The sequence below is a fragment of the Podarcis gaigeae genome (genome assembly GCF_964106915.1).
Source record: "Podarcis gaigeae genome assembly, chromosome: 9".
Classification (NCBI taxonomy): domain Eukaryota; kingdom Metazoa; phylum Chordata; class Lepidosauria; order Squamata; family Lacertidae; genus Podarcis; species Podarcis gaigeae.
The window spans coordinates 22443002-22587180 of record NC_139685.1 but is presented as its reverse complement, the minus strand read 5'-3'; the positions used below and the strand labels follow the sequence as shown (position 1 = coordinate 22587180).

Below are 144179 nucleotides of genomic sequence, written 5' to 3'. Positions count from 1 at the left end.
ATGCCAGGCACCTCTGTCCTCCACTGCCTCCCACAGTTTGGTCAAACTCATGCTGGTAGCTTCGAGAACACTGTCCAACCATCTAGTCCTCTGTCGTCCCCTTCTTCTTGTGCCCTCCATCTTTCCCAACATCAGGGTCTTCTCCAGGGAGTCTTCTCTTCTCATGAGGAGGCCAAAGTACTGGAGCCTCAGCTTCAGGATCTGTCCTTCCAGTGAGCACTCAGGGCTGATTTCCTTCAGAATGGAGAGGTTTGATCTTCTTGCAGTCCATGGGACTCTCAAGAGTCTCCTCCAGCACCATAATTCAAAGGCATCAATTCTTCGGCAATCAGCCTTCTTGATGGTCCAGCTCTCACTTCCATACATCACTACTGGGAGAACCATAGCTTTAACTATACGGGCCTTTGTTGGCAAGGTGATGTCTCTGCTCTGGCTTTTGTGAGTACTTATGTTTTTAAAAGAAACATGAAATGAAACATTGGGCAGACTTTTCTAATCCATCAAATGATTTTAAATTGATTAATTAACCAATGAATCAGCTAATAGTCACAGCACCTTTTGCATGCAAAACAGATGCTCTACCATCAAGCTACAGACTTCCCCCACTAATTATTTGGACTGCTGGACTTCTAAAAAATGCAAACGTCCCATTTTTTTTGCCTCTGTCCCTTCAACTGGCATGTGTGCAAAGTACTATAATGTCCACTAGCTAAGCCACCCAGCTCTCTCCACAAAAGTGTGGCTGTGGTGGCAGCTCAGAAGGAACTACATGCAACGCTTTCCTTTCTGACACATGATGGATCACTCTGAATCTCACCGTTTTGAGCTTATTTATGACAACATCTTTTAATGCTAGCTTCAGCATTTTAGGGGGGGAGGGTTAGACTCACAGAAATTTGTACAGCAAAATTAAAGAAATGCAGTCTGGAAGTAGACAGCATGGATAAGGAAACAAACGCTCCAAATAGAATATGGTTACATCCTGTTATCGTTCATGCAGGTCAGTATTATATATGATAATAGATTCAGGCTTTGTGCTGTAATATATGCAGAAACGAACAATTTGCATGATGTATGGAGTTTAAATCATTTGATTCACATTATTTCATCCACAGTATATTACATATCTTTGCACTGTATGCTCCCAGTAACTAGCAATGATATGGTAGGCCTGAAAGTCGGGCACACTTAATCTTGGCATATATTTAAAGATGGTATTTTTTAAGAGGCGATAGGGAAGCTGTGCCCCTCCAGATGTTGTGGGGCTCTCACGCCTCCCCTGCCTCAGCAGGCCTGGCCAGTGGTCTGTGACAATAGGTGCTGGAGTCTAGAAACATCTGGAGGGCCACAGGTTATTCTACCCTTGTTTTAAAATAGAATAGACTGGAATATCAGAGTGATTTTTTTCTTGGAGCTGCTAAACACACTCTAAACTACCAAACAGGAGAATTTCAAAAATTGTAAGCAGATATATACTGAGACGCAGTATATAGAGATATAGGGGGACGCAGGTGGCGCTGTGGGTTAAAGCCTCAGTGCCTAGGACTTGCCAATCGAAAGGTCGGCGGTTCGAATCCCTGCGGCGGGGTGCGCTCCCGCTGCTCGGTCCCAGCGCCTGCCAACCTAGCAGTTCGAAAGCACCTCCGGGTGCAAGTAGATAAATAGGGACCGCTTACCAGCGGGAAGGTAAACGGCGTTTCCGTGTGCGGCTCTGGCTCGCCAGAGCAGCGATGTCACACTGGCCACGTGACCCGGAAGTGTCTCCGGACAGCGCTGGCCCCTGGCCTCTTGAGTGAGATGGGCGCACATCCCTAGAGTCGGACACGACTGGCCCATACGGGCAGGGGTACCTTTACCTTTACCTTTATATACTGAGACCTGAGGGTATAGCACAATATATAAATTAATAATAATTGTAAGTGTTTTTCTTCTAGAAAAAAAAGGTGCCAGCACTGCGTACCCTTGAGTACCCCCAGAAAAAGCACTTATCATCATCATCACCTTGCATAGATGGTAGCTGGCATGGGAGCAAAAGTGGGTTTGGGGCATTTTTATAAATTCCAGAGCCCTAATCATCATGTAAGGGACGTGGGTGGCGCTGTGGGTTAAACCACAGCGCCTAGGACTTGCCGATCAGAAGGTCGGCGGTTTGAATCCCCGTGACGGGGTGAGCTCCCGTTGCTCGGTCCCTGCTCCTGCCAACCTAGCAGCTCGAAAGCACGTTAAAGTGCAAGTAGATAAATAGGTACCGCTCCGGCGGGAAGGTAAATGGCGTTTCCGTGCGCTGCTCTGGTTCACCAGAAGCGGCTTAGTCATGCTGGCCACATGACCTGGAAGCTGTACGCTGGCTCCCTCGGCCAATAAAGCGAGATGAGCACCACAACCCCAGAGTCGGCCATGACTGGACCTAATGGTTAGCGGTTCCTTCACCTTTAATCATCATGTATATATTGAGGAGGAAGCTTCCCAAGGGGGTTCACTGGCTAGATTCCCCCCCTTCATCCAGCCAGTCCATGATATACATAAAAAACACATCTTCTAGACGACATCCTGGCCTGCATTCCAAGTTCTTGGATCCTTCAACCGATCACCAATTAAGCAAGCACTTCATCATCATAACCGTACTTCACTGTTAAAACCAAAGTTACAGTGGTACCTCAGGTTAAGTACTTAATTCATTCTGGAGGTCTGTTCTTAACCTGAAACTGTTCTTAACCTGAAGCACCACTTTAGCTAATGGGGCCTCCTGGTGCTGCCGCGCCGCCAGAGCCCGATTTCTGTTCTTATCCTGAAGCAAAGTTCTTAACCTGAAGCACTATTTCTGGGTTAGCAGAGTGTGTAACCTGAAGTGTATGTAACCCGAGGTACCACTGTATAATGAAAAGCATGAACCTTAGATTACGAAGATGTAACCATTCCCAGCATAAACAGCAATGGTACATCTTCAGCATTTGGACAGCAGCTGGAGGTCAAAGTTAAAAACCAAGAGCAAAGTGCTAAAACCAAACAGATGCAATAATGTCCCAGTGTCTCATGAAAATATTGTCCGAATAAACTCGTTCGGAAAATATTGTCCGAATAAACTCGTTCGGAATGAAGCAGCCATTTTGCCAGTGCTGGGGAGGGCCAGCTTAACTTTCCTCCACCCCTGTTGCCAGGATAAGTCACAACTTAACAGCTGCCCTGTGGTGATCTCCCTTAATCTCCAAGAGAAGCCGTGAGAGCCAAGACGTCGAATAAATATATAGATGATCTATGATTTGCTCTTCATTCAGTAAAGCCAGTCAAGTTAATTAGGAGTAGGGGAAGGATTGATTAATGGCCGTCACATAACATTGAGTTGGCCTTTCCTGCATAAATGCTGCATTGCATTTAAGCAGCGGGTCCACTTTTGATGTTTAAAATGGGGGAAGTGCAGTGGTATAGTAGCTGTGGTGGAGAACAGGCATTCTGCCGACCTTCTATGATCTGGTAGCTGCCATGTTTGCCCAGCAGTGTATAAAGACTGCAAGTGACCTCCAGCCTTAGCTGTGCTCAGAACAGACCCACTGTCCATTAATTTCAGCAGGTCTGCTCAGCATATTTCGCAGCCTTTAGTTAATGGACTTAAAAGTGCATTAATTTAGTGAGTATGACTTAGTTGGCAAACCTACCTTGCCAACAAAGGTCCGTATAGTTATAGCTATGGTTTTCCCCGTAGTGATATATAGAAGTGAGAGCTGGACCATAAAGAAGGCTGATTGCCGAAGAATTGATGCTTTTGAATTATGGTGCTGGAGGAGACTCTTGAGAGTCCCATGGACTACAAGAAGATCAAACCTATCCATTCTTAGGGAAATCAGCCTTGAGTGCTCACTGGAAGGACAGATCCTGAAGCTGAAGTTCCAGTACTTTGGCCACCTCATGAGAAGAGAAGACTCCCTGGAAAAGACCCTGATGTTGGGAAAGATGGAGGGCACAAGGAGAAGGTGACGACAGAGGACGAGATGGCTGGACAATGTTCTCAAAGCTACCAGCATGAGTTTGACCAAACTGCGGGAGGCAGTGGAAGACAAGAGTGCCTGGCGTGCTCTGGTCCATGGGGTCACGAAGAGTCGGACACGACTACATGACTAAACAACAACAAGATGACTTTGTTGGGAATCACCCCATATCACTTCTGAATCCCATTTTGGGGCACTCGGCCAGGTCTGAGGAATGGCAAGCACCTGCAGCAGACAGCCACAAAGTCTGGAGATGCAGAGGGAGAAACTGGTGGTGTCCTGCAGTGACAAGTGAGGGACTGAGGAAGTGCACCACGTCATGAGCTTGAATAGCAAGCCGTGGCAGATGATTGGCTCCTGGTTGTTGCCTGATTCTGAAATCCAGGAGGATTCTGGTGCATGGGATGCTTCCATCCTACTATTATTGTGATTTTGTAATGTATGAAGCCCAAATGTGGATCACCATGAGTGATGAGCACATTGGTTTGTACATCTGGTACAATGGCCAACTGCAACTTCTCTCCATAGTGTGAAACATACAATGTGCTGGTATTGAAATAAATGCAGGTTTTCTGTGCAGGAAAGACATTTCAGGTGTGAGGCACCCTAAGCTGGGAGGGCACTTGGCACCAAATGCAATTGCACTCTGCAGACTGTATCCTATTAAAAATATTGCATTTAGTGGGGTGCAGTAAATATTTATTTGTAACTTTCAGAGAACATTAAGCTGGGAGTAAACATTTTGTTGATGGCTACACTCTGCTTTTATTGGTAATTTTCACATAAATCAACTTATATATATGGAAAATGTATTCATAATCTGAGTTTTCTCTATAGTGATAAAATGTTTCTGCTTCTGGGGTAGAAAATAGCTTATTATGCAAACAACATTGCCTGTCTTACATTATGCATGGAATTCACCTGGCGAACATCAGAAAGCTTCAACCCAAATGTGTGTGTGTGTGTGTGTGTGTGTGTGTGTGTGAAGAAAAATAGTGAGTTGCATTTACTGAACCACTTGGCAGTTATAATTAGTAGAAAATGAGTTGATAGCTCTATTTTGAAATGTATTTCATATTTGCCTTAGTAAAGTCACAGGAGAAACAAAAATGAAAACAGATATCACAATGCATGCCTATGGATTTTGAAATGATAGCCTCCAGAATGTCATTCCCAAATAAAACAAAGTAAAATGCAGGTGACACAGTTTTAATTGCTTTTAGTAATTTTTACTTACAGAGTGGCTCATGGCTATGATTGTGTTCACTCATTATTGCATTATCTTCTCTGTGGCTCACTTGATTTAATTAAGGGATTTGTGCATGTATTCTGGATTATCAGTAAAAAGAAAAGCATTGTTAAGGAAGGTGGCCAGTTCTAAATAAACCAGACATATGGTACTGGTTCAGATATGAAACAGTGGTCCTCAAAGGGTGAGTGCCCACAACTGAGTAAACTTCAACACATCTCAGTGTGGATGTATTCAGGCCTGGCAAAAGACGGTGAATAACTCATGATGTGATGTTCAGCTGATGTGTCTCAGTGGCCATAAATGAGATATTTTATTCAGAGTTTCTTTGACAAGTTATCCAACACCCCTTTTCTGCCTTGGCTATGCAGAACGAAAACTGCAGTCCCTGGGAACACAAACAATGTCAACGCACAGCTGTCCTGCAAGCTCTGCCTCACACTTGCTCAAAGTCTCAAGATGCAAAATGCCACTGCATCCCCCAAAACAACATGCGCGCCATTGCGCAATGCACGGGCACTTTTTATATTTTTGCGAGGAACTTGCTGCTGAGACATCTCTCCTTCTCCTTTGATCTTCTTGCAGGGAATCTGGCGGAAGAAGGAGCTCCAATTGCACACCAGAGCCCTTTCCCCTCCACTGCATCCTGCAGTCTGCCTTGCACCTTAAGGAATCCTACAGAGGAAAAAGGGAATCAGAAAGGCTTGGAGATCCATAGACAGCCCTTCAGCAGGGCCATAGGAAGGGGTCGGAGGGGGGGCGGACTGCCCTGGGTGCCCTCACTGAGTGGGGTGACATTCAGCAGGCCGCCCACCTGCGACTCCCAAGCCTACCCCGAGCCGTTTGGGTAAGGGGCAGGAGCTGCGCTGCTTTGCCGGCGGCATTCCCTCCCTTCCACCTTCATTTGACAGCTTGGGGGAGGCTTGGGAGTCACGGGTGGGCAGTGCATCGAATGTCCATCATGGGCGGCTCGTGCCGCTCCTGGCTGCAGGGTGCACGCACCACTCCGGGCACCCAAGCGCCTATCCCGTACCTGGGAGGCCAGTGTGATGGCCTGGGATTCGGAATCGGATGCTGAACCTGAGGGATCCCAGCCTGCACAGGATTCCCTGCCTCCAGAACCAGCTGAGCCGGGGCTGGGGCTTGAGCCTGAAGGGTCCTCACCTGTGCTGGATCCTCAGGTGCAGGCACCAGCTGAGCCTGCTCTGGCCCCTGAGGTGATGGAGGACCCATTGCCTGCAGGTGCTCCACTCTCAGCCCCGTCAGGGGAAGAGGAGGTTGCCTCTGGGTCCAGTAACCCTCCAGCCTCTCCTGAGCTGCAGAGGCTCAGGGCAGAGAGGCAGAGGAAATTAAGTTCCTGCAGGAGGAGTGCTCGGCTCCAGGCCAGGAGAGGTGAGTCACCAGAGGATGGGGCCGCCCTATGCCTCGGGGCAGATAAAAGCCAGCCAGCCCCAGTCCCAAGTTACAGGAGCAACATTGTTGGTTGCTAGTTCCTGCCTGAACCCTGTCCTGCTTTCCTGCCGGAGCTCCTGACCTGCCCTGGCTCCCTGCTTGCAAGCCTGTTCCTGACTTCACCTGACTCCCTGCCCTGCACCCAGCTTCAGCTACTACGGACTGCCTCCATGTTGCACCTTTGACCACAAACCGGACTTGGACCTCGTCTCTCGGGTAACCCACGGGACCAGCACAGGCACCCTCTGTGCCATGCATCCCTTGGGAGCACGGCTGCCCTGGGAAGTGCGGGCATATGTTCCGCTGCTGCCCTTCAGTGGCAGATTGCTTGCTTCACTTCAGCCCAAATACCAAGCCCCTGTGACTATGAGCTCATGCCTATGTGCTGATCTGCACTTCCAGAGTTCATGATCAGCATAAGGAGAGCATTCATGCTTAGCCTCAATCCCCATGGGTTTGGGGAGGGGGTTATGCATGTTAGGATATTCCGTTCCACCTTAGGTACAGGCACGACTGTTGTGTGTCACATGCCTGCTTACACCCCAGCACAGCTTGCTGGGAACTTCTGTTTGTGTATAAAAAGGTAAAGGGACCCCTGACCATTAGGTTCAGTCATGACTGACTCTGGGGTTGCGGCGCACATCTTGTTTTATTGGCCGAGGTAGCCGGCGTACAGCTTCCGGGTCATGTGGCCAGCATGACTATGCCGCTTCTGGCAAACTAGAGCAGTGCACGGAAACACCGTTTACCTTCCCACTGGAGCGGTACCTATTTATCTACTTGCACTTTGACATGCTTTTGAACTGCTAGGTTGGCAGGAGCAGGGACCGAGCAACGGGAGCTCACCCTGCCGCGGGGATTCGAACCGCCGACCTTCTGATCGGCAAGTCTGTGGTTTAACCCACAGCACCACCCGCGTCCCACCCGTTTGTGTATAGCTTTCGCTTTTAGCTGCTTGCTTGGACCCGAAGGAGAGAAGACATGTTTACCTCTTGTCCCAATGTATGCTGAATAAACTGCTTGTAAATATGCTCATCACAGCCTCTCCCTGCCACTTCTGTTGCGTAGTGTTTACTCTGCTGAGTAGCGTGCTCTAGCTTCTGACGCTCGAGTCACTGATGCTGCACCAAGGACTGAAGATCGCCCGGCACACCGGCCGGCGGGCTGGAGCCAGCTGGGGGTCTGCCATTTGCCCCCAATTCCTTGGCTGCATCCCAACAGTGCATGCATGCATGTTGTTAAATGACCATCCTGCACAACTGACAATGCTGTAGACATCTCCTGTTCATCCCTGCCGCCATTTACCTAACAGAGATAGCAACAACAGTAGCCTACCTTACAGGACTGCTGTCAGGATTACTCAGATATAATGTGAGCAAAGCACTTGCAGCATTTGAAATGTGCTATACAAACACTAAGTACTCTTCTTATTGTGACTTTGCCAAGAATTTAAACCAGACGGCTCAGTTTGAAAATATCTGAAAATGCTATGCAAACCAGTGTATGGAGATTGATTGCTGCTGTCTGGCTTGATCATCAGCAATTCTATTTCTTTGGCATTTCTGATGCGATACCAAGGTGGGGGAAAATTGATAGTCGGGAAACGTCCTTGAAAATGGATCTACTGGGTCATTCATTGCCTCTGAACTGTTGGGTTTTTTAAAATGCCGGCTAGGGTGAAGTTTGGCATGGTATGCGTTAGAAGAAAGGCTAACACAGGGTAGTCCTGCTCAGAAAACACCCACTGAATGAAGATGACTGACTTAGCTCCATTCATTTCAATTTTGTCTATTCTGAGTGAATATTTGTTGGCACACCACCCGTTGTTCTCATGGAGCCACATTTTAGCTCCGAGCTGCATTTGTCTGTTGCCCACGTTTCCTTTCCTGTGGATCCAGTGCAGGGGTTGCCAACCTTTTTGGGCCACTGGGCATGTGTGCCAAGTGGAGAAATTGTTTTGGGTGCTACACGGACACACAAATGGTGGCTGCTGCTGGTAGGTCAGAAGCCAGGCAGGACAACAGTAGATTAAACCAGAAACAATGACAGGCAGAACCAGCCCCTGACTGCTTGCAAGTAAGAAAGGGGGTTAATCGGAGAGCAAACTAAAGTTGGTGGGGCATTTGACGGAGCCAGCCTATACTGTCTGTAACCAAGCGCACACCACAACTGATTATATTAGGTTGCTTCTTTCTGGTATGGACCCAATCAGTGACAGGGAATGTTTCTATGGGCTGATGCGCAAACATGGGCACCATGTTTGTGACAGCATTGGACTAAGCATGGCTTAGCAGCTATTCTCTCTCCACAAGACACCCTGGAACTATAGCATGGGTGGGAGACATGGCTCCCTCAACAGACTTCAATTCCTAGACTTCCTTGGGTGTATCAAAATTATCTAAAAGGCAGGAAGAAGAAGAGAAGAGTTTGGATTTGATATCCCGCTTTCTCACTCCCCTTCAGGAGTCTCAAAGCGGCTAACATTCTCCTTTCCCTTCCTCCCCCACAACAAACACTCTGTGAGGTGAGTGGGGCTGAGAGACTTCAGAGAAGTGTGACTGGCCCAAGGTCACCCAGCAGCTGCATGTGGAGGAGCGGGGAAGCCAACCCGGTTCCCCAGATTACGAGTCCACCGCTCTTAACCACTACACCACACTGGCTCCCTGCTCTTCCACATATAAGTATAATTATAAGGATATAAGTATAATTAAATAACATACCATAAATAGTCCCTTTGGATGCAACTTGCAGCCACTAAAATTGATGAGAGTCTGCCAGCGACGTCCGTGAGGTTCATCCTCTGATATTCATGATCAGATTAGTGTACTGATCTCTCGCCTCCACTGAGGTGAATAAAGCAATGGACACACAGCTTTGTGTCCTCTGTAGTAGGTTCCCAAAGAAGCCAAAGGAAAATAACAAACACAGACGGCTGTTAGAGGAGGCAGGAGAAGTCATCCATCCCATGGAGACTGGCCAGCTCTCTGGCTGGAGCAAATTGAAGCACAACCATCCCCTGGGAACAAGAACTTAGTTTAGCTGTTTTTCAAAACCAATGGTGAACTGTTCCTTTTCAAAAAATAAAAAAAAATTGTCCAGTAGCACCTTAGAGATCAACTAAGTTCTTCAGAAGAAGTGTGCATGCACAGGAAAGCTTATACCAAGAACAAACTTAGTTGGTCTCTAAGGTGCTACTGGACATTTATTTTATTTTATTGATATATTTTGACTGCGTCAGATCAGACCAACATGGCTACCTACCTGAATCTTCCTTTTCAAGTTTAACTCATACTGATGAGGATACCTAGTGTAAGCTTCCTCTCTCATGCTTGCAAAAGCCCTGTACCTTGCACAATTGCCTGTAGAATGCAGCCCAGGGAATCAAGGAATTAAGGGACACGTTCTGAGTGCCAGGAAGAATAAAGGTAAAGGTAAAGGGACCCCTGACCATTAGGTCCAGTCGTGGCTGACTCTGGGGTTGTGGCACTCATCTCTCTTTATTGGCCGAAGGAGCCGGTGTACAGCTTCCGGGTCATGTGGCCAGCATGACTAAGCTGCTTCTGGCGAACCAGAGCAGCGCACGGAAACGCTGTTTACCTTCCCGCTGGAGCGGTACCTATTTATCTACTTGCACTTCATGCTTTCAAACTGCTAGGTTGGCAGGAGCAGGGACCAAGCAACAGGAGCTCACCCCGTCGCGGGGATTCCAACCGCTGACCTTCTGATTGCCAAATCCTAGGCTCTGTGGTTTAACCCACAGCACCACCTGCGTCCCTCTGCCAGGAAGAATACAGGGCGTTAAATGAGGCTGCAATCCTAGGCAGACTAGCTTGGTTGTTAAAGCCACTGGGTTTTATTTCTGAGCAGATGTGCTTCAGACTGTACTGTTCATAGTGTTGTGAGTTTTTTGGGGGAGGTAGGCTGTATGCCTGAGCTCTACTTCTAATTCCTGGTTCCAGCACAGATTAATTTTCTGGAATAGCCTGGTAATGGCCTGCTAAATATGGGTTGTTAAGGGAACAAAAGGAGTGGCTGTGTGCCAGAGGGCCAATGGGTAAGCCTTCCCTCCTCAATGGTCTGTGACTTAGAAAGACAAAAGACCAGAATTGAGTTATGTGGGCTAGAAGCTGGATGCAAAAGTAGCAAGCTGGGAAGCAAGAGAGTCAGAGCCATGCCTGATATTTGCTGAGATCCAGGACTGCGGTTATGGGAGAAGTAAGACCCTCTTGGGGGTGTTTAATGCTGTGAACCCCTCCATTGTAGGCTCAGGCTGTCTGTATGTGTAAATAAACCATATATCATAAAGACGCCACACTCCCTGCTGTGCCTCATTTCCAAAAGGAATCACGAACTCTGGGTAAGCATGTCTGGAATCTTGTACCTCCTGGAGATTGGGCTGGTGTGCAAGAGTAAGTTTGCATGAACATAAACTACATAATTTTAGCTCTGAGGTGGTCTTAATTTCTACTGTACTCTCAGTGCAGCTGGTAAGCTTCCAGCTGAATATAACCCTATCCCAGTTAAGAGTTCTGCCATTTCTCCTCCTCCACTGATGTAAAAGCCCTTCATCATACAAATCACTTTGTTAAAGTGCAGCAGAAAAATAATTCTAAGCTGCAGACCACATAAGTGATAGCCATAAAAAGCCAATAAGAGTTTCAAGATTCACTACTTACCACTGTAATATGGTCTTTATGCTTGATATTATACCTCGTGCCAGCCTCAACGTCACTTTGACTTTCTCTTGTATTATATTGAGGCCTGGTGTAGCATATTGGTTAAGGCTGCAATCCTATGCATGCTTACATGGGAGTAAGTCCCAAAGAACATAGTAGCATTTACCGTATAAAGGTAAAGGTACCCCTGCCCGTACGGGCCAGTCTTGCCAGACTCTGGGGTTGGTGCGCCCATCTCACTCAAGAGGCCGGGGGCCAGCGCTGTCCGGAGACACTTCCGGGTCACGTGGCCAGCGTGACATCGCTGCTCTGGCCAGAGCCAGAGCCAGAGCCGCACACGGAAACGCCGTTTACCTTCCCGCTAGAAAGCGGTCCCTATTTATCTACTTGCACCCAGGGGTGCTTTCGAACTGCTAGGTTGGCAGGCGCTGGGACCGAACGACGGGAGCGCACCCCGCCGCAGGGATTCGAACCGCCGACCTTTCGATCGGCAAGCCCTAGGCGCTGAGGCTTTTACCCACAGCGCCACCTGCGTCCCTTTACCGTATAGACTTGAGTATAAGCCGACTTTTTCAGCACCTTTTTTATTGCCGAAAAAGCCCCCCTTGGCTTATACTCGAGAGAGGGTCCTTTCGGGCTGCTCCTTCCTCCTTTGCCGCTGATGTCGTTGTTGTTGGAGGAACGAGCAGCCCAAAAGCAGCCCTTTTCGGACTGCTTGTTCTTCCTCCGCCGCTGCCGCCACCACCAGATTTGTGGTGTGGTGAACCGGCTTATACTTGAGGCAATAAGTTTTCCCAGTTTTTTGTGGTAAAATTAGGTGCCTTGGCTTATATTCGGGTCGGTTTATACTCAAGTATATACAGTGGTACCTCAGGTTAAGTACTTAATTTGTTCCGGAGGTCCATACTTAATCTGAAACTGTTCTTAACCTGAAGGATGCTTGATCATAAATAATTGGCCACCACTAAACTAGATTGAAATTAGATGATAAGTGAGATTAAGGAAAAGACAAATCCTTTGGGAGAACTATCAGATTATATCTAAACGAGTGGATATAAGATTGTAAACAAGATGATAATTTGCTTGAAAAAACTTTTTAACAATGTAAGTGGGAGCAGGAGACGTGAGGAAGTCCAAACAAGTTATGAAATTTTGTGTATGATATAAGCAATGTTGTTTGTTATGCTTTTCTCTTATAAAAATTCTTAATAAATATTAAAAAAATAAAATGAAACTGTTCTTAACCTGAAGCACCACTTTAGCTAATGGGGCCTCCTGCTGCTGCCGGAGCACAATTTCTGTTCTCATCCTGAAGCAAAGTTCTTAACCTGAAGCACTATTTCTGGGTTAGCGGAGTCTGTAACCTAAAGCATATGTAACCTGAAGCGTATGTAACCTGAGGTACCACTGTACGGTACTTCTGAGTAGATGGGCAAAGGATTGCCCTTTAAGACACTGAGAAAGTCCCTTTTCTTTGAAACTTGCCACTGTCACAGGTTAACCAACACCTCGGTCCTGTTCATTTTTACTTGGGAGCAAGTCTTACTGTGTTCATGACCATTAACAAGGTTTAAAATGTCAGCTGCCAGGGCAATCGTCTACATCAGTGGTGGCCAAACTCCTGACGTTTCGAGATTACAACTCCCATCACCCCTAGCTAACAGAACCAGTCATCAGGGATGATGGGAATTGTAGTCCCAAAATATCTGGAGGGCTGAGTTTGGCCACCACTGTTCTACATGCTAGCTCAGAGGGAAGCCCCATTGCCTTAAATATGACTTTCTCCCAAGTGAGTGTATACAGGAATGCAATCTAGCAGCCAATAGGGTAGCAGTGCACCCCTATGCAAGTCTATTCAAATGTAAGTCCTGCTGAAGGCAAGTGGATAAGTGGGTGTAGGTGCCCTTTGACAACCTCAGTTTTCTATCTGTAATATGGGTATAAAAATATTGGCCCACCTTATAGCAATGGGGCCTGTTTCAGCAAAAACCTTGTTACTCAAAGTAGTTTCCTCTGTTCCATTACGGGCATGTAACTTATTTTAACACCTGTTAACTGATCAAGATTCTCAGGAGCAGGCAGTTAGCAGGCAAAAGCACTCATGATCTGACTATCAATGGAAGAACGCATGTTTTTTGGGCGCTAGAAGAAGGAACATAGCGCTGGTGTTACACACACAAGGTCAGGCGGATAATAGCCCACAAAAGTCAAACTGCAGGCAAATACATTGTAATGCTGCTAGATAAGAGTGATTTGCAGTTGTTAAGAGAGCCAATAATTTATATCTTTGTTATGTGGAGGGCGTTTTACAATCAGAGTTAATCACGTTGCTTTATGGTTCCTCTGCTGGCTTAAAACTGGAAAAACAAGGGAGAGGTTGCTAGATCATTATAGTAATTGCAACAAGGCCATTTCCATACTGAATGCCACAAAACAACAAAACCAGTTACATGATGAAGGTACCCTCGAATGGGATGAAACACCTCCAAATTCTGCAGTCGGTACACAGAAACAAACAAGCAAATCACTCTCCCAGCCTGATAGTGAAACATGTCTTGTGGCCAAAGTATCTGTGTGACTCTAGCTATAATATAATACTGTTTTCAGCATGGATCACAAGTTCATTATTCATAAGGTTGGGCTTCTGGAAACATATTAAATCATTGGCTCCAGTTGTTTCTCAGACAGAACAGTAAAGGTAAAGGGACCCCTGACCATTAGGTCCAGTTGTGACCGACTCTGGGATTGTGGTGCTCATCTTGCTTTATTGGCTGAGGTAGCCAGCATACAGCTTCCAGGCCATGTGGCCAGCATGACTAAGCCACTTCTGGTGAACCAGAGCAGCGCACGGAAACGCCGTTTATCTTCCCGCCAGAATGGTACCTATTTATCTACTTGCACTTTGACGTACTTTCAAACTGCTAGGTTGGCAGGAGCAGGGACCGAGCAACGGGAGCTCACCCCCTCGCAGGGATTCGAACCACCAACCTTCTGATCGGCAAGTCCTAGGCTCTGTGGTTTAACCCACAGCGCCACCCCCCCGTCCCGACAGAACTGTAGATACTGTTAAATGCCACCTCATTCTCTGCATGGTGAGAGACTCTACGGCAGGCAGGGCCAAACTTGGCCCTCCAGATGTTTTTGGGACTACAACCCCCATCATCCCTAGCTAACAGGACCAGTGCTCAGGGATGATGGGAATTGTAGTCCCCAAAACATCTGGAGGTCCGAGTTTGGCCATGCCTGCTCTATGGGTTTCAAGTGCTTACCTCAGGTTTGGTTTCCTTGGAATGAAGGTCAGCAGAGACCGTAGTGTTTTTAGGATATATTGCTTTATTTACACATATATACAACCTGAGCATTGGATGGAGGAGCTCATGACACTGACCCTCTCATAGATCTTGCTTCCCCTTTAGGTTTCCAGGGGAGCCCAAAAAGTCCAGCACAGAGTTATTGCATCTCCAGCTTCCAACCTCCCTTTGGCTTGTTGTTCTTGTAGCTATTGCAGCCTAGCTCATCCGTTGAACTGCTGAGGGTGCTTAAGTGAGCAGCTAAGGCCGTTGACTTACAAAGAAACCTGTCATTCAGTATCCTCTTCTACTAGATCAGGCATGTCCAAAGTCCGTTTCAGGGGCCTAATCTGGCTTGCTGGTCACTGGTTGATTTAATCCGGCCCCGTGGCAGTATAAATCCTGGGGTAAAATCCTAAAAAAAGCTCAAGAACGTTGGTTGGCTCTCACACAGCGGTGTGTGCTTATGATGTCATGCGCGAGTTACTGACCTGGAAGTGACCTAAAAACATCAGAAAAAGTCACAAAAATGGGTGGAATGGGGCACAGGCGGGACGTTGGCAGGCTTTTTCAATGATGTTTCAAATATACGCAATTTCACTGATGTGCACGGCGCCTCGGAACATAACCCCTGTGTAAATGGGGAGCTGCCTGCATATGAACTAAATGCTGAGAACATCTAACCCCAGAAAACCAGACTATTGGGAAATTCTTTTTTTAAAAGATTTTTTATTGATACAACAAGAAAAAAGAAAAAAAACACAAATACCAAATTACACACAGAAATAACTATAGACACATAATTTTCTTAGCAAACAATATAACATATATTGGTCTTAACACTAAAGACCCAACCTCTTAGCTGTTTATGTTAGTTATCTGGTTTTTCTATGCAGCTATCAAGCTATCACTGGCTGGAATCTATGGGGCTATTACTTGGCTTTTGGTTGGGCATACAGCCAGAGATGCTAGCAGGGCAGGACTTTGGGGGGAAAGGGTAGGGTCCCACACAGGGAGATGAGCAGGGGAATTTTAACCAGCAGCCTGACATTACATTTTGAGCTATGCAAAGCAATGCTATCTAAAGAAGTGCCCCCCCCATAAGACCATTAAGTCTTATAGTACTGTTTCTCAATCTTGGGTCTCCAGCTGTTGTCGGACGACAAGTCCCATTATTCCTAGCTGGCAGAGACAGTGGTCAGGGATGTTGGGAGCTGTTGTCCAACAACAGCTAGAGACCCAAAGCTGAGAAATACTGTTATAGGAAGAGCCACAGCTCTGTGCTTTGCATTGAAAAGGTCTCAGAGTCATTTCCAGTTAGGGCTGGGAGAGGTTTCCTGTCTGAAATCCTGGAAAACTATGGCCTATCAGCACTGACAAATCTAGGCCTTGGTCCAGTATACCTGAAGGAGCGTCTCCAGCCCCGTCGTTCAGCCCGGACACTGAGGTCCAGCACCGAGGGCCTTCTGGCAGTTCCCTCATTGCAAGAAGCCAAGTTACAGGAAACCAGGCAGAGGGCCTTCTCGGTAGTGGCACCCGCCCTGTGGAACGCCATTCCACCAGATATCAAAGACAAAAACAACTACCAGACTTTTAGAAGACATCTGAAGGCAACCCTGCTTAGGGAAGCTTTTAATGTTTAATAGGTTATTGTATTTTAATATTCTGTTGGAAGCCGTCCAGAGTAGCTGGGGAAACCCAGCCAGATGGGCAGGGTATAAATAATAAATTATTATTATTATTATTATTATTATTATTATTAGGTGAACCCAGGGTTCTGACTTGGTATAAGGCACCTTACTATGTTCCTAAATCCAGGGTTTTACAAAATCTAACTGGACCACTGCACGCACAAGTGTCAGTTTAATGAACTGGGCCTCCCATTTAATGAGCTTCCAAGTTGGGAGCACCCATGTATCTGCCATGATGCTCCTTTTTCTAAGCCACCATATTTATGCCAATCTCCGTGGCCACTATGGGGGCATCGGTTCCTACCAGCTGTGACCCTGGTGACCTGGAATAATATTGGGGACAGTAGTGTGGAAGCTACTGGGTACACGAACCAGCCCCAATTCCAATGTCTAGCAGGCTCCAGGCTGAAATTAGTATGAATGTGTGAATACTTGTCATTTTCCTCCTTCAAAGTTTGACAGCTAGAGATGAGAGGAGGTTATTTTTGCATCACTCTTCCCAACAATGGATGCAGCTGCCTTTTCTCCTCCCGTAATGCAGTGTTTTCTTTGGTGAGAGAGTTGATTTCCAGTCACTCTCTTTCGGCCAAGGTGAATGCTCAGAGATAAGGGTCGCCTGATTCCCCTTTTATTTTGCACATAGGGAAAACTCTTGTGCAAGAGTGAGCTGCTGGGGGGAATTCATTCACATCGGGAGAGTAAATCCTGTGGCAATTGGCATGGTAAGTGGTTAAAATGAATATGGACCCATTGCCTGCTAATAGCACGTCAACCTTGGGACATATTGATTATAAATGTAGATGAAAGTGGCTTAGAAGTACTGTACTGATAAAACGGTCCTTGCACATTTCAAAATATTAGCTACATCCAGCTAAAAAGGGCAGGGAGGAGGGGGTGAGAAACGAAACCCACCCCACCTATCTATTGTGTATGCTAGACTAGATTTGTTCTGATAGATTGGGTTCCCTTTCCATAACTCTTTGCCTGGTTTAATATGCATGACAGAGAGAATGCGTCTCTGCACCAACATTGCAAAGATAACCTTGAAGAGTATAAATGAATGCACGTATTGATGGAGCAATTTGTGTTTTTATTGATTTCTTACTGCGTCTCACTGAATTCTTAGTACGAAGACTAGGCAATGGCGATTTTGCTATCAGGGATGTGCACAATAATATTTTCTTTCACAGGTTTTTAACAGCCTTAGAGAATGTACTTTTTCTATTAAAAAAACCCAAAAACCTGACAGACACTCTCTGATATAAAATGCATGATGCCAAATGTGGAAACAGTAAAAATTCATCAGTAGATAGGAACCCAGAGAGCATCAAGTGGCAGCTTAGGAACATACTAAGGGCCCTATTCCAATTAAAGATGTATTTCTTGTTGCAGGAATTTAGAGTTACTGTCACAAATTTTGGTATGTTTCCTGTGCTGATTCTGATCGCCCATATCGACAATAATAATAATAATAATTTATTATTTGTACCCCGCCCATCTGGCTGCGTTTCCCCAGCCACTCTGGGCGGCTTCCATAGAAACCAAAAATACACTAAAATATCACACATTAAAAACTTCCCTGAACAGGGCTGCCTTAAGATGTCTTCTGAATGTCAGGTAGTTATTTATCGCTTTGACATCTGCTGAAAGGGCGTTCCACAGGGCAGGCGCCACTACCGAGAAGGCCCTCTGCCTGGTTCCCTGTAGCTTTGCTTCTCGCAATGAGGGAACCACGAGAAGGCCCTCGGCGCTGGACCTCAGCGTCCGGGCAGAACGATGGGGGTGGAGACGCTCCTTCAGGTATACTGGGCCAAGGCCGTTTAGGGCTTTAAAGGTCAACACCAGCACTTTGAATTGTGCTTGGAAACGTACTGGGAGCCAATGTAGGTCTTTCAAGACCAGTGTTATGTGGTCTCGACGGCCGCCCCCAGTCACCAGTCTTATGAGGTGAAGTTTTATGAGGGGAAATCTGTCCCACACCAAGTATGAAGAATTTGACAGCCTTGCCGAATCATGGGGCTAAGGACATTTCAGGGGCTGATGTCCCAGGAACCACAGGCAAGCCACCACAAGGAGACTGTGGTTTCCCCTTCTTAACAATCTTCTGGCTTTTCTTGAACGTCTTAGGGGCAAACTGCATGTTGCATGATTGATGTTTATTAAAAAGCTGTCTTAAACTGGCTCCATTTATTCTTAAGAAAAAGCAACTGCAGGATCCCAATCCAGAAACATGCTCCTTGTCTAGATTGAGGTCCTGCACCAATTTCCTGTTGAGGAGCATCCCTCTGACTCTTGTCCCTGAGGGTGCTGTTTATGGTCAGCAAATTTGGGGCGAAATTGGAGCAGGGACGATTTTCAGAAGGAAATTGGTGCAGATCCTGTCTGGACTGGCAATACAGTGGTACCTCGGGTTAAGTACTTAATTCGTTCCGGAGGTCTTTTCTTAACCTGAAACTGTTCTTAACCTGAAGCACCACTTTAGCTAATGGGGCCTCCTGCTGCCGCCACACAATTTCTGTTCTCATCCTGAAGCAATGTTCTTAACCCAAGGTACTATTTCTGGGTTAGTGGAGTCTGTAACCTGAAGCATCTGTAACCTGAAGCGTCTGTAACCCGAGGTACCACTGTATGTACTTGAACAGAGCCTCTGAGCTGCTTTTTCTTTTTCTTTTAAAGGCCCATTGGGTACTGCTGAATGATGCCCAAAGGGCTATCACGTGGAAGATGGCTTCAAACTTCAAGAAAGGAGATTCTAACTAAACATCAGAAAGTAAGACCTTATCAACAGTGGAACAGTCTCCCTCAGGAGGTTGCGGACTCTCCTTCATGGAGGTTTTTAAGCAGAGGTTAGATGGCCATCTGTCATGGATGCTTTAGCTGAGATTCCTGCATTGCAGGGCATTAGACCAGTTGACCCTTGACTCTACAATTCTATGATCATAAAGACACTACAGTCTCCGCTGTGCCTCATTTTCTAAAAGGAAATACAAACCCAGGGCAAAGCATGCTAGGAACCCCTGTGGAGACTGGGGTGGTGTGTAACAATATCATATAGTTGGGTCCTTATGGGGGGGGCAGTAATTGGCACTCTGATGATCCACAAACCTGTTTTTGTGAAAACATCGCTAGATCATATATCAGCTACGAACCCATATCAGTTTTGTGTCTTTGCTTCCCCCGAATAATCTTGCAAACAGCGCTTGGAACTGTCTGTCGTCCCTCAAAGAAGAACTACAATAGGAAGATTTCATGGGGAGAGGACACGACTGTTAAAATGCTAAAAGGCTGTAGTGTAGCCATGCTGCTAACAGTCTCAGTTATTCAGGGCACACTGTCTGCATATCATACATGAATAAACCCTGAAGAGGCTAATATATGCCTGTGCATAGTGAGTCTCTGTGCAACATGTAAGAGAGGAAAAGTCAATATCGTTTGATTTCTCCCAAGACAGTGTGAGATCGCTAAAATTTAAAGACACCGCTTTTTTTTTGAGCAGCTCAGACTAGTCTCTTTCCTCTTATGCTATCTGCTTGAAATCAAGGCTTAATTTAAGCAATTCTATTACAAAACAAATTTCTATGCATAGGCGATGCTTGCGAGGAATGGGAAACGTTTGCAGAGTATTTTTATGTGGGCAAATGCTGTTGATTCTCACCTTCTTATTTGTTCTATTAAAAGTATATTCTATGACAACTCATCTGTATTTGCTTTAATCAAAACAGGATTTCTGAAAAGCAGCCTATACAAATACATGAAAGAAGATCACCTAATATCCCCCTTCTCCTTGCCATCGCGTTACACATCTGACTCTGGCTTTCTGCAAAAGGAGACATTTCTAACAGCACAAATGTTTGGCTAGGAAACATTTCCCCCCCTTTTGGTCTCTTAAAGATTGATTTTCAAAGGGACTCTGTACTCACTGTGCACCCAAGATTCTGGATTCATTAGAAAATCAGGTCTTTGCAGATTTTTTTCTTTTTAACCTTCAGACTACCTTGCCACACTCCTGCAAAGAATGACACTTGAATGTTGATACAGCACACTTTTTTTTTCTCTCCTAGAGACAAAATCATGCTATGTATAAATAGTGGATGCATTGCCTGAGCACCTATTCTTACATAGCCAAAATGGGACTGCCTATGAGGGACGTATCAACATAGCAGGATAGAGTTTCAAACAAAGATGTGTTCTCCCAAGTGCACAATCCTAGCATGTTTGCACTCCTGTCTCAGTGACGTCTATGCCCTGGCTCGGTCATGTCAGTAGAATGGAAGATGGCAGGATCCCCAAGGATATGCTGTTATGGGGAGCTGTCTTCAAGCACCAGGCCTGTTGGCAGACCAACTCTGCTACAAATATATATGCAAAGGGACATGAAGGCTGACAACATTGACCTCGCCCTGTGAGAATCCCTTGTAGATGACTGCAGTGCCAGGAGACAGTCGGGCTGTGCATCTATAGCAGTGACCGGAGGAGGAACAACTGCTGGGACACATGCACCAGTACAACCGGACACCTTCATTTGCCCCAGCTGCAGAAAAACATGTCTCTCCCATATCGGTCTCTACAGCCACAGCAGGCACTGCAACCTCCCAAAAGTTTGACTTCACCCCCCCCCCAAAGGCATAGTCTTCCATTGTCTCCTGAGACAGATGGACGCCAACAACAGTTATCTGTTGGGATTGTGGAAATGAGATACGGAGAGCCAGTTACATAGCAGCCAAAATCTTAGTAATAATAAGAATAATAATCACAATAATAATAATAATTTATTATTTATACCCCGCACATCTGGCTGAGTTTCCCCAGCCACTCTGGGCGGCTTCCGATCGAGTGTTAAAAACAATACAGCATTAAATATTAAAAACTTCCCTAAACAGGGCTGCCTTCAGATGTCTTTTAAAGATAAGATAGCTACTTATTTCCTTCACATCTGAAGCGTGGGTGCCACTACCGAGAAGGCCCTCTGTCTGGTTCCCTGTAACCTCACTTCTCTCAATGAGGGAACCGCCAGAAGGCCCTTGGTGCTGGATCTCAGTGTCCGGGCTGAACGATGGGGGTGACCTGGCCCCCCTAAATAAAATATTTGAGAGGGCTTCCAAAGTTTATGGGTATTGCCATTCAAATGGCTTACCTGCCCCCCCCCCCCCCCAGTATTGGCACCCCTGGTCAGCTACATTCTTTATCTAATTCTGGGGCATTTTGCCTCCAGCCCCACTGAAGATGGCAATGTGATGTTTTTATGCTTGCGTTAGGAGACAGCTGTCTCTTGCTATTATTGGTGTATGTGAATCACTGCACAACACTGGGGAAACAGCATCCAACTTTTTTTTACTTCAAAGCCCTATTGAAGTACTGGGAATGCTTACAATGTTTTCCTTTGGGAGTGTTTGGTTTGGGCATTTTCTCACCATGGTTGTGTTTGAAAGACCGTGACATTAATTGTTATTTATAAAGGTTAAATGTAATTTTGCACATTTGGCAGTAAAAGCAACAAGAACCAGCGGGCAACTCTACTTCATGCCTTAGTTTGTGAAGAACATTAAAAACATTGTCCTCACCAGCACAACTAGTTCAATATGCAGAGCAATCACTGGGGCAGGATAATTTTCAAAACTAAGGTGTTTTCAAAACAGCAGGTATGTCGCTGAAGACTAATCGTTCTGGCTCTTGAACAGGCGCTTCGGGGAACGAAGAAGAGGATTCCTCATTACAAAGCAAACGGCCAAAACAGGATTTATGTTCCTAATTCAGATTAGAAATTAAGTGATAGCCATTATTCTCATTGTCAATAAGAAATCAATACGAATTCTGTTCCTCTAGAGGGCACCATTAGATTCCACTTGAAACCTGTCAAAAAAGCAGGCGGCTGTGCTGGCCCATTTGCAGAATGGGTGAAATCTGCCATAATACATAAAAACAGTAAGGTAAAGGGACCCCTGACCATTAGGCTTCCGGGTCATGTGGCCAGCATGACTAAGCTGCTTCTGGCGAACCAGAGCAGCACATGGAAACGCCGTTTACCTTCCCGCCAGAGCGGTACCTATTTATCTATTTGCACTTTGACGTGCTTTCGAACTGCTAGGTTGGCAGGAGCAGGGACCGAGCAACGGGAGCTCACCCCGTCGTGGGGACTCGAACCACCGACCTTCTGATCGGCAAGCCCTAGGCTCTGTGGTTTAACCCACAGCACCACCCGTGTCCCACAGCGCCACCCGTGTCCCACAGTGAGATATAACAGTGAGATAAAAACAGTGAGATAGCTTTTAAGTTTCACTGTTCAAGCAGTTTTATTCTAAGGGAAGGTAGACATTTTCGTGGCATGACGCAAGTGGCAGAAAGTGAACTGTGCCGGTTTCCTACACAACATAGCTCAGTCAGTAGAGCACGGGACTCTTAATATCAGGGGTGGGGGAACTTATTGTGCGGCACAGAACACTTTCTCCAGCTGTATTTCTTTTTCCTACTGTGTGCTGTTTCTAGTATTGGACCTTAACCAGAAGAGAAAGCAGCAGCTTCAGGGAGAGAAGCATGAATGAGAGAGGGCTTAGTATTTGCCTCTCTTCCACCTGCTCTTCCTGGCAGTGGTGTAGGAGTAGGTTTTGAAGGACAGGAGCTCATCATTGAACACCACCTCTGGCCATGCCCCGAAGAAAGTCCACAGCCACACTCCCAGGGAGAGTGGGATACGCCCTCAAACACACGTACGCAACAGCACAGTGGCATATCAAGGGTTGCCACAGCCCGGGGCAAAGCAAGAATCCTTAGCACTGCCTGCCAAAAGGCTGGAACAAAGGGGTAGTAGTTTGGTGACCTACCCAAGTGGCAGCCAGGGTGCCCCATGAGCGTTGCATATGGCAGGATGGGGGATTGGTTGAGAGCGGGTATTTTTCTAAAGCGTGTGCAGAGTGCACCTTAGCCAATTTAGAACACTGCCAAACCAAGCCAGACCACACCATTACACCGGTGGACAGCAGCTTTCCGGGATTTCATGGTATGAACGTGTTCCATGCAAAACGTATGATCTAATGCTGACTGAGCTATTGCCCTCCCCACCCCATAAGAATCTGAAAGAATCCCTTATGCTTCCCTGAAACTTTTTAGACCTGGTGTGCATCCTTGCAGAACCCCATATGTATGTTTGAGCTGTGAGCAGGGGCTAATAACTCAATTACCCCAAAGAATCCTTTTTACCAGCTATGCTGCAAAGGTGAGATCAACGCATTTAAAAGATGTACTAATATCTCATTGAAGCTGCCAGAGCAGTTTCATTTTCTCAAAACACGTTGGAATTGTTTGCACACATCAACAGTGCAGACTGTATGCTCTAATGAGCTATAAGTGCAGGTCGTTTTAGTAAATTCTAAGATTTGCACATGCTGTTTCTCCTAAAAGGAAGCACATCTCCTCCACCTAATAAATTTTGCATGCAAATATGGGCTTGTTCATTTCATCAGAAGATTCTAATTCATTTCATTTTTTATTCATTTTGCAGCGTATGCGAACTTGCATGTGTAATTCATCAAGCGTGGAAGCAATCTTTTACATTCTCATCACTTGTGACATTTTTAATCAATGAGCCCCTGCCTAGCAGTGATTAAACTTCTCTTTGAATGGAAAAGGCTATAAGGCTTTGAATGGAAAGTCAGGAGGACGTGGGCAGTAAAAAAATACCCTCATGGATTGTAAGGTATCTACAGCACCCAGGTATTTCTACAGTGAAAGCTCTTTAAGAAATCCAGGTGGGGATTAAAATGAAGCAACTGGGCAATGGTGGGATGCAACTAAGGCGGAGTACACATGACCAGTGCTCTTTTTCTACACAAAGAGGTGCCGGAACTAACCATAGACGCCTCCTTCATTCTCTTAGAATGGCAATGGCACCCACCTGAGAGGTGCCGGAACTCAGTTCTAGTGAGCTCTGGCTGGGGAAAAAAGCCCTGTACAGTGGTACCTCGGATTTAGAACTTAATTAGTTCTGGAGGCCTGTTCTGAACCTGAAACTGTTCTTAACCTGAAGCACCACTTTAGCTAATGGGGCCTCCTGCTGCTGCCGCCACCGCCGCACGATTTCTGTTCTCATCCTGAAGCAAAGTCCTTAACCTGAGGTACTATTTCTGGGTTAACGGAGTCTGTAACCTGAAGCGTCTGTAACCTGAGGTACCACTGTACATGGCCGACTTAAAATGCAGTTACGGCTGTGTTATATTACCATTTCAAACTCTCCAAATGCCCCGATTTTCCAGGAACAGTCCTGGTTTTACAGAAGCTGTCCCGGTTTCTGATTCGATCCCAGAATGTCCCGCTTTTACTTCAGATGTCCCTATTTTCTCTGGAGAAAGGGGAACGGAGCTATGCAACTCTGAAGCCCAGGAGATAAGTAACTATATAACCTTTAGAAGACTTCTGAAGGCAGCCCTGTGTAGGGAAGCTTTTTTAATGTTCAGTGTTTAATTCTGTTTTTACATATGTTGGAAGCTACCCTGAGTGGCTGGGGCAAACCAGTCAGATGGGCAGGGTATAATAGTAATAGTAATAGTAATAGTAATAGTAATAGTAATAGTAATAGTAATAGTAATAGTAATAGTAATGGTGTGGGAATGTTCAGGGATGCAGGAGAGGATATATTGTTTGATTATAGCCTTTCCAACTTGTGTTAACAAGTTCGCAATTTAGCAGAGTAACATTCCCCTTTTTAAACTTGCAGCGGATGTGTTTGCTCAGGCTCACTAAAGCCTCTATAATAACTGTTCTGGTATTTCCCCCTTATTCCCTCATAAAAGATAAGACACAACACAGTCTTCTATAAAAGTATAAAAAGAGTTTACTCACATTCTGTTCACAATTGGATCCCAGAAGCAGACTTATCTTAGAAAAGTAACATACACCTGGAAACTATCTCATAAGGAGACAGTCCCTCTGTCCTCTCTTGGCTGTAAGAGAGCATCTTTGGCTAAGCAGATGTTGCTTCTTTGATGCATGTAGTCAAAAAGAGTGAGATGGCAGCCAGTCCTATGCTTTTGTCGTTACCTGCACAGGTGAGGCCACGCAGAGGAAGTCTATCCCAGCCCGGAAGGAAACAGGAAGTTTACCTGCTGGCTGGACAAACATTCCTCCCCATGTATAAACATGTTCACTCTAGGAATGTTGTACTTGACTGCTCTTGTGTTTCACAACCCACAAATGGAATAGGACGTCCCTATTTTCATCGGAGATATGTTGGAGGGCATGCAATTTACTCTGGCTCCTGGCTCCTGTGTAGTCCCACTACTGGTGTTTGAAGGCAAGTACACACGGCGTTAGCCACAACCGATACTGCTAATTGACTTGTTTCCCCTCCAACCAGTTTCCATCTGATTCGAAAGCAGTTAAGCCAAGGCATGTGCATCTGAGACAGCTGTTGCACATGTGCAGGTGACAGTTTCACTGAAAAGGACTTTGGTGCAGTGAAACAAGCAGGTAATGCCTTTCTGGAGTTTGTAGTGACGTCAAAGCAAGCAACTTGGAAACACAGAGGGAAGGAAATGGCCTCATGGCCTTTTAAGCCCTAATGTGTACCTAGTCTAGGTCATTCTTCTTCTCATTTCCCATCAAGGGAAATGCAGTAAAACACAGTGTTTCCTAAGAAGCGACCGGATTGATGCAGGATAAATAGGGGTTGTGGCTAACAGACAACGCTTGTATTGACAACGCTTCTCAAATGCAACTGTGGGAGGGCACTGGGTGCAGAGTAAACAGGAGTGCAACCCAGTTTCCTGGAAGTAAGCCCCATCTACCTCCCAAGCCAGGAGTGGAGGCAGTATAAATAGTGCCACCCAGTGGCGTAGCGTGGGTTGTCAGCACCCGGGGCAAGGCAAGTAATTTGCGCCCCCTAACCCGTGGATTTGCGCCCCCTAACCCGTGGATTTGCCCTAACCCCAGATGTTGCGCCCGGTGCGGCCGGCCCCCCCTGCACCCCCCACGCTACGCCACTGGTGCCACCCAGACCAAGGTCAGCATAGCTGCCCAGAACACACAATGTTAAGCATTGCTAAATGCCATTAATTCTGACGGGAGAGATACTCTCCATGTGCCAAGTCATCCCACTGAAATTAAGGCCATTTCAAACTGCTTAACTATGGTTTGATTATACACATAATTTATTTTACTGAAGGCTGTTATTAAGGAAGTGCTTCCTTATCACACGGTAATGACATCTACTGAGTATTTTAAGTGTTGATACTGGCTATTAATAATTACCCTAAGCATATTCTCTTTTTGGAGTCCAGTTCTCTCTCCTCCTCCCCCTGCATTTGATATATTTACCATCATGCATGCCAGTTTCCTGTTTTATTCAACTTCATAAATATTATTTGAGGTTATTTAAGGATTTTTTTTTTGGCAAAGATTAGGACCACAGACAGACTGGATTTAGATCACATTTCTTTCACATAAAACATTATGTCCCTTGGGCACACAAAAACTATGAGACTTATGCTAGGCTGAGGGTGCCAAATAAGGCCACATTGCTTATGTTACCAGAAGAAAATGGCAAACGCATTGAGACCATTGAACCAAGGGGAAGAAAACTAATGACTGTGGCGTTTGCCCTCCTAGGTGTGTGACATCATACTGGGTCATAAGGAAAGGGTTAACTAAGTGCAAAATGACTAACCAATAGGAACCCAGGGGGAGGAGTTAGAGTTAGAGTTGTTGAGAAGTCAGTCTGGAGTTAGAGAAGAGACAGAGAGAGGATAAGTCTGTGGGTTGGGCTAGTCTGATGTGAGAGAATCTGTTAAGAGGAACAGATCAGTCAAACAGTTGAGATAATCAGTCAGAAGGTATTAGGAAGGTATAGGCCGGTACAGAAACTAAAGTTAAGAAACTGACAAGAATATTATCTGAGAAACCATAAACTTGTTAATACTTATAAAATAAACTTGTTTATTTGGTTCAATTTTAACAACTGTCTGGACTCAGTGTGTACCCGAGAGTAACGGGTTGGTGGCAGCGGGGAAGCGGGCACAGTGGTGGCACAGGGATCAATAGGCCGTTAAACGTCCGGGGACCCTGTGTGATCACCACACCGACCCACAGTTTTGGCCTCCGTGATCCGTCATTTCCATATGTCAGGAGTGCTCTGATGGTGTTTCCTGCTTGGCAGGGGGTTGGACTCGATGGCCCTTGTGGTCTCTTCCAACTCTATGATTCTATGATTCTATGATTTCATATACCTTTGTCAGCATTTGAAAAGATCTCACTTTCACAACTTCAGAGCTGTTTCCCTTGCATTCAGTTGTGTGGCGAGTTCCCGCCTCCCACCAGTGGAAATAAAGACACAAGACACCATAATTAAGGTTAATGGGCTAAAATTGGCCACAACTTTATTGGGTACAGGTGATGAGCGGTATTGGCTTAGGCATTGGTCCTAATTGACTATCTGGCTTCAGCCTGATTGCTTGAAGTCCAGGAAGAGTTAACCCCAGCAGGAGGAGCCCTGCCGATGCACAACAACTAGGAACTCCCCCGGGGTTACCACTTGGGGGCGTGCCTTGGGCCCTGGCCTCCATAGGCTTCGGAGGGGCCACGCTCCCCGGAATCCTTCACTGGACTACCCTTCAGTAAACTGGGGGAGGTGATGGCACTCCCCCCCATTCATCTACATAACAATACCCCGACCAATGCCTAAGCGCCAAACCGAGGAAGTTGTGACGTTTTGCTACAAGGTAGGCACAAAAACCAAGTGGCCAATGCCAATTTGCCAAGTGGAAAAATTCCTACCAGGTCCCTTAACAGCGGCCAACCGAGGTCCATAGCAAGGTCAAAGAAGAAACCTTGAAGGGTAGGAGGGTGGGAAATTCCCCAGCTGAGTGGCGGCAAAGAGGACGGTCCTCTGCTGCGCTTGCTTTAAACGCGGCAAGCCACACTCCCTGAGCCAGCTGATTGGCTGGCCAGGGGGATGACGCGGCAGAGGATTCCCCTGATCACTGGGTCTGACTGGTTCAAGTGGCTTCTCTCTTCCACTAGATCAGGGGATGTCCAACAGGTCGATCGGGATCGAAGTCGATCCCTGGGAGGTTGCAGTCGATCGCTGTCGATCGCGGGCTCATTTTCCTTTGCTTTTGCCTAAGAGAACTCGGCCCCAGCCCCTCTCCCCTGCCTGGATTTTCTCCTGATATCTGTAACGGAAGATGGAGATTTTGCTGTGAGGCAAAATGCTTTCACAGTGCTGTTTTTGTGAGTGACTAATGCCCTTCCCCCTTAACCCCCCCCAAAACGGAACCCCAACAAACACCTCTAGAAAACAACTTTGCCCTGAACTCCTACAAAATGGGGGTAGATCACTGTCAGATTTAAATTCTGAAAGTAGATCACAATCATGGGTAGGCAAACTAAGGCCCGGGGGCCAGATCCGGCCCAATAGCCTTCTAAATCTGGCCCGTGGACAGTCCAGGAATCAGTGTGTTTTTACATGAGTAGAATGTCTCCTTTTATTTAAAATGCATCTCTGGGTTATTTGTGGAGCCTGCCTGGTGTTTTTAGATGAGCAGAATGTCTCCTTTTATTTAAAATGCATCTCTGGGTTATTTGTGGAGCCTGCCTGGTGTTTTTACATGAGTAGAATGTGCGCTTTTATTTAAAATGCATCTCTGGGTTATTTGTGGGGCATAGGAATTCGTTCATCCCCCCCTCCCCCCAAAAAATATAGTCCGGCCCCCCACAAGGTCTGAGGGACAGTGGACTGGCCCCCTGCTGAAAGTTTGCTGACCCCTGCACTAGATTCTAAACTTCCTTGATACAAGATCACAGGCCTGGAAGCGACTTGTGCGATACCGCTCTCGCGAATCGATAGATGGATAAAGCACAGCTATCTGTGGAAAGGTGCGCTTCTCTCGGTTTTATGGTTCAGTTTACCATAGGAAGCTGCATTATACCAAGGCAGACCATTGACCCAACTAGCTTGGTCCTGTCTGTACTGACTGCCAGTGGCACTGCAGGATTTCAGACAGGGCCTCACCTGGAGATACTGGGCATCACAGAGATCTCCCCACTTGATGAAGTTATGTGGTTTTAGTAGAAATGTTATAAAGGATTAAGAAAAAAACAGACCGTTAATTGTTGAAAGGAGGGAAAGTAAAGTTACATTATATTAAGATAAATTACAGGACAAAAATTGGGAAAGATGGAAAGGATTTGCTGAAATAGCTAACTGAACTAGAATACAAAAAAGGGAGGTGTGAGAAGGTCAAGGAAACAAGCAAATGAAATATAAGTTATGGGAAGATTCGCTGTGTTTTTAAATTGTTTTTATTTTACTGTTTTCTTCTTTTTCTTTTTCCTTATTGTGATGTGTTTTTGTTTAATATGGTGTTTTCTGTTTTTTCTTTTTGTAACCTTTAAAACTTTAATAAATATTATTTTTTTTAAAAAAGAGATCTCCCCACTTGCTCCCCCCCAAAAAAAACTGGAATCCAGTGGTGTTCAGTTTCTGGCACTGGAGCAGCCTTATCCTACCTGGGTTGCTGCACCTTGTCAAGCAAGGTTTGGTGTTAAGCCGAAACCAAATTGTTTTTGACAACGAAATAATTTGTAAGTGCTCCCTCATTAGTTGGTAATTGGCTTTTGAAGACGACGCAACCGAAGCTTTGATTACAAGCTAAAAGAAAACATATCTGCGAAAATGAAGGCTTACTCTTTGCTGAACTAAATGCTGATTAGCAGAAGAATGACTGAAGTGCTTCACAGGAAGCTGAGCAAAAGTGGCATTGCGTCAGCACTGGCAAGTTGAGAAGCTGCGTTTGGTGCTAAGAGGTAGCCTATTCTTCTGATGGATGAAAGCTTCACATTAAAAACAGATGTACTAACTAGATCAGGGACATCATCATCATTATTATTTCAGGGCTTTTTTTACCTGGGTCTCAATGGAACTTAGTTCTGGTACCTCTCAGGTGGACACCATTGCAATTCTAAGAGAATGAGGGAGTTCATTGTATGTTACAACACCTCTTTTTCTAGAAAAATACCACCAATTTTATTATTTATATGCTACCCACCTGCCTGGGTTGCCCCAGCCACTCAGGGCGGCTTCCAACAAAATATGAAAACACAAAAACCTCACTATTAAAACACCATTAAAAACCTCCCTGTACAGGGCTGCCTTCAGATGTCTTCTAAAAGTCAGGTAGTTGTTTATTTCCTTGACATCTGACGGGAGGGCGTTCCACAGGGTGGGTGCCACTGTTGAGAAGGCCCTCTGCCTGGTTCCCTGTAATCTCACTTCTCTCAGTGACAGAACTGCCAGAAGACCTTCAGAGTTGGACCTCAGTGTTGGATGATGGGGATGAAGATGCTCCTTCAGGTATACAGGGCCGAGATCATTTAAGACTTTAAAGGTCAGCACCAACACTTTGAATTGTGCTTGGAAATGTACTGGGAGCCAGTGTAGATCCTTTAGGACCAGTGTCCTGGCAGCCACTCCCAGTCATCAGTCAGGCAGCTGCATTCTGGATTAGTTGTAGTTTCCGAGTCACCTTCAAAGGTAGCTTCACATAGAACACATTGCAGTAGTTCAAACAAGAAATAACCACAGCATGTACCACTCTGGTGAGACAGGGTGCAGTCAGGCAGCGATTCAGCTGTTGTACCCTGGACACAGAATTCACCTGTGCCTCCATGGACAGCCATGAGTCCAAAATGACTCCCAGGCTGCGCACCTGGTCCTTAGGGGCACATTTACTTCCATCTGCTCAGCTCAGAGATCACCTATATTTTGTTCCTCCTCTCCCTAAACACTTTCCATTCCCACAAGCCATTATAAGATATCACTTTTTAATATGCTGCCTGTGTTTCATCCTTTTCCTCCTCCATCCTCACACCTCCTTCCTTTTCTGCCACACCTTTTAGGTTATAAGCCTATAGGTAAGGACTCTCTTGAGAGGGATGCGGGAGGCGCTGTGGGTTAAACCACAGAGCCTAGGACTTGCCAATCAGAAGGTTAGCGGTTCAAATCCCCGCGATGTTCAAAAGCACGTCAAAGTGCAAGTAGATAAATAGGTACCGCTCTGGCGGGAAGGTAAATGGCGTTTCCGTACACTGCTCTGGTTCGCCAGAAGCGGCTTAGTCATGCTGGCCACATGACCCGGAAGCTGTACGCCGGCTCCCTCGGCTAATAAAGCGAGATGAGCACCGTAACCCCAGAGTCGGTCATGACTGGACCTAATGGTCAGGAGTCCCTTTACCTTTACCTTTAAGGACTCTCTTGCTTTTATCAGCAGTCTTATGTAATACAATTAGCTGGAAAAACGCTTTAGGGAAATAAATGATGTGCTGCACAGAACCCAAATTTGGCATTGACTAGGTTCATCCACACTTCTGCTTGCCCTATACCCCCCCCCCCGAAAACCTGCTGTTTACTGCAGAATCAGAGCAAACATCAATAATATTTTCTCCACACTGATGTTTGCTCCAGTTTAGAGCTAAAGGGTGGGTTTTCCGGGGGAAAGCAGAAGGGCAAACTGCTCACATCTGTGCCTACAAAGCACCGGACAAACAGAAAACCACTTGGAATTGTGCTTTCTAGGCACTGGGAAAGCAGGAGTGCGGCTCAGCCCTCAGAGGACCATTGTGGTATGAAAATCACCTTACCAATCTTTTATTAAGCATTAGTTGCAATGACACAAACTGAGCACTAGGTGGCAATATCCAATTACTTTTACTAGCTTCCTTACTTCTAAACTAGAATCCTGTTGCATTTAAAGAGCTCCCTAATGGAAGAGAAACAAGAACTCGGGGACCATCGGTTGGCTGAAACTCTTAGTCATAACCAAGCCAACTTTCTAAAGCACAATCTGATTCTGGCTAGTTCGAACTACAGCCGTACCTTGGTTTTCGAACTGGTTAGTTCTCAAATATTTTGGCTCCCGAACATGGCAAATCTGGAAGTGACTGTTCTAATTTATGAACTATTTTTGGAAGCCGAATGTCCAATGGGGCTTCCGCGGCTTCCGAATGGCTGCAGGAGCTTCCTACAGCCAATCAGAAGCAATGCTTTGGTTTCTGAACGTTTTGGAAGTCGAATGGACTCCATTCGACTTGCAAGGTACGACTGTGCTAGATTTTAAACTATAACAAGAAGCGGTGATCGTGTGTGTAGCGGGTAGTGTGTAGCAGCTGCTCCCCCCAATCACCAATAAAAATACATTGCTAACTAATATTCTGCCCCCCTAAAACACCTGGCTACACCCATGGCAGCGACTGACTTTAAACTATTAGTAAAACTAAGTAAAGCAAGTTGTTTAATATAAAGGAAACATGGAGACGATGGGAAGTCATAGATTCATGTAGAAAGCACATAGTTGAAACTGTATGTGTCTCTTGTGATATTATTACTGGATTGATCAACATGAAGATGACTACGTGTTGTGTATATATATGGAAAATCAATAATAAAGCATTATTATTATTATTTTTTAAAAGAGGTCTATGCCTCCAGTTTCTTTTTTTTTATAAATATTTTTATTAAGTTTCTTTTCTTATAGTCAAAGATATACAGAATACAGAAAAAAGAAAGAAAACAGAAAGAAAAAAGAAAATATGAAAAATCCAACTTTCCTTAATGTTTTTAACAAACCAACTGGACTTCCCCACATCCTCCAAACCCTGCATTCTTTGTTATACAAACATCAGCAATTTATTACCTTATTTCATAACTTACTGTATCTTTCGATTTATCATGTTTCTAAATTCACAGTATTTGTATCCCAATTTCTATGTACTTAAATTTAACATAATAAAGTTATTTCCTAATTCCACCTCTTATTTCTTGTATCTTAGTTTTCATTTTACCTAATCAAGTTGCTGAAGCTAGAGTTCCCTTAATCGTGCATTTTCTTAACATTCATACAGCTTATGGTGTTTTTGCAAATAGTCCTTAAATTTTTTCCAATCCTCTTCCATTGTTTCTTCTCCCAAGTCTCGGATTCTGCCAGTCATCTCGGCCAGTTCCATGTAGTCCATCAACTGCGTCTGCCATTCCTCCAATGTAGGTAGATCTTGAGTCTTCCAATACTTAGCGATGAGAATTCTTGCTGCTGTAGTAGCATACATAAAGAAATTTCTATCCTTCTTTAACACTTTCTGGTCCACAATGCCCAGAAGAAAGGCCTCCGGTTTCTTAAGAAAGGTATACCTAAATACCTTTTTTAACTCGTTGTAAATCGCCTCCCAGAAGGCCTTCACTTTTGGACAAGTCCACCAGAGGTGAAAGAATGTCCCTTCCGCCTCCTTACATTTCCAGCATTTATTGTCAGACAGGTGATATATCTTAGCAAGCTTGACTGGGGTCATGTACCACCGGTATACCATTTTCATAATGTTTTCCTTCAAGGCATTACATGCCGTGAATTTCATTCCGGTGTTCCATAACTTTTCCCAGTCCTCAAACATGATGTTATGCCCAATATCCTGTGCTCATTTTATCATGGCAGATTTAACTATCTCATCCTGTGTATTCCATTTTAGCAGCAAGTTATACATTCTCGAAAGTACCTTAGTTTTTGGTTCTAACAGTTCCGTCTCTAGTTTCGATTTTTCCACCTGGAACCCAACCTTTTTATCCATTTTAAAAACCTCTTGAATTTGAGCATAATGTAGCCAATCTCGCACCTTATTTTTTAATTTTTCCAAGCTCTGCAGCCTCCAATTGTCTCCAGTTTTTTCAATTATTTCCCAATATTTCGGCCAGTAGGCCTCCATGTTAAGTCTTTTTCGGGCCTTAGCCTCCACCGGTGATAACCACCTCGGGGTCTTACCCTCTAATAAGTCTTTGTATTTTGTCCAGACCATAAATAATGCTCTTCTGACAATATGGTTTTTGAACAATCTATGAACCTTAACCTTGTCGTACCACAAATATGCATGCCAACCAAACGCATTATCAAACCCTTCCAGATCCAGGACATCAGTGTTCTCCAAAAGAAACCAATCTTTCAACCAGTAAAAGGCTGCAGACTCATAATATAACCTCAAGTCCGGCAGGGCAAACCCCCCTCTTTCTTTCGAATCGGTTAATATTTTAAACTTTATTCGGGGCTTTTTGCCCTGCCAGACAAACTTAGAAATATCCTTTTGCCACTTTCCAAAGCATTCCACTTTGTCCACGATCTGTAGGGCCTGGAACAGAAATAACATTTTCGGCAATACATTCATTTTTATAGCTGCGATTCGGCCCAACAAGGAAAGTTTCAGTCTTGACCAAATTTCCAAATCTCTTTTGATTTCCGACCAACATTTTTCATAATTATCTTTAAACAAATTCAAATTTTTTGAGGTCAGATGGACCCCTAGGTATTTCACCTTTTTAGCCACATTTAATTCTGTCTCTTTCTGAAACTCCTCTGTTTCTGCAGAAGTCAAATTTTTAACCAAAACCTTAGTTTTTTGCTTATTCAACTTAAATCCCGCCACCCGACCAAATTCGTGTATCAATTCTAAAACTTTTTTTGTACTGGGTACTGGCTCCTGTAATGTTAAGACCAAATCATCTGCAAATGCTTTCAGTTTGTATTGTTTCACTCCGACCTGAATTCCTTGTACCAACCGGTCCTCCCTGATCATGTTCAAAAGCACCTCCAGGACTGAGATAAATAAAAGAGGGGATAGGGGGCACCCCTGCCGTGTCCCTTTTTCAATTTTAAACTCCTCTGTCACCACATTGTTCACTATCAATTTAGCTTTTTGCTCTGTATAAATTGCTTCTATTCCATTTTCAAACCCTCGTCCTGCCTCCAGTTTCTTTCTCAGTCACATAGTAAAGGAAGAGGGAGTCAGGGAAGGTGTAAACTAAAAGCTTGCTCATGGCTGGTGCAGAGGAAGAGCTTGGTGGCCTCTTTTATGATAAACTATCCCCCCAAAAGAAGGAAGGAAGCAGATCTGGGTGTGTGCATAACGTCCATTAGAATCAGATCAGCCATCCAGTGTCACCTAGGAGAGGGGAGTGGGTGAGGTTAAGGCTTGCCATGGGTCATGCACATGGGTATGTTGTTGTTGTTTAGTCGTTTAGTCATGTCCGACTCTTCGTGACCCCGTGGACCAGAGCACGCCAGGCACTCCAGTCTTCCACTGCCTCCCGCAGTTTGGTCAGGCTCATGTTTGTACCTTCAAGAACACTGTCCAACCATCTTGTCCTCTGTCGTCCCCTTCTCCTCGTGCCCTCCATCTTTCCCAACATCAGGGTCTTTTACAGGGAGTCTTCTCTTCTCATGAGGTGGCCAAGGCACTGGAGCCTCAGCTTCACGATCTGTCCTTCTAGTGAGCACTCAGGGCTGATTTCCTTAAGAATGGAGAGGTTTGATCTTCTTGCAGTCCATGGGATTCTCAAGAGTCTCCTCCAGCACCATAATTCAAAAGCATCAATTCTTCGGCGATCAGCCTTCTTTATGGTCCAGCTCTCACTTCCATACATCACTACTGGGAAAACCATGGCTTTGTTGGCAAGGTGATGCCTCTGCTTTCTAAGATGCTGTCTAGGTTTGCCATCGCCTTTCTCCCAAGAAGGAGGCGTCTTTTAATTTCGTGGCTGCTGTCACCATCTGCCGTGATCATGGAACCCAAGAAAGTAAAATCTCTCACTGCCTCCATTTCTTCCCCTTCTATTTGCCAGGAGGTGATGAGGCCAGTGGCCATGATCTTCATGGCACATGGGTATAGCCAGGATTTTTGTTGGGGGTGTGTGCAGGACTTTTGTTAGAGGGGGCAGAACCGATGTGATTGGTCAGTTAGTTAAGTATTTCTATAGTTTTACTTTACGGGGGGGGGGGGCAGTTGCCCCTCCCCAGCTATACCCAGGGTCATGCACATAGCAGAAAAGGATGGCTTCCCACTGCATAGTCTCACAAGCACACATAGACACACACTCCATGCAAGTAAGTTTAACCAAAGGCACAATCAGCTCATTAAGTTAAGACACTTTTCAAACAAGCAGTTTTGTCCCTCTGTATATCGCAGGAACTAGACATGCGGGTGGTGCTGTGGGTTAAACCACAGAGCCTAGGACTTGCCGATCAGAAGGTTGGTGGTTCGAATCCCTGCGACAGGGTGAGCTCCCATTGCTCGGTCCCTGCTCCTGCCAACCTAGCAGTTCGAAAGCATGTCAAAGTGCAAGTAGATAAATAGGTACCGCTCCAGTGGGAAGGTAAAGGCGTTTCCATGCGCTGCTCTGGTTTGCCAGAAGCGGCTTTGTCATGCTGACCACATGACCTGGAAGCTGTACGCCGGCTCCCTCGGCCAATAAAGCAAGATGAGTGCCACAACCCCAGAGTTGGCCATGACAGGACCTAATGGTCAGGGCGCCATTTACCTTTATGTCTTGGGAACTAGTCACTTTGTTTCAGTAAGTCTTGTTATAGATTTGTGGGAGACACCCCCCAAACCCCTAGAAATTAATAACTGGTAGGATTTTGATCATTTGGGATGTGAAGGGAGAGATACAAGCTGTAGGATTCCCTGGGCTAGCTTATGCAAAATGACCTTGCCAAGCCAGGGCCGTTAAGAAACAATACAAGACCATTGAGAGCCGCTGGCAATGCAAGAGAACTGTCCTTTGCCCTCTGTCTTGAGGTGTGAACAGAGGCAGGGGGGTTTGGAAGATTGGGGGGTTGTGAGGTGACAGGAAAAGGGAGTCTGGTAGCAAGGGGCTTGGGGGAGAGGAGAAGTGCCCTACGTGGGGCTATCTTTGAAGGTGACGCGGAAACTACAACTAATCCAGAATGCGGCAGCTAGATTGGTGAAAGGGAGTGACTCCCGGGACCTTTTAACACATGGGTAGGCAAACTAAGGTCTGGGGACTGGATCCGGCCCTGTCACCTTCTAAATCTGGCCCACGGACGGTTCAGGAATCAGTGTGTTTTCACATGAGTAGAATGTGTCCTTTTATTTAAAATGCATCTCTGGGTTATTTGTGGGGCATAGGAATTCGTTCCCCCCCCCCATATAATGCGGCTCCCCACAAGGTCTAAGAGACAGAGAAACTTCTGAAAAAGTTTGCTGACCTCTGATTTAACATGTCCTAGACCTAATGGATATTCATTGGCTCCCAGTACGTTTCCGAGCACAATTCAAAGTGTTGGTGCTGATCTTTAAAGCCCTAAACGGTCTCGGACATTGAGGTCCTCCTCTGAGGGTTTCTGGCGGTTCCCTCACTGCAAGCAGTGAAGCTACAGGGAACCAGGCAGAGGGCCTTCTCGGTAGTGGCGCCCGCCATGTGGAATGCCCTTCCTTCAGATGTCAAGGAAATAAACAACTATCTGACTTTTAGAAGACATCTTTTTAGGGAAGTTTTTAGTGTTTGATGTTTTATCCTTGTTATGTACTGAAGTTCTCGCCCTGGGCCAGCAGGGGGATACTGTAGATAGTTTCCACTCAGGTCCACATATGCACATAAGGGATTGAAAGTGACATTCAGTGATTGGATAGTTACAGAAAGTTGTTACAGTTGTGTTGTAGTGGAGCTCTATATAAGCAGGCTGGCTGAACCCTTCAGTTCAGTTCTGTTCTGGCCTGTGAGTAAAGAAGAGCTGTTTGAAGAACCACTCTGTCATCTGATATGTTCACCCTCAACATAACAATCCTGTCTTTACTATTCTGCTGGGATCCACCTAGAGTGGCTGGGGAAACGCAGCCAGATGGGTGGGGTATAAATATAATCACCATTGCCATCATCTTGGGCAGGCTAGCCGAAGGCTGGCTGCACTGCTGTGGGGTTACAAGGCCCTCTTGAAAGGGCCATGCTGTAAGATCTGGACTCCTTCCATGCAAACTGAAGGTATAAATAGGGGAATAAACCATCTTTCTTAAAGCTACAACAGTCTCTGCTGTGTCCCAATTCTCCAAAGTAACACAAGCCTGGGGTGAGTGCCTGGAACCCCCAGGAATCTTGCAGAAAGTGGGGGGAGGCACCCAACTTTTGTAACAAGCAATTTATCATTGGAAAAGTGACTGGGATTTGAATTGGCTGCCCCATGCTTTCAGAGCTGCAGAGAAGAACAGGCTCATTGGTTAGCTCGCACCCGGCCGGCTTCTTTTGCTGGGAGTGCCTAAGCCTCTCCAGCTGTTTTTTTGGCCGTCAAATGAGCCTGTGTCCTGAGCTGGGAGCCTAAAGCCTATTCTCGCCCCATTCATGAGGGCAGTCATTAGAATCACTGTGGCTGCTTTGTGGCTTAAAGGCTTTGAGTCTAGCCCATGAAGACATTCCAATGGCTAGCCTAACATTGGATCCACAAATACCTGCCCACTTATCAGGCAACTTCTTGATTTCTGATGGTCTGTGTATGGGATGCCATTGTCACCAGTGAGGTCAGCCCCATTCCTCACCATGGATATATGGATGCACCACAATGCCTTAAACTCACCGAGAGTGTCATACCAAAACTGCAATTCTTAGCAGCTTTGCAGCAGACCTTTCTGTCATCGTTGATAATAATCAACAGATCAGTCCAAGCCACTTTAGCACTGTAGTAATGAAGGCGATTGGGGGGGGGGGGGCTGCACAAATTTTAATGCAGGAGTTTCAAAATTTCAAACAATATCCTAAAAAGCAGCAAATGCAGCCATGCAACATACGCAGCAGAATCCTATCTACGTTTGTTTCAGAATTAAATCCTGCTGTGTTCAATGGGGCTGACTCTTAGGTTCATCAGTTGGCAGAGCTTTTATTTTTGCTATTTAAGCCAAACACGGAATAATACTTACCATTTACATAGTTCTTAAATGCTATGTATAATATGTGGATATGATCAGGCCAAAACTATGTATTTTTAAGTTCCCTTGATTTCAATGTGATTCAGCATGTGCTTACTTTTTTTAGCTGAAATCAATGAAATTGAAATGTGCTTAACTTGATTTGTATCATTATTCCCTTACTCCTGCAGTCACCAATGTAGCACCCTCAGGCACCCTGCCTCTACCATATTATATCTTTAAAATGAATGAATAACATCTTTGCAGGGATTGTTTGGCAGCTGGGTTGCCTTTCTTTGGTCTGTTTTATTAGTTTTGGGGTGTGTGGGTGTTTTCCCTGTTTGTAGGGGGAGGAGTCTTGAGCATCAGCAGTTTTTCTTCTGTGAAATGGGTATTTTGCAGTGCCCACAAAAGTTTAACCTGACATGTAAAGTTGATGTATACTTTAATCTGTAATTTTAGCTTATCACGTATACTTTTGATTTTATTCTTTTGCTTTTTTATAAACCTATTTTTAGTGTGTTACCGGAAAAATCCGAGGGCTCCCTTGGACAAAACAAAGACACCAACCAGGATAACTTGGAGCAAAACAGCAGCCTGTAGGCTTGGCCTTTATCGAACTGTCCTGCTACAGTGTCGGTTTTTGACTATTTTAATGTATTTTTAAATTCTTCTGTTAACCACTTAGAGGCTTAGAGGTACACAAATTCTGTTAATTAAAAGAAATTTGCAAATACGTTTCCAGGCCCAAAAAGGTTGAGGAGCCCTCTCTTAGAACAACGTGATAAGGTAGGCCAGTGTCTAAGTATTGTAGCCGTGGGACTGATGCAGAAAGATGTTTGTGGCTGCAGTAAGATTTGAATGGAAGGCTTTTAGGCTCAGTAACAGCTCTCGTTCTTAGCCATTGTACTACCTGGATTCCCAAGAAGAGCTGGAGAAAGCAATGAAGAGGAAGAGCTCTGCATAACCCCAAAGTTTGCCTGCACTAACATGAAAGATCAGTTGGCCCAAGAAGCGGCAATGTCTTGCTTGGTCTATAATTCTTGACCCAGCTGCCCAAATCAGCAGACAATTACTCATCCATTTCTGCCAGGGATTGATGTGTCTTTGTTTTACTACAGCAGCACCTTAAATACCAATTTGCATTCATTTTTGACAATACCATTTTCCTTCCAGTTTCACTTGGAGTGAAATTTCAGGGCAACTTGATATTTCTCCACTGGCATTCGAAAAAGCATGGGCAGAATTTCAGATGCAAAAAAAGATTCATTCGCCCTAGCAAAATTTCTCACGGTGGGGCTTCTATACAACCACCTCAACTCATGCTAAAAGGGTCAGGAATGAATTAGACTTTCATTATCATAAGACTGCCTTTTTGTCCAGGCTATTTGTGGGTTAGAAACCCATCGTATGCTTATCTTTGTGAAGGAAAAGCGATGGCAAGAAGAATTAGAACAGCTCTTTATCAGCTGCAAACAAAACAAAACAAAAACCAACATTTGAGGAGAAAAGCAAACTTTTCCTTATTTCTATGATGACACAGGATGGAGAGAGAAAGTAGACCTCGCATTGCAAGGAGCTTGAGAAAGCAGCCGAACTTTTTTTTTTGACAAATATGCTGCTGGTCTAGAGAGTTTTATTGCTGGTACACAGCACACTTTGTTCTTTTTTGTTTCCCTTAACCTGCTGGTGGTTCAAATTAGCGACGCAGGCATCTGAAATGTTTGACAAGTGGTCAGATGAAGAGATCCACACCCATATTCCCACTGTGAAATGACGGGAGGAGATTTAAGAGGAAATGAAAATAAAATGCATTTGCCCCTGTTCCGCCAGATAGGGTTTTAAAAAACACGGCACACAGGGACTAAAACCATCCAGTGGAGTTCAGTGATAAATTACCAAAGGTGCTGAAATCTGCATCAGCCTTTGGCAAGTTCCATTCTCCTTGCTCTAATTAATATATACATGCATTTTACAATTAGAGAAAGGAATGGGACATTTTCGCTGTGATTCTTCTTAGTGCTTGGTTTTTCCTAATATTTTTTCTAGGAGAAAAAAGGATCAAAGGGGCCACTAGAACAGACTTGTCAGTCCTCCTTAGCTTCATTCTCTGTGCACCTCGGTTAGAAAGTAAAGATGACACATCTGCTGCAATCTTAAAGAGATTATGGGAAACGTTTCATATAGAACATATATTATCACCAGGAAATAAGGTATAAATACATGAGTCCTGGTAATAAGAACATTTGAGGGTATATTTCAAAGCATGATCTGAATATTTATATTATTTTTACTAAAACAATACATTGTTATTTGACATAATTCGTATGCCACTTAAAGAGTAAAACTTCTAAGCAGTTTACTGAAACTACTGTATTTTTTGCTCTATAAGACTCACTTTTTCCCTCCTAAAAAGTAAGGGGAAATGTGTGTGCGTCTTACGGAGCGAATGCAGGCTGCGTAGCTATCACAGAAGCCAGAACAGCAAGAGGGATTGCTGCTTTCACTGCGCAGCGATCCCTTTTGCTGTTCTGGCTTCTGAGATCTTGTTTTCCTCCTCCAAAAACTAGGTGCGTCTTGTGGTCTGGTGTGTCTTATAGAGAGAAAAATACGGAATTTTACTAACAGCAAAGATAATATTCTCAGGGATCAGCCTATTCTCCAGAAGGCGATTTGGAGGCTGGAAGAGTCTTCTAACTACATCTTTATGAAAACCTAGTCAGTCCACCAAGAAACAGATAAAAGTGTCTCCAGAGGGCCAAATCTGGCCAAGGGATGCCAGAAAAGGTAAAAGACTATTTTGCTGGGAAGTGACCTCCTTAAAGAGAAACTCACTTTCCCCAATAATGGCACTGCCTATATCAAGCTTACTGCTTAGAATAGCAGGCCAGGGCATCTCCCAGTGAGAAGGACCTTAATGCTTTGCTCTGTGTGGACCCCTGCCTCCTGGGGATTAGCTTGCCAAACAATTTGCTGCTCACAAAGATATTGCAACTACAAGGCTATTAACTCACAAGGGATTCCTGTGTTTCTAACTGGATGTGGGTGCTGAAGATGTGTGAAGAGCATCATAGGGATTTCTGCTGAGCAGAAATGTTTTGCATACATTACTGGGCTGGAGTACCGCATTGCTAAATTCAGAGCGTAGGTTTCTAAGGATGGCTGTATCTCATGTATTGTTTCAGAAAGTGTGAACCAGGTTAAGTTCACAGGTTTCCCAAACCAGCCTTCAGAACAGACTCTGAAACTTTTCCAGAAGGAATTATTCCACACTCCAAACAATGCTCATCCACCAGTGGCCCTTGAGAGAGACAGCTCTGCCCCACAGTTGCCATCCCGGAAGCAAGAGGGGTACATGAAGAAACCAGTAGCTGTGGTCTTGGAATCTGCCAATAGTCCATTGGGGGGAAAGGTAGCAGGAGCTCAGTTCACCCATGCCTTCTTCAAAGCAACCATAAGGCAGTAAAATTGTTCAGTATGGACATTTACAACACACTCCTTGGCCAGTGCTTCCCATTTCCTGCTAGTGTCCTTCCCCAGCCACAAAAGCCTTATTCTGGGGAAGGAGCATAGGACAGCAGGCAATGGAGGAATCCCTTGGAAACCAGTGGTGCCATTTGAGTAGAGCTTTCGGGCAGAAGTCCAGATCTCAGTTCAGCAGAATGAGGAGTTCCTAAACGCTGCAAGGGAGTCATACACACCATCTAAAGAGGGTGACCCCTTAAATACAAAGTCTAAAACTACTCAACAGGCAATAATAGCTGTCTTTGTTTTTCTTTTCTCTAGTGTCCTCTTATTGCTCCTTTTCTCAAGAATGTATAGTGGAGATGCAGGTGACCCAGGTTTCTTGGTATGTCCATTAGTTCTTTATTCATTCTAGAATGCTGTTGGGGCAGGGAATGGGGGGAAAGTAGCTTTCCCCAAGTCCTCACATCTCTGTATTCACCCCAACTCTAGCTGATGCTCAGAGTACTCCTATTCTGCTCCACATATACATGTTCAAGGCAGACAATTTCTTTCCAAGAAGTGTGGAAGCACTAGCAGCCTTTCTCAACCTGTGGGTCCCCAGATATTGTTGAACTACAACTCCCATTACTCCTAGCTATCAAAGCCAGAGCTCAGGGATGATGGGAGTTGTAGTCCAACATCTGGGGACCACAGGTTGAAAACTGCTGCGACTAGAGGATGGCAGTGCAATAGTGGTTCTGCTTGAAGGTAGCAACTTAGATGCAGCATCATCTAGGCTGCATAACAACGCCACCACTGGACACAGTGCTTGGTCATGCTGAGGGTGATATAGTTTACTAAACCAACCCTTCTTCTTAGAGGGTTTCCCAATCTTACTTTGCCTTTTGCAAAATGCTTAGTTCCTACTTGATTAACTTGCAAATCGAGGAGTGTTTTTGTTCGGAGCATTCTGTGTCAATAAATTGGTGTGCGTCAGGTTCAGACAAGGGCGTCCCGCTACAGACCTGCCGAAATCCAGGCTTAAGCACCGTTGGGAAGTCTTACAAGACCTACTTGTGCGGGCTGGTGAATTTTCAGTGAATGTGATGGAACTGCATTGTTTTCCTTTGTTCCCTATCTGAGTCTTTGGCGTGGGGTGGACATCCATATAAAACGACAAAACAATTCGCCGTTGACTCAACGTGCCTGAAAATGGACTGACAGAGTTGCTGGCAGAAGTGGGAAAGATGTCTTGTTTTAAAAATGCATGGAACGGGGAAATCGGCCAATTCAAATATGTCATACTTTGCTTTGTTAATATTGCAATACTCTTCTCAATGGTTTAACAGGATCACTAGGCCTGAGCCTTGGAAAGAGACAAATAGCCCTTAAGTCATTATTACAAAAGGCTTATCTATGGAGATGCAATGACAGAAGAAATACTGTGACAAGAGTGCATAGCAATGTAAGCACCAGAGCATTGCAAATAGGAAGTGACTGGGAACCTGCCCAGTTAACAACACTGCTCTTTGTATGACAGCTGTATGTGACAATTACTCGGGACAGCCAAACAGGAGACAGAAAACATATTAGAAACACAGAACAGCTCTAACTCTTGGTTTCTGAGCAATTTTCAGACTGGATTTGACTTTATGCATGTATTTTTATGTATGTATGTTGTAACCCATTATTTGTCAAAGCAAATCACCAAGCTCAAACTCCAAGAAAATTCTCTTTTTGGGGGATGGGAGAGATGAAATATGCTTATGAAATCTCCTGTGTTACTGGAAGATACAAAGCTAAAAAGAGAATCCAGGCAACTGGACTTTTATCACAAAAGCTGCATTTTGTTAATTATCTGTATTAGTATGTGTGGCACACTAACTACTGGTATTAGTATGAATATCATTAGTAATACCTGAATGACATTATAATGCCAATCTATTGAATTTATAAAAGTGAAAATATAGAAGAAGCCAAAGTAATCAACTGGGACATTCCCCGTCATAATTGCAAACCTACTATTGACCAAATCAGGGAAGAAAGACAAAACAAAACAGAAAATGGACAAGATGTTCTCTCTTAGACTTACAAAATATAATAGGTTAATTTGCATTAGTACATTCCTGCTTGCATCTCCTTTTTGCTTTTCCCCTTATCCCCCTGCCTCCCCCAATCATTTCTTTTAATCATTACCTCATTTACTTTTCCAGATTTGCAAAGAACCTTTATGCAAGAGTCTGTTTCCACAGACTTATCTCGACAGTGGGTTGTTGTATACCTATAAACACTAGCATTATCATTAAGTTTCAGTTACTCATCTTGCCCTTTCTAACTGTCCAGATTTGTTTTAGGCACTGGAGAACAAGTAGAGAAAGGGCAGAATGGAAGATTGTCCATTGCAATTAATTGTTGGCCCCACAATGTCTGCATTGCTCCAGTTCCTAATATATGCATATTTTCTTTTTTCTTATTCTATTCCCCTCTTCTCAACAGAAAGCTGAAGAAAGACCAGGCAGACATTCAGAATTAACTCCATCTTTTTACTGAGGTAAATAGAACATCAACTTTGTCAGGAGGAAGACAGCTTAGCTTGTTAGATACCACTGAGAGCTTTCATCCAAGGGTTCCCACTGTGTGATAAGCAGCCTAGGCACTTTTTGACTTGATTCACGATTTATCTGGAACATACAGAAATAGGCTTTCCTAAATATTTACCTTTACGGCCTGTCATGCATTCCATAACCTGCTTGGTTTGTTGTGCAATACCAGGCTCATGAAGTGTCCTGTTTAGCAGATTAATTTTATTAAAGCAAGTTTCTAGTCCTTCAGACTTTTTTTTTTTAATGTTGGCTCAGTCTGCATAGATTTCAGAAGCCAAATGCAACCACGGATTCGGTTCCAAGTGGGAAGGGTATGCATGAGTCTTCCGACACTGTTAAAAAAAAGTAAGAAAAAAAGATTGTAAGATATGTCATTGAACAAACAGCTTGACACCATAATGGCCACTTGTTTTTGATGGACTTCTGGCTAGGATTTCTCCCCCTGGGGCCTCGGGCCTCCTTCCTTGGAGGTTTTTAAGCAGAGGTTGGACTCTATCTGTCATGGAAGCTTTAGCTGAGATTCCTGCCTTGCAGGGGGTTGGACTAGATGACCCTTGGGGTCCCTTCCAACTCTACAATGTTATGATTCTATGAATTGTTTCACACATTGCAAACAAGCTAACACATGCTTGTACTGTGCATGCATACATACTGTGCACATGCCAATCCCTGCTCCTTGGCCTACGGACATGTTTTGCAAGGGGACCTTTCGCAGGCAAAAGTGGATCTTATAATTCTCCCCCCTCCTTTAATCATACCTATTTAAACATTTTCCTCCCATTTTGGCTGTACCAAACTTTTAAAGAGATGGCTACAAAAACAGTTTTGGATGAGGTGCCTCTAGGCAGGTCTGACACAGGTGTTTCAGCCTGAGGGAGGCATGGCAAGTGCCCTGAGCGAGGACAAAACCCCACCCCTTTATTGTTTTTGCAACAATTCTGTTTTTATTTATTATTATTATTCTGCACCCCCGGCACTGTTCTAAATGCATGTGTGGGACAGGGAAGCAAGTGGCTCTGTGGGCCTGGTTACAGCTCTCACACACTTGGGCCTGCTTAAAGCCTTGCTGGAAAGAATTGCGTTTACTTACATTTACACCCTCAGTTACAGTTTTCTATGTAGGTAGCAAGATGTTTTTCCCCCAGCTGGAACTCATGGGAACTCAGTTCCAGCACATCTCAAGTGGGCATCAGGTGGGCACCATTGTCATTATTACAGACCCTCCAAGTGTCCCTATTACCCAGAAACAGTACCAGATTTACAGAAGCCATCCCAGTTTCTTATTTGATACTAGAATGCCCCACTTTTCCATCAGACATCCCTATTTTCATTGGTGAACTGTTGGAGTGTGTGGAGTTATGCGACCTCCCAAGCCTAGGAGTTAAGTAACCTTCACAACCTTTAGAAGACATAGAAAGGCAGCCCTATACAGGGAAGTTCTTTAAATGTTCCATGTTTTATTATGCTTTTATATATGTTGTGAGCCACCCAGGGTGACAGGGTGACTGGGGCAACCAAGCCAGATAGGCGGGGATATAAATAATAAATGTATGATGATGATGATGATGATGATGATGGAATAGGATGCCCCTATTTTCACGTTGGAGTATACGTAAATCCGGGACTGCCCCTGGGCAATAGGGACAATTCCTCGTTTATTGTTGTTATTAATTATTATTATTTTGCGCCCCCTTGCACTGCCCTCAAGGCCTGTTTGGGAAAGGGAAGCAGGTGGCTCCATGGGCCTTCTTGCCGCTCTCACACGCTTGGGTCTGCTTACAAGGCTGGCTGGAAAGAATGACATTTACTTATTGCGATTACACCCTCAAGTTATCATTATCCATGTCGTTAGCGGTTCTCTTTTCTCTTAATAATTAGTAAGCCGCCTTGAGCCCATCAAGGAAAAAAGGCAGGGTATATAATATATGTAACCACTATCATAACAACAGTTAGCATAGAATGGGCTGGCTAGAGCCTTGGTTCCCAACGTGGGGCAATTTGATTTTTAAGGGGGCAATTTGATTTTTAAGGGGGGCAATTCCAGAATGAGTTATCAACAGTTACAGTAATGGCTTTTTTGGGTTCCTCCACTTGGACAGGAGTTCACTTTTTGAATAATAAGCACTATATGTCACGTAGGGGGGGTGTCAATCAAGATTTTAGAGATGCTTAGGTGTGGCATGGCCCTCCCCAAAAAAGGTTGGGAACCACCGGGCTAGAGGACCCTCGTGGGCAAGGCGAGAAGGGCGCGAAGCCCTCCCTGAGGCGCTCTCGGAAGGGGGAGCCTCGACGCCGGTGGCCCAGAGGCTTCGGCGGGGAGAGGAGGAGCGGGAGGGGCCGGCGGCCTGGAGCGCCGTGCCCGCCTTCTCCCTCCTCAGGGGGCGCCTCGGGGTGGGCAGCGGGAGTCGCCCGAGGGTCGGCCATGGGCCCGGGCGCGTGGCTGCGCTGCCTGGCGCTGGGCTGCTGCTGCCTGGCCGGGCGGTGGGGCGGCCCGGCGGTGGCGGCGGCGCTGGGCGGCGGCGAGTACTGCCACGGCTGGGTGGACGCGCGCGGCGCCTACTCGGCCGGCTTCGCCTGCCCCGAGCGCTTCGACGCGCCCGACGCCGCCATCTGCTGCGGCTCGTGCGCCCTGCGCTACTGCTGCGCCGACGCCGGCGCCAGACTCGAGCAGGGCGGCTGCACCAACGACCCGGCGCAAGCGGAGCAGCCGGCCGGGAGCGCCCGTGAGTGTCGGCCGGGAACCGCCGGGCGGGGAAGGAGGGAGGGAGGAGCGGGGTTGGGTTGCGGGAGGGAAGAAGCGGGTTCCCGGGTGGCGTGGAAACGCGGACTCGGAGTTGGAAGGGGCGCCCTGGGCGGCATCTAGTCCACCCCCGGGCAATTCAGGACTGAATGCAGAGTTGGAAAGGATCCTGAGAGTCATCATTTTAATGTTGTGTTTTAATCTTGTTTTTAAGTTGTATTTCAATTAATTGTTTTATTCCTGGTGTTAGCTGCCCTGAGCCCGGTCCTGGCTGGGGAGGGTGGGGTATAAATAAAATATTATAATCAGCATCCTCGTCGTCATCATCTAGTCCACCCCGTGCAATGCAGGAAGAAATGCAGGGTGGGAAGGGATCCTAAGAGTCATCATTTTAATGTTGTATTTTAATCTTGCTTTTTCAGTTGTATTTCAATTAATTATTTTGTACCTGGTGTTAGCCGTCTTGGCTGGGGAGGGCGGGGTATAAATAAAATTTAATAAGGATAATAAGAATAATCATCATCATCTATGCAATGCAGAACTCCATGCAATGCAGAAGTAAGGCAGGGTTGGAAGGGATTCTGAGAGTCATCTAGTCGAACCCTCTGTGATTTCAGGAATCAATGTGATGTGTTCGGATCGCAAAGTTGGAAGGGACCCCCGAGGGTTTTCTAGTCCAGCTCTCTGCAATGCAAGAATTTCAACCAGATCATCCATGACAGGTGGCCGTCCAACCTCGGCTTAAAAACCTTCAAGGAAGGAGAGCCCATCATCTCCCAAGATTTGAGGCCGTTCTCCTGTCAAACGAGCTCATACAGTCCAAAAGTTACTATTAATGTTTAGTCGGAATCTCCTTTCTTGTAAATTGAAGCCGTTGGTTAGTAGCATCCAAAGCAGGAGAAAACATGGGGCAGCCGTTTAGATATTGGAAGATGGCTGTCGTATCTCCTCACAGTCCAGTCCTCCTGCCCTGGCGCCTATGGATCCCACTGCAAACCGCCTGTTTCGATTTTGCCCTTCAGGCTGTGTGGAACCACAAGCACCTTCGGGGAGAGCAGGCAGCTTATGTGTGTATTTCCTTGGGCATAAATTTCTGCGGAACTTAGTGCAAAGAAAGTGGGCGCAGGTTGGCAGCCTTAAATATTCCTCCTGTATGGGTCCCCACCACATGCCTTGATGAAAGGAAAATTGCTGGGCTAAATTTATTTTTCACGCCAAGCCCTGAGAGTGGCTGCTCAGAAGTCCCAGGACTTTATTCCCAAGAGAGTTTGGGTAGCATTGAAATCCGCCTGTCTTTCCGGAACGCATTCTAGCAGTTGTTGCAGGGTTACCTTTAATCTTAAGAAAACCCTGATGCCTTTTTCTAGCAAAAAGCTCACTGTGGTGTTTTAGAAAGCCGCTACATTGCATAGTCCTTGGCACTTAGCTATTCTTTCTTTAACAAAATTTTAGGACTGTTTAATTAGCTGAATTCATTGTAAAAGTTTTTTTTTTAAAAGTGGGGGTGTCTTTAAGTCTGTCTAGAAGTGAAGGGCATTTGCTACCTATCCTAGGAGGTCAGGATCTGCCCCAAATCAGATGTGGGGTCATGTGTGGCACTGCTATTTTCACCAGTTATTAAGGGACAAAGGCTGCAATTCTGTGTGCGTTTACAGAGAAGTATACCCCATTGGACACAGTGGGACTTCTGAGTAAACTTGCACACGATTGCGCTCAAAATGTTATTCACCAGCCAAGCAGGTGGGCTTGGTAAATCCTCAAAAATATAAAATCTGACAAGTGTTTTTTCCCTTTCTATTTCATGCTTTTAATCCGCTGAGAGAGGATCAGAGTCGCAGATAAATAGCAGAGCTCATGGGCGATGCTTGGGAGAACTTTACTGACTCCCTAGACTTTTAAAAAAGGGGTAGAAAGCAGCCCTTTCATGGGACACAAACATATTACAGAGAGATCACTACCTTTCTTGTTCAGGTACGTAGTATGGACTTACTACTTTCAAAGCTGCTATCTTGAGCAGTCAGTACTTGGATTAGAAAACCTTCAACCCATCATAAACTTTGCTGCTGTCCAGTCCAGGAAAGCAACTTCAATAAAATAAAATAGAATCCCTTTAAAGCCCACCCCAAATATACTGCAGTAAAAGAAGATGCAATACAACATTATTGCAACTTTTATCTTTCCTTTTTGTATTCCTAGATCTTCAGAATTGGATCACTGGGTAAATAGGAAAATATTCAGGTCACATTGTGAATGTCAATTGCTGGAAACCACAGGAGGGGAGAGGGCTCTTGTGTTTGAATACTACTAGCTGGTTTCCCACAGACAACTGTGAGAACAGGATGCTGGATTAGGTGGCCCATTGGCCTGATCCTGCAGGCTCTTCTTATGTTCTTCCTATTGTCAATGTCCCCCAAAGCACGTTGTTGATGTTTTGTAGGGAAAAAAACCCCAAACCCACCTAATTTGAAAAGAAACTCCCAAGCACAAAACAATAATACAATATAGAACAGTCCCCACTGAAATCACAAAGATTGACATCAAATCTAAGCCCCCATAACAAATAACTGTGCACAAGGCTGTAACCTTAACATTCAAAAGAGCAGAATTGCTCTACTATTCCTTTCAGAGTCAGGATTCGTGTCGAATCAGTGCACCTGCTGCCCCGTTTTCTGCATCTTGTAAAAAAATTGAAGAAGTTTGCAATTACATCCAGCAAATTATTTGCAGCCAAATTTGGGGCATCTTTCCTCCGACTTCCTATGAATTCGTTGGGACTTATTCCCAAGTTAAAGTGTGCCTAGGTTTGCAGGTCCATTCACCAGTTCCACTGAGTTCAGCAGTTGTCAGGACTGCAGACTTAACTCTGCAACAAAATCTTTATTTCACTGTCTTCATAAAAAGGCATTCTAGAGCTCTGGAGCTGTAGCGTTTTGGTTTAAGACATTTCCAGTTTTGGAATTTACGTGTTCATTTCATATAAAGGAGGGGGGAATTGCTGGAAACCAAAAGCACTTCCTTCACTCTTGAAAATAAGAGAATTATGCCAGGTTCTCTAGTGCAGTACTTTTCTTAGGACCATCTAAAAATAATAACCACAAGCGGTGAGATAGCCTTTTGAATTTCGCAAAAGTTTTTCTCAGGCTCGGTGTTAAACAGAAAGGAGAGGAAATGGGGAACAAAGAAAAAGGAAGTATTCTGTAGACAAAGTAGGTTCAGACATGCCAAGTGGAAAAAAATATTGTTGGAAATAGTTACTCTTTTAACAACAAACAACTTTCAAGTAAGGAAAGTTTCCTGAATGGAAATACAGGGTTAGAATGGCGGCTTGAACTAACTGGGGAATTCGAGTAGAGGGTGGAATCATTGATCGCAAACTTTTTTTTTTTTAACTTGTCCAGTGAGATTTTTGTTCCATGTGTAGAAAGTGGAGGCTGACCAGAAAAAAATATGGATTGGTGCAGGAGTTGGTTGAGATCTGACTAAGAAGAATTTAGATGCTTGCAGTTAGAATTTTAGCTGGGGTTGGATCCAGACTCAGTTTGTTGAATGTAGGCATCATCAAAATCAATCAGACAAGCTCATCTTAGCTTAAATTATGTCCCATTGATTTGATTGGAAACGAAGTGGAACTAATTTAGTCTGGCTCCAACCCATTAGTGAGTGACCCAGAGAATTAGTGTCAGGTATGCTATTAAGGCTGATTATTGTGCCATCATCTTTGCGAAGCCCTTTGTTCGAAAACGGAAGAATATAAGCAATGATTTTCTAATGCACAAAGCCTGGCTATATTCTGTTCATAATTTACTTTTCTTGTCTCGCTCAGAACCAGTCTATGTGCCATTCCTGATCGTCGGATCAATATTCCTCGCCTTCCTTTTCGTGGGCTCCTTTGTCGCCGTTTATTGCTGCACGTGTTTAAGGCCAAAGCAAACGCTGCCACAGCCGATCCGGTTTTCTCTCCGAAGCTACCAGATGGAGACTTTGCCAATGATCTTGACCTCCACTAGCTTAAGGACTCCATCGAGACAATCTAGCTCTGCCGCCAGCTCAAGTTGCACAGCCGGCTCTCTCGGCAAGTTTTCATTTGCCAGGCCAGAGTCTAGCTGTACAGCGGCACCTTCACCTCCACCTTACACGCCAGGCTGCTTGCAAATGGGCCACTCCGTCAGCCTCTCTCAGCCCTCTGGGTTTTTGGTGTCGGGACCATATTTCTCCTATCCTCTGGACTCCGAGCCGTCTCTAACTGGGAAGAGCGTTCCGGAAACTTAGCCAGAGCTGAGCGAAGCGTTCGAAACAGCGCTTTCGCTAAGAAGCACAATGGACTCCTGTGTTACGTGGTTTTCATTGTGGTGTTCTCTGCTTACAGAACTGAAAATAATGTGAATGGGTGAGTTACCCTTTAGGAAAAGTGTCAATTATTGCAGGAATTTTTGTTTGGCACTAGGACTTGCCGATCAGAAGGTTGGGGGTTCGAATCCCCGTGACGGGGTGAGCTCCCGTTGTTCAGTCCCTGCTCCTGCCAACCCAGCAGTTCAAAAGCACATCAAAGTACAAGTAGATAAATAGGTACCACTCAGGTGGGAAGGTAAACGGCGTTTCCGTGCGCTGCTCTGGTTCGCCGGAGCAGCTTAGTCATGCTGGCCACATGACCCGGAAGCTGTACGCCGGCTCCCTCAGCCAGTAAAGCGAGATGAGCGCCTCAACCCCAGAGTCGGTCACGACTGGACATAATGGTCCCTTTACTTTACTTTTGGACTTGTTGGAATAAAATGCACATTCCCAACTGATGTCAATTTGGAGCATATCTGCATTCAGAAAGTGTCACCTGACCAATTTGTGTCATTGTGTGAGTAAAGCTGCACATTCCTGCCTTGCAAGAGGGTGGATTAGATGATCCTCAGGATCCCTTCCAACTCTACAATTCTATGATTTTTGTGATCCAATATGAGCAGAGTTCTGGCGGATACAAGGAAAACAAGACATTAAACAACCACATTGTTTGGATATTTTATTTAGGCAATAGGTAGCATTAGTGATGGTTTCAATGTGAACATATCAGCTCCAGATAGTGGGATATCTGACTGGATCGTGCCCTGCATTTTGTGTGTGTTTTAAATATAGGCTTACCTTTAAAAAATTCACCAGAATTAGTTTCACTTATTATAAAGGGAATAGCTTTATTCATAGATATTGGAAGATCATGTCACTAAAAGAACAATAATAAAATGAAAGAAAATTAATGATTATAAGCCCCATTTTTAAAAAAAAATTAAAAAAGGGTATCTTAACACTGAATTAAAGACACTAACCAATGCCAACATTTGTAGGGCCAGGAAAAAAGTGATGCACTGTTTTGAATGTGTGATAGCATAGACCGTTGTGCTAGGACAGTTTCACATGTGACAAGATTGCTGGGTATTTCACTAATAAGCAAGCTTTAACTAAGAGTTTGTACAAAATTTCTCACAGTCAGGAGAATAAGTTGTAATAACATCTAAAAGCTATACTGTACAGTAATTTCACAAATGTGCAGTGTATAAAACATTAAAATGCTGAAGTAGCCTTGCCTATTTATTGAGTTTTTGTCCTGTGACTTAGAAGACAAAGCTGGGTAAATAAAAGTTTTATTTTGTAAAATAATGTTTAAGAACTGTAACTTAAAATGTATTGACAAGCTTGACAATGTTTTGTAGTCACAGGTTTTCTCCCAATAAAACGCTCCACGGCTGAAACAATATTTTGGTTGTCCAATATGTTTATGTTTTGAATTAATGGAAACATGGGGTGGAATTCAGAGTCGCACTAGGGAGACTGTTCCATTAGGCCAGCAGAGATGCTTCCTCTGATAGAGCAATATCCCCTCTCCGCCCCTTGTGAGCTGTTTGGGGGGTTCTCCTGACCCCCACAGAGCTGTTTATGGAGCTTGTGGGGAGGAGGGAAACCCCCATGGCACTAGTGGGACTCATTATGCTGGCTCCCACAAGCATAACTAGTTTACTTTCCTACAATTGCCAATATTTCTGAATTGGCAAAATGGCCTGTAAGACTGCTGAATTTATTGGCCTGCTGAGAGTCCATGAAAACTTTTTGCACAACTTAAAATCAAAATTAACAGGTGTGTAAACTATTTACACTGGGGGTGGCTGACCTTTGCCCCCCCCCCAAAGTTCCTAGACTGCAGCTCCCATCATCCCTGACTACTGGCCATGCTGGTTGGGGCTTATGGGAGTTGGAGTTGAACAACAGCTGGAGAACTGCAGGTTTCCCATCTCTTGTGCTGCATCTTAATTTTAAGAAATCTTTTGTTGTTTTTAAATTTTCTATCCTGCCTTTTCCTCCCAAAGGAGTCCAGGTAAAGCAATGTGTTTTTAATTTAAGAATGTATGTAGAAGCAAGCTCCGTTATAACAAATGTGACAGAGTTTTGTCCAACCGCAAACACTGTTGTGTTCTGTTGTGTTTTTGAATACACCTCTGAATCTGTTGAGTAGCCAATCAAAGCAATGATTTCCTGTTTTTAATGCTAACAACAACAACAACAATTTATTATTTATACCCTGCCCATGTGACTGGGTTTCCCCAGCCATTCTGGGCGGTTCCCAACAGAATATAAAAAACACAATAAAACACCAAACATTAAAAACTTCCCTAAACAGGGTTGCCTTCAGATATCTTCTAAAAGTCAGATAGTTGTTTATTTCCTTGACATCTGGTGGGAGGGCGTTCCACAGGGCGGGTGCCACTACCGAGAAGGCCCTCCGCTTGGTTCCCTGTAACTCCACTTCTTGCAGTGAGGGAACCGCCAGAAGGCCCTCGGAGCTGGATCTCAGTGTCTGGGCTGAACGAAGGGCGTGGAAACACAGAAATATAGGGTGGTTTTACTCAAAGTAGACCCATTGAAATAAATGAACATGAATAAGTTAGGCCTGTTAATCTCCGTAGGTCTGCTGTGAGTAAAGCATAGTTGAATACCTCTCATAACAAGGAAACGGGTGAAACATACCCACATTTTTGCACTGATAACGATTTTTCGATTTTTTGATTCTAGCTACTTAAATTCAGTGTGCCTGAAGTAGTTTGGCATTTCCATTTCCCCGTGTGTAAATATAGGGCTGAGCATGACCTGGATGTGGGGTTATCCATGTTGTTTGTGCAGTTGTTTTTTTCTCCCCTGTGGGAAACCTGCTGTGATTCATACCCCTGCAGCTAGCAGGTTTGAACCCATTGCTCATCAGGTAGTGAGGAGAGGACTCAATCCTGCTGGGTGCTGCTTCGAAGGGAGTTGACCCACAGGTCGACTTTGATAGATGGGCAGGACCTCCCGCTTAACAGTCACCTCATGACACAAGATGATGGACAAGTATCAAGAGTTGGCCTCTGGGTTTTGGAGGGATTTAAAGGTGAGGCCTTCTGGGCCAAGAAACTTCCCCATCCCTGGCTTAACCAACCAACCAACAAACATGTCTCATTTCCTTTAGCCCTCAGTCTCATCAAGAATAAACACACCACTATGTAGATCTGGGGAAACCAGTGCCCCAAGAGGATTTCTACAGCCTTTCCTTCCTCTGGCAGTTCCTGATATCACCTGGAAAGTTGTCCCTGAGGGTCAGGTGACCTTTCCCACCCAAACCTTGTTTGTAAACTCGTTGGATGCCAGTCATTGGAACGTTCATTAGATAATTTCAGAAAAGCGTGCTGAATTTCAGCGAAGTCCTCCACATCTCGTTTGCTGTTCAGAGCATGCCACCACTAAAAGAAAAGGTTCCTTGTATCGTAAATTGAGCTGGTCTTTGAATATTGTTTATAAACCCAGATTTGGATTACACTGGAAATGTTGCACAGGCCTCCGAGTCCAAATTTGAGCCAGATATGGAGAGGAGATGGCTGCCAGGTTATGAAACTTCTCTCTTTGTCAGTCTGTTATCGCACATCTGTCACCCAATATTGGGAATGTCATGAACCGAGCAGCAGCAAAATGCTCTCAAATAACAACAGCTTGGTTTTTGATTTGCTTTTAAGGTAAAGGTAAAGGTACCCCTGCCCGTACGGGCCAGTCTTGCCAGACTCTGGGGTTGTGCGCCCATCTCACTCAAGAGGCCAGGGGCCAGCGCTGTCCGGAGACACTTCCAGGTCACGTGGCCAGCGTGACAAAGCTGCATCTGGCGAGCCAGAGCTGCACACGGAAACGCCGTTTACCTTCCCGCTGGTAAGCGGTCCCTATTTATCTACTTGCACCCGGAGGTGCTTTCGAACTGCTAGGTTGGCAGGCGCTGGGACCGAGCAGCGGGAGCGCACCCCGCCGCAGGGATTCGAACCGCCGACCTTTCGATCGGCAAGTCCTAGGCGCTGAGGCTTTAACCCACAGCGCCAAATCCTCTCAGGTATCTTCTATGGCTCTCAAGCATCTTCTATGGCCAAGTCCACAGGTGAACAACTCATTGAGAATTTCAGGATTTGTTTAATGATTGTCACCCAGCAACTGCAATCCTAAACTATTAAGACACAGCTTGTGAGGATTCAGTGGTATAGCATTAAGTTCACCCTGTTAAGATGCAGGTACACTAACAAAACAGCCTTGCCAATGTGTTGGAGAGGGTGTAACACAGTTGGCAGAACATTCCACATGTGGTCATGCGAACATGCACGGTCATTCTGGGACAGAGTGTCTGCAGAAGCAAGCAATATTCCCAATATTAGGTGACAGATGTCAGATGACAGACAGACAAAGAGAGAAGTTTCATAGCCTGGCAGCCATCTCCTCTCCCTATCTGGCTCAAATTTGGACTCGGAGGCCTGTGTGGACCCAGCTCTTTTGCTTCTTCCTTTCTGCCTGAAGGAAAGAGACGTTTTGGGCCCCTGTGCCATTGGGCCTGGCCTGAGGGACCACAGATGCCAACCTGAATAAAATATGGGGGCGGCAGGTAAGCCTTGCCCCACATAACTGATCACATGACACGGCACACACATACCATTTGAATGGCAATGCTCATTTGGGGAGGGGGGCTCAAATATTTTATTGGGGGGGCTGAAGGGACCTTGGCCCTTAGGAGTTGGCTCCTATGTGGGGGCAATGGTCCTACTTCGCTCATGTCCAGGGTCCTTGAGGTTTTTCCTGGCTCTGTGGGAATTTTTGTTGTTTAGTCGTTTAGTCGTGTCCGACTCTTCGTGACCCCATGGACCAGAGCACGCCAGGCACTCCTGTCTTCCACTGCCTCCCGCAGTTTGGTCAGACTCATGCTGGTAGCTTCGAGAACACTGTCCAACCATCTCGTCCTCTGTCGTCCCCTTCTTCTTGTGCCCTCCATCTTTCCCAACATCAGGGTCTTTTCCAGGGAGTCCACTCTTCTCATGAGGTGGCCAAAGTATTGGAGCCTCAGCTTCAGGATCTGTCCTTCCAGTGAGCACTCAGGGCTGATTTCCTTAAGAATGGAGAGGTTTGATCTTCTTGCAGTCCATGGGACTCTCAGGAGTCTCCTCCAGCACCATAATTCAAAAGCATCAATTCTTTGGCGATCAGCCTTCTTGATGGTCCAGCTCTCACTTCCATACATCACTACTGGGAAAACCGTAGCTTTAACTATCCAGTGTTTCCCAACCTTGTGCCTCCCAGCTGTTTTTGAACTACAACTCCCATCATCCCTGACTAGCAAGACCAGTGGCAAGGGATGATGGGAATTGTAGTCCAAAAACAGCTGGAGGCCCAAGGTTGGGAAACACTGAACTATACGGACCTTTGTTGGCAAGGTGATGTCTCTGCTTTTTAAGAAGCTGTCCATCATGTGGCCTCATCATGGCCTGCACTTCCTCCCAGGGCTCCTCAGAGGAGTGGCTGAGATGAGGGGTGACGAAGACGAAGACGAGGATGAGCTGAACCACCCCACCCACTTTATCCCTGATTGGAGTGGCAGGTTAGATCCCTAACTACCTCCTCATTCAGCTGCTTAAGGAACTTGGGGTAAGGCTGCCCATCTCCAGAGAAACTAGAGAGGGCATTTCAGAGCTGGGCATGATGTAGGTGCTCCCCTCAGTAGATCTCTCGAGACAAATCAAAGATGGCAGCCAGAGAGGCCTCCAGGGCGGGTTCCACTCATGAACTCCCTTCCGTGCCCTCAGTGAGGGATACAATGCAGATGCTGGGCCAGAAGACCTACTACCTTCCACGTGTCCCAAGGTGAAAGACTTCTGGGAAAGGATTTATAATGAATTGAAAAAAGTGTTGAAAAACACATTTATTAAAAAACCAGAAGCCTTTTTACTTGGTATAGTGGGGGGTAAAATCCCCAAAAAGGATGTTACTTTTTTTTCTGTATGCCACAACAGCTGCGAGAATATTGTTAGCGTAGAATTGGAAGAAACAAGCGTTACCAAGTATCAAAGAATGGCAGATGAAGATGGTGGAGTATATGGAACTTGCCAAACTGACCGGGAGACTCTGCGACCAGAGAGAAGAGGCGGTGGAAGAAGACTGGAAGAAGTTTAAGGAATATTTGAAAAAATATGTTAATATTTAAACCTTAGAATAGCTTTGGAAGTGGATATAGGCTGTAGGGTTAGAAGTAGAAGATAGGGTATTTTAAAATAGTATTATTTGTAAGTGATAAAATGTGAAGTTAGAAATTATGATACAGTGGTACCTCGGGTTACATATGCTTCAGGTTACATACGCTTCAGGTTACAGACTCCGCTAACCCATAGTGCTTCAGGTTAAGAACTTTGCTTCAGGATAAGAATAGAAATCATGCTCCTGCAGCGTGGCAGCAGCAGGAACCCCATTAGCTAAAGTGGTGCTTCAGGTTAAGGACAGTTTCAGGTTAAGAACGGACCTCCGGAACGAATTAAGTACTTAACCCAAGGTACTACTGTATATGTAAACTGCTAAAGATGAAGTAAAATGAAAATCAGATAGGTGGGACTTGGGGAAACCAACTTAACAATGTTTGGAAAAATAAGGATATGACAAGAATTTGTTTGTATTGTTTGTCTTTTCTGTCTGTGTTTTTTATTTGTGTTATAAAATGAATAAAAAAAATTTGGGAAGTAAAAAAGGAGACCTACCACCTTCCTTCTGACCAGGAAGTTGATGTTTGTTCCTTGTTGGACAGCCAAACAACTGCTGCGTTCTCTGCTCCTTTCAGCAGCCACGCTCTTAAAATAGCTGTGGTACCCAGAGCACAGCATGAAGTGGGCAAATGGAGAATTCCCTGTGAGCCCAGATAATAGAGCTCAGCTTCCAAGAGCAGTCCCCAGTAAGCAGAGCAATGCCTTGGGGTGGAGTCGGCTTGGGACACTGGCCAAACATTGCAATTCTTTAAGCACATGTGAATAATAATAATAAAACAAATCTCAACAGAACACCAGCTAAATCACTTGTAACTTCCAGGGTGCGTTAGACCTGTCAGGCAAAAGCAAGTTGCGGTTACCAATCAATTGTAGCAAGTGGTTTGCTGTTTTCAGTGGGGCTTGTACTGCATACTGGTAGAATTTGGAATTAGTACTAGATGATCAGCTTATTCAAGAATGCAGGAAAGCCAGAAATGGCTCCGACGGATAATTTTGTTCAAACTTGGTACCTGTTTATCTGTTGTGCAGCTCCAGTAATAACTTTCTTTCTGGAGGGGCACTTTCAATGCCAGGATAAGCTCCAGTGTTTACATTGTATTGCACAAATGTAGGACTGTGGAGACATTGTATTCATTTTTTTTTTTTGCTTACATTTTCTTCATTGCCTAAAGGAAATCCTTAAGGAATATGCATACTATTTTTATTTAGAAGATATATCCATTTGTATTTTACTTTTCTAGCAGCACTGACTTTTTAATGTTGTAGCTTGTTTTTTCTTACCTCTTCTAAATGTTGGTTTCTGACTGTCTTACTCTGGTATGTTCATATTGTATGCTTTTAAAAGTCTACATATTCTTAGGCAACAAGTGTTCTCGTGTCATCCTTTGGCTATCAAGCTGTGTTATTTTAAAATTTTGTCTTCATTATACCGACTTACGCTCTTCTATGAATGCCTTCACTGAATAATGTTTTTGATAAAGCATTCTTACTGCCCATGCTATCTCAGGTTTCTAATTATTTAGTAAAAATTGCACAATGTCACGTTAGTTAACTAAGGGACATCAAAACTAAGCTTTTATCGAGAGGATTTTAATTGCTCAAAATCGGACTAATGGAGTGTGCTTCTGGGAGAGGGTTGCATTTAAGATGCGGACAACGCTTCAGAGTTTATTTAATGGCAAGGTTTATTTTTGAACAATTAGAAGACAAAACATTTAAAATTTGCAGTTCAAAACATGCACATTCACAAAAGGCCAATGACATGTAACACTGCATAGAACTGAATATATTACTAAAATTTAATAACGTTATAAAACAGTGCATTTGACATCCATTTAAAACGAAACCTGAGAAAAACTACCATAAACACGGAGTCAAAATCTCTTCAGTCATGCAGCTTCACAAATTCCACAGCAGTTTCAGCAGTAATGGTTCAGTGGAGCTGGAAAGTCCTACTTTGCTTTGAATGCAGTCTTTTGATACAGTGCCTTTCAAGACAGCATGGAAATCAAGTTGCAGTAGAAAACTAATATTCATGTATTATGGCTTCAATTGTAGAACACGAAAAAACACGGAAACATGATTTTACTTTTACACATTCGGGCCACAGTTTCGTAGTTACAAAATATTTGAAGGGATGCAAAAGTCTGTGTTGGAACAACCTATAAAACGCAAGGAGACTCGATTGCCTCTTTTTACCGTTCTCTTACTGTTTGAGTAGTCCAGTTAGTTCAGTGGGTTGTGCACAAATTTGGGAATGCTACCCTTGGTCAACTTGTGTATGATTTTCCGAGTTCACATTCAGTACTAATAGAGTGAAGTTGTTAATTCAGTTGTTGATCCAACACTTGATTTGCTTACTAATACACACATGGTTTGATGCATGTTTGAACCGAAGGAAAAAGAAATCATGAGCTTTACAGCACAGACATGCACCAGCTCAGATTCACACTGTGACATTTTAACTCATGCAGACAGATTGATAAAACTTACTAGAACGACACCTGTTTTTTGCACAATACATAAATGGGCAGAAAAAGAGGGGAGCTAAATACACGGTCCAAGACTCTAAGCAAACAATTCAAAATTAATTAATTGATGAAAACAGATGTCTTTCCATGTGAGACAGTGCAACAGGAATCTTTCACCATTGCATTTGTTTAAATATTTCCTCTATTTTTATACAACTAGAAAGTTGCTTATAAATTTGTCAAAATTTCTCTGCAAAAATAAATCTAATACTAAGAAAAAACAAGTCCACTTATGGCTTCTCAAAGTGATTCCAATTAGCTGATGTTCTGGTTACTACATTCTCACCAAGTAATTAAAATAATACCTATATGTAGGCGTTGATCTCTGAATGGCACCTTTTCATTCAATTAATGATATTTTTTTTTAAAAAAAAACATAGCGTGAAATTGTTGCACAGTACACCTAATACTTACAAAACATACAACTTCCTTTCTGGATTTAATTAAGAGAAATGTAAAAGTTTAGAATTTCAAAACAAGTACATTATAGTAAAGTACTGTAACTTGAGTAGAGTAATTGTTTACTAAAACATTTTGCTTACCAACCAGTAGTCCCAAATATATATATATTATAATATATTCCTATATTATAATGTAATAAACCACTTATATAGCCTTTTGTTATGAAATGTGTTTGTTTGCAAATAACATATGTATTGTATGTCCTGACTTTTGTTTAAATTGAGTGTTATGTTCTTTAGGAATTCCAAGTTTTTATTTAGATTTTAATATCGGGGGGGGGGGGGAGCAAACTATTAAAGACAGAACAAACACACAATCTTTGGGTATTGTGATAATGACTGCCGTTAGAAAAATGACATCCGGTGTGTGAGAAATTGTATTTTTTTAAAGTTAAATGACATCAGAACAAAGATTAATTCAGAAGGGCAAAAATGAAAAATTAAGATGTGGAGCACTTATTCAGAATAGCCAAGATAAGCTGAATAAGCCTACATCTTCCTTAGAAAATAACATTTTTTAAAAAATAAAAGACGTAACATAATCACTGAGAGTTTAAAATCCCATGATCAAGAAAATGTGCTAAGAACAGTCTACTTTTAGGCAGCAATGACAGCCAAAATGAGTACCTATTGTGTCTATTTTTTTGCAAATAAGGATGGTCATAGAGTTTCCTGACCTATCGCTAATGTGATACCTGTGCCTTCACCTTGATCCAGCAAGGGAGATCTGTTTGAGGTAACTGGATTGCGTGTGTGTTGAAATAGGTATCTGCATGCAGATCATTCTCCTGCGTCATTTGCATGCAAACTGCCATTTCATGCTTCAGGGAGAGGAGGAAGGGGACACACCTGCATCCAGCACCCGCGATTTACATGGTGCATGTCAACTCTGACCGCTTAGCTGGGGTGCGGAAATGAATGGAGAAGACACTCTTTCCTGATTACTCCTTTCAGATGCCCTAAGAGGCTGCATAGGCCAGAAGCAAAGAACAGGTTATATGAATGAGCACATCGTTTCTGCTGAATCACGACGGATCGACTTCATTCATTGATTCTAAAAAGAAATATGCACTGCTTGGAATTGTCCTTAAGTATTCTAAAAAGATTATCATTTTGAATCGTTCACTTGGGAAAGGACAAGCCCAAAATTTTTGTGTGTGCTCCAGGTCAAGTGATTTGGCCCTCCTTGCCGATTCATTCATTATCTATGCCTGAAGTAGCTTTTCTGAAGGCAATTTTGGGCTGCGAGATGGGAAGCAAGGCTGTTTTCAGCAAGGGTTCGTTTTTCTCTTTTGGACTCCTTTTTTCTTCAGTTTTATTTTCTGTTTAAATGTCACTCGTGAAAAAGAACAGTGTCCTTGCCATTATGAATGAGTGCAACTGTGTATCACAAGTATATAAAATGTTCTACGTCATTTAATAAATACAATGTTCCTATTAAACTTTGCTTTTCAAAAGTTGGACCATCGCATACAAATATTTCATTTATAAGAATATTTATATTTGTCTTTCTACAGGTAGAACAGTTGTACAGTGCACTCAAATCAGAGGTGAAACCTACTATATAAAATATATATTTTAAATTAGACATACTGAAATGGCTTCATAGCAGAGCACATGTTAATTTGCAGTATTGTATCAGATTCTGTTTCTCATCCTGATTAGACAAACTTATTTAAAAATACTGAAATACAATATTTTTGGGGGTGAGAAGTTGAAATCTTACATTCTTGATTAGAGTATGAAACCTTTTTTGTTAGTTTACGTTCCTTGCTTTCATTAGCAGTTTTACATCTTATACCTTTCAAGATCTACACCTAAAAAAAGAAATATTGGTTAAAATCCTCAAACTTCAGCATAGCCTACTTTAAATCAAAATTGGGACTGTACACATATATTTGACAGCAAGACTAAATAACTGTCTTGTAGTGCAAACAGAAAGCAGTGCAATGCTGATGACTCGTTCTTGTGAAAAACCACCAAAATAAATCACTTTGTTTGCAGCAAGTTGCTCTGGCAACTTAAGTGTAAATTTAAACCAGCATTTTCAAGTACACTACCGCTCCAATCCAGTAAGAGCAAGCATTTGCATGTGTGCATGATACAACATTTGGGTTTGGGTCCTATAAATGCAAAAGCATATTGGGAAAGAAAACTCACATGGGATTCATGCATGGTGCTCTGGCACTAGGTGTGAACAATGAGCAACATGGCTGGTTCTTTCCTCTCTGTTTGTCAGAAAGGAAACTGGAATCAAGTCACCACCTTTTCCTTTCTGTCTGGCCTTACAGGTAACCAGTGCCATTAAAATGAAAAGTGTGCTATGTTGGGGATGGTGGCAGGGAAACGCAACACTTCTGCAAACAGCCCGTTTCTGTGTACAGGTTCCCCTGGATCAGGTCCTTAGGTGTATGGAAGGGATATAAGGCAGACCAGCATTTGTCTATAATTCAAAGACACATGCCCCTTACATAGAAAATGGCTGCTGTGTTAAATGTACACATTTCTGTTAAATGAACATGAATGAAAGGCTTGTATAAGGCCAAAGGTGAAAGTGACCGCAGATCTGAAAAATCAATGCAATACAAAGCAAACAGTATCAAGTTCACATTATTGTAAAACTTTTCAAGTACAGAGTTTCAAGCATGCAATTCTTATATCACACTTGACGTCGCCACCCTTTAAAATTTCTCCGCAAATGATTACTAAGATGAGAAATATGGAAATTCTTTGGCAAACTTTTTAGGCTAGTTTGACACGTGTACCTTTAAATGTCTTGCTTTGAAATCTTACTTCAACACAGAAATGAATATTTAAAAATTGTTATTTAGCACTTGTTGAAATCAAAGGCTAGGTACTTTAAATAATTCACCGCTCGCAAATCTTTGCAAAGGCGATGGTTGTCAATGTATGCTATGTCGAGTAATCTGGCTGTTCATTATGTCCCGGATATACATATAGGAACGTTACGTATTCAGCATCACTGTAAATAAGTAGTTGGCAAAGGCTGAAAGCTATTTTCAATCTCTGCTTACAAAATCCAAGTAACACTTGTTGAAAAATTTGGAGATGGTGTATTACAGTATAGTTGCACAGTGCTTATGTCTACGCAGTATGTGAACTCAAACTTCAGGGAATAAGAGTAACAACACACATCTTCCTCTAATCTGTTGCTGGACCTTGCTAGCAGACCCAGGAAATATATATTACTTTGCCATACTATGGCAAGTATCAGGGCTCAGTGTCATAGTTCTTCACCACTCATCAGGTCTTTGCTTTGTAGTATCGTAGGCTCTTATTACTTCAGATTGTGAAACAATCCCATTTTCGTCTTGAGAGAAGGCATAACCATCTGCAATTATAAAGCCAAACTGGAATGAGGAACAAGGACTACAGTTCTACTTTGGCTGAAATATTTTCAAAAAGAATCACTCAGTTTAAATACTAATATGCCCCACAGAGCCTCAAGGTCCATAAATAGCAACACCCTAGTGGTCCCGGGCCCTAAGAAAGTTAGACTGGCTTCAACCAGAGCCAGGGCCTTTTCAACACTGGCTCCGGCCTGGTGGAATGCTCTCCCTCATGAGACCAGGGCCCTGCAGGATCTGATTTCTTTCCGCAGGGCCTGTAAGACAGAGTTGTTGCACCTGGCCTTTGGCTTGGAGCCAGTTTGATTCTCTCCCCCTCTTTCTTTTTCCTTTCTCCTCCTGTGATGAGGCTGCATTTTATTATTTCAATATTTTAATGTTGTATTTTAATCTTGTTTTTAAGTTGTATTCATTCAACTTGTTTTTATTATTGCTTGTTAGTTGCCCTGAGCCCGGCCTTGGCTGGGGAGGGCGGGGTATTAATAATAATAATAATAATATGCTAATAAGCCAATGGCTAAGCACAGCCCTGACATATTACAGAGAAGCCCTGTTCTGGGTTTGTCAATTGTGAGAGAGCTTTTTAGCATGTTCAGTCATTCTTAGAAGCCCCCTTCAGACTCTTCAGGAAAGTTTGGGAAAGGAACGAGCTTAGATGCTGTGCACAGGGATGCAGCGGTTCCTGCTCTACTGACTGAGCTGACAAATTTAAGCCTTCTTGCATTTGGCTGAACACCAAGAAGGCTATAGTCATTGATGGATATGATTAATGGTATATCCAGTGCTCCCCCCCCCCAGAAATAGAGGTGAAGGAATTATTCTTTTAGGGGGGAGCCAAGGTTGTTGAGAGGGATGTGGGTGGCGCTGTGGGTTAAACCACAGAGCCTAGGACTTGCAGATCAGAAGGTCGGCGGTTCGAATCCCTGCGACAGGGTGAGCTCCCGTTGCTCAGTCCCTGCTCCCGCCAACCTAGCAGTTCGAAAGCATGTCAAAGTACAAGTAGATAAATAGGTACCACTCTAGCAGGAAGGTAAATGGCGTTTCTGTGCGCTGCTCTGGTTCACCAGAAGCGGCTTACTCATGGTGGCCACATGATCCGGAAGCTGTCTGCAGACAAACGCTGGCTCCCTCGGCCCATAGAGCGAGATGAGCACCGCAACCCCAGAGTCGGTCACGACTGGACCTAATGGTCAGGGGTCCCTTTACCTTTACGGTTGTTGAGGTTTTTTTGGGTGGAGACTGTCCCACAACCTCTGACACAAAGCCACAAGAAACATGCAGCCCACACACAGCTCTGAGCAGTTGGTATGCTACAAAAAGGTGCTGGAACGCACCGAAGAGGTGGCGGAACTCAGTTCTGGCTGAAAAACAGCCCTGTTTATATAGCATTGGTGTTGTTTTTATTTGGCTTTTAATTAATTTTACTTGTTTACATTTTGGCTTATTAAGTTGCTTCGAGACTTTTTTTACATAAAACAACTTAAAACACAATAAAGAAATAAAACGAAAACAAAATGAATAGAACTATCGGTGCAATACTATACATATCTATTAAATTTCATCTGAGTGCAACAGTGCTTATTTTTGGGAAAGTTGGTATATGATTGCAACCTAAAATAACTGATATATGTTCTCTATTCTAAAGCAATGTTGAAAGAATAAATTCAAATTCTATTACTCATTTAAAATTATGAGTTGGAGCCACATGGGACTCTCTGAATGGGGTGTGGGGCATGTAGTGGGAGGGGAGAAATGGGAAAATTCAGAGCAGCTACCTTGTGCTAGGAGACCTGCCTTTCCACTGTGAAAAGCATTCTTGGATTCAACCTTATGGTTCCAATTATGGTCCTTTCCTGCTTCCCTATTTACTCTCTTTCAAGTGATTAAATCTTGAGCAAGGGGAGCCAAGCACGCAGGATCTATTATTAATAGCCTTCTAAAACCCATCTTGGCATATTTTTTTGGAAACACTTGTATCCTTCTTTTTCATTTTGAAGTCTTCAAAGCATCTCACAATAAGTACCAATAAGATAACAATAATAAACCAACGTTAAAAATCATGGTGCGTGTAACTAAAGCTATGCAATAAGAAATGTAATTTAACGGGGCCAAACATAAATATGAAAGCAGAACCAAGTGTATTCATGCTCTGTGATTTTGCTATTTCTGTCTTTTGGATTTGTACTTATTTCTGTCAAATCTTGAATACTTACGAAGCAAGTTTTGTTGCAGAGACTCAGAGCGGTACAAGTTGACATGGTTTTTCTTGAAGACATTTTTCAGTAGCTGAGCTGTTTCAGTTAAGCTAAAAAATAAAATAAAATGTCAACACACTAATATCTGTGTGAAATAATGACCCAGCGCTGTGACACAATATTCACTGTTCAGCAGGGGCTTTCAAGCAAGTTAACTAAAAGCACAATCCTAAGAATTAAGTCCAACTGAGTTCACTGAATCCTACTCTCAGATTAGTGGATATAACCACTTTTGTCTAGTGGTCTACCTACTTTCCTGGGAGTAAGTCTCACAGAGCTCAGTGGGACTTTCTTCTGACTATGCATGAATATGCCTGCAGTGTAAAATAGATTTATTGGCAATTGCAATTCTTCATCATAGGCTCTTTAAATTCCTACTTATGGGAGAACCTAAGCCACAGCAATGAATGCAGAGAACCATCAGATATGCCAGTAACCTCTGCTTTTCGAATGGGATCTCCACAGTGACATTTATGACTTGAATGCTTCACAATTAAGAAAGAGTAGAGTATCTTAAAGGAAACAATGAAAGTCAAGATTTTGCTGGCAAGTGTGGATCAGCCCTAAGGTATTGCAATGCTTCAATACAACATTACAATGGGGTTCTACTTGTGCAATGATGTGGATTATTTACAGGTATTATAGTACCTTTTCCCATGAACAACTGCTCCTGGATCTTGAGATTTTGCTTCCAACTCCTGAACTTCATCTACCAGTGTTTTAAATGCTGCTCTTTTCACTCTGCAATGAAAAATGCTTTTGGGTAACTCATACCAAAGCTGAAATTTGAGAGAAACTAAAACAGAAATCTTCAGTATAAAATATACACCAATATAAAGTTAACCTTCAAAGTAATGCTACATAAGAATGCACATACATGTTACACTTCAGTAGCTTACACAGACGACAGACTGTGAATGAAATTTTAGAATTAATGGTTGGAGAAAGGTTATAAAAATAAGCATTCAATTCATAGGTGTATACTTCAGAAACCATGTCTGCTTTCAGATTATAATTTATATGAAAAACAATTATTTTAAAGAATTAACATCTGCACAAATTTGCATTAATGGGTCTATAAAGCTTCTATAAAGGTGAATCATAATTTAGTAGGAAAAGGCTGCAGTCCTATACCCATTTACATGGGAATGAAGACACTGATGTTAAAGGGTCTTACTTTGAGTAGACATTATAGGACTGAGCTGTTGGGCTACAACCTTATCCTCACTTACTTGACAGTAAGCCCCATGTACAGGATAGCATTCTAAATGCATCTTTGGGTTACTAACACATGAATGCATTAATTTCTTTAAAAATATATATAAAGAGTTTTATACTTACACTTTATATGCTACATCGAAGATCAAAGCTGTCAGCGGAATACTTAGTAAGCCCATCCAGAAAACACCAGAACTGAACATCATAACTGCCTACATGGATTTAAACAGCGGTGTTATTTTTAGAAAAGAAATACGAAACTTTTCAGATGAAGCTAGGTAATATGGTGGAAAAAAAATAGTAACCTATTGAAAAATTCAGCCACTGGGAATGTGTTCAGTAAGGGTTGTCAATGAGGGAATGTTGGTATTCCTTATAGACTTATGTAGAAAAAGCATTGCCAGCAGCTGTCTATCACTATTCATCCCCCAATGCACAAGAGAGCAGGTTTGAGATTTTTCCTTACAATCAAACCGCATATAAATTTTATGAAATAAGCAAATAATAAATAAAGGCACTACCGGTTTTGGGTTGACTGGCACTTATCAATTTAAATTTCACAAACCCTTCTTCGCCTTCAGCTACAGGAAATGGCCAATTAAAGAGCGATGTCCTCATTTCAAGGGAGATGTTTTACAAAAATCTCTTTCCCAGAAACTCCGAGAATTCAAGGGGTCTTGGGGCCAGTGATCAGAACTGCTAACCCTATTAATTGTGACTAGGGCGGAAAACAGGTACCTGTAGTCACTTACAATTTGGCTGCATTTGAAACAGATATATAAATAACTTAACCTACAGTTCCAAACACAGGAGAATGACAATCAAGAGATGTGCATAAGAAATTCATATTAAACACTTTTGCAGGCAATAGTAGAAGCATCTTCCATGCACTGAGCATTTGGCTCTAAAGCAATGTTTATTTATTAGACTTATCACTCAGAGCCTTGTTCCTAGCGCTCAGGGAAAATACCAATATGCTGATTATTCTACTCAAATGCCATCTGATATAAAGAGCAGCTTATGATTCTTTTAGGAGGGAGGCTATTTGGCAATTAACCCCCACCCTCCACCAAAAAAAGGCCAAGTTTGTATGTAATGCTTTAACAAGCACCTGTGTGCAAGGAAGATCGCAGCATTAAGACAACAATATATAAAAGTAAAGCAGGATTAATTTAATGTCACAAGTGCTAAAGTGAAAATTTAAATAGAGCAATTACGAAAACTGTTTCAATACTAAAAATCAATTTTATGGAAAAGTGGATTTACAAGCAAGATAAAGATCATAATTTAACTTATAAACAATGTTATAATGGAAAACGTGACTTTTGTCATAGCCAATTCTTAAAGCCACCACTCCCAAGCAAACACTGTGAGGTAAAAGTTTTATAGATTGCAATTAATAAACAGTAAGTCCTGAATAAGAAAAAGGGAGGCAAAAATGGATCTAGATGCGATTTAAACAACATACTTTTATTTTTAAATTAATGACTTTTCAAGATTAGGGTGACAGAGCAAAAAGCTATCGTTCTGTAAGCCACCCGCTATTAAACGTTCCTTGGTGAAACAGCAGAAGTGATAATGTAGGTCTTAGGATGTTAATTCTTACCATTGTAATGCTAACTATGAAAGAAGGAACAAACTGGCGCCTACCATTCAGTCAACCCAGCCTTTGGCTTTACAAACGAAGAACATGAATTGAAGGGGGAAAAAGTTTTTCTGCGTCATATTTGAAAGCCTGTCACATTTTTTTCTTTTGCAGAGTTAATCCAAAACTAAAAGATTTAAAGCCGACATTCGCATTAAAGACAGAAGGCCTCTTTGTATATTTGGATGAAGAGGGAGAAAAAATAAAATCCCACCGAGGTATTTCCTTCCTTTCTGTAGAAGAAAGCTCCCTCCTTGATCAGTAGCAGCATTTTTGTCTCAAACTTTTCACATCTCTCTGCACATAGGCAGGTCAGCTGGGAAATGGCAAACTGATCCATTTTAGACAATGGGCGCTAACAGGGGCAGCCTGTTCTGAGGACGGATTCTGTTTTCTTCAGTTGGTGGTTTACAAATTTATACTAATGTATGAGAGTCGTGGTTTATGCCAAGTCTCTTCTGCTTCTAACCCTTCCCTTTTGGTCTTATGAAACCAAATGGAATCTGATGCAAACTTGGCTGCCAGGGATATATAGCCAACAATTTTAAATGCAAATTACAATTAGCTGGTGTTATTGGTCACACACAAAAAACAAAAGACTTGTCAATGCTTTTAGAACTTGTGAAAACCTGATACCTCAAAGCCAAAATGTCCAAAGTCTGCTTGTTCTGAAGAGATAATAGGCTGCACGTCATTCATCTCAGACCAATCAATTCTCAAACAAAAATAAAAGTATGGTTTTACATAGAGATTCAGAAATTAGTTAAAAGGCGAACATTACCTCCCCAGACATATCAGGGGCCATAGGAATTAGAGGCCACAAGGAAGAGTAGATTCCGAAAAATACTACCCACAGTGCAATGCTGCCCCATATTGCTATGTGGCTGAACTGGAAAAAAAAGAATAAAAATCAAACAGTCAAACCTGCAAAATAGGTCAATAGGAGAAAAAAATGTTTCCTTTATGGTTAGAGCCAGACTAAGGTTGCATTCTATTTACCTGGGAATTAAGCCCCACTGAAATCAATAGGAATTACTTTTAGGTAGGCAGGATTATAGTTCTAACCCATTCCCTCTTTTCCTTGGTTTATTGCTATCAGAATTTGCAGATTAACATGCCTATTTTGTCTATTAATATTGCCAATTTCTATGCAGGTGTTCTTTGAATAAACCCAACCCAGTTAACCCCTCGTCAACCAATATAGGTCAGTACTCTAGTTACATAAATTACAGTAAATTTACACTTATAGCTTTATTACGTATTGTAACATGAGCTATTTTAAAAATAATTTCTTACCAAAGTCCAATATGAAGTCTCTAATCCAGCTTTTAAACACACAGTTATTACTACAAACTAAAGAGAGAGAGAGAGAAATTAGCTACTTTTCCTTAACCAATATAACAGTGCTTCAACTCCAAGTGAAGTATGACGTTTCAAAAGTTGCTTTTGGAATGGCATGCAAAATGTGAACAGGTTAAATCTGTCTTAAGAAGTATGGATGACTCTCCATTTGGAGACGAATGGGCTGGCCAAGATGTAGCACACTGAACCTGACAGGTTGCTGAAGGGAGGCTACCCAGACTTCTGATGATAAATTGTTTTACACCCTGCTCTGATTGCCCAGGGTGCACAAATTTAAGTTTTCTGATTTTATAGTTCATTTTAATTAATTTTATGTATTGTATCTGAATGGTTTTTTTTTGTTAACCTTATTATATACTGCTTAAAGACTGTGCTTATACCTTGTTAAATGGTATATAAATTGGTTAAATCAATCCATCATTCATTCAATCAATCAACCAACCCACCCACAGGCTAAAATAATAATATTAAGATTGTAATAAAGAATCACCCAGTATCAAATTTCTAGCATACTCTTCTGCATAGGACACAAGTTACATTCACATTAGCAATACTTACGGTATATACTGTGTTTCCCAAAAGCAAATAGTCTGAAGTTTTACCACTGGCAAATACAGTATCTGTAAGATAACAACATCAGAAATATTAAAACTGGGGATATTTATGGAAATGATTTTATAATATAAATTTCTGCTTAAATTGCCAAAGAACTGTTCCCTTGGGTTTCTTTCCATGGACAAAACTATTTTAATTTGAAGCAGAATATGGTCAGTTTGTTGTCCCCATCAAAGAAGACCTAAGTAACTACTGACCGGTCAGCTTGACGTCAATACTATGTAAGGTCCTAGATCAGATAATTAAATAGTTGGTCTATGAGCACTTAGAAAAGGATGCTGTGGGTTTCTCAAAAACAAGTCATGCCTGGTGAATCTCATTTCTGTTTTTGTTTTTACTACAAGCTGAGTAAATAAGGGGAACCCTGTGGACTTAGTGTATCTTGATTTCAGTAAGGCTTTTGTATGATATTCTTGCAGAGAAGCTAGTAAAATGTGGGCTGGATGAGGTAACTGTTAGGTGGTTTGACTGACTGAACCCAAAGAGTTCCCATCGTCCTGGAAAAAAAGCAGGATATGAACGCAGTAGCAAGAAGATGATCGGAATCCCCCTTCGGATCTTGAAATATGGGTCCCCTCAACAAAAATTTAAAATTCAGCTTTGTAATTTGGAATTTATGTGATGTGATTTGATTGGTCGGTTAATAAAAATTATTTTTTTAAAAAAGCGGTAGGTCAGATGCCACAAGGTTCTTTCTTGAGTCTGTTGTTGTCCAACATCTTTATAAATGACTTGGACAATGGAATTGAGGCTATGCTCATCCAATTTGCAGATGACACCAAACTCAGAGGGGTAGCCAATGCCACAGAAGACAGAATCTGGATTCAATACAACCTTAACGGATTGGAAGAACTGGGCTCAAACAACCAAAAGCATTTAAGTAGGGACAAGTATAAGGTTCTGCACTTAGGCAGGAAGAACCAACTGCACAAATGTAAGGGGGGGGGGGACCACACCTTGTTTGCCAGTAGCACATTTGAAAAGGTTCTAGGGGTCTTTGTAGAATACAAGCATAACCCAAGTAAGTAGTGTGATGTGGCAATAAAAAAACCTAATGCTATTCTAGGCTGCATCAATGGAAGTATAGTGTCCAGATAAAAGGAAGTAATAGTACTGCTCTTTTCTGCCTTGGTCAAACCACATTTGGAGTACTGTGTCCAGTTCTGGGTGCCACAATTTAAGAAGGATATTGACAAGTTGGAGGAGGGCAACCAAGATGATCAAGGGTCTGGAAACCAAGCCTTATGTGGAATGGTTTAAGGAGCTGGGAACGTTTAGCCTGGAAAAGAGGAGACTGAGAGGAAATATTATAGCCATCTTCAAATATCTAAGGGGCTATCATGTGGAAGAGGGACGCAGGTGGCGCTGTGGGTTAAACCACAGAGCTTAGGGCTTGCCGATCTGAAGGTTGGTGGTTCGAATCCCTGCGAGGGGTGAGCTCCCGTTGCTCGGTCCCTGCTCCTGCCAACCTAGCAGTTCGAAAGCACGTCAAAGTGCAAGTAGATAAATAGGTACCGCTCCGGCGGGAAGGTAAATGGTGTTTCTGTGCACTACTCTGGTTTGCCAGAAGTGGCTTAGTCATGCTGGCCACATGACCCGGAAGCTGTACGCCGGCTCCCTCGGCCAATAAAGCGAGATGAGCGCCGCAACCCCAGAGTTGGTCACGACTGGACCTAATGGTCAGGGGTTCCTTCACCTTTTTATCATGTGGAAGATAGAGCAAGCTTGTTTTCTTCTGCTCCGGAGGCTAGGACCCGAACCAATGGTTTCAAGTTACAAGAAAGGAGATTTGGACAAAATATCAGAAAAAGCTTTCTGATGGTGAGAGCAGTTCAACAGAGGAATGGGCTCCCTCAGAAGGTGCTGGACTCTTTTTCATTGGAGATTTATAAGCAGAGGTTGAATGGTTATCTGTCATGTATGATCTAGCTGAGTTTCTGGAATTGCAGGGTGTTGGATTATATTACCCTTGGGGCATCTTTCAACTCTAGAATCTGATGATTCTATGAAGTGCCTTGTACAAATGGTGAAGTTCATTGGGCAAAGATGTGTGGGTCACTGTACCTCTCCTGTTAGACTCTATGGCTGTGTTTGGTGGTAATAATAAAATATGGTTTATTGTTATTGGAATAAGTTTTAGGTCGCTGTGCAGATGATATTGAAAGCTTTCACTTCCATTTTTAAACTAACTGCATATTAGTGTTATGTCCAAACCAGAACAAACGGTGGTTAACCTTAACTATGTTTTACAGGAGAAAAAACCTTCAAACCATAGTGTATGGTTCGTTTCAATATGTTTATAGCTTGTTTCAACATACCACAGTTAAGATTAACCACAGTTTAGGATTCAACATTAAACTGTAGCAAAATCTTCCTATCTCCTCCTTGAAGCTGTGCTAGATAACAGAGGAGAGGGGAGCATGTGAGCCCAAGGCTCATTCCTGTAACAATAAACCAGTTTATTGTTATTTCCAAAGACATCTTATGGCTTAGATCCAAGAGTTCTTTTCCTCTGACAGGAGACCATTTCTGCTGGAAGAAGTTAATTCCATTCACTGAAGAAAACAATTGCATCAAACTCAATGGTTTTTATTCTGCCAGAATAATTTCTTTTAATTTACCAACCACTAGTTTGATATAAAGCTTAGGTTTTTGGTTTATAACTTATTGATCTACTTAGTTTATCTCCTTTGGCTTATAACTACCGTATTTTTCACTCTATAAGACGCACCAGACCACAAGACGCACCTAGTTTTTGGAGGAGGTAAACAAGAAAAAAATATTCTGAATCTCAGAAGCCAGAACAGCAAGAGGGATCGCTGCGCAGTGAAAGCAGCAATCCCTCTTGCTGTTCTGGCTTCTGGGATAGCTGCGCATCCTGCATTTGCTCCATAAGACGCACACACATTTCCTCTTACTTTTTAGGATGGAAAAAGTGAGTCTTATAGAGCAAAAAATACGGTAATTCAAACTTGGGAAGATACATACTTGTGTTTGGAAACACATTTCCAATTTAACCTCTACAAGTTGAATAAACTCCTAGTTCTCCAGCAACACAGTTTGGAAAAAGACCCTCTATGCAGCTTAAAAGAAGACAGATCCGAAAAGAACTTCTATTGATGTGTATTAAAATAAGACTAGTATAACATTGTTGCATTATTATATAACAATTATACCCCAAATCACATGACACTAGCAATTTAAAAAGATGTTTTAGCTCCCCAAACTGAAAAAGGGACAATAATGTATAATGACCAGCTGTTAGAAGACCACATTTAAGATCAGATTACAGAATTTGCTTTAGTGTAACCCTGGATATTGCCATTTTAAATACATACAGTATTTTCAAATTCTGTATTTCATTTACTTACCGTACTGGATGGCTTTTAGTGGAAACCAAAACAGAATTACTGAGTGGAAGAGGCCATTTAAACAATGAACCCAGAAAACCTAAGGAAAAACAAACATTCCTGAGAACCATTTGAGGTAAAACTAACTGTGTGAACTCTGACCTTCTTTTTATCTTTTAGTTAGATTCAGAAAATGTGTTTTTCAAAAGGCCACTGCTAAGAACTAATATAACTGATGCATTTTCTGCCTCACAGCCCTTCATGGGTCATTTATTTATGTTTATGTTTCTCGAAAGATGTTCACTATCTTTCACTTTTAATTTTTTAGTTTTTAAAGAAATGAATGCCTTCTATAGAAAAACCAAAGCCAAATTGTAATACCATCTTTGTTCTACTAACTGATTATGCACTAAATTAGCATTAAGCATCAAGTGTTTGTGGTTTCATTCTATATCTAATCAGTATAACATGAGGAAAGATGATAAAACAACAATTTCAAAATATAGAGTGAAAAGAAAAAAGAAACGAATTAGTTGTTGGTACACACAAACACACAGACGTTTTCTTCATTACACATTTTTTTCTATAATTGTTTCTTTTTACTATATGTGTGTTAGAAACACCTGCTAAAATGTGTCAAGTCTAGTCAAACGCAGAAACCCAGCATTTTGTACATTACATATAAAAAAAGTAAGAAGAGAGCTTTTGGTAAATTCTTTCATATAATAGATACCCATGTTTTATAATCAGATATACTTTCCTAAAACATAATCTTTATTGTGTTGAACAGAAGGGCATTAATAGTTTTAAGTTGCTCAAACAACAGAAATTGAGTTGCCTGCCTCAAAAAATGTTCCACCATGTCTCCAATTTCTTTGTTACTTTTCCCAAGTAGGTAAGGTTCTATGATCCAATTTACGCCACAATACTTTAGCACATTTGAACTTGTGTTGTTCATTAACCTTTCTCTCTCCTCCTTGCTATGCCATTGCCACAAGTTTTATTTGACAGCAGGCACAGGTGGATGCCAGAAAATTAGGCCTACTTTTCCATTTTCCTGACCGGTACTTATTGTTACATGCTAATCCTTTAACCTCCGTCGTGGCTCCACAAACTCTGACCCTTTTTAACATAACAAACCCATGCAACAAATGATTCCAGATCCTCTGCACATCAAGCCTGACTCAACCATTCTGTCTCCGCAGGTAGCTTGTAAGCATTTATTCAGAAAACTTACTCAAAATAAACCCAGCAAAATCAAAAGCTTTCTAAAACTAACAATGAAAACCATCACAACGGAGATACTTGCACAACTAAAAAGAATCTTCAAATATTCTGCAAAAACACTGTTTATCATATGAATATGAGAACCTAATCCGAATTTGCTAAAAGTTTGGAAAAGTTTATTTAGCTTTCACATTATTTGTTGCACTACTTGGGGCATGTTTAGTCTATATGGTTATTCTCCCATCAGAAGTACTAACCAGGCCTGACTATGAGCAACTGACTATTGACCAACAACAAAATAAATGCAAAGAACAAAAACATACTCTATGAATAAAAAAACGAATTTGTTTTCGTTTTCTGCTCTGTGCTGATTGTTTAAGTCACTTCGACATACTTTGTAAAAAGCCATTTTAAAAAGCTTTAAAATACGGAAGTTTAGGCCGCCCGGATACTGTTAGCCCAAAGGTAGAAAGAGGAAGCAGTCCTGACAAAAGAAGACTGGCAAACCAAGTTAATGGACTACACAGAAATGGCTAAATTAACTGGAAAGCTCAGAAATGAAGATGACAAGAAATTGAAAAAAGAATGGGAAATGTTTATTATTTACTTACAAAAGTATTCTAAACAGGCTAATACATTGATAGGATTTTAAGAACACTTGTAATTTTAAAAATAATTTTGGGTAGAAAAATAATTTGGAGTAGAAATGATATGCAGCTGAAAAAGAAAATTAAGGAATGGGGGCAGGGGGAGGAAAGTCATGGGATTTGGAGAATCCCATTTTATGGATTGGCTATTGCTTCTATCTATAGTTTTCTTTGTTTGTTGTTGTGTTTGTTTTTTATTTTTGTTATTTTTGCTGAAAAATTAATAAAAAATATTTAAAATAAAATATGGAAGTTTAAATTTCAAACATTTAAAATCCAAAATACCATAGAATAAATGGGAATAAAACACAAAAAATTAAAATATGGTATCAAACATTTTAAAGAAAAAATCCTATACCACGAATGACAAACATGAAAACATGTGCCATTTTCATTTTAAATATGGTATTCAATACTTCCTCCCCACTGACAGACAGAATCCATCCGGCAGCAGAAGAAAGGAATTTGAAGTCTATTTCACCCAGTCTTGTGGTCAAGCTGCAGGCTTACCTGGCCTCCAGGACACTGCATAGTCTAGTGTCATTGTGGCTGCAAACAGCCCTGGCACAATATTCATGTATGCTACTAGGTCCAGAGTTAAGGTGTGTTTGAGGCTTGCTGGGTCTCTACTATTTATGCAGTCGTTAAGATGGAGGGAAAAATTAGTGCAGCATAGCAATTTGTGGATTGCATTTTTGTGACATTTGATTCAATTATTTTACAGCCTGGTGGTGATGTAAAATCATTTCATTATTAATCATATATTTAATCCTTTTTAATCATGCAGAACTGAAACAGGATGTACATTCATATGATGCTATTCTAAAGATAACTAAACTATTTTCTACCTTAGAGTTGAAATCCAGGGCATTTTGAGAAGTCTTGTATAATTCGGGGTATTTTAGCATATTTTCTTTTCGACAGGATCTCTCAAATATTCCAAGAGTCAGTGGGGGCATGGCTGTAAACATCTAACATATAAACAAAACACATCATGGGATCAATTTGTTAAGAAACCAGTTAATTTTAACAGTAATTAAAATGTCAGAATAAATAAGGTACAATATCTTACCACATTGTAAAGTCCTATGCACCATCTTTCAAACAGTATTTGTCCAGAAAATCCATTAACAAATGCAAACCATATCTGAGGAAGAAATTTTTGAAGCTAGTCAGTCTTATTTGGACACATTTGGTGTTAACTCTTAAAATGTGTTGTTAAATGTGATCAAAGTTTCAATTTCAGCAAGAAAAACGGGGGGAAATAACAGTTTAGTATTTATTTAGAATATACAATAAAACACAATTGAGGGGTCAATTCTACATCCATTTAAACTAAAATTTTAATGTGTAACAAATCACACTCACTTTAAATCAAAAAGCACTAAAGATCCTTATAAATTTAAAATATAACAATAGTAATGACTCACAAAAAGACAATTCCACTCATAAGCATACCTTACCATTGTCCATTTTTCTCTCTCTTTTGAATTCAAAATATATTATATTGATTTAAAATATTTCACAGTACAAATATTGATATATGTTTTAAAAGAGCAAGTTAGTAAAATGAAATTAGCAATCAGTGTGACACAGACTTAGTTGTGGTCCATGTTTTGTTTAACGTCAAAGCTGTATGAATTGTTATAAATTCTCAGTTTATAAGGATGTGTCTGGTTTCTGTGAACAATTTGGTCTTTTAATGCACAATATTTTGGGGGGGCCAGAAGGGAACCTGGTTCTAATTTTATTTTTAAAATAGTACATTTCTGATCCTCATGGACGCTGAACAGACACAAAGGAATTCAAATTGCTAAAGGATTAACAAAATGTAAGGATTATTTGATTTAAATAGGCAAGGGCCTATTAAAGTTTTCCATATACGGCGGTACCTCAGAAGTCAAACAGAATCCGTTCGAGAACTCCGTTCGACTTCCAAAACGTTCAGAAACCAAGGTGCGGCTTCTGATTGGAAGCCCCATCGGACGTTCGGGTTCCAAAGAACGTTTGCAAACCGAACACTCACTTCTGGGTTTGTGGCGTTTGGGAGCCAAAATGTTTGACTCACAAGGCATTCGGGATTCAAGGTATGACTGTGGATGACACCTTGCTCAGAGTAGTGGGATGGAAGGAGACAAACAAGGTCTCAGTGAGACGGTGTGGTTTGGTTCTAACTATGCACTTTTTAAAGGCTCTGCACATGTCAACTGTGTGCCAGGCCTTTTCCATGAGGTAGGTCAGGCAGAGGCAAACTTTGCCCTCCAGATGTTTTGGGACTACAGCTCCCATCATCCCTAGCTAACCGGACCAGTGGTCAGGGATGATGGGAGTTGTAGTCCCAAAACATCTGGAGGGCAAAGTTTGCCTATGCCTGAGGTAGGTGGAGAGAACGAAAGCACCACAATTCCCACATTTGTGAAAAATGTGTCCTGCTGGAGATGAAAATTAACTGATTTCCTGCTGAAGTAGCTCATGATCTTTAGAAGATGAAGCACAGTGTATATATATTTATTTTTATTCATTTTAATTATTTTAATTATGTTATTATGATGTGCTTTAGACACAATATACCATAAAACAAATATGTAAAAATGTGTGCTGCTTTCATATTAGCACCCAGTAATTAGTATTCTCGAAACTACCAGCATGAGTTTGACCAAACTGTGGGTGGCAGTGGAAGACAGGAGTGCCTGGCGTGCTCTGGTCCATGGGGTCACGAAGAGTCAGACACGACTAAACGACTAAACAACAACAAATTAGTATTTCTATTTTGAACTGGGTTTTACATATCAAAATAGAATATATATATATATATATATATATATATAGGGGTTGCCAATCTTCATGGACCAGTCAGTACATGTAGAATTTTGAGAAAGAGCTGTGGGCAGCAGTCATAAAATGGCTGCCATGGGGTGTGGCATAATATAAGATGGCTGCTATGGGGGCATGTAGGAGAGGCTAAGTCAGTGCAAACAGGAGCAGAGCAGGAAGAGCAAGCAGCCTCATGCATTGTGGATTTTTGAGCAGATTTACTGAGACTATTCAAAGTTGGCTAGGTATGCCAAGAGGAAGTACTTGTGAGCACAGTGAGCACATTGGAGCCTGCAAACACAGTGCTGGCGACCCCGTAAAATGTACAAAAATACACACAGAATAATTCTACACTTCATAGATGGGTTTTTTAAAAGTTCACAGATCGCTCCAATTTGAAAAGAAATATTCTGGCATAGGATGCCATAATTACCTCAATAATATAAAGGACAATATTCTTGTAGAAGCAGTATAGGATGCATTTAGCAATTCTGCTATAATTCCAGGCACCATGGACCAATAGTAAGTTCTTCAAGTACTTGAACTATAAATGATAATGGAAATAAGTTTAGGTATATGTACACAGCATCTATCACTTGAAACAACTGTCTTTTAAAAGTTCATTTATCAGTGGATTTACCTGAGCTATTGAATAATCTGAAGAATTAGCTGCTTGTAGGCCTTCATTGCCACTAATGCCAACACCAACATGTGCTGTTTGTATCATGCTGACATCATTTGCTCCATCTCCAATTGCCAGTGTTACCACTTTTACCTGCTTTTTGACCATTTCTACAACTTCAGATTTCTGAAGAGGTGAAACTCTATAAAAGAAATGTTTTGAGAAATTCCACTTTACCATTTTATTTTTCTAAATGCAAGGCAGCAAAGAAAATCACAATTACTACTGCATGCTTTTTATGTAACTTCTATGATTTCACATTACATTGGAAGCCATTGTTTTTTCATGTTGTTGTTTTTTAAAAAAAGATTCACAAACTGAAAAAGAAATGGAGGAAACTGATTGGAAAATTGAGAAGCCAAGAGAAACCAAAATCAGTAAATTATGGTAGCCTGGCACCAGCATGAACTGAGGCCATTCTCCAAATTAGTTGTCAGGCTTTAGGAAAGCCCATCCAGTTATGGTATTGCTAAGAAATTACGATATTGTCGATCATATCACATGCAATGCAAAAGAACAAATGTTTCATATAACTATATTTTAAAGTGTAGGGTTGCCATATTTTGAAGACCAAAATGGCCATTAAAAGCAAATAAATGCAGTTTGTCCCAAATTTTACCCCGAAAAAGAGGTTGTGTCCTGGAAAAAGAGGACACATGGCATTGTAGCAGACTGTTAAAATTATGCCTCCCCCCCCCATATTGTACTTTTTTAAAAAATTCCACTCCAAAAACTACTTAACATAGCTGTCAAGTGTCCCTTATTTGAAGGGACAGTCCCTTATTCCAGCGCCATGTCCCGCTGCTGTCCCTTATTGATGGATGTCCCTTAAATGGCCCTTAAATGATGTCCCTTAAATTTCAAAGGAAGCAGCTCCTCTCCCTCCCTCCCTGCTGGCCAGGGAGGAGGGAGGCTCCAACTGTGTTGCTTGGCTGTGTTGCTCACCCAATAAGAAGTCTAAGAATGACTGGGGGGTGGAGCTTGCATGCCTTGTGTGTGGCTAGTTAATACAAGCTGAGGGTTTTTTTGAATGCTGGACGCCATTTTGTTGCATGTGCTGCTGCAAACTTTGCAGTGCAAAGCCAGGCCGGGGAGCCAAATTAGGTTGAGGCTGCATAGGCCTTGTGGTGCGTGTGATTCAGATTCTATTCAGTTGAACCTCTGGTTACAAAGTTGGTTGGACAGTGTTCTCGAAGCTACCAGCATGAATTTGACCAGACTGCAGGAGGACAGGAAGACTGGAACAGGTGAGGCTGCAGGTCCCTTATTTTGGCTGCTGGTCCCTTATTTTCAAATCTGTAAGTTGACAGCTATGCTACCTAATAACCTAAATTATTCAAAAAATAGAAAACACTTTTTGAGGAGCTATACATCTCAAAATTGTATGAATGCTTTGTTTTCAAGAAGAAAAAGTTTTACCTGCAACAAATAACAGCTTTACACGACAGAGCCAAATCGAGGAAATATTGCCTTACACCAAATGTCAACGCATACTTCAGTGTTTTACCATCAATAATAAGAGCAAAATCATTTTCTTTCCTCAAAGCATCACCAAGAGTGCTGCAATGATTGCTTAATGTCTCTCTTGTTGCCTGTAAAAAAAATCACCACCAAAAATATGTATCACTTCAATTCTGTTGAACAGTTTTATACTTTTGATATACATTTATCAATTAACTATGAAACTATTATATTCTGCCTTGATGTAACTAATACATCAGTAGCTTTTAAAACAACAATGATGAATAAGGACCATATCAGTATTGCCACAAAATAGCCAGGGAAAATAAAAATCCCACTGTAAAAGCCAGGAGACCCTCTTGGGGTGATATTTAGTGGATGACTTTTTTACCACGTACACAGGTATACTGCTTTCAAGTTCAGTGGGATTACATTGATGTAACCTGTTGCCTTTTATTACAGATTCATTCATTAGCTAGGAGTATTATTACCAGTGCCTACTGACCCAGAAAGCCTCGTGATCACTGACCTACAGAAATGTAAATTCCATGATTTATAACATTTGTAGTTCTTTCATTTCCCCCATCAGATGAATGGCATTTACTATTTTAGCCATGAACCGTATGGGTGCAAGCTATCTTAAAATCAGATTCTCAGTATTCATTGGTGCTCTCCATTTTCAGGAACTGATCAAATTATGCCATTTCAGTATAATGGGACGCACAGCAAGGAATTCAATTTTTAAGCACATCCTACTACTAACTTTGCTGGATTTTCACTTTGTAGTGGTTCGCCCACCAGTACCTTCTATAGCAGTGTTTCCCAACCTTGGGCCTCCAGCTGTTTTTGAACTACAATTCCCATCATCCCTGACCACTGGTCTTGCTAGCTAGGGATGATGGGAGTTGTAGGCCAAAAACATCTGGAGGCCCAAGGTTGGGAAACACTGCTCTATAGCACCCACAGAGCCTAGGTCTTGCCGATCAGAAGATCGGCAGTTCGAATCCCCGCAACGGGGTGAGCTCTCGTTGCTCAGTCCCTGCTCCTGCCAACCTAGCAGTTCGAAAGCACGTCAAAGTGCAAGCAGATAAATAGGTACCGTTCTGGTGGGAAGGTAAGCGGCGTTTCCGTGCACTGCTCTGGTTCGCCAGAAGTGGCTTAGTCATGCTGACCACATGACCCGGAAGCTGTACGCCGGCTCCCTTGGCCAATAAAGCGAGATGAGTGCCACAACCCCAGAGTTGGCCACGACTGGACCTAATAGTCAGGGGTCCCTTTACCTTTACCTTACTACTATGAAGAATAATGTTACGGAAATCCGCAGAATTTCCAAGTATTAACTATGCCTAGCCTTTCTTCTTCTTTTTTACATTTTCACATTATTGTACAACATTAACATTTTGCAATTCAAAAGTATGTCACTTAAAACATCTTCAACATCCATGTAAGGTAGGCTATTATTATTATTATCCCTATATTGCAGATGGGGATTGAGGAGATGAAGCTAACAGAGTAATAGCTTACCTAATGCCACCTATAAAGTTTATTACGGAGGTGAGATTTGAATGGATGAATAGCTCTTACTCTTAGCCAATATACTGTATCAGTACTTCAATTTGTATCACTTATCACTTGCTATTTTTACATATTGTCCTTGTCTTTTTGTTCTTTAAAGTTCAGTAACTCAGTACCACCCTCTGGTGGCATACAAAGAGTCAGCTACACTGAATCTCAAATTAGGAAGCATCTGAAGTGAGGAGAGACGAGTCAGGGTCTGGCTCGACTTTACAAGGATGCATCGCTGTCACCAACCCATATTTCTCTCTCGGATAAAGTCTAGTAAAATAAACACACGACACAACTTCATTGCATTCAGTGTTATCCTGTCCCCTCCAAGAAGAACAAGAACTGGAGCAGCAGCAAGAAAAAGCTGAATTCTTTTATTAGATGCTAACAGAGCCTAGGACTTGCCAATCATAAGGTCAGCGGTTTGAATCCCCGCGACGGAGTGAGCTCCCGTTGTTCGGTCCCTGCTCCTGCCAACCTAGCAGTTCAAAAGCACGTCAAAGTGCAAGTAGATAAAGAGGTACTGCTCTGGCGGGAAGGTAAATGGCATTTTCGTGCGCTGCTCTGGTTCGCCAGAAGCGGCTTAGTCATGCTGGCCACATGACCTGGAAGCTGTACGCCAGCTCCCTTGGCCAATAAAGCGAGATGCGTGCCGCAACCCCAGAGTTGGCCACAACTGGACCTAATGGTCAGTGGTCCTTTACCTTTACCAGGGGATATATGTGTCAGCCACATACATGCTTTTCTGCATATTGTATATTTTTAGTAATTTGATCCAAACACATACTGACGGTTTAAAGTTTTTCCAGAGACCCATGCATTGTAAATGATAGCACATAGGCATTAGCACTTTCCCCCCATTATACCTACATCGAGAGAGCCTTCGTTTATGACTAGTAGCCCCATGTTCTTTCTCAAGAGTTTACATGAGTGCCCTGTTAGAAAGAAATACAATATTTTATTAAGAGAAATTAGTGTTGGTGTTTGACTTTTATGCCTGGATTTATGGGATTGTCTGCCCTTTGACCTATCCCTGCCAGCAGGGCCAGCCACCTGCACCATTGGATCTTCAGTGATATTCATGTGTGCATCCTTGATAAGAATATGGGGAGTTCCCACTGCAGGGGAAGGGGGAAAGCATCTGTTTGTGAGACTCTGGGTGAGGGAGACAGTACAGTCTAATCTCTTGCCCTCTTTCTGTCATGCTGTAATGTGTTGAGCCAGCAGGAGCGGCCATAAGGAGAACAGCTACATGCTGTGCATCAGACCAAAAAAGGCACAAAACTGATAGAGCCATGCTCCTCTCTGAGCTAGAATCAGAGAACGCACCTCTCCAATCTCTGCCACAAATGTGATCCCGTATTCCAGAGAGTATGGGAATTGTGACAAATGTGTCTCTTAACACAGACTTGCGCTGTATTGCAAGTATTGCAGCATAAGCTGAGCATACCTCTGGTCTGATCACAGTTATGGCCCCAAAGGGCACAGGGCAAACCCTGACAGACCAAACCTACCCCGTAAAGTGACCAACAACCTGATCTCCCAAACCCACAGAAGCAAAATGGGAGAGGGAAAAAGTGACAAAAGAAATCAAACAGACACACCAGATGGAGTGGGCAAGCAAGGAGAGAGAAATAGGTGAAGGAAGGGATCTGAAAACTCACAAATGTGCATACCCACCTAATATAACAACCAACAACAACAACAAGAGGAGAGGACAGATATGAAACTCATGAAAAGGGCAGAGGAAAACACAGGGCACCTGAGGACCTGAAAGGACCCCAACTACCGTATTTCTCGCACTATAAGACGTACCAGACCATAAGAAGCACCTAGTTTTTGGAAGAGGAAAACAAGAAAACAAATATTCTGAATCCCAGAAGCTAGGACAGCAAGCTCTCCTGGGCTGGGGAGGCTGTGCGCGGCTAAGCAAGAGCTTGTAGGGGCTGGAGGGGGAAGCCCTGGCTGCTCTGCTGGCACCTGGGGTTTCCCCCGCCAGCCCAAAGAGCAGCTCAGGAACGTGCCGCACTCCGGCAATTTAGCTCCAGGGACCACACATTCGCTCCATAAGACGCACAGACATTTCCCCTTAGTTTTTAAGAGGGAAAAAGTGTGTCTTATGGAGCGAAAAATACGGTATCTTCGACCATGGGGAGGGTCACACTGGGGGCCAGAGCAACTCCTTCTCCTGGGGAAGAGGAGAAAGGCATTCTGAACCTGGACCCTGTGAATGAATGTTTGCCGCTACTAACAGGCAAAAGATGGTTTGACACTTGTAGTCAGGCTCTCTGGATCATGCCTTCCCCAGGGAGGGGAGAGAGGGAGGGGCAGTGTGAAGAGTGTATTGCTTGCTCCTCTTTATGGTGAAGTGGCAAGAGAAAAAGCCACTTTGGGGTTAAGCTTGTGCCTTAGCAATGTGTCTACCTCAGTGGGGGGTATAAAGGGGAGAGGAGAGGCAGCACAATGATTGGCATTATTTTTTCTTTCTCAAGCCAGAAATATCCCGTTGCCTTCTAGCTTGGCAAGGGCACCCTGTCTCTCATCTTTGTGTCCTAGCCTGTAGCCAAGAGGAAGCGCTTTCTGATAAGTGACACCTGCATCTCAGGGCACCTTAGGATAAATGCAGGTCTAGGTCAGAAAGAGCAGCACTCACTTGTTCCCAGTACACAAATGCATATTTCTTTCCATTATTATTATTTTACTATTATTTAAAGACGTAAAAGAACAATGTAGCATGAAGACTGAAGTCTTACACATTACCAATGTTAATAGCAGTCTCTTGCTTATCTCCAGTAAGGATCCAAATTTTAATATCTGCTTTCATTAGAGTTTCTATTGTTTCAGGCACTTGGTCTTGTAACTTATCTTCTATGGCTGTAGCTCCAAGTAGCTGAAGGTTCTTTGAAAAGAGCATATCAGAGAGATTTTTAAACAACCACCACCACCACCACAAATACAGTTTTGAATGTAAAAAAAAATTAAATACAGAATCAGGGACTCTGGGCAAAAAAGCATAATCTAAAGAAGCATTTACTTTGAAATATTTCAGTGACACTTATTTTCAATGTTTACTTAGAATTGGGCTGAATGCCTTAATGTATAATTTGCAACTCTTTGCTCTTCATGTCTATTTTGATTTGTTCTTACATTCATTCTTTCTGGGAGCAGCAATGGCAGCAGGAGGAAATCATCTGGATCTTTCTGGCTTCCTTACCATTTTTTAGAAGTGATCATTCATTTTGAGACAATTCTTTCTCTTTCCTGCTACTCTGCAAAACCATGGGGCATCAGGCATTTTATCAGTAGTGGTATTTTAGAGGACATGGGCAAGACATTTGGGAAGGGATGGCCTTAGCAGGGAAAAGCTTTCTTGTATATAACTGACTAGGCCAAAGTATATAGGTCCAGTAGCCCAAGGCATAAAAAGCTTTATTTGATGAAGCTTAACAAATTTAAAAAGGCTTTGTTTCAAATAGGTGTGTTGGCTATATTTTGGGTTTTCCAAAATACAGTGGTGCCTCGCAAGACGAAATTAATCCGTTCCATGAGGCTCTTTGTATAGCAGTTTTTTCGTCTTGCGAAGCAAGCCCATTGACAGCTTAGCGGATTAGCGCTATTAGCGGTTAAGCGGCTTTTAGCGATCAGCTGTTAAGTGGCTTATCAGCGGATCAGCTGATAAGCGGCTTAGTGGCTTAGGAAAAGGGGGGGGAAGGGAAAAAACCCCGCAGGAACTCGCAATACATTTTTGTCTTGCGAAGCAAGCCCATAAAGAAATTTGTTTTGCGAAGAGCCTCCAAAACGGAAAACCCTTTCGTCTAGCAGGTTTTCCGTCTTGCGAGGCGTTCGTCTTGCGGGGCACCACTGTAGACTTATGGCACAATTCAAACCACTTCCCCTCCCCTCCCCACCTCTTTAGTAGAAGGTGGAGAGGCAGGATCTGGACTGATCTCTGCGCCAGCTCAAGGCTAGCTCAGTATGTCCAATTCAGGTCTGATTCGCAGGATCCAGCCTGGCTCAGTTCTGCTGCCTTCCCACCCATGGAACACCCCATTTGGGGGCTTTATGCTGGCTACTGATGACGGGAAACCCACTGATCGAACTCCTGATAATTTGTTCACCAGTCTCAACCAAGAAAACTAGACTGAGGGATGCCTCCACATAATTCACCACCTGTCAGCCCAGTATAAGGGGGCTCTGGACTTCTTTTTAAATTGTTTGACCAAACTGAGATGCAATAAAATTCTAAACTTGATCAGCATTAGCTGCAAAAGATGCAAGTTATGCCAGATATAAGTAACATATTCAGGCAACACACAACGCCTACTTTTTCAATTAGTTCATAACTCTCTTCAAGTTTCAGTGCTCTATTTTGTACAGCAGTTGCAGCTCTTTGATAGATGTTTAGCCACTCTCGGTAGTCATTTTCTGAAATCTCAGCAACAGCAAAACAAAGTGTTCTCAAACCTAAGGAAATAAAATGGTGATACAAGGTTCAATAGTTATTCATTTCTTTATCATTTTACAATATTGGTTTCATATGGTACCTCGCATCACAAATATCCTTTATTATCTGAGTTTGTAGTAGAGTTTAGAGTCTGGAAACAAAAAAATGCTTCCTGAATATATAAAATAGCCACAGAAGCCACAGAACCATTTTTATCTTACACTGATATCCAGACAGAAGCAACATCTACACCTCATATGATGCACACCCTGCTTCTTCTAAAAAACAGCACATCATAACTCCAGATTCCTCCAGTATATAGTAGCTTCACGTTAGTGTTTCAATCCAAATGTTCACAGGTATTCAGGAACATTAGAAACAATGGGAACTACCATAACTTTCAAACCACCCCACCCCTCCTCCTATACAGTATTACAACTCAAGTCAAGGAAAGATGTTCAGAACACCAAAGCACAAACTATCCTTCTTAAAACAAAAATAAATATTTAGGAAAGCAGAATAAAGACATAAAAGTAAACCATACAAAATAAACACAAAAGTATTGCACTAATTTGATTAATACACCAACATAGGGAAACGAGAAATGCTGTGTTGCGTCTGGATAATTAGTTATAATGAATCCAAAAGAATGTGACCACTCCATTACATAGATAGTATCCATCTTAAAGGACAGCCAGCTTGTATGTGAGCATCTGACAACATAATTGCAAACATTTGCCACCAATCTGCTACTCTTTCATGAAAAATCACCACCTCCTTTATAAGAGAAGTGTTCCTGGTTTGGGGTATAGGTAATAGCTAAATGTATCAGATGTTTTTGAACCAATCACAATCTTAAATTTCAAGATGGGTAATTGCTAAATGTATCAGATGTTTTTGAACCAATCAAAATCTTAAATTTCAAGATGAACTAAAATTTTGTATTTGTTCGCACAAGCTCTGTTTCCTTTGATAACTGTTGCATTGTATTGCTACTGACGTGTGTGAACGGACCAACATGAGCATAATACCCACAGACAGACCTTTCACATTCCCTCATATTATCTCAAACACTATGCTTCTCTTTGAGATCATTTCACACATTCATCTACCAAACTAATGTAATCAAAGGCAGAGAAATCAACGGAAGAGGAATCAAGTTATGTACATGCGCAAAGGCATCTCTCAGTCACGATGAAAAAGGAAGAACCACTATACTACATTGCACTAACTTTAATGAAGAAAGTGAGGGCTCTTTTACAATAACCACCAATTGTTACAAAATCATAGTATTGTTATTACATTAATGGTTTTATACATAACCAACTAATATGCAAATAATAATACCTTCTGTAGCAAACAGCTCTAAATGTTTCAGGGTAATTTCCTTGTATCTTGAATTTTCAGCCAGGCGATCATAAATTACTGTGTCCTATAATGGCACAAAACAAATTGAAGCAAGATTTCTTTTACAAAGCAATGGGGGGGGGATTAAAAGAGGAAATGCATTTCTATAATAACTACAGTCCGACTGTAAATAAACATACTGTTATTAATTTATTTATGCAGAATATTCGTGTAACGCTTTTCAGCAAAAAGTCACACAGAAATGTTTTTTAAGGTTATGACTGAAAAATGGATTTTTGATCCCTGTTACTCAACAAATTCTATAGCAGTTTTATTTGCACCAGTGCAATACAGCCAATATTCACAGCCTTTACTGTAGTATGTGGGTCAGTTGCACATTTGATATGTAACTGATTTATGGGATCTGTACTGCAAATGTTTGGTGCTTATGTCACTGCGGGATTGTCCCAGGCTATATACTTCCTTATTAAATAGGTACAGTCTACAGGACTCTTTAACCCACAGTAGTGCCTCTAATTGACATACACCCTAAACCAGTGTTTCCCAACCTTGTGCCTCCAGATGTTTTTGGCCTACAACTCCCATCATCCCTGACCACTGGTCTTGCTAGCTAGGGATGATGGGAGTTGTAGGCCAAAAACATCTGGAGGCACAAGGTTGGGAAACACTGCCCTAAACCTGCCATTTAGCTGTCATTTATGCCATTTGCCTTCCCTTTATCACCCATTCTTCTCATATATCCGATGATTTATCCAACTGGTCTGATATATCATCAGTACACAATAATGCATTTCTTTTTAAAGTGGTGGTTGACAGACAAGCAAATCCTAGCCGTAACAGTGCAGGATAGGCAAAAGAACCAGACCAAACCAAACTAAAAAGCTTAAGATGCCAGAAAAGGGGAAGAACCAGACCATGCAAAGCACATGTGTAATTCAACCTTAGCGTACAAACATAACCTGAGCATCCTGTAAAACACAGATAATACACACTATCCCCATTATGATAGCATGGATCAATATATTGTGGGACTACAACTCCCATCAGCCCAGCTAGAGCATGGCCAAAGGTTGGGGATGATGGGAGTTGTGGTCCAATAGGCCAAAAGTTTCCCAGTCCTGCTTTAGGTGTTTATGTGTGCTCACTGCTGCTGAAGTCTAAAGCTCGGAGCACATAGGAAACTAGGAAACAGGATGAAGACTTAGAAGGGCTTGGGCCAAGGTAGAAAGACAGATGGAGAGATAAAGGAATAGGGAGGCAACAATATACTACTTTTAAAAATCTTTAAAAACACAGGCTCTACAAAATGGGGAATGTACTAGAATAAGTAAAATACAGTAGCAGGATGATGAGGGTAGATAACACCAGGACCAAGAGCGAGGGAACTAACAGCACTGACATGGAGGAGAAGCATTTAAACCACAGTCACCAAGACAGGACCAAAGGAAAACAGAGACAATGACTAATGCCACAAAATAACAGAAAATTGAAACAATAAAACATAATTATGCACACTACACTACAGTGGTACCTCGGGTTACACACGCTTCGGGTTACATATGCTTCAGGTTACAGACTCTACTAACTCAGAAATAGTACCTCGGGTTGAGAACTTTGCTTCAGGATGAGAACAGAAATCGTGCCGTGGCGGCACGGGAGCAGCAGGAGACCCCATTAGCTAAAGTGGTGCTTCAGGTTAAGAACAGTTTCAGGTTACTGTTACACTGTTAAGAACAGACCTCCGGAACGAATTAAGTACTTAACCCGAGGTACCATTGTATTCAGGCGTGAGCTACAGAAGACAAGACTGAGAGTGTACCCAGCACCTGCTTCATGCAAAGACAGGAATGAATGAATGATTCAGAACCATTCTCAGTGTTCCTGCCTCCATCCACGAGGGGAAGCTCATCCCAATTGAGAACATCTTACACGCATGTGAGTATGGGATTGACTTATTGTAATTCAGGTTTTCAGTGAGAAATCAAGTTCATAGTGCTGATTGAAATGTAGGCCCCATGGGCTACCATCTCAGTGTTGCTGGAATGCACTAGGGATGCTGGGATGTAGTCTCTAAACCTGTATTATGATATCTGTTGTTCAAAGGAATTATCTTCCCCACTTAATGTCACCTGCCATGTATTAATAATACAAATAACCACCACTGTAAATGCGGGGACGTCTTTCCACTCCATAAAACGGCAATCTCTATTGGGCCTATGTCTAACATAACACTTCACAGCCAATCCTTGATAGCAAATAGTGCAAAGAAATGGAAAATGAGAACAACAACAACATTGCCAACAACTTACAGCCCCTTTGCAGTAAAGTCTTAATTTTCCTGTAGGCGTGCGGACAATCACAGACATTCTTTTCCTAGAACTGAATGAAAGACATGTTCCATTTCAAACAGGTTTTAAGCAACTTAGTGGGGTGTGATAGACTTATACAATAAACATATATAAGATGGAGCATAAGCATTGATTCCACATATCTTGAAATGAGAAAATGTTTACCGGAGAGAGAAAATAAATATCCTCTAAAATATGAAGCCTACCCCCTCCCTGCCCTACAAATGTTTGCAAAATATTCCATCTATGAAACAATGTAAGTTTTGATAAAATAAGAGTGGTCTTTTCACACATAGGTTTTCTATTTTAAAAAATGAAGGGCAGAACTCCCCCCGTTCAACATTAAAAGACATGGGCCAATGGTATAATTTATTTATAAATTATGTACTATAAGCAACACTGGGAAGGGTGAGTAACTAAAAAGATTAAATATAATGCTGTTTTAAATTTTTGTTGTTGGAATGAGAAAATTAGCAATATGAGGTGTTAAGGGTTATTTAATAATTAATAAATGATAAATAGGATGGACTTTACAGCTGTACTATTTCTGTGGACAATGAATTGCATACTTTCATATTTTTTTCTTTTAATTTCTTTGTGCTTTTATCAGTCTCTTTAAAAATCTTATTTTGTACTTTATTGCTATATTACACACTCTCTCTCACACACACATTGTCCTACTCTAGTTTTCTAGAGTTATTTTGTTATGCTTATGCTTAAAAGCCCAAATGTAGGACGTTTCATGAATTAAATTACGCTTTGAATGTCCATTTTCTCAAACTTTTCCTTTTCAAAAAGAGCCTTCCTTTACCTAAGAAAAAACTGTTTCTTAAATACTAAACAAGAAAAAATTCACAGGTGTTTAATTACCTTGTAAATTCTAGCACATTTAGCATTTCATATCTTTCTTCCTGTCCAAGCTAGGGGGGGGAAATGAAACCATGATTAATTCAGTCTTTTAAAAATGTTTTCCAAAAGTTTTTTTTCTGTATTAATAAAACTACAGTATTAGCAACAACAGTCAAATCTTTACTATTTTAGATGTACTTACAGATTCTATAATCACAGAGTCTGGTGTTCTTCCAGTGAAAACAAAATGGAGGTGCTTGGCTGCTCTAACCAATGCTCCTTCATCTGTAACAAACCATTCCCTGTTATTTGACTAGCAAATTGATAAAAGTGAAAACACTGAAATCTCGATTTTTATATACTCTGCAGTTCATGTCTTAAATATTGGGAAGAAAAATTACACATTTAAAGTTTCCTGGTGTATTTACTCTTTAATGTGTGTGATTAATGTTCCTGGTAAAGCCTTTCAGCCTCTTCCTACCTCTGTTACTCAGTTTCCCCTTTGTCTTCTGTATATGAAAGAAATTCCTTATCTGGCATCTCTAAACTAGCTTATTTCAGTTCTAAACTGAAAGTGAGTCAACGGCTTTTAAATCAAAGGCTGTTCCAGCAAGTAAGTATGTTTCCTGCACATGAAGCACTGCTTAGGAAGTGATCCATACTTTTAACCTTGTGTTCACATCCCCCACAAGAACAGAGCATACATATGGTGAAATGCTGTTGGCAGTCTCTGTTCAAGGCAGATTCTCTCTCTCATATACATATATAGAGAAACTGTTTTGTGAATTTGCTGTTGGTGGCATAGAGTGGGTTGCCAGGGTCCGGGGTAAAGAAAACATTGCACTCCCTAACACAGGGGTCAGCAACCATTTTCAGCCATGGGCCTGTCCACCGTCCCTGAGACTTTGTGGGGGGCCGGACTATATTTTTTGGGAGGAAATGAACGATTTCCTATGCCCCATAAATAACCCAGAGATGCATTTTAAATAAAAGCACACATTCTACTCATGTAAAAACACCAGGCAGGCCCCACAAATAACCCAGGAATGCATTTTAAATAAAGTGAAACTTTCTACTCATGTAAAAACTCGCTGATTCCTGGACCGTCCATGGGTCGGATTGAGAAGGCGAGTGGGCCGCATCTGACCCCCGGGCCTTAGGCTGCCTACCTCTGCCCTAACCGGTGCCTCCATGTAGCACTCCTGCTGTGGGAAGGAGCTGAGGAGCAGCGGTGTCATATTTGTGGGTGCCACCACTGCTACTGGTTGCGCTGTCTGCTCGCTTCCCCTGTTGGTGGGGGATGCCGCACGGCTGAGAGATGCAAGAGCCCATCCTCTCCCAGCTACTGTATGGCGGGCTGCTCAGGTGAGGCAGGCGGGCAGGATGGGGAGCACCTGCAGCCGGGGAAGCCCAAAAAACTAATTTTTTGTGCCCTTACACTATGCTTCTGCTTGCAGTTGTACGAACTTTACACAATCAAGTTGTAATTAGCAGTGTTTCTTTTCTGGGGGTATTCAAGGGTAAGCAGTACCGGACCTTTTCCTAGAAGAAAAACACTGGTATTAAGTACCTAAGAAAATCCTTTATTCTAGTGATTTACCAGGTGAGTCCCCACTATGATCTTACGTGTTTACAACAGAAATGCATTATGATCAATAGAGGAGCGTAACCTGCTCATTAATAATATGCTGACTTTATGTCACTTTTTTAAAAAATGTCCCTGGTAAAGCCTTTCTTTGGGGGATCAACTTAGTCAATCTGCTCAACAAGGGTATAACGTTCTTCACAGGTTTCAATGACCTTACCTGGAGAAGCTGCTTGATAAATGATCTTATCATCCTCTCTTTCTGGAACTGCTGTATGACACACTGCCATCATAGTTAGAAACTCACAAATTATAGGTGCAGTTGGCTAAAACAGACACACATAAAACAATACAAATGAATTATGCCTCATTCCAAAATTTAAAGCTATAAGCATATAATAATAGTTCAAACCGTTGCTGTGGAGAGTATATTATTTTTTTATCAGACTCAAGACTTGTTTTATTTTCAGTCAACTACAAGGAGACATGGGAAGGTATTAGTGGGACACAGACTTGTCTTAAACAGTGTATTGTCTTAAACAGTATATTCTCAGGGCATATGGTATATTTCTGCTATTCAAGGAAAACAGAGTCAAGCAAGCTAATACAGGGGACTAGTGCTCCCAAGATGCACCAGTTAAAGGATTCCTACTGGAATAATTATAACAGATTGAATGTGAACATAAATTGAATTTAACATAATAAACCCCTAAGCAGGCTTAAATCTAAGAAAGACAAGGAATAGGAAAGGGACACAAATGAAAGGAAAGGGAAAAGATAAGGCAAGTTCAGGGTTTAAGAACTTGATAGAAGAGATACTTTAAAATACAGTGGTGCCCCGCAAGACGAACGCCTCGCAAGACGAAAAACCCGCTAGACGAAAGGGTTTTTCTGTTTTGGAGGCGCTTCGCAAAACGAATTTCCCTATGGGGTTGCTTCACAAGACGAAAAAATCTTGCGTCCCCCAGCGGTTTTTTTTTGCTTTTTTTGCCCTTTTCCTAAGCCGCTAAGCCGCTTATCAGCTGTTCCGCTGATAAGCCGCTTAACAGCTGATCGCTGGAAGCCGCTTGACAGCTCTAGCACTAATCCGCTAAGCTGTCAATGGGCTTGCTTCGCAAGACGAAAAAACCGCTAGACGAAGAGAATCGCGGAACGGATTAATTTCGTCTAGCGAGGCACCACTGTACTATTTAAATATCTAAAGGGAAGATGTCTGGATGTGCAAGGAGTTAAATAAAAGTGGACAGCAAGAGAGAAAGGATCAAGGTAATGAAACAGAAGGGTCAAAATACACTTTGTGTTGGTCACCTGTTTTGTCTTTAAGTTCAAGACACTTTTTCACAAAGAGACAGTGTAATGGAGCCCCTGAACCTGCTACATGTGTGGGTGGGTGGGGGGGGGGAATATCCTGCTGGAGTGAATGAGAACTTTCCTCCATGAAAATAACAGGCAGGCATGGGAGCCTAAACCTGATTGTATGGGTAGATGGGCACCTAAAGCCGTGAAGGGAATAGGTTTTTGTAGTAGAAAAGGCTACCCCTCTGATCACTGGTTCTTTGCTCCAAACCACATCCTCCTCTTACAAAAGTGGCCATCAGCGTTTTACACACATTTACTTGGAACTTTTAGTTAGACCCTTATGTAAGTAAATCTTATTTAATTCGATGTGGCTTTATTGAAAGTACATGTGCAGATGACTGGAATACGAATTAAGTTTCCTGTTTGTGATATGCTCCTTTTGCTTTGTTGAATTTCCGTTTTTTCTTCATAAAAACGTAGTATTTATTTCTATATCTTACATGTTTGTTTTGGAGGTTTTCCAGTAATGATGAATCGCTGAACATTTTTTCATCTCCAGGTTGTGAGCCTTGCCTAAAAGAAATAAAAGAAAAATGAAAGCATACAAACATTTAATTTATCTCTTAATAATACACATCCTAGGACCACACGCTATAGAGCAGACACAGGGCTTGATTACACTGTGTTAGTATCAACTAATATAGTATTAACTAATTCAGGAATGCAATCTGTATTTATTAAGGCATCCTGAAATTTTAATTACTCTTCGTTTGAGTGATTGTTTGTGTAGTTCAGCTAACTTCAACAAAAGAAATGCCCATATGAGGGTTCCAGATAGGATCTTGATATACAAATACACATAATAAACAAATTACAACTTTGCTAGTTTACCCATGCATATTAATAACTTGGCAACTACAACATCAAATCATGACTTGCATGTGTAAGTTGCAAAGCAACTTCTGCTATAACCAGGTTTTCTATCAGGCAAGAATTTCACTTTGTTGGGCTATGGCATTTATGAATGTTTTGCTAACAAGGGAACTCTAAGCTCAGGGTATTTATGTGTTTAGAAATTTAACAAGTTTGGAGAAAAATATACATTTTACTGTGTAACCAATACTTGTGTGACCAGCAAAGCTTCCAGTGCCTATATCCTCAACAGGGAGATACCTGTGGCATTCAAACTTTGACATTGCATTAAGAGGTACTCTCCTTCAGAGTCAGGAATTGTGCCACTTATGTACACTATCAATTTCACTATGTGGCTGGGGGAGTCCAGCCAGATGGGCGAGGTATAAATAATAAATTATTATTAAATTATTATTATGTAATTTAAAAAGTTGTTCTATAGTTAATAATAAAGATACACATTCATATTCATCCTCCAGGTGACCCATTTATTGATTGTGATTTGCTTCTACAAAGCTTATGTGGAGGTTAGGATTGGAAGTTATTACATCTAGTCTTTATTGAGCATTTATTCTGATTCCCCCCCCCCCAAGAGGTTAAATGACAATGAGCATTCATCATGCAGTGCTTGTGGTGTGTATCTGTCTGTCTGTCTGTCTGTCTGTCTGTCTGTCTGTCTGTCTATCTATCTATCTATCTCATGATTAATCATTCCTTCATTCTACACTTTTCACCCAAGCAAAAACAACCAACGCTAGAAGAAGGTTAGTGCTTACCACTCGTCTGTAGCATAGCCATAATCCTCTGATTCAGGAGAATGGCTGTGTGGAAAGAAAGGAGGTAAAGAAATAGGAAATAGCTCTGAAAGGCATCAAGTTCAGGTGGCACATAAAGGAGAATTTAATGAAAAGGAAATGAAAATAAAATGAACACAGAAAACAAAAAGGATTGTGATATGAAACACACTGTGGAAGTCTGCTGAGATCTAGTTAGTTCCATTAACAAAGTTTAATATGCCAGGTAAGGTATGATGTCTTAAGGTGTGAAGATGCTGTAGGGCAGGGTGGGGAATATGCAGGCCTGCAGGCCAAATGAGGACCCTCCAGGCTTCTCTATGTGGCCCTCAGAATTCCCAGGCTGTACCCCTCACTGGCCAAACTTCATATTCTGAATGTCTTTTCTGGGTTGAAATGTATCCTGGAACTCTGATAATGCCTCTTGCTTGCTGGCATGGAGGACAGATATTTGTGCACGTGTAGAAATAAGCCTATGCATGACACCAGAAATAAATTTACATTTACTGTTCCACTCAGTGTTGCCCCTGAGCCTGCCCACTGCTGGCATGTGGCCCTCAGATGGCTGTCCAGAAGAAAAAGTGGCCCTTCAACTGGAAATGATCCCCAACCCCTGCTGTAGGGAGTGTGGAAGATGAGAGGATTCTTTCAATCAAACCTGTCCACCCTTTCCCCTGCAGGCCTAAAAGCATTTGCTTAACCAAAATATACAGCTAATTGAAATAACTTAGCTCCAATAGCGTTTTTCATTTCACTCAGTTATTCAGTAATCAATTGCAATTATATACAGTGGTACCTTGGTTTTCCAACAGCTTAGTTCACGAACAACTTGGAACCTGAAGGCTGCAAAACTGGAAGCAGGTGTTCCGGTTTTCAAACTTTTTTTCGGAAGCTGAATGTGCTCTGTTTTGCGTCCCCGTGTTTCCTCTTGCACTGCTAATTTGCATCCCCCCGTTGTAATTCAAGCCTTCTGTTTCTGATTGAAGTGTTCGGAGGTGATATTTTGGAGCTTATATTTGGTGCTTTTGTTTTTGCTATTTATTTTGTGTTTTTTGTTTTGAGGCTTTTTCAGTTAATTTGTTTTTGTGACTGTATGGAACCCAGTGCAGCCACTGATTGATAGATTGATTGCGTGACTGCGGAAATGGATAAAAGCCCCCCATCCAAACAATGACTATTGTCAGGGAACTGACATCGGAGCCGAGTGGAGCGCCAAGGCTCCCTAATGATGCCAGAGAGGGAAGCAGCAAGGAGAGAGAGAGAACTTCCACTGGGGAAGAAAACCAAGGTGACACCAGGAAGAAAGGAGGGGCTGAGAGTACTTTGGAGGGGAGGCTCCGAGACTCTTCCAGTGAGGAAAGTGCAGGACCACCCCTGGGCACACCCACTCTGCGCAGAAGGCTTCCGCACAGAGAAGCGAGGAGGAGATTATCTGTTAAGGAATTCTTATGTTGGAGGAAGTTTAGGAAACGCCCACTGACGGATTCTGCCAGTGATTGAGACAGTCGCGTTTTTAGGGCTGTCAAACCGGGAAAAGGTCCAGCTACGTAGCCAGCTTGGAGCAGTTTGGAATTTACGCACAAGCAACCCCAGTTCCCCTCTACAACTATCATCAGTGCAGGTAAGTAAAAGTTTTAATTTTAATTTTTATCTACAATACTGTTTTATTTATTTTATAGTACAGTACATTGTTTATTGCTTTCATTTTATGGATTAATAGTCTCGTAAGATAGTAAAACTGATGTTAAATTGCTGTTTTAGGGGTTATTTCTAAAGTCTGCAATGGATTAATCTGTTTTGCATTACTTTTTATGGGAAAGTGCACCTTGGTTTTGGAATGCTTTTGGTTTGGAACAGACTTCCGGAATGGATTACGTTTGAGAACCAAGGTACCACTGTACTCAACTCATCAAGACAGAAATATCTGTGTATTCCAGCTATAGCAGTCATTGGAGATGGAGTGGCTTGTCCTATGCCATCTAACTCTCCAACTTTGTATCCTTATGTAACCAAAATGGTTTGGAAAACAACAACAACAAAGAAATATTTAGGGAAGAAAAGAAACTCCTGAGGGACACAAACACATGAAATAGTTCAATGAGGAAGGATCATGTTCAGGAGACACGGATGAGGGGAGAGAGCAGAATAAATAGAAGACAAGGGGCTGATGAGAAGAAATGGAAGAAAATATATTGGAAGAGAGCATCGTTTGCGGGCTGGCTTGAACCCGAAATAAGAGCATTCAACATTGCAACATTTCACTGCAGATCTCAATGGCCAGGTTTCCTAAATTGAAAATATTCCACTTTGCTTGAAAAGCCTAAAGGTACTTCCATAAGAAGCATCAAGGACCTACACAGTCCTCAATTATGCAACAACAATTCATTTTAGCAGTTAAATAGGAAATATTTTAAAATCAAAAGACCCTTTTTATTTTACTTTTCTGAACTAGGACTTCTAAAGATACTTATTAGTCTTATGGTTACTATGAGGTGTCTTAACCCAACGGCTCAAAGTCTCAATTATAATTTCTGCATAGGTATAATATGTATATATGAAACATCCAGATGTCTGTTCATGTGCTATAAAGTGAAGGTATTATTAAATTGCTTAAGAACCAGTAAAATATTGCTGAAATCATAGTAATTCATAGGTTTCTGGCCTTTTTAATTGCATTTTGCTTTTAACTGCTAAAGATATATTCCAATTTGAATTGATGTTTTAAATTCTGACTTGATTGAAACCCCAAATAATAAAAACTATTTTCACTAAAGCAGCAAAGAGTACAAATGCAACTATATTTATGGAAAAACTTACCCATAAGCGATTCCTGCAATAGTACACTTCTTAAACTGCATTACGTTGCATGTCAGGGTGCCAGTTTTGTCAGAAAATATGTATTTGACCTAAACAAATGATAAGGCTGATTAAGACTTCTCATTAAACCTACATTCCTATTATTAATGTCTCAACTGTTAAAAACTCTTCATGTTTTAACATGCTGTATAAATAATAAATGTTGAAAATGCTAAACCACCTTAGCAAAAAGAAGTATTACTGGCTGGTTTGGATGGAATGTTTGTCATTTGTTCCTCTAATCACTGTGTCCCCTCAGAACTCCTGTTTCAACTCCAATGCTACCAGTTGTTCAGTATGGATGTAACTTTCTGCAGCAGCCTACATGCCTACAAGCTCAGACTACCCAATGGATTTCCAGTCATATGTGATAGAAAACACATAACTCTCCTTTTAATCCAGCTCTGTTCTACAACAATAGATTGCTGGGTTTTTGTGTGGAATTCGCACTTCACTAAATATCTATTGACATAACGGTTGAAAAAGCCCTACCCTCTATCAAGAGAGTTCTCCATTCTCTTAGGAGGGCATAGAGACGTCTAATCAGGACAGGGATGGGGTGAAGTGTCTCTTTTGGGCCACGCCTTCAGATGAAGTGTCTCTAATCTTTAGGACTAGGGCAAATATTGGTACTGCTTTACCAACATTGGGGTGGTGTTGGGGAGACACAACTCTTGACCCTGGTTTTTGCCATGTGATATATTTATTTTTAGGACCCACCTTATGTTTGTAATTGTAAGTAGTTTTAAACTGTTTTTAACGTTGTGTTTTAATGGTTGTAACCTGCCCTGGGACTTTAAGAGTGAAAGGTGGGTAATCATTATTATTAATAATAAATATAGGTGATGTAAGAAACCAGAGGAATGTTTCAGGGTGTTTCAAAGCAAAATATAGCAAAAAAATTCTAAGGAAAAATATTGAAATCTAGGAACCTATTAATTTTTCATGGAAACTTTTAATAACCAATTTCCATGAATTTCAAAACCATTAAGTGTTAGGAGGGACAACATACCTGCCCAAGTTCTTCATTGAGATTGGATGTGCGAGCCATGGCAGAAGTGTCTGTAGGTTCATAGTGCATGTCAATATCCTATCAAAAGGAAAAGGCAACATTTAAAAAGCTGATAACCCACCATTTCATGTTGTTACATGAAAATAATGTTTCTTGTTGTCAGTGTGACGTATTTCATGTAGATACAGTTATCCAGAATTCCGTATGTATGCTGATCTCATTTAGCAAAAAAAATCTACTGGATATGCATAAGAAATGGAGTAGCCAACAGTTGCAGGGGGAAAGTCAGGCTGGCTAAAGCTCAGAATGAGCTCAGGCTTGCAAGAGAGGTTAATAATAATGAAAGTTTCTTCAGCTATGTCCGAAGTAAGAGAAAGAACAAGCAAGTGGTAGGTCCTCTGCATGGAGAACATGGAGAAATGCTATTGGGTGACCAAGAAAAGGCGGAACTACTCAACACCTACTTTGTCTCTGTCGTCACCCAAAAGGAAAGTGATGTCCACCCTGATAACAGAATGATGTAAGGAGGGAGCTGCAGCCCAAGATAGGAAAAGAGGTAGTAAGGGAACACTTTAAATGAATTCAAATCTCCAGGGCCTGATGAGCTGCATCCAAGGGTACTAAAGGAGCTTGAGGATGTAATTTCAGAGCCTTTCTCTATTATCTTTAAGAATTCTTGGAGGACAGGTGAGGTCCCGACAGACTGGAGGAGGCCAAATGTCCCCATCTTCAAAAAGGGGGGAAAGGAAGACCCAGGTAACTAGGACCTAGAACATATAATTCCTAGAACCTAGAACATATAATTCAACAGTTGGTCTGTAAGCATTTAGAAAAGTATGCTTTGATTACTAAGGTTTCTCAAAACCTTGGGTTTCTCAAAAATAAGTCATGCCAGACCAATCTGATTTCTTTTTTTGATGGAATTACAAACTTGGTGGATCAGAAAAATGCTGTGGACATAGTGTATATTGTTCAGTAAGGCTTTTGACAAAGTCCCCCATGATATTCTTGCGAGGAAGCTGGTAAAATGTGGGTTGAATGAGATAACTGTTAAGTGGATTTGTAGCTGGTTGACTGACCAACCCAAAGAGTACTCATCAATGGTTCCTCGTAATCCTGGAAAAAAGTGACAAGTCAGGTGCCGCAGGGTTTTGTCCTGGGCCCGTTGTTGTTTAATGTCTTTATAAATGACTTGGATGAAGGAATTGAGGGCATGCTCATCAAATTTGCAGATGACACCAAACTGGGAGGAGTAGTTAATGCCACAGAAGACAGAATCAGAATTCAAAATGACTTAATGGATTGGAGAACTGGGTGCAAGCTAACAAAATGAATTAAATAGGCACAAATGTAAGGTTCTGCACTTAGGCAGGAAGAACCAGATGCACAAATATAGGGTGCCCCCCCCCTGATTTGCCAGTAATACATGTGAAAAGGATCCATGGGTCTTGGTGGACCACAAGCTTAACATGGAGCTGGGTATGTTTAGCCCAGAAAAGAGAATGAGAGGTGATATGATAACCACCTTCAAATATCTTAAGGGCTGTCACATGGAGGAGGGAGCATGCTTGTTTTCTCCTGCCCTGGAGGGTAGGACTCGAACCAACGGTTTCAAGATGCAAGAAAGGAGTCCCCGAGTGTCAAAGTTAGCTCTCTGGATCCCTTGTTAATTTCCCCCCTTCAAATGACATACTGTCTTGCCCAATTAAAAACTGCTTTGAAACTCCATTCTGTTTAGAAAGGCAAATCCAAACACCCTTGGGCATGTGGAAGTAGCTGCATGTTTATTTGGATCTAAATCTTATTGTAGATGCAGTATACTGCATAGTGTTATTCACTTATCAGCTGTGCTCAGCATGTAAGGGCTGTTCATCTCCCACACTGCATATAGCAAACGAAGGAGGAAGTGGAACTGCCCCTGCTGGCCCCACCCCTGACATCATCATGTTCCCAGGTAGGCCACCAAACTTTGTGGGTTTAGTTGAATGCTGGCATATAGCTCTTACCAAGATACCACTCAATGAACAAATGTTGGGGCCAGGGACAAGTTGAGGGCACAGTTTTCCTTCCACACGTTCAGTATATGTGTGGAGGAGTTATCTGAATGCCATTACTATTGCACTTGTTTCTGAAGTTTCTATGGGCAAAATAAAATCTCACAGGTGGACCCTGGGGCAGCATGTGCTTCCTTTGCACAAAATGCACAATCTGGCCTCAGATTCCATATTAGTATGGTGTATCAGGTGGTACTAGGACTATGCAAGTTCCTTTAGGCTGCAAACTCAGAAAACTGATTCACAATGCTGGGTTGAAAGGGATTTCAACAATCCATAGAATTTAAAGCCTATGAAATTATATATGAAAAGGTGCATGATGTTGCAAACTTTAAATTTTATAAAAAACATTTAATCTTGTAATTAAGTTTGCATTACTTTAATAAAGCCTCCCTTTCATAGCAAAGGGAAGACATATATAACATTTATTATTGAAAGCACTTATCAAAGCTCTGCAAATAGCACAAAAATTGCTTGTATTTACCCAGTTTATGAAATATGCTTGAATAAATTTAACCACTTCTAGTGTAACTAACAGGCTAATTGGAATGAGATTGTTGAAAAGAATGATAAAGGTCAGGAAATTCAGTCCAAAATTATTAGCGCCACCATCTGTTTAAAAAGAAAGAAAGAAAGATAATAAGAATATGTTTATAGTTTAGGAAATTAACAGCAGTAATGCCAAAAGTTCATTTCTCAGGTGGCATTTTGAAAGTTTAAGGTTTGAAAAGAAAAAAAATGATAAACCAAGTTCAACCTGTGGTATCTATAGTCCCAACAAAATCATCCCTGTTATATTCTCTGGGAGGAAATCAGCTCAGGGGTAAAGGGGAAGAGACACATTGCCTCAGACACCCACATGGCTGCCCAGCAATATTCCCTAAGGTTAGTGTGACAAACAAGGTTGCACCTGGAAGTATTCTCTGGGTCTTCCCTCCAACAGCAAATAGCTTGGGGACACACCTTTCACAAGGACCATGGCATGAGTGTAAAGGAATAAAGCTTCTCCTCCATACCTGCTGCTTTTTAACCCGAAAGAAAGCAGATACATGAAATGTAATCAGACATTTCCCATATCATAATTTGGTCCTGAACAAAACTTTTCTCTTGTTAATTTCTAGCAGTGAGTGCAAGTATATTTTATATACACATTTTGATGTAAAAACCCTTATTCTATATGAACAAAACTGTACCTTAACGATATAACACATTTACCTTATTTTATGAACACAAGCTAATTTAACTATCACTGTACTCACAGTTTAAACTGATATACCAGTCCCGCTCCTCATGTTTTTTATTCCATATAGCTGAACCAATGGAACAAACCAAAGACATTGCAATGAGAATGCAGAACAGAAACAGAATTTGAATATTTGTAATTCTTTCAACGTTGGATAGTTTAAGAGGAGGGCTTGTTGAGTTCTGTGGATGGAATAAAAAGAGTTCATAAATATGAGAAGACATATGCATGTGATTTCCCCCCACTAGATAGTATTGGAAATCAAAGACAATCATATGTGTTGCCCATCCCATAAGTGTGATTACCAGTTTTTACACCATGAAACAACATTTTGCCTAGGCCCTATACAGTACTTTCTAATGAAGGCATACAAGAACAGGAAAGCATTTTTTTGCTATGACACACATGAAATTAACCATTAATTTATAACTAGCAAATCAAGAACTCCTTTCACATGTTTTAATTAATGCAATTACCGTATTTTTCCGTCTATGAGACGCCCCCATGTATAAGATGCCCCCTATTTTTCGGGACTCCAATTTAAGAAAATGGGGGGAGGAGATCTATCCATGTATAAGACACACCCAAATTTTGGACATTATTTTTAAAGGAAAAAACCCTAGGCTTATACACAGAAAAATACGGTGTATTTTCCAAATAGGATTGGTGACCAACACTATAAAGTCTACAACATTAGCTTGTACCACAGTTCTACATATACAACTCCTGTGATTTGTGATGGATTGGTCTTTAGTTTACTGAGCTTCAACAGCACTGCACTATAGGCAGTAATTACATTTTAGGTATAACCCTATGCTACAGGACCATGGTCCTTGCTACTTGTGTTTAGCTTTCTCATAAATGTACAGTTTGAAATTGGTACAGGTAGTACCCATGAATTAGAATATCCAAACCAAAAATAAATATTATTCATAAGTATAAGACAAACCTGCATGAGTTTGGTATCGTGCCCTGTATAGACAACTATACCATGAACCCATTGTGTATTTCTTAGCTGAGCTCCACGCAGAAGAATTTGATCAGGACCCAGTGGAACAGTGCTAAAAATAATAAAATAAACATTGACTTAGGTTGAGTTTTAAGTAAAATACCCACTTGGGGAAATACCAACTAATGTCTATTTTATTTCAATTTCTGACATTATCAACCTGAGACATCACAATATAGTAATGGAAAAATAAGGAGTTAGAAATAAATTGTATGTTCCTTCTCCATTGGTTTGAAAAAGCATTCTATGCTGGAGAACGCTTAGAAGAAAAGTGTAAAAAGAAAAAGGCAATACACTTCAAGGAATCCACATCTAAGTAACATGGAATTTTATACTGGGTTTACTTCTATTATTGGATCATCTTGATTTGAACAATCTATATTTAATGGGGTGGGGAAGTGTGGGCTGCTAGTTGGATGAAGAGAACATTATGCGGATGACACACACACACACACACACACACACACACACACACAACAGGCACAAGCAGCTTCATATCCACACTAAACTCTTAGGAGCACAAAGTTGCAGTCTAACTTCCACTGCAAGGTAAAACCATCTTCAAGTTCTCCAAAAAACCTACACAATGCAAACCTCTCCAAGCAGAGATCTGCTGCCCTGCTGGAAGATGCTATGTAAATAACTCTAATGAACATAAGGCAGCCTGCTAGCCAAGAAAAAGATCACATTGAGTACTCTAAGGGTACTAGCTTGGACCATTTTATCCAACATTCTCTCTCGTGGCAACTTTCACATCCTAGTTTTTCTAAATGGTTTAGAGGTTTTATTATGATCAAGCAGCATATAAATGCTGTGAAATAGAAAAGAGCTGATAAGGTAAAAGAAGATGCTCTTCACAGGTGAGACAAGGAAAAGAAGCTGGAAAAGGAATCTGCCTAGCATACAGTTTCTCAAAATGTGTCTCAGCCTCTCCTAGAATCACTTATTTATTTATTTTTAAAAAGTTTGAAACAAAGCACTGAGTTCTGCAGAAAACATCCTTCTCTGTCTCAGGTAGGAAGATAATCTGCAAGGCTGGTGGGTAGCTTATAGCCAGCAAGAAGTAACGTTTTCAGCCCTGCTTTCCCAGCCCTGAAGGTGGAGCCTAAATGAGTTAAGAGAGCTCCTTTGGCTAAAGTGTATAAAGGGGAACCAGAATATTTAATTTACTTCAAAGGGTTTGTAATTCAGCTGCATATGATAAGCAGCTTGTTCTCCATGAAAGCACAGAGCCTTGTGAAGACTCATACCTCTTCTATGTATTCATAAAGTATATATAACTTAACACTTGATGTTTGCTTATTATCTGTAAAAAAATTCACTTATAATAATAATAATAATTTATTATTTATACCCCCGCCCATCTGGCTGAGTTTCCCCAGCCACTCTGGGCGGCTCCTAATCGAGTGTTAAAAACAATACAGCATTAAATATTTAAAACTTCCCTAAACAGGGCTGCCTTCAGATGTCTTTTAAAAATAGGATAGCTGCTTATTTCCTTGACACCTGATGGGAGGGCGTTCCACAGGGCGGGCACTACTATCAAGAAGGCCCTCTGCCTGGTTCCCTGTAATCTCACTTCTCGCAATGAGGGAACCGCCAGAAGGCCCTCGGCACTGGATCTCAGTGGCTGGGCTGAATGATGGGGGCGGTATATCATTTATATTCTTATATCATTTATATTCTTATATCATTTATACATTTATATCATTTATATTCTCTACAGGTTTTTAATGGCATGATGAAAAGATACTTAGATGGTTACATACCCATGCGCATCTAATCTGATATTTCCCACAAAGTCATAAAGATGTCTGTTAGGACTTTCACATTCAATTCTTCCTGAAAGTCTCATCAAGCTGTCAATGTCCTTGATATCCGATGTCAATGGCAAACCCTGAATCAACAAATTTTTATGGAACACTATAACCAAATCAATACAGAAAACATTGAACACAGCAATATTTGCTTTCTTAGTCTGGGGCAATGTCCTATATCAACACAGAACAACTGTACTGTCCTACTCACTTGTTTTAGCAGCATGACTAGAGAATGCATGAAGAGCTATATTTGCTGTTACAGCTAATGAAGAAAAACAACGGCTTGTCTTTGTTCCTCCAAACCAGGATTACAAATCAGCTTCAAAATACTGTTTGAAAACCAGAGATCTTTGATATCTTACAATCTTTGATATAACAAGAACCTATGCTTTGCTGCAAACAAAAAAGGAAGTTACCGTGGATGCACAGAGTTCATTCCTATAGCATTAATCCAGCATTTGACAGAACAGATGGTTTCCAATCTTATTTTTACTGATGAAGTCCTCTTGAAATATTAAAATTTAAGTTGCCAGCTATGAAATTTGTGGCTAAATTGTGCCCGAATAATCTGAACATTGTTACCTTGAATATTTCTTACAGTTTTCAGTAATTTGGCTCAAATGAAACTGTTTTTGGTTTAACAGCGAGTTCTTTAGAGAGCACACAGAGTTAAATTCTATTAATACAACGTATTAATGTATTCAGTAATATATGTTACTGAACCAGAGTTGCTCACACTACTATGTTTTCCTACTTGCATTCTGAAAAAATCTGTCACAAGTGCCTATCTAAATATTCACAAATATTAGATACAAGCCTGAGACAATAAGATTCGTTAGGCGAACACCAAAACATTCCTAATTAAACAGTGACAGTAACTATGGTAGCTTTCTGGCAACCTTTCTTCATGCTTTTTGAAAAACATGTCATCAGCATCAGGTTCCCCGGAAATGCTAACCCTCAATCTGGAGATGTAACAAGTTATTTATTTCTCAGAGTACAGTGGTACCTCGGGTTACATATGCTTCAGGTTACAGACTCCGCTAACCCAGAAATAATGCTCCAGGTTAAGAACTTTGCTTCAGGATGAGAACAGAAATCGTGCTCTGGCGGCGCAGCAGCAGTGGGAGGCCCCATTAGCTAAAGTGGTGCTTCAGCTTAAGAACAGTTTCAGGTTAAGTATGGACCTCCGGAACGAATTAAGTACTTAACCCAAGGTACCACTGTATATGTGTATGCGTGTGTGCCCTGGAGTTACAATTGCTGGTTTGTGTGACTGTTACTCCTTCTCACACTGATTACTAACAGTGAGTGACACAAATATTGCCGTAAAAGACTTCTGTTTGCAGGTGTTCTGCTCACCTGCAAAAGCACCAGGGCAGCTGGCAAGAGCTCACACCCCAAAGCTTCCAAAGACGCAAACTTTATATTGAAACCCAACTTCTACTTAACACACATTTATGTGTTAACCTTTCATTACTAAAATATTAGCAAGTTACAACCCAATTTGCAAAGGAGTGGTATGGTTTAAAATATGGGATTGAAAGTAACAATCCCTTTACCACACTGTCAACAGCTGGTGGATAAACTATAAGCGTCTTATAGCTGGGGGTACATGTGCTGTTCCACAATACAATTTTCCCAGTCCCAGTTTTTGCGGCGTAGATAATTGGAGGGTGGTACTGAAATCTGTCCCCCTGTTTTGCTCAAATGGAGACAACAAGAACACTTGATACCCAAACATTTGGCATTATGCAGTCCAGAAGAATTGTATGCAGACCTCTGGTCCTGAATGGCAGTTCGTTCATATATCTTATCTCCCATTCACTATCCATTAGTGACGACAGAAGCAATACTTTATGGCAACATAAACATTTTTAATTGATGGACATCAACTTACCTGTCGTATTTTTAGATTGGTTTCGCCATCTAAATTTGATGTTTCAATGTAGCACATAGCTTGTGGTTCACTTAGAGGGGGGAAAAGATTCATTTTTGTGAGTTGATCACTTTAAAAGTTATATCCATTCTTTAGTATGTTATTTTCAAATTATATTTATAATCAGCCATTCACATTTGTAGAATATGATTATCAAAGTATGAGCTTTGATACTAATCTATATATAGTAAGCCACACAAAGTTGATCAGTGATCATACTGCCTTATACTTTAAGTAGAGAAAATATTCCAGATCTTAAGAGATTCTTAGAAAAATATTAAGCAAAGAATGCTAGCCAAATAAACATATTTGACACCATGCTAATACTACAATCTGCAGAATCACATACCACAAAACAATAAAGCACTCTGCAGAGATAGCCAAACTTTTGCACTTTGAATTTATGCAACATGAAGCACATATGGAAAAAAACCTGACAGAAGCAGAACCATTATTCCAGATGCACTGCCTATCCTATGCTTTCAATGTATGCTGAAGACCTTTCAGTTCCCCAAAGCATTTCCTGACTATTGGGTGTATATTGCTGGTAACTGTGGAAATTGTATTTTATTTTGTTTCCAATTTACTATTATATTTACTATTATTGTATAAATTTACTATATAGCACACCACTTTGCAATTCCTAAATGATAAGCGGTTTAGAAGTCTTTTAAAATCAACCAGTTAATAAAGAAATATTCTTATTAATCTGATTCTGAAAGACAAGCTTCAAACGGCTTGGGGACCAATTACTTGAATGAACCTATACTAGCCTGGCCATATCTTAAGCTGCTCCAATGGGGCTTTTCTCTATGCCTCATCATTAAAGGAAGTGAATTATATGGTGACACCGAAGAGGGTCTTTTGTGGAATATCCTCTTTAGCAGTGTGATTGGTGCCAACCTTTAGTTGAATTACAAAATGTTTCCACACCACATTTCTCAATTTGATATTGAGCTATTGTAGCCTTATGAGGCTTTGCCCTCGGGTGGGAAAAATATTGCGCCTGGGAAAGGGAAGTGGGAGTCAACAGACACTCAAGGAATAGTTTCGGAGAAAAGGCTTTTATTTCTACCATCCATGAACTGGTAGAAGGAGCAAGTGTGATAAGTCACAAAAAGCATGCACCAAATTCACAGTCATGTGCACAAGCATATATACCCATTCCAGATCCCTCCCCCTTTCTCCTCCCACAGGAGTCCCTCTGAGCATGAACAGAAAGCTGTCTTGGGACTATTGGGACTCTTGGCACCCTTCCCAGGAAAGGGGTTTCAGAGTGTTCAGATATGTTTCAATCTCTTGTTCTGGCATAGTTCCCGGACAGAAAGTAAGTTGCAATGTGGTTCTTTAGCAAGGCCAGAAGGCATCAGAAAGGCCTGAGAAACAATGGACTGTGTTCCCTACCTTTGTTACAATCTTTTTAGTTACAGCAAGCAAAATGTTTCTGATGCTTAGCTGCTGAGAAAATGATTTTGAAAAGCTCTGAGAAGCTTTGAGTCTGCTTTGGTGGGGGGTGACTTCGGGCCTAGGTGAGGTCACCTGTCCTCACCTCCCTTCTCACTATCTTCTGGCCTTCTTTTCTTTAAGTGTAAATGACTGAATACTGATTAGAATTTAGACTATTCCACTATACTAATTAGTTGATACATATTTACATTCTGCCGTACTTCATGTGTTTTTATAAATACAAAGTAAGGCTGTAATCCTATTCACAGAGTAAGTCCCATGGATGTCAGTGGGCTTACTTCTGAGTTAACATGCATAACATGGGGCTGCATATTTTGTATGGACTTTGAAAATAAACAAGGCAGGACAAACATTAAAAAGAAAGGACACATGCTCCACTAGAGACATCAGATTGGATTTTGATTAGTGAAATCAAAATAAGATGCAATCACAGCACAAAGACTTTCAAAAGCTGAAGTATACCAAGTATCGTGCAATATTTCTACAAAGAAAAATATGACTATTTGCTAACTGCATGCAGTACAAAATGTGCAACATTTACGTTTGTATTGAGGGTCCACTATAAAAGCTCAAGTACAATAATTGCTAATTTTTGAGTGTTATATAAAATTACTGAAAGCAGGTTCTTTAGAATATAAATATGGACATTAGTTAAAACTTTAAAAAGAATGTATTTAATGATGTAAAGATTTAACTAATTTCAATACAGGCAGCTGCACATTGAACCATTTCAAAGAAACAGTTTCTTTTATAATATAGCATTATTAAGTATGGTGTAATTACACACGTAACAGGAAGGCAAGAAAAGCAAATTCTGGATGTTCAAATATGCTTGCATTTGTGTTTGTTACTGCAATCCTATGCATGTTAACTCAGAAGTATGACCCACTTATTCAAATGGGGTATATACCACAGTAAACATGGAAAGGGTTGCAGTCTTAATAGTCTTTAAGAACTCAAGCTAAAATAGTCCTTTTACTTAAGCCCAGGTAAACCTCTCTTGCTCTCCTATTTCATACGAATGCTGCATTATTTCTAGAATTCAATTTCTGTACACAATTAATATGTAAATGGTTGATGGCAGAAACACTGCTTTGGCCTAAGAGGACCCACATACACATTTGTTCTGAAACTGGTTCATTCTAACCTTGAAGACAGACTGATGAGATCAGCTGGGAGGTGTTCCCCATTGGTGACTTTCACTATTTCCCCTACTGCAACCTACATATCCCAATTTAAAATTTTAAAAATGATTATAACACAACAAGTAAAGGGCAGGAAATCAAACGGACAAAAGACAAAAAGAGACAAAAAGTTGGAAATTACTATACAAAGTATGTTAATAAATGCTTGATGGCTTTTTTTTCAAAATCTATTTTAATAGGATCCAGGAAAATATGGTAATGATATAGACATATCAGAATTAAAATATTATTTAATAAATATATATATTTAGGTACAAACTCTTAAGGGAAAAACAACAACCCTTAGAATAGTTAAAATGTAAGCATCTGGTTATTTAAGATATGCAGTGGCAAACTCATGATACTGTAGCTCTGAGAATTATATTATGGGGAAAGGCTATGGATGCTTCTGGAGTAACTTCTGGAGGATTCCTCCATTACTACTGGAATCCATGGTTCTCCAAGGTTCCCAGAAAAGTATTCCCACATTTTCTCAAGAAATTAAAATGAACACTAAATGTAAAAATAAAAACTCCCGCTTGATCTCTCCTAAGAATTGATTTTATATTGAAATTAACACCTTCTTTTAGCAATGGAATAGGACATGAGGAGAATAATTATAATAATAATGTTGCCAAAATTCTGGGCATCGGCTTTTTAAAAATGAGCAGGATTCATGTTCAATTAAAGCAAACACGCTTCCAGTTTAGAATGGTGCCTGAAGTAGTTATTTCCTCTGCAGCTTTTTTCTTTAAAAATATCCATTAAGAAACAAAACATAAAGCAATTCTTCTATTGCATGAGATGTGGGATGGGTACCAGAAGAACCTCTTCTCTATTTATTGGGCTAGTTGGCAAGGCCAATCAATAAAAGCTATCTCCTAATACAAGCATCAAATGGAAGAATGGTGGAACAATGACTGTCCACTTATTAAAGGATAGTAAATCCAAAATTGGTTGTCTGCTAGGCACAGTCCGGCACCAGAATTGATTAAAAAATAATAATTAAAAACAACAATAAACTGAAACCAGATTAAAACACATGACAGCTTCTATATATCTGGATAGGCTTGGCTAAACAAAAGTGTTTTTAGTGTATAATACAGTGAAGCTAAGGGACACGGGTGGCGCTGTGGGTTAAACCGCAGAGCCTAGGACTTGCCAATCAGAAGGTCAGCGGTTCGAATCCCTGCAACAGGGTGAGCTCCCATCGCTCGGTCCCTGCTCCTGCCAACCTAACAGTTTGAAAGCACGTCAAAGTGCAAGTAGATAAATAGGTACCGCTTCAGCGGGAAGGTAAAAGGCGTTTCCGTGTGCGGCTCTGGTTTGCCAGAAGCGGCTTAGTCATGCTGGCCACATGACCCGGAAGCTGTACGCCGGCTCCCTCGGCCAGTAAAGTGAGATGAGCGCCACAACCCCAGAGTCAGCCACAACTGGATCTAATGGTCAGGGGTCCCTTTATCTTTACCTTTTACAGTGAAGCTGCCTGCCTGATGCCAGTAGTCAGGGAGTTCCAAAGTAAGGGTGGCTGTCTGAGTCTAGACTTTTCTCATCACTTTCCCTCATACTAGAATTACTGGGAGAGGAAAAAATCCAGCAAATGGATGTTCTCACTTCTATCCTGCCAGTGAGAACACAGCAGGGCTCTGGATGAGGCCTTTGATTCCTTTGCCCCGCACCTTAGAACTGCAGCCCCAAAACACTGAGACTTGTATTGAAAAAAGAACGGCCATTAAGACAGTAAGCCGAGCAAATATGGTAATATATATACTGGCCTTACAAGCCAATTCATACTGCAAAGTATAAATAATAGATGCCTCATTTTAACAAAAACAACAACAAAAAACAAGTAAACATTATGACAGATTGTTCACTTAACATCTTTAAAAATCTTCTTTTAAGGTTATTAAAAGTTCATATAATGATATGGTATAATAGATTTTGAAAAAAGTGCATCCTCTAAATATTTGATCTGGACTTGTAAATAAAGTTTTTCAAGGAAATAAAGATAAACAACCTCCATGATTAAATCTTTCAAATATTAAATGTAATATTTGGCATGCTGATGTTATGAAGAAACTGGATGTTTTTCATGTGTGAAAACAATCACCTCAGAATACCCCCAATGGCATGCTTTCTGGTCTTCTAAATAACTTTAAGTATTAAACTACTTTTTGTGTAAATAGCATCAGACTGATTGGAAGCCTCTGTCCTATAAAGGCCTTTATCCAGTCATTGTAAGTTAATTTTGTTTAGCTTGTAAATCAATAATTTCAGTAATGCAGTATTTCAGTACTTTGAACCAAACTGGGAATAGAGGTAAAAGGCGCTTCTGTTTATTCTTTATTTCCTTGAAGCATTTATAAAGTCAATGCAAGGGTAGAGAAACCAGCCTCTACACCAGAAGCGTTGATGGGTATTCTCTACCTTGATGAGAGTAGTACAGTATCAGCAGGTATATATTCTGTGCCTTTAATTAAAACTATATCTCCAACATCTACCTGAAAGAAAACTAGGATTTGGTTAATAATCTGAGACTAACAAACAGCTCTTAATCTTTTTACTATATTTAAATATGTGTTGCCTAATAAAACTGGTAAACTACTTAAACTGGAACTTGCAAAAGTCTTCCAAAAATACCAGAGTTCCACTGCAATAAATTGGAAGTGAAATCTCATCTGTCTATATTCTTTCTATACTTAACAGATTGGTTTTCCTCTGCATGGCACAGGAGTAAAATAAAGACCAGGGAGGAGCAACATGATTACACCTTTGGTCTGTTTAGACTAGTATTGTCTACTTCAACTAGCATTTGTTCTACAAAGCCTCAAACAGATATTATTTCCCAGCAGTAATACCTGGGATCATTTTAATGATAGGATTGAATCTGAGACCTTCTGCATGCACACCATGTGATCTACTATCACTGAGCTATGGGCTCTTCCAAGCAAAATTACTGTATTGGAGTCCCAGGAGGATAATTATGATAATGGTTAGAAAGATCTTTCCTGGCTTCAGTCAAAGCATATAACGGAGAAAGCCCAGCTGAAACTTCTGAAGGAGAGATCAATCACTCTTGTGATTATGTAAACTTGATTAAATCATATTTAGTGAAATTAAAAAATACATAACCCTTTTTATTTTATTCCAGCAGTCCATTTCTCAGTCTTCCCTAACTATATATTGCAGTCAGGTTACATGACTGCAACAGAATTAATGGACAACAGAATTGGGTTGTACCAGAATAGTTAAGCAAGTGAGGCAATAAATTCATTATTGTGGTGTTTCATTAGCACAAAGTTGCATTGACACTAAGGGGAGGAGGCCACTTTGACCAACTTTGGAATGAGACAAGGAACCGTTGGAAAACCATTACCTCCCCCAAAGTCCTTTGGTGGCAGAGCAACATTGCAGAAGGGTTTCTTTGAGTGCTCACAGTGTTGATTACTACTGCTGTTCCAACACAGGGACTGGGTCCAACTCACAGCACTATGAAAGGCACAAGTTATCTTTTTAAAGAGGCACTGGGATGCATTTGTGCCAGATTCAGTATTAAACTGCCTCTATGTGGAAATACATGGAAATCTATATATTTCATATATTAAGCCATACAGAAATGGTCTTAAATAAAGAAATAAAATTCACATTTAAAAGTGGCTTTTCTTTTCTAATTTACTTTATTTCTATTGTTGGTATCTTTCTTTGTGCAGAAGTTGCACAAGAAGATCGAGATGAAATACTAAGATGTTCTTTCATTTGCACAAAAGCTGGTGTAAGCTCCTGCATTAAGACCGGAACTTCAACCTCCCTAGTACTATGCCTAATCTGGTGCCAGAAATCTGTAGAACAGCACCATCAGGTATTTTCCATCTCTTCTATTTTTGGATCAAATCCAGTATTTACACTTTTATGCTGAACACTAAAGAGATCACCTACCTTTTCCCAGTGCACAATTTCCCAAGCTCCATTTCTCAGTACTAAAAAATTAAAAACCAGTGAAAACACAAATGTTGATATTAAATAAAACCAAACTATAGGCATGGTTTAACAAAACAATTTATAAATAACTACAAAAATGCATTATAACCATGTCACACTATCAATAAAAACAGTCCTACACTTAACATGTGTCAACATAGAGACCATGCTTATTGACTAGGAAACGTTTGTGGTTCACCTATTTTTATTTTATTTTCGCACAAAATTCTCTCTTTCAAGAATGGAGCAAAGAACTTACAGAGCAATCCTAAATCACAGGTTGGCTGGAGGGGGTTAGGGTTTTACGGAATTGTCCTGCTGTCAGCAGAGAAAATGCTCCCTGGTGGGTGGGTGATCACGTTTGCTGCAGAGGCCTATATTATGCCCAAGAAAAGCCCTGCAGGCATAGATCTATCATCAGTGGTGTTCCTGCTGGCAATAGCCAGGGCTAGGTCTCAAAGTGGACTTTCTAGGAATGTAATGGGGACCCTTCATTAGACAATGAGGCCCCAGGAGCAGGCTGCCCATCTAAACAGCCTGAAGGTGGTGTAACCAATTGTCCAATGGATTTGGGGGTGGGGTCGGGACACTTCCTGACCTGGCTGGTAGATTTCCCATCATTTCATTCCCTCTCCTTCCCACTTAGGACTGCACTCTTCTCAACAACACAGATGCTTTTATCCACAACCACATTTTAGAGATGACAAATGAGGCTTAAAATAGCCAACTTTCTAGGTAGAGCACATATTATTCAAGTATCTATATCTGCTTTTCAAAAGTAGTCATAGTAACAATGGAAGCCAAATTAATTCATATGACTTCATATGTACATTTTAAAAAATTGCTGTGGCATGTCTTTACCTTGAATTTTCTTCTTGTTCACAGCATTATCAGCTTTATGCCTTTTCTGAAACAAAATTGGACAATGTTAGAAGCTACTGTACTGAAATATCAGAATGCTGTGCTATTTTGGGGGTGGGGGTGGGTAGAAACTAAAAGTGAAAGCCGTTCATTTAGAAATCTGTGTCTGGGAGTGGGGGATTGGGGTTCTTGTCGCACAATGGTTCATTTGCAGCAGCACTGCCACTAGATTCTTGCCCTATGGCAGGATGGGGAGCAGAAATATAAGCTCTGCAATCACTCTCCACTGCCTGGATAAAGGGCCAAATGCATCCTTTCAGGACAGTAGAGAGTGATTGCAAAGCTCATATTTCTGCTGCCCATCCTGTCCAGCTGGGAATAAGGTACTCACTCTGAAAGAGGTTACCCACCACGGGCTTCCCTTGATTCCCAACTAACAATCCAATGCAACAATGAATACCTGATGGTGTAACTTCACATCAACCTACATCTTGTCATCGCCTTCTAGTTGACTGCATAGGAACAAATACACCTGCCCATATCCATCATATTCACACACACACATACCACAAACAAGGTAGTCAATGGATCCATAATTCTAACAACCTTTTTGTTTTTTCAATAGCAGCTTTTGACCCTAGGATGGGGAAACACACACACAAGTCCCACTTACTTCCAAGTAAATATGTACTGTAGCTTGTCACGCTTAAGATCAATTTAATCTAATTGCTTTTAGCACATACAATATTATATCTAGGATTGCAGCTTTAAGAATTGATAGCATTTATTAACACCCCCGTTTCTAGAAATTTTATCAATATGAATATAAAAACAAAGCAGCATCCCAGGCATAAAAGAGTTACAGGTCTTTTCAAATGAAAAAAAAATTAAATATATCAGAAAACAAAGGATATTAGAAGGGTATGAGAAATGTATTTTGAAACAGCTACTACAAGATGGCGGCACCATTTTTAAAAACTTGTAGGTTGGATCCAAATATAACCTCCTGCACAAGGGTACCTCTGGATTCAACCCAACATAATTTAAAGAATATACATTATTTGAAGATAAATACAAGGATTTAATGTTATTTGGAAAAAATACTTACAATATCTTCTATTATTTCTTTTACAGCTGCTACAATTAAAATAAATAGGAGTGGAACCAATGTTGTATAACGTCCAGTTGGAGAAACATCTGGAATTTGCTAAAGAAAAAGAGAGGACGGAAATGTCGACCTCATTGCGAAAAATACTATTTAGTTATTATAAGCAGAAATAAATAACAATACAAAACCTACAGTTTAATACAAAAACCCACTTTTAAATGTAAAATGACAATTCTCAAATACATTTTGAAAGTTTGAATGAAGCAACAGGCATTTCACTTTTAAATGGGAAACCCTGGGATACTGTTGCTATTGTTCCTAACTGCTCAATACTCAGCTTTTTCCACTTGCTACTATATTGGCCCAAATATAAGCAACACCCAAATATAAGCCGCACCTTTAAAATTGGAGGGGGGGGGGAAATAAAAACATTTTAAATACCCAAATATAAGCCCATCCATTCCTTGCTGCTCCTGGCTGCATACTGGGGGGGGGGGGGCCTGCGCTGCGTTGCTATTGGCCTTTCCCCTTCCTCATTCTCTCTCTTCCTGGCCTTGGGGGAGGACGGGAGACTACTCACGGGGTGGGTGCCGCTTTGCCAGGCTCCTAGTGCTGTTTGTCCCATGCTCCTGGCTGCATACCATAAGGTTGCGAATATAAGCCACATCTTTAACTTTTCACAGTCAGAATTTGGGGGGAAAGTGAGGCTTATATTCAGGCCAATACGGTACCTCCTATCACCTAAGCTTCTTTTTCATACAAATCTTGCTAGATTCCTGACCCTTGGGATATAACCAACTTTGCCCCTGTAATGCTTAGCACCTCCCATATTGTTCTTGGGTATTTCTTGTCTCTTGCTTCTTCGTACAAGACATACCTTGAAAAACTGACTCAAGCATCACCCAGAAGCATGGAATAGAATTGATGTCAAGTACTATCCAATTAGGGGATGCAGGTGGCGCTGTGGGTTAAACCACAGAGCCTAGGACCTGCCGATCAGAAGGTTGGCTGTTCAAATCCCGCGACGGGATGAGCTCCTGTTGTTCGGTCCCTGCTCCTGCCAACCTAGCAGTTCGAAAGCACGTCCAAGTGCAAGTAGATAAATAGGTACCGCTCTGGCGGGAAGGTAAATGGCATTTCTGTGCGCTGTTCTGGTTCGCCAGAAGAGGCTAAGTCATGCTGGCCACATGACCCGGAAGCTGTACGCCGGCTCCCTCGGCCAATAAAGCGATATAAGCGCCACAACCCCTAATGGTCAGGGGTCACTTTACTTTTACCTTTACTATCCAATTGCCCATCACTGTCATACATTACATTCCTGCCACACTACTGCTTCCAAATACTCCTGTCACCCTACCCTTCTGCTCTCCCAACAACCCATATCTGAGCAGCAGTTTGCCAGCCTACTTTCCCAGACACAGCAGCGGAGGAAGGGGGGGTGCAGTGGTGACGGTCCGCCCCAGGTGTCACCACTGAAGGGGGGGACAAAATGCTGGGCGGCACTCACAGCGTGGCCTGCAGAGTGCCCGAGCCAGGTGTCTCTCCAGGGAGTGACACGGTGGCTTGGGCACCCGCAGGCTCTGCACTACCCCAAACGGTCCGCCCGCCTCCTCCCCCTCAGCTGTAGGACGGCTGGGTGGGAGGAGGCAGGCAGACTCCTTGGGGCCCCCCCGCAGAGTATCCTGTGCCAGCTTGCTCCGCCCTGTGGGGCGGCCCCACCTCCGGGTGCAGGGCACATGCACTGCCCCAGGTGCCTGATCGGCTTGCTCCCAGCTGCCCAGACACAGTCTTATTCCCCTCTGTCCCCAGGTACCCTATTATTTTTACTGCAACTCCTTGCAGAAGAAGCAACTGCAATGAGAAGCGGTTTCTAGAAAGAAATGTCAACCCCTTTATGGAATTCTAGGTACTATGGCAAAGTCCCTAAACAGTGTGATGAGTAGACACACAAATTTCCTTTTCTCCTAGTAATTCTTAATTTTGGGTCAAGTGTGAAAAATACAACTGTTAAAGTGAGTGTACAGTAAGTTTCTGTTACAACAATGTGACAGCATCAGTAAGAACATTAAACCGTGGTTTAGTGTTATGTAGATAAGCTGCAGTGAGCCAAAGCAAAGAGCTGGGCTTGTATGCTCCCCGCTCCCCTTTCCTCTTCCCATGTGGCAGAAGAAGGACTTTGGCAAAGATCAGTTTCACTTTCAGAGAGTGTCAGCTTGTTCTGTCATATGCACCAGGTTTTTAAACATAACAGTTTGTTGTGAGCCAGGATTCCTTGTTCATATGACACAACAAGCCAACATTCTTTGGAAGTGACAGTAAATTTGTGGGAGAAGAGAGGAGTGGGAGCATATGAGCCTAATATGCTCAAGTTTTCTGCAGCTCACCTATATAGTTGGCTCATTATTACATGTGAACACAGACATTATGCATTTGTAAAAGCATCACTGTTTATAAACATGACAATTCTCCAGTGTTAAAACAATGCATTTCAAAGACATTTCCCATGAAGTAGTACCACACCACACAAACAGAATGGATGAGGACCTGGCATTTCAGGGACATTCAAAGCAATTTTATTTTTGACATAGAACAATTGAATATTATTAAATATATATTTACCTCGTCTAGCTTACCTGAAGCAATGCAATGAAAAGAAAAAAGGCATTAGCAGCTCTTCTGAACTGGGAATAGAGGAACCTCGGCAGGAATGTGATTAAGTTGTATTTTGCAGTGCTAAGAAACAGAGATTAAAACTGTATGTAGTTAAGAGATAGAGATAAAAATCACACAGCACCCTGTATTCAGAATGCACTAATCCATAAGATACCTTTCAATACTGTGGAGGCAGTATTATGGAACAGTCAATGCTCACAATGTACAATTATTTATTTTTCCTTTTGTGGTCACTGCTTAAAACTATTTTGCAGTTTCTCACAGTGCTTCAAATTGTATCCAAGAAAACTCAAAATGAGCCCAGGACACAGCCATTTTCAGTGCCATATACATGCATAAGTTTTGGTGTGAATGTCATGGACACTTTTTTTTTAAACTACATGGTGTATACTTTTAAAAAATTAAAATTAAAAATGCTCCACTAAGTCATATATCAAATACAAAACACAAAAATATTTGCATACTAGAGGTTGTGCCCCTGCTCATTCTACTCACCAACCACACCACCATTCCTCCACTTTAACCTCCTAGAGTTTGCCCTTCTCACCCCATACAACTACCAAGTTCACTTTTCAACTTCCCAACCCATTTTTGAAGCCACTTCTCCCTTCTGTTCTGCAGACCTACTTTGCAACACATTCCCACCTCCTTATTGCCCTCCTATTGTTCAACTCCCTTTTGCACACAGACCACTTCTATGGTAATCTCCTGCATCCTTCTGCACATAGCAACAACTTAGCACTCTTTTCACCTTCTGCCCAATTTTGAAGCCACAATCCCCTCCTATTTGGCAGACCCTTTATGCCTCTGCTTCCATCTTCAACTAGTTCCCATGCCTCCCACTCCCACTATTTTCACATTCATTCCCTCCCCCCCCACTCCACTTTCCTCCTCTCTTTTCTCAACTCTCCCTTACACACATGCCACCTCCATTTCCATGGCTCCTCCTCTCTCCTATTCTGCAGCCACAAGTTTTAGCAAGGATATGTATCCACGGGAGGTCTGTCCCATTTCACTGCCTGAGGCAAAGTGGGAAAGTGCCCCCGCTGCAAAGCCTTGGTTACTGGGGTTGTGTGGCTATGGAGGCTTTCGATGAGATTTTGCAGAACTCCTGCAAAACCTTGAGGAACTCTCACGCCGCCTGGTAGGATCCTGACACCATAAGTGGCTGCTTCAGCCCCCTTCATGTGCTGGCTGGCCCTGGTTGTACCCATTTCTGCTATAACAAACAAGCTAACACCAAAAGGCCTTTAAATAGGGCCTTTCCTAACTCCCTTCTCATTTTACTCAAACTTTATTTTAAACTGCCACCCCATGCTTGCTGTATCCAAATTTCTGCCTCCTCTATTCCTCAGCTGCCTCATGTGAGAGAGATCAAGGATGCAGGGCCATCAAATATGCCAAAGTATTCTACGCAAACCTCTGCAGTAATTTAAAACCACTGTTTTCCTCACAGTTTCCTCCATCCCTGCTCAAACTGTTGTGTTGTTTTAAACCAGCACTTTCCCCCTCAGTGCTTCTCCCTTCTCACTCCTATTGCCATGTTTGTGTAATCTACCTTCTCTTCTGTTTCCCTCCCATGCCCTGACTTCATGCAAATCCAGGATCATGATGCAGCAAATCAAATCCTTCCATTGGAACTGTGTGATGACAGCCTTATGCTTTTATGTATATATGGAGGAAGAAATCCAGAATGTATTTCAAAATAAACTACACACTGTTGTTTAATCATGTGATATTAATGTCATAACAACTTGTGTACATAAAGTTCAAATTGTTCTTGGGCTTATGTGTTTATACTGAAGCCTTAAGGTGTTGCTGCTTCAGATAATGCTACTCTGCAATGTCCCAAGATCTCATCTGAGGTAATTTAGCATAAGAAAGTCTACAGTGGTGCCTCGCAAGACGAAATTAATTCGTTCTGCGAGTTGTTTCGTCTTGCGATTTTTTCGTCTTGCGGAGCGCGGATTCCCTGGGTATTAACGGCTTTAAGAAAAAGGAAGCAAACCCGCAAGACGTTTTCGTCTTGCGAAGCAAGCCCATAGGGAAAATCGTCTTGTGAAGCAACTCAAAAAATGAAAAACCTTTTCGTCTTGCACGTTTTTCGTCTTGCGAGGCATTCGTCTTGCAAGGTACCACTGTATTGTACTTTCTCTCCATGGCTCTTCATCAAATGCTTGTTTTTAAATCTTTCATTCTATTTCCTTCAATATCCAGTAGATGGCATTAGCATATTAGACACTACACTTTTGTTGGATGAAAAAAAATGGGATATTGTCCTCTCTCCTTTGAGCAGGTGTCCACAATATAACTTGCCAGCATACCAGGAGCAAGTGTCCCAGCAGCCTTTCCTTCCCTTTTCCAAAGTGCATCTTTCTTCCAAGTCCTCTGCGCTTACCAAAGAACTTGACACAGTCTCGTCTCATATGTGGATATTTGAAGTACATGAGAAATAGTGGGCGAATCCCCTGCTGTTTCTAACCTTCTCCAAACTGCTGCATAAGTGAGACAGGTCTTTGCTTCTTCCAGAGAGTTGCATGCCTAATGATATGAAGCTGGCACCCCCTACAATAAGTTTTAAGTACCAACTTAAGGCTTGGTTATTTCAGCAAGCCTTCCCAGCGGGAAGGTAAACGGCGTTTCCGTGTGCGGCTCTGGCTCGCCAGAGCAGCGATGTCACGCTGGCCACGTGACCCGGAAGTGTCTCCGGACAGCGCTGGCCCCTGGCCTCTTAAGTGAGATGGGCGCACAACCCCAGAGTCTGTCAAGACTGGCCCGTACGGGCAGGGGTACCTTTACCTTTACCTCCTTGGAAAATGATTTATTTTTATAACCTTGTTGAATGAATCTGACCAGTTTCACTAATACACCGCTGACTTTGGAAGCAGCTGCAATTAGGAAAAGCAGCATACCATTTCCTTCCACAACAGAGTTCTGACCATCTCCATTGCATTTGTAGCTACTGTATAAAGTTACCGTTAGGGTTTGATCTATCCCACCTGAGGCCCAGGGAGCACGCACTCTCAATATCTTCCCATTGCCCCCTAGGGAAGCAAGTAATAAATTAGCTGCACAAAATTCTCATCTCCCCCCCCCCCCAGCTACAATGAATGTCTGCGTTTTGAGAACAAGAAAAAGATGAAGGCATATCCAACAACAGGTTGGATCCAAAGCTTTGGCAATTTGAGCTCCATTTGCACAATATGCCTCTGATTTGGAGATATTCTCCTACCCCATTGCATCTCCCTAAGCTAATACGTTCTTCAGGTTCCTCTGATCCTCCAGAGAAACAGGGAGGAACAGAGAATAGGAAAGATTCTTATAGGAATGGCTTTCTGGATCCCATCCGATTTTTATAAAGAATAATAACCATTTCAGTTTAGCACTGGTGCCTAGGTACTAAAAATAAAAAATAGCAACATCAGTCTCAAACACTCTAGAATTTATTGTAGCTTTGTTAGGAAAACATTAGGAATACAAAAACCCCAAAATTTAATACAGATGTTCTCATTTCAGGTGTCAATTATTCTTAACTTCCAGTTAACTGATTTAACTGCTAACATGAATCTCTTTTTACAAGTCCCCATTCAGAGTGAATTAACTTTTTCTAAGAGTAGGTACCATGTCCTGCCACAATTTTCTTAACACTCCCATTTCTTTAAAACTGTACATAAATTGTGAAAATATAAAATTGTAACTTAATAAGAAGAAAATTAACAATTGCAAGTTATAAAGAGGTTATAAGAGTTAGTTATAAATACCTGACGTGATTGTTACAAAATTTAGAGAATTGTGGTTGATTGATAAATATAGTTCTCACTTCCTCCTGATCAGCTAGTGAGGTCTTCTCTGAAACATCATCTGTCTTCTCATAGCCTGTAAAATATTAGCCACTTAATATACAATTAAACATATTTATAGCACAATGACCTACATAAAAACCACTGGGAGAACCAATCCAGAGGTTTGGGTTGCACCACCATTTATTTACATGCAAATGACATGCAGCTCTGCCTTATATCCCAGGAAGCTTTGGACTTAATGAATTGGTATCTGAAGGTAGTTTTGTTTTGGGTGAGAGAAAACAAGCTTATGATAATCCAGACAAGCCGATAGCACTATGGGCAAGAAACCTGATGTATCTGGATGGATGTGTGCTACCAGTCTTGGCACTATCTGTGAAAGCATTACCGCGGAGTGCATTTTACCATATTGCAACCCTATCTAGAGAAGGAAGATCTAAACTGGGGGCTCATCCACATTTCCATTTGTCACATACTTGCAAGTCACGGGTTGAGAGGTGGTGGGGGTTTTTTTTGTCCTGTTGCAAAGCCACTGCTGAATCTGAACAAACATCAATCAGGGTGTATGCAGATTAATGTCTGCTCAGATTCAGCAGTAAACAATGGGGTTTCCTAGGAAAAGTGGCAGGACAAAAGAACCTCTTGGACCCATGACTTGAAATCACAAGACAAACGGAAGTGTGGCTATGCCCTTGGTTACCCATGCACTAGTGACATTCAGACTAGACTACTGTAACGTGCTTTATTAGACTAATGTGATCTGCATTTTAAAAGGGTCCAGAAATGTTAACTGGAACAAAATGTGGCTGCTCAGATGTTGGTGGAGCAGGGCAGTCAGAGCATGTGATGTGGCTCTTGCATAAATAGCACTGGTTGACAGTATGTTTCTGAAGTGCGATACAACTTTAAAACAGCCCCCCCCCATCCTAACCCAGCCCACTTCTGGTTTCAGCTTCACCCAGATTATTGCCTTGCCATTCCCAAGACATTACCCAAAGACTCCCCTAATTTTTATTTGGGACATCTCAATGATTTCCCTTCCCACATTTCAGATTACTGCATCATTTATACTTAATCATTAAAAGCTCACAAATCAAGTTCTGAGAGCATTATTTAAGCTTTCACTCCCTACTTGTCAGCATCCAGAGGCATCTGGCTGGCAATGGTTGGAAAATAGAATGAAGAAGATTTTATCAAATGGAGAAATTCTGGTATTCATATCCCTTCTTATGGCCTGCCTCATTCTTTAGCTTTTAAAGTGCTACCACAGACTACAACTTTCATTATTATCAATGGGAAACACATTCCGTTATTTTCAATGGAAAATACAAACACTCACCTAGACAGATCTATAGATCAGATTTGGTATAGGAAAACCAGTTACATAAGTGAGTCACCCTCACATAACCTCAATGATGCCATCAGGCACATATCGAGCAGTACTTTCTTTTCCTCTAGGAAAAAGGTTGCTGGTACTGTACGCATCATGATCCTCTTCCCACTCTTTTCTCTCTCACACACTTTCTCCTGTCCCCCCTCAATTAATTAAAGCCCCACTTTGCACACCCCTACCCCTTCTACAACTTCCTCTCCAACTTGACCCCATCTGCTCTTCAAACCCACCCAGCATCCCGCCCTCCCTTCTCCTTCCTTCCACTCCTCGCAGCCACCAGCCACACCATTTGTGCTCTCCCCTATGACCTGCCCTAGCCGCAGCATGGAGGACAGCATGGCTAGCAGCAGAAGCTGCTGCTGCCTCCTCCTCCTCTCTTTCTTTCTTTCTTTCTTTCTTTCCCTCCCTCCCTCCCTCCCTCCCTCCCTCCCTCCTCTCTTCCTCTTGAAGTCATGGAAAGAGCAGAGACAAAAGGCAAGCAGGCCTTGTGCTCACGCAGCCACTTGTGGCGCAGTGAGGCAGCAGCATAGCAGCACCTTCAGGGGGAGAGCATGCATTGTGGGGCAGCCAAGGGGGAACGGTGCAACCTGTTGACTGAGAGCGTCAACTGCAGCACCGAACAAGGGCAACCTTTTCCTCACTGCTGCCTCAGCCTCCTGATTTTCACAATCTCCCTCTTAGCCACAGTAGCTTGCATGTTCTCTCCACCGTCCAATTATCTTATTGCAAGATTTGCTGGGGGGTGGGGAATTGTGCCGGTACTGTGATACCATTGAGTATCACTAGAAAAAAGCACTGAACACAAAGAGGTTTCTAAGAGTGCTTCACGGTCCATTCCTACTGCCCCCACCATCCTACGGTCATTTATGGGGTTTGGAGGACATCTTCCACACCAGCATAGAGGCAACAGGTACACACACCTCAGTTTCTGAGCATGCACCAGCTGAAAAGCCTCAGGAAAGTCTAGGGTTCTTTTGGACCTTTTCAACACCCTTATGCACTGGTTTTAACTCTATGTCTAAAACGGGATCAAAAGAATGAATCTCCCCATTCCACTAAAAAATACAGGGGGGAAATGGAATTCATCTACAGCTGTAGCAGAGAATTAAAACCCCAATTTGAACTGAGGGAATGTTGGCCTTGCAGATTTTTGTAAGAATTCCAATAATAAAGTACTACTCCCTCCTAAAGTTAGTTCCAAGATGATGCTTTAGCAGAAAGATTTCAAGGCCAAGCCTTCCAGGAAATTCTTGATATCAGTATCCCTCTCCCCCAAGAAATTAAGGAGTGGTTTGGTTCATTGTCATTCTTTATCAACTGAACAATTATACAGAATGAAATGTTTGGCATCAAGAGACAGTTAAGAGGGCTTATCTAACTGAGTAAATGTTTGAAGATTTTCTCCTTTAAAGATACTGCCATTGTCATATAAGGACTTAAGAAATACTAGAAATATTTCGTAATTCTAATGAGTAAATCCAAATAAGGGAAGGGATGGTGGGGTGGTGAAGAGTAAAGAGCAGGAAAGTTCAATATTGTTATTATTCCATGGTCTGTTTTTTAAACAATGTAGAGACACTGTATATATAGCTTGTTTGGTCACGAATCACATAGCCATAGACTTGTAAAAGTAACATTTGTTTCAATGAAAATAATACACATTGCATTTTCTGTTATTAATATATGGAGGGTTCTGCCAAGTATCAGTTCTACAAGAGTAGACTCACTTTAAAAAATGTAAACTTATTTAAGTCATTTTAATTCTCCTTTGAAATGTGAGTATTGTGCATTCTAATCATTTATATTCTGTTTTAAGCATGTTTCTTGAAAATATTAGGTAGATTATGTTGATAAAGTTATTGAGGCTCAGTTCCAGGTTTAGCTTCTGCAACAGAAAAATATACATTTGGCCTCTGCAATACAATACTATTTACAAAGCTTTTCTGCATTAATTTTTCTTCATTGTTCCTCACATTACAAATTGCATTCTTTGATTGACTCTTGTAAGCCTCTAACAAGTAAGTTATAGTAATCAGAATAAAATTACTAACATAAATTATTATCTGTCTTAATTCTGTACAAAATTAGACGAGGGAAGTACAGTAGTTGTTAACTGTAGCCAGATCAGTTTCTTTACATATCTGTAGAAATTCTTTCTCTATCCAGGTTAATGTTTGAAATGTTAATATTTTGAAGATATCATGACATATTATTTATAATTTATCACAGCCTCAAATGTAAAATATATAAGCTCTGATCCACTTAGTTGCCAGACGTACAGGGAAACTTTTTTCCATGTATGTATGTATCCCTAGCTGCAACAAGAACAGTGTGTGCTAATAGGCAATGTACTTGGGTTTCTACTTCCCAATGCAATTACCTGCGTACACAGAACCCTCTTTAAAAACCAGTCCCCATATCTATCAGCTGTTTGGGAGAGGGAGTTGGATTTAATTCTGCCAACTCATCAGCATGATCACTGTTTTTTTTTTGTAGAGGGTTCCAGGCACGCTGCACATGCGCTGTGAGACTGCAGCCGATCAGCAACCTTATGTAAGATATCCGTTGTGAACCCTAACATTTTTGACAACAGGTTTATATTAAAATGAGCTTTCTGCACGTATAAAAGTAGTGATCTTGAGATGCAGAATGAAGTCAACGAGGCATTCAAAGGAGGTGTCGAGAGTAATGGGAGATTTCAATTACCTTCACACAGATTTGAGTAAATGCATATTACAGTCGTGACAAAGAGGTAAAATTTCTAGGGACTCAAAATCAAGGGTGGAAAAACCTGTGGCTCTTCAGATGTTGCTGAACTCCCAACTTCCATCAGCTTCAACCAGCATATCCAGTGCTAGGGGGTGATGTGAGTTGTAGTCCAGCAACAGGGCATAGGTTCCCCATATGTTTCTTAAATGACTAAACCCTGGATTTGTTGCTCATGGAACTGACCACAGGTATACTGACCCCGGACTTAATCCTAAATGGCACAAATTAGAAACAGTGACTACAGTGGCATCAAATTTAACTTATAGTAAAGTGGGAAGAAGTAAGGGGATTGGTGAAAAGGAAGCTGAAAAGGAAATTGAACATACTTATTTAGATATTATTTATTTAAATCTCTCTAGAACACCTGCAGTTACTCAAAACCACCATTTTAGATGCTCTGCTAAAATGTATATCACAGATCGTGACAGGTCCCATCAAGTCAAGGAGGTTCTCATCTCCTTGCTTAACAAGCCTAAATGATTGCCCAATTGAGGAAAACAAAAAGGAACGCAGATTTGTATTAAAGAAATGCAAGAAGGCAATGATGAAGGCAAATATATATATATATATATATATATATATATATATATATATATATGAATGAATGAAGAGCATATTGCTAAAGACCAACAATAAAAAAAAATCTTAATATATCAGAGGCAGGAAACTGGATAAGGAAGCAGTTGAACTGTTGAATCCAAAGGGTGTGAAAATTGTTCTAAAGGAGATTAGAGAGATTACATCAGTCCTCACTGCAGAAAATGTAGGGCAGATACTCATGCAGGAATGGACATTTTCAGGAAGGAAGGAACTGAAGAAGTACAAGCAGGAGAGTGTCATTGTGCTTATGTTCTGCTTGTGGGCTTCCTGTAGGCATCTGAGTGGAAACAGAACAGTGATTTAGATGGGCCTACGGTCTGATCTAATAGGGCTGCTCTTACGTTCTTATGACACACCTACCTATTAGCTATTAAACAGCATTAAAAGTCTCATGATTCACTAGTACTTTAGATAAGAAAACGTACATAAGAACATAATTCAAGGTCCATCATTCTGTTTCCAACTCAGCCAAAAAAGCTAACAAGCAGGAAATAAAAATGGTAGTTATGTTCTACTGTTCATTTCCAGCATCTGCTAGGAGGCTCAGGTTAGCTGTTATGGATAAAAGCAGCTGACAGACCCAACAGGAAGGGTAATGTCAGCAATATTACACATTCCAGTCAATAGATAAGCAATTTTACACTCTTCATGAATCCAATTGTTAATTGTTAGTTTTTAAAATTGTTAATTGGTTCTAAAATTTCACCATTTGCCACTTCTCTTTGGTGGTCCTTCAGCAGCACTCTCTGAAAAAATATTTTTAGATTTTGGCATATTTTCAGGAAAATAATTTAGTTTCACTCCTATTTCCCTTCAGCACCCCCTTTCATCTGCAGCATTCAGTAAGCCTCTAGATTTTTGTTTTTAAGCATTTAAATGTTTAGTAACTTTTATATTTTCAGAAATTTGCTCATTTCCTTATTGTCATTTTACATTTGTTTTTCTGGATTTTGAACCCTTTTTATATGGAAACTTTGTTACCCTTCAATTCTGCTATGTAGCCATGCTGGAATATTTCCCCTAATCTGTGAAACTATACAGGAATATAAAATAAAGTCGATTTTATATTCCTAGATCTCACTGCCACTCATGTTAGCAGTTACCATCATTGCTGCAGACTATTTTATTTGCCTCCATATTTACGTGTATCTTGGAAATTATTTGTTCCCTGTTTCAGTTGTTACTACCGTTCTGCTAATTCACAATCACTTCGTGTATCTAATAAAATAGGTTCTAGCCATTTAAACCACATTAATATGTTGGTCTTTAAGGTGGTACAGGTTCTGCGTTGGCATTGGTACAACTAGAAATAATCATTAAAGCTTTCCCAACACCAGACTTCCTCAAATTTGAAAAAAGGGGGAGACAATATTGAACACGTAACTTCTGGGGATTCAATTCAAATGTAGGTAAATTCTCTGTGCAAAATATTCTTGTTAACATTGTTTGGCTTAGCCACCATTAAAACTTTTTAAACCTTTATTTATATAATTTTACAAGACATTGTCAATAAATATATAGAGTCTTGGTTTCCCTAATGTTTTAGTAACAATCTAACACAATAGCTGCATTCAGGCATAATGCCAAAGCATACGTGCACATGTAGCAAATTATGATCTGCTCACACCATAATTTGCCAGCAAAACAAGATCAAACCCTATTTTATAAACAAACCATGGTTTGCTATCTTTCCATGCAAGGGAAAACTGTCGGTTTCCTGAGAAATGTTAAGATCTTCAGAAAATCACACCATAGGAGGAAAAGTGCGGGGTGGGGGGAGGAAGCCCAAGACATATCACTGCTCATTCATATAACACCAAACAGTGGTTTGGAGTAACATCTTAATGCAGCTAGTATTAGGTGCACTTAAGTTAACTGAAACCAGTGAGGTTCAATATAAATTGTTGGAGTATGGATTTGCATCCCTTTGCTAGCTAGCTATATTGAACACACTTTCATACAAACAAATGAAATACTTAATATTAACCATGTGTAGTTTCCTGACTGTCTTAAGACTCATTAAAAGCCAGATGTTTCTGGTCTTACTTGCTGAAAGAGTTACAGCATGTTTGAGTCTATAAAACACACATAGTTTATTTGCAACAATCAAATATTATTTTAGTTGAGAATATATTATTCCATCCAGTCTTGCAGAAGCCATTGTTGTGATAAATATTGTGTTTCTTGAATGTATGGATCTTGGATGAAGAAAAAATTATGAAGAACAAGAAACACATCCTAGCATATTTAACTTACATCTTCACAATGGCAGGATTGTGGAGACCTTAGTACAGGAGTGAACATTACAGGGCATACAAAATTCTGAATAGATCTGATTATATGAGATAAAAATGTTCTATTATTTCATCATTTAAATACTATTCTCCCTAACAAATGAAAACCACAACTCAACATAGAGGTGGTTTTGTTGGAAAAGGAGTATAGGAATATGATCTCTTATAACCCAGGGATCCTCAGACTGTCCAACTCACATCCCAGGCCTTCCTCACGCAAGTGTTTACATGCAAATAGGCATAAAGACAGAGATTATGTGTTAAAATAAAGACTGGTCAACTTTATTCAGGGAGCTGAATAGAAAAATAAAGATTAGCCATTTTTTACAGACATATATATGAAATGACAAAATCACACAAGTCAACTTTCAAGTTACAAATTAAAATTACAAATCTGAGCTTGCAGGAAACTACTCTGAACATTTTCTGCTGACTAGCATCATTACATATTAACACGAGGAAGTGGTGTGAGCGTTCATAGCTCTATCGCTAGGGAAACAGTTAAGTTTTAAGGAAACAGTTCAATTTCTATCCCAAATATATATAAGCTTTTTGTTTTCACCAATTACTGAATGGAAAAGGATATGAGGCTGATATCAGGTAGCTATGTTATTTGTGTCACTGCTTCGTTTGAAAAACTCAAAAGAACATATAAGGTGGTTTCATAGTTTTGTCATTCATGAACTGACAAGGTCCAAACTTTATTAGTTTTATCACTGTAACAGGATTAGGAATTCCAAGGCCAATCATTAGCCCTGCAGGGAACACAAAGCTGTGCAAAATACTGAAACCGAACCATCTGAATATTAGACTCCTGATTACTCTTTCTATAGATTCTGAGATTTTACCAGACATACTCTATGTTTTAAGTCAAAGTTTATTTCCATAGTCATAAGAATAAAAACCTTTTGTTTTTAAAGTGTTTTTTTAAATATCTCTGAGTATAAGGAACATAACAACCAATAGAGATGTTATATAAGGTTGTCTGCCCGCCCTTACTTTTCAACATTTACATTTATAATGTAGTCAAATAATTCTGCAATCCTGATTTCACACATACACTCCCCAATTCAGATTTATAAAGTACTGATTGTTCTATATGTTGATAATATGACATTATTTTGTTACTTTAGTTAGAAAAAAGAATATTGAAAAGGTTTTAGGAGTACTGTTTACAACTGACAAATTATAAATTATTGCAAAACTAAAGTTCTGTGTTTTGGCAGGCACTCAAAAACATTTGAAAAAAGCAAATTTAACCCACCCTTTACTGTTAATATATTGATATTTGTTTTAGCCAATCCATCTTACTGAAAATAGATTTTGTTTCCTCAAAACTGTTTGATGCAGTGTTCTTAGGCCATAATATAAAGACAGCAGAGTCTGGTTGGTTTGAAGATTTTTGGAAGAACACTTCTGGTTATATACAACAGAGGTTTGTAGCTTGGGAGGCAATAAAATTTTGGAAATGTTACAAAATCATTTCCCGATAGCCTTATTAGCCCTGTCTCCAATGATTCCTAAAGCACACACCCACCCACACAACAAACCTTACTGGCTTGAATTTTGTTTTAGATACAGTTTTACTGTAACAAACAAGGAAGTTAGCTTTCAGAACAACAGCAGAAATTTCTAGCATCTCATGGCTCACTCACATAGCACCTTGTTTTTACCAGGGGTTAGCTGCATAACTGAGATCTGTGAAAATTCAAAGACTAGGAACAAGATATACCATTTATGGAAAGAAACACTTTCAGATTATTTCTTGTCCCACCCTAAACTTTTACTATAGGAATTATGCTCAGTCATGCTCTCTTGGCAGAAAACAATTTGCCTGAGTGACTTCTGTGCTCCTCCTTTGATGTTGATGGCAGAAAATTATTCTATTCCATTTGAGAGCACACTTTTATTTCCCATTCCTTCCAATGAGTGTGACTAATTCAAGTGATTGATAAGTTCAGGAGAAAACAGACTTTGTGGGCCTCATTGCTGGAGAGGGAAAGAAATAGGATCCTTGGGGAGGAAGGTCAGGATATAAATATAATAATAAATACCTAATTTTATTTTTTGCTTCCAAAATAGAATTCTTAAAACTGAGAAATTAAAATTGTTGTTGTTTAATTGGGACCTTAGCTTCCGTTCACTGCTGAATGGCCAAGTCAAGGCAATATATTATTTGTGAATACTGTTTCTAAATATGTCATCCAGTCATGCTTGCAAAAATGAAAGGGAAAGCTGGCAGTCATTCATTCAAATTTATACCTTCCAGTGTTATTATTACAGTCATACCTCGGGTTGAAGTAGCTTTGGGTTGAGCGTTTTTGGGTTGCGCTCCGTGGTGACCCGGAAGTAATGGAACACACAACTTCCGGATTTTGCCGCTTGCGCATGCGCTCAAAATGATGTCACACGCATGCATGGAAGCGGCAAATCGCGACCCGCACGGGTTGCGTTCGCTTCAGGATGCGAACAGGGCTCTGGAACGGATCCCGTTCGCATCCAGAGGTACCACTGTATTTCAAAAAAATTATACACTGCTTGATTGTAAAAAAAAAAAAAATCAAAGCGGTTAACAAAAAGATAAAAATATAACATCAGGAGAAATTTACAGTACATTAAAGCATGCATATTAAAATTCACATCAGCTTTTCTAAAATAGCTCCCACTGGCATTATTATTATTATTATTATTATTATTATTATTATTTCTTCTATATCTTACCCTTTATCTGTTAAGTCCATATAAACCAACATGGGGATACTAACTACATTTAGTAATATAAAGCAATTATTATAGCTACTGCGGAAATTGTTTTGATATTCATATAACTGCCAAATAATGTGTTAGTTTTTACCTTAAGTCCAGTAAACCAATGCTCCTCTATTATACTATTACTTCAATACACTGGTTCATTATTCATCTTATCAAGTGGCTCATGAATCCCAACAGATCTTCAAATATTAATGTCCCAAATTTTCAGACAAGTTTCTTACTTCATATTTCCCCATCCATTTTATAAACTGATTCACATTGTTCCCAATATGAAAAGTTAAGCAATACTGCTTGTGCCTGCTTTTATCTGATTAGTGCTAACAAGTATACAATTCTTCTATGCAAAAATGTGAGACAACTTGTACTGAAACAGAGCATGACATAAGCCTTCGTGCCAATATTGTGTAAGCATTCAAGATATGGAAATACGATACAAAAGTTGTGGAACTATGAGTAATGCTATACTAAAGATGTAAACACATCATTGAATGAATGACTGCCAGGGCTCCCTTTTATTTTTGTGTCTGTAACTGCATGCAAGAGTACAAACAAAGCAAAAATCCAAGCAAACAAAAAATTTACGTTCATTTACAGGTTTCAGTTTATTATTTTTATTACCAAACACTGAGACTTAATGTGTGAAGTTTTGTCTCTCTTGCTACATATTAGATAAATAAAAATAAATAAGCAAATGAATGAAACCTTAAAATCATCTTCAAAAATTACAAAAAGTAGACTAGATTGCATGCTGAATTAGAGGAGACATGATTTGAACATTTTGAAATAACTTTAGTTGCTATTATTACGGAACTTATGGGTAAAATGTGAATCTAAATCCTATAAAGTAGGATGTCCAATTTATGGGCCAATGAGGAACTATGGGATAGGTTAAATTATTGAGAAATCATCCCCATAGTGCAATGGTATGAGACTTCTGAGCTTCAGGGAAAGATGAGTAACTTCCTTTGCATCTAGCCCTGAGCTTCAGCAGTTTGGTGCTGTAATGCAACTGCCCTATAGTACTGACTGAGGTTTAGGAATAGATGAGCAGAAAGCTCCACATCTACCCCAAAGCTAACTGAACGGAAGCAGGTGTTTTTCCTCCCCGCCTTCCTCTGCTGTACTAAAGAGCTGGTGAAGGAGAGTTGGGGTTGAGAGGTGTAACCTCAATGCACACATCCCTATTTTTACAAGACACTTTAAACGGTTAGGAGTTCTGCCTCCAAGTCTATAAAATTGGCCTCCTTGTACTCTATTAACTTCAAAAGGATCAGTGTCTTTAAAAACTCATAGTGGTAAGGAGAGGGAATCATGGCTGAGTGATGCTCTTTGTGAGATATACATTCCAAAACTCACTCTGCTTCAGGATATTACAGGATACTATAAACTATTAAGGGTTTGAGCAGGCCAACACCCCCCCCCACCCCATTGCTCAACTGCCACCAACATTTTGCAGCCCCTGAAGGGCAATGAACACACCCAGTTCTCTCTGGATTTTTTCCCTTTTTTAAAACAAAACAAAACACTAATGCATTTTTCCCTGCATTGCTTTGGAAATCCCGGAATATGTAAAAATGTCATCTTTGTCTGTGGATTTCATGGACCATGTATAAGACCATCAACAGTTGACTGTAAGGTTGCGTAATGACAGGGGTGCCAACTTGAATAAAATATTGGAGGGGCAGGTAAGTCCCACACCACAATTACATGACACAGCACACACACATCATTTGAATGGCAATGCCCATTAATTTGGGGGTGAGTGGGCTGCCCCCTAAAACATTGATTGGGGGAGGGGGCAAAGGGACCTCAGTCCCTAGAGTTGGCTCCTAAGTGTATTGATGAGAATGATTTTATTATTTCTATCCCTGCCACAGTAGGAACATGAAATAGCAATTCTCTCCTCCCTCAGCCTGATGATCACAAAACATACATCAAACAACAAAAGCTGTGGAATACCCACTGTCTATGCTTCCATTGTGTCAGGCATGCTGACCATTTTCTGGATTTTTTTTGGGGGGGGGGATGAGTCAGTCAGATGAACGCAAGCGAGATGCAGAGGAAAGAGGTGGGGGAAGATGGTCCAGACTGTATACCTGGAATAAGGAGGAGTGGATGCTGTTAGCATAGTTGGAAACAGGGCAGCATCTCAGCTGGCAGAGCATGAGACTCTTAATCTCAGGGTTGTGGGTTCAAATACCCCCTTTGCAGGAGGTTGGACTAGATGACCCTAAGGGCTCCCTTCCAACTCTACAGTTCTGTGATGCTATGATTCTATGCGGAGTGGCTGTGTTGTTGTTGTTTAATCGTTTAGTTGTGTCCGAATCTTTCTGACCCCATGGACCAGAGCACGCCAAGCACTCCTGTCTTCCACTGTCTCCCGCAGTTTGGTCAAACTCATGCTGGGAGCTTCTAGAACACTGTCCAACCATCTTGTCCTCTGTCATCCCCCCAACACCAGGGTCTTTTCCAGGGAGTCTTCTCTTCTCATGAGGTGGCTAGAGTATTGGAGCCTCAGCTTCAGGATCTGTCCTTCCAGTGAGCACTCAGGGCTGATTTCCTTCAGAATGGATAGGTTTGATCTTCTTGCAGTCCATGGGACAATCAAGAGTCTCCTCCAGCGCCATAATTCAAAAGCATCGATTCTTCGGCGATCAGTCTTCTTTATGGTCCAGCTCTCACTTCCATACATCACTACTGGGAAAACCATAGCTTTAACTATATGGACCTTTGTTGGCAAGGTGATGTGGCTGTAGTTCTAGAATTAAACTGGTTTGTGTGGGTGTGGGTTGGGGTGCTAGATAAAAAAGGCTCTTCTCTTTCCCTCTCATAGGAGCCAACTCCTTGGGGCCGGGGTCCCTTCAGCCCTTCCGCCAATAAAACATTTGAAGGGGGGTTGGGCCCCCTCAAAGTTGGTGGACACTGTCATTCAAATGGTGTGTGAGTGAGGTTGATTATGTGGGGCGGAGCTTACCTTTGCCCCCACCCCCTATATTTTATTCAAGTTGGCACCCCTTGCTCCCTTTCTATAACATACTGACAGGAATGGGGTGAAATGTATGTGGGTAAAACCAGAAGGGCGCAGGTGACGGGGGGGGTGGGTGAGGGGGGTTATGTCTTTTGCTACCTGCTTGCTCGCCCAGGCGCCACCGTGAGGGGCGCTTCTGGGGAAGGCGGGGAAATACAGAGAGCGCCTTTCTCCGAAAACGGAAGAAAAGAGCAGCAAAAAGGGGGGCGTGGGACGAGGGGGTGCCGAGGAATCCCTTCCCCATTAGCACGAAAGGCTCCCTTATGGAATGTACTCGGGATGTTTGGGTCTGTAAAATGACAAGATAGCAGCCAACAAGGACTCCCTCCCGCTTCCCTTCCCTCCTCACACGCAGAAAAAGCCGCCGGAGCAGCCCCACTCACCCTCCGCCCTGAACCGCAGCTCGGACACGGTTTTCTGCACGACGGGCATCGCGCCTCAGCCGTCCTCTCAGGGCGAGCCAGCCAACAACCCTGCCCGCCTGCCTCCGACTCGAGTCTTCCTTCTTCTCCCTCACAAAAGCTCCCTCACGGTTCCGTCCTTTCGCCTTGCGCAAAAAAAAAAAAAAAAAAAAAGAAGCGAGAGGGGGAAAAAACAAACCAAAACACCACCGTTTGGGGGGAATTAAAAAATGGGAGATATTGGGGGTAGGGGGGGGAGGAGATCTCTTGTGACACCAGAGCGACGCCTGCAGTCGCGAGAGCTCCGCGAACATGCGCGACGACACCCCTCTCGCGCCCGCCGCTCGGGCCAACTGACAGCAGGCGCGCGACGCTCACTCTCTCGCTGCTGCTGCTCCTCCCCCCCCCCCCGCTCAGCTGCCCTGGAACGTACCAACTGGCGTTCCGCGGGAGGTGGCTCTTGTTCATCCCCTCCCTCCTGACAACACCAGGCCCGCGTCAGGCGCCGCTTCATCCACGGATGAAGGCCTGCCTTCCATTCCCGGCAGATCGGAACGGGGTGGGGGGACGGCTTGCCTCGTTCGTGCCTTTCGTGCCAGCCTCTCTCTGATCGCCCCCCCCCAAACTGGGTAAGAATGGAACAAGCCGCGTCTTGAGGCGGACCCCTTCGCTTGACAATAGGAGGAGGAGGAGGAGAGGAAAGCGGGTGGTTGTGGATTTCAGTGCAGGAAGCATCTGTCCAACGTGGGATTCGAATCCACGACCCTGAGATTTAAGCGTCTCGTGCTCTACCAACTGAGCACAGGTCCTGTCCACTTTTGAGACCATAACCATCTGCCATTGGTGTAAGCAGGGGGGCGGGCAGCGGACCCCCCCCAGGAAATAAAAAGTAGAAATCGTAGAAAGATATTTGACCTATGTTAAATTTTAAAATCCGCATTAAAGCAATAACTGTGCCTGCGTCAGGGGAGAAAATAAAATATTGCAGGTAGTAAAGTCATCTCTGTGCCTCTCATCAGTTTTAAGAAAGAGTGAGAGATGAAGCAGACTTTTAAATGAGGCTCTATTGGGTGCTATTTACTATCAGCTCTTGGAAAGCTGGAAGGTAAAAACACACAATGGCTGTTGTCATTTCAATGCAAATATAGAAACCAGTCATTGCCCAGGAGTGTCCTCCACCTTTAGGAGAAACGCCCAGGTTTCTTTGGAGATTGACAAAATGAAAACAGAGAAACCAAGTAGCCCTTGTGGCAACACAGACAAGAGATTAAATTTAGGTGGAGTGCTTAGTAGAAATGTCAATATAAACCACACTGGGTAGGTTTACTTAGCAGTTTTATGGAATGTTCCATTAGAGGATAAAGTCTCATCTTCAGGTGATACAAGATAGTCTTCCTTCAGATCAGGATTCCGAAGCTGAATGCCTAAAATCAACACTTTCCAAATCACATGAAAAAGAAAAGCAGCTGTGTTGGCCCATGAGAGAAATTCAGCTACTAAGCAAACAAAACGTTAGGACAATACCTTTATATGGTCAGCCAAGATGTAGAAAAACTGCAAGCTTCTGAGTTCTTCAGAACTCTTAATCATGGGCAAACAAAGCAAAAAAACAAAAACAAAACATGGTAGGGGGAGAGATAACTCACATACGCATGCACACAACTAGTGGTGAACATGGGAACTCAAAAGCTTATACTCAGACCACAGTAACATAGCTGCCACCAGTGGCGTAGCGTGGGGGGTGCAGGGGGGGCCGGCCGCACCGGGCGCAACATCTGGGGGTTAGGGTTAGGGGGCGCAAATTCACGGGTTAGGGGGCACAAATTACTTGCCTTGCCCCGGGTGCCGACAACCCACGCTACGCCACTGGCTGCCACTGAAAATAACTTCTGTGTAGCTGGTATTTCACATAGCTTCAGCAATAGTTGAATTATCTCACATGTTAAAGGTAAAGGTAAAGGTACCCCTGCCCGTACGGGCCAGTCTTGACAGACTCTGGGGTTGTGCGCTCATCTCACTTAAGAGGCCAGGGGCCAGCGCTGTCCGGAGACACTTCCGGGTCACGTGGCCAGCGTGACATCGCTGCTCTGGCGAGCCAGAGCCGCACACGGAAACGCCATTTACCTTCCCGCTGGTAAGCGGTCCCTATTTATCTACTTGCACCTGGGGGTGCTTTCGAACTGCTAGGTTGGCAGGCGCTGGGACCGAGCAGTGGGAGCGCACCCCGCCGCAGGGATTCGAACCGCCGACCTTTCGATCGGCAAGTCCTAGGTGCTGAGGCTTTAACCCACAGCGCCACCTGCGTCACCATGTCACATGTTACCACAGTGTTTTTCCCCCCTAGAAAAAGAGGTAAGTTGTTGAGCTTTGTTTAAGGGGAGCAACCAGCCATAGCTGTTGAGGTTTATTTTTAGGGCAAGGACTTATCTTCTTTTGCCTGCTGCCTGCCTCCAACACACAGCCCCAAATGGCACCTCAGCACTTCAGAAGGGCAGGAACACACAAAAGAGGTGCTGGAACCCAGTTCCAACGAGTTCTGGCTGAAAAAAAGCCCCGCACGTTACTTTGGCATGGTTATGTATGTGGAAACATCATGCCTTGAGGGGCATTGAGGTAGAGTCAGATGCATGCAACTAGATCCTTGTTTGAGAGTTGCCACCATCATTTGCTTAAAGTGATATTTGAGGTTCTTCCTTAGACAGACAGAACATCTGAAGAATTTCAGAAGCAAAAGACTTTCTATACTGTTGAATTTCCCCCCCCATTCTTTCCTGTTTCTCTCCGCCCCTCCCCGACTTTATTATTTAAAAGCACCTTGTGGTGAACTTACCCTATTTTGTTCAATCAATCAATCAATCAATCAATCAATCAATCCTTTATTAGTCATAGCAAACCACACCTTATAAAACAAACACCATATACAGATTATGGAAAATACGAATTTGGCATAACAATTTGCATAAATAATACAGTATAACACTACCACATCACCAACCAATCAAGAACCACTAAATCTCTCTATAATGGCCCAGTCTTTCCACATGGACAGCACTCAAAAATTTAGCCACATTTAAAGTAATTTGATCATTCCTGTCCGAGAGCAGGTCCTGAAGCGTTGGTGGCATAGAACCGAGCCTGTTAAGTTGTAAGGCCTCTAACAATTGTCTTCTGGCATAAATGCCAAAATCACACGAAAAGAAAATATGCTCCAGCGTATCAGGTTCCTGCCTACCACATTTGCAGAGACGCTTCTGGGAGAGCTAAATATCTTTCTATTAACCCTATTTTGCTGTTTCTGTTCGTTTTTCCTCTAGGTCACATCACACCCAACCTTAAAACCCTAATTCAAACTTCTGCTCTCTGAAACTGGTCCTGTATGCAGGAGCGCAACTGTAACAGCGCCTCTAACTTCTGCCCATGGAGCCTGTTCAGAAGGAAAGCATCAAAAGCTGCTGGTAAAGGAAAATTAGCAGGGCCACACAATCCTTGTTCTCCTTCCAACACAGCTAATCAACCAAAGTGACCAAAACCACATCTGCAGCCAGATTGAAATGGGTCTGGATAACCAGCTTAATCCAAGTATGCCTGAAGCTAAATGGCTGTCATCTCTTATTACATTAGCCAACTATTTTGAACACTTACAACTGGTAGCTTTGCATGCTACTCTGTTGAGTCCTCTGCATCTGTTTGGTTCAGCACTTGCAGTTGGAACTAGTCTAGGATAATTATTTATGTTACCATACAGTATAACTGAACAGATGCTGAACCACAGGTTCTTCTCAGAGAAACTATGTTTGCGTTATGTTCTGAAATTGGGTTGAATAAGCTTACACTAATTTTTGTGGTTTGACTAAGCTTGTGGTTGAGTTAACTAATTAACCCAATACTTAAAGGTAAAGGTACCCCTGCCCGTACGGGCCAGTCTTGACAGACTCTAGGGTTGTGTGCTCATCTCACTCTAGAGGCCGGGAGCCAGCACTGTCCGCAGACACTTCCGGGTCACGTGGCCAGCGTGACGAAGCTGTTCTGGCGAACCGGCACCAGAGCAGCACACGGAAACGCCGTTTACCTTCCCGCTATAAAGCGGTACCTATTTATCTACTTGCACTTAAGGGTGCTTTCGAACTGCTAGGTGGGCAGGAGCTGGGACCGAACGACGGGAGATCACCCCACCGTGGGGATTCGAACCGCCGACCATGCGATCGGCAAGTCCTAGGCGCTGAGGTTTTACCCACAGCGCCACCCGCGTCCCTTACCTTACTTAGCCTGTCTCTTATAAATGCATAAGTCTGTAGTGATGGATCAAATTTGTTTAACAAAGTTCGTAAGCTGAGGAGGGGGGCAATGGGTGATAATATATATAAATACAGTGGTACCTCGGGTTAAGAACTTTATTCGCTCTGGAGGTCTGTTCTTAACCTGAGGTACCACTTTAGCTAATGGGGCTTGCTGCTGCCACCGCACCACCGGAGCACGATTTCTGTTCTCATCCTGAAGCAAAGTTCTTAACCCCAGGTACTGTTTCTGGGTTAGCGAAGTCTGTAACCAGAAGCGTCTGTAACCTGAAGCATCTGTAACCCGAGGTACCACTGTACTTTATTGATCTGCTACACATTATTTCTTGCTGATTGGACCACTGACATCTGTTTTCTTGTAGCTGCATACAACACCTGAGTTTGCTTTTAATATTTGTTTTAAAAACTTATTTGGTCAATTATCCTCTCTCCCTCAACAATTAACTGTATTTCTTGCCATGTATCATTCATGGAACTTAATGGGCAGCGTTCAACTGAGTTTTACTCAGAGTAAACCTATTGAAATGGGTTCAGAAACCCCCAACAAAACAAATGAGGAAAACTTAAATTACTTTTATGACCATTTTTAAGTCAACCTGGTTTATGAGTTGATTTGTAATTTCGATTCTTTAACACAATGTTAAATTGAGTTTCTTAAAAAAAAGACACAGCCATTTAAATCTCCCCCAACACATATCCGTAGCATTGACCACTAGTCATTGTGAGAGCTCAGCTAACAGAAGGCTTTTAAACAATTACTCTGAGCATTATGTTTATGGAAATAAGTCTTTCTTCAGCACTTTGTTTCATCCAGACTTTTCAACCACAGAGCTGTGAGCTAACTCCCAGATTGCCACACATTGACAAATCTACATCAGTGTGAAATCAAGCCCTCTTCCCCTACAAGATAAGAAAAAGAAGGAAGATCAAGCTATAGTTTCCTCCGGGGGAGAAACATCAGCAGCATTTTGCTTTCTGACTTATTTTGACACTAGCTCTGACAATTTGCACAATGGTTAACAGGCAAAGAAAAGCCGATTCACAATGTCAGAGGCGTAAAATAAAACATTTCTAATTTAAGCATGGAGGGCTCTGGTAAGGTTTTTAAAATAAATGCTGCTACAGAATTTTCATTCTGCAGGTCTTCTTGATTCCACAGTGTTTGGCGGTTATACCATTAAAACACAAACTATTGCCTGCCAAACTGAAGTGGAATAAATAGAAACAAATATAACCGCTATTGTTCTGAGAAGGTCATCACACTCAGATATGGCTTACAAAGGCTAACATTGTGACCTTCACAAATCAAACTTGAATGGCTTGCCTTTTCTCTGAATGAAAGGAAATGCTTTTCTTAACAGAAAGCACACCATATGACAGAATCTCAGTGGCAGGACTAGATATGAGAGAGATATCTTTGCATGTTCTACGGCGAAGGGAAATTGCAGTTATGCAAACTGACGTGACATTCTGTGCCAGGTGAAAGATTACGCACTGAGACTGGGGTGGTTTTGCAGACCTTGGGTTTGTTTCAAAAATAATCCCCAGTTATCACGAAAGGAGAAGTTGTGTGCTACACGATGTGAAATGTAGGTTTGCGGTTTAGAAAGGTAAGTGAATTCCACCCAGGCCTTGCGCCAGAAAACCTGCTAGTAGCAGCCTGCTGCCGGAAAATAATAGGTTATTCTCTGCATCATTAGGCTGCAGTATTCTCAGCTCGGCTGTGCTTCTGTGTCTAGCCGCTCCACAGATGTTAGCATTGTGTGTGATTATTTGTTACAGTCCCTAGCAGGAAATAGGAAAAGGGTACCTGGGAGGTAAGGAGACTAAATCAGTGTGACATATATTTGTTTCTCATGTAAGGGGAGAAGTGGGGCCAGTAACAAAATGTTGCCAAGTATCTTCACCTCCTGGCTGTAATGCTCCTATTTAAGAGTTCCTGCCAGACTGTTCTTAGAGGATGCTATAATCTGGAAGGAACTCAAGCTGGGCATCCCATTTCTTCTCTTTGTTTTCTGTTTCCTTTTTTAAAAACCAAACAATACTCAATATTCTGTGGCTCCTGGACATGCTCAAACCTCACGGGGCTGTTGTTGTTTTCCCTACATTATGTATTCTCACATCGTAATTTTTTAATATTTCTGCAAATCATGTTTATCAGCGGCTCCATCTGGACTCCATTTCTGCCGGCGCTCATCCCCGAAGATCGCTATGAGAATGAGTGATACTACAGTGGTACCTCAGGTTAAGTACTTAATTTGTTCCGGAGGTCCGTTCTTAACCTGAAACTGTTCTTAACCTGAAGCACCACTTTAGCTAATGGGGCCTCCTGCTGCCACCGTGCCTCGCTGCGCAATTTCTGTTCTCATCCTGAAGCAAAGTTCTTCACCCGAGGTACTATTTCTTGGTTAGCAGA

At 41.9% G+C, this 144179-nt stretch overlaps 2 protein-coding genes and 1 long non-coding RNA gene across 14 annotated transcripts; 1 reads left to right on the top strand and 2 right to left on the bottom strand.

Moving 5' to 3' along the window:
• Nucleotides 1-4745: 4745 nt before the first annotated feature.
• On the bottom strand, nucleotides 4746-20336 carry LOC310852184. Its single transcript, XR_014568017.1, has 3 exons — nucleotides 20262-20336; nucleotides 9405-9700; nucleotides 4746-5907 (listed from the first exon to the last, which is right to left on the bottom strand). It is a non-coding gene; the product is annotated as an uncharacterized lncRNA (long non-coding RNA).
• A 27190-nt stretch (nucleotides 20337-47526) lies between these two features.
• Nucleotides 47527-52453, top strand: SHISA3 (shisa family member 3; the record flags this gene model as incomplete). Its single annotated transcript, XM_083755092.1, has 2 exons — nucleotides 47527-47827; nucleotides 51668-52453. 2 exons carry the CDS (start codon nucleotides 47527-47529, stop codon nucleotides 52111-52113), a joined length of 747 nt encoding a protein of 248 aa, XP_083611218.1. The 3' UTR covers nucleotides 52114-52453.
• A 7617-nt stretch (nucleotides 52454-60070) lies between these two features.
• On the bottom strand, nucleotides 60071-138887 carry ATP8A1 (ATPase phospholipid transporting 8A1). 12 transcript variants are annotated; one of them, XM_083754857.1, is made up of 37 exons: nucleotides 137451-138887; nucleotides 124170-124284; nucleotides 120369-120468; nucleotides 117736-117834; nucleotides 116628-116673; nucleotides 115725-115765; nucleotides 114216-114289; nucleotides 109099-109168; nucleotides 107148-107275; nucleotides 105319-105430; nucleotides 104386-104551; nucleotides 103611-103738; nucleotides 101073-101150; nucleotides 100022-100110; nucleotides 97187-97231; nucleotides 95999-96071; nucleotides 94420-94525; nucleotides 92817-92899; nucleotides 92636-92685; nucleotides 91727-91796; nucleotides 89397-89481; nucleotides 87930-88069; nucleotides 86366-86504; nucleotides 84476-84540; nucleotides 81998-82170; nucleotides 80537-80720; nucleotides 80330-80440; nucleotides 78155-78229; nucleotides 77931-78053; nucleotides 75230-75308; nucleotides 71802-71863; nucleotides 71178-71234; nucleotides 70663-70770; nucleotides 68360-68448; nucleotides 67667-67759; nucleotides 66977-67068; nucleotides 60071-64747 (listed from the first exon to the last, which is right to left on the bottom strand). In XM_083754857.1, the coding sequence occupies exons 1-37, from the start codon at nucleotides 137497-137499 to the stop codon at nucleotides 64650-64652; spliced, it is 3495 nt and encodes a 1164-aa protein (XP_083610983.1). In that variant the 5' UTR covers nucleotides 137500-138887; the 3' UTR covers nucleotides 60071-64649. The 12 variants fall into 12 exon arrangements, with proteins under 12 accessions (XP_083610983.1, XP_083610979.1, XP_083610990.1 ...); XM_083754853.1 differs by lacking the exon at nucleotides 114216-114289 and adding an exon at nucleotides 111752-111825; XM_083754864.1 differs by lacking the exon at nucleotides 114216-114289 and adding an exon at nucleotides 111752-111825 and having other exon boundaries at nucleotides 120355-120468; nucleotides 137451-137873.
• Between the last annotated feature and the right edge of the window lie 5292 nt (nucleotides 138888-144179).

Excerpts from the sequence above, each read along its gene's own strand:
- ATP8A1 (XM_083754857.1), bottom strand. The coding sequence starts at position 137,499 with ATGCCCGTCGTGCAGAAAACCGTGTCCGAGCTGCGGTTCAGGGCGGAG. Across the intron at positions 88,070-89,396 it reads AGAGCTGTTTGCTACAGAAG|GTTTGAGAACACTTTGTTTT; the intron begins GTATTATTATTT and ends TTATTTCCTTAG. Across the intron at positions 70,771-71,177 it reads AGACTTCATATTGGACTTTG|TTCAGCCACATAGCAATATG; the intron begins GTAAGAAATTAT and ends TTTTTTTTCCAG.